Source organism: Lepus europaeus, chromosome 2 (genome assembly GCF_033115175.1).
Source record: "Lepus europaeus isolate LE1 chromosome 2, mLepTim1.pri, whole genome shotgun sequence".
Lineage (NCBI taxonomy): Eukaryota > Metazoa > Chordata > Mammalia > Lagomorpha > Leporidae > Lepus > Lepus europaeus.
The window spans coordinates 132188737-132328029 of NC_084828.1; the positions used below are offsets into that span (position 1 = coordinate 132188737).

At 42.4% G+C, this 139293-nt stretch overlaps 2 protein-coding genes across 7 annotated transcripts; one reads left to right on the forward strand and one right to left on the reverse strand.

Moving 5' to 3' along the window:
• The first annotated feature begins 14035 nt into the window (after positions 1-14035).
• Positions 14036-83315, forward strand: CP (ceruloplasmin). 5 transcript variants are annotated; one of them, XM_062213236.1, is made up of 20 exons: positions 14036-14223; positions 23629-23876; positions 26874-27086; positions 27824-28003; positions 30280-30534; positions 37498-37669; positions 42317-42456; positions 43919-44068; positions 45184-45398; positions 54667-54817; positions 56006-56218; positions 58307-58514; positions 59830-59969; positions 61091-61219; positions 63786-63892; positions 65692-65908; positions 66334-66473; positions 67977-68151; positions 77555-77659; positions 82941-83315. In XM_062213236.1, exons 1-19 carry the CDS (start codon positions 14078-14080, stop codon positions 77656-77658), a joined length of 3303 nt encoding a protein of 1100 aa, XP_062069220.1. In that variant the 5' UTR covers positions 14036-14077; the 3' UTR covers position 77659; positions 82941-83315. The 5 variants fall into 5 exon arrangements, with proteins under 5 accessions (XP_062069220.1, XP_062069229.1, XP_062069237.1 ...); XM_062213245.1 differs by having other exon boundaries at positions 82946-83315; XM_062213253.1 differs by having other exon boundaries at positions 67977-68139.
• Positions 71263-117335, reverse strand: HPS3 (HPS3 biogenesis of lysosomal organelles complex 2 subunit 1). 2 transcript variants are annotated; one of them, XM_062213283.1, is made up of 17 exons: positions 117099-117331; positions 107167-107658; positions 106477-106648; positions 106298-106383; positions 100974-101166; positions 93450-93531; positions 90928-91082; positions 88999-89107; positions 86842-87023; positions 85794-85974; positions 84295-84528; positions 82889-83074; positions 81719-81907; positions 80728-80835; positions 76104-76310; positions 75399-75489; positions 71263-71645 (listed from the first exon to the last, which is right to left on the reverse strand). In XM_062213283.1, the coding sequence occupies exons 1-17, from the start codon at positions 117313-117315 to the stop codon at positions 71518-71520; spliced, it is 3012 nt and encodes a 1003-aa protein (XP_062069267.1). In that variant the 5' UTR covers positions 117316-117331; the 3' UTR covers positions 71263-71517. The 2 variants fall into 2 exon arrangements, with proteins under 2 accessions (XP_062069267.1, XP_062069274.1); XM_062213290.1 differs by lacking the exon at positions 71263-71645 and having other exon boundaries at positions 75399-75493; positions 117099-117335.
• Positions 117336-139293: the final 21958 nt, after the last annotated feature.

A 139293-nucleotide genomic window follows, 5' to 3' on the forward strand; every position in this document is an offset into this window, starting at 1 on the left:
GCCCTACGGAACCGGAAATTTCCCTCATAGTGTTGATAGACTTCTTCAGAGCTATGCAACGTGACCCGAGGCCATACTTCAACCATGACGCACCATTCATGAGTTTGATTATGAGCTTGTCCTGCCAAGCAGGGGGTCAGGCCAGTATTACATGCCCAATATAACCCATCTGGCCCTGTCAAGTAATAGGCGCCTGGTTTAAGGGTCATGGTTTTGTTACAGAGGCCCTGGTATCGAGGGGGTACGGAACCCACACAAAGCCCTCGTCCTGTTACTTTTGTAAGAGTTAGCCGGTGGGATGGCAAACCGGAGCACCGGGGAGGGACAGTAGTATGGTTAGTCCAATTTCCAATAACAGCCACTCCCTCATAATAAGGAGGAGGTAAGGCAAGGCACATCCAGCAATCCTGGGTCCTGTTGGGGTCAGAATTATTCAGTGCCTGGTAGGCCCCATATATTAGGTTTAAGAGGCGGTCTCCCGTGCTCGACCATGTCGAAACCGGTCGTGGGGCAGGAGACGGGTTAGGACTCACAGCCGCCCCTGTCGTCCGGGAGGGTGGAGAGGTCGGGGGTTGGCCTCGGGATCTTGGGGGTGTAACCCTAGGCACAGGCCTCCGATCTGCCAATGCGGGCCTCGGTCTCTGATCCGCCAACACTGGGTTGGGGCCTATTGACTGAGAGATAGTATTTTCTTCAAGTTGAATGCTAAATATAAACCCAGGATCGTAATCAGAAAGATAGAATCTTAAACCCCAAGTCCTTCCCCTCTTCCAGTCAGCAATGTTGGCCTTTTTTCCTTTTTCTGTGAAGGAAATGTTTGGGGGCATAGAGCAGGAGGGCCCTGTTCCCGGGGTAAAATTACGGTACACAGTAATCCAATCCCAATTAGAGGAGGGCTTCCAATATGCATGACCCGTGGTCTCACATCCCCAGGCTTTACAGTACATAGAGTCTGGCCCCCCGCACCGCCAGCTTTCTTTCGTTGACCTGCCATCCTTAGGGCATACGTAAAACTCTTGTTTTTGTAATCGGCATCTTTTTGCCTCATATCTGCATCCAAGCTCTCCGTGGCCGGGGACCATGGGGATGTACCAACCAGCGGCGCTGGCGGGGACTCCTTCCTTGGGGAGTTCGGCTGGGCTCCAGTCTGGTATATCCCAGGTGTCTAGTCCCGTTACCAATTGACACACCTCAGGGTGCAATGAAGGCCACCATGTCCCAGAAGGGGCCACGTGGGAAATGGACCACACGACCTCAGTGGTACCAGATCTCACCTCCCACGTGAGCCTCCTTGGGGTATGCGGGCTGCCCATAACCGGGGTAAGACAAATAAAAAGCATTACATGCACTAAACAATTTTTAAGAGTCTTATCTTGTATGGGTTTTGAGTGCGTTGTGGTCTTCATTTTTGGTGTCGGCTTGTTGGCATAACTGTCGGTCCCTTGACTGTTTAGCTGCTGCCCTCTTCAGGTGTAACACGTGAACCCAGGATGCAATCCCGTCCACTTTTATTGCTGTTGGCGTGGTCAGTACTTCAGCGCGGCTCAGGAGTCTCGGGCAGATGCTTACGAGTGTAGACGATGTTCCAGCCTGGAACGAGCGTGGGAGCACAGGGCACTTGGACTGGTACACGGCAGCCAGCCGCTTCCCTATATGCTCGTAAGCCAGCTACAAGGCTCGGAAGCAAGTCAGCAGGGTAGGGAAAGTTGCAAAAGGGTGGCAGTATAAAAAATGTAGTGTTATATAAAAATTGAGTAGCAGCAATTTTGACCCAGTCTCCAGTGCCAGTCTCCACCATTAATCATACGTTTTACCTAACTATATCCCCAGTACCTTGGCTACCGCTACCACCATCTGACTTACCCTATAAACACAATGTAACTTTCTATTTCCAACACCTGTGCCACCATCTGACTTACCCTGGAGACGAAAGCCGGCCCGGTGTCTGACCCCAGTACCTTTGGCAGTCCAAATCAGGGAAACATTGGCGCAATTCTTCTTCCTGGTCGATAAAGCCTCTGTCCATTTTGAGTTCCCCGCGGGTAGTGGCGAGAGTGTACCTGCTGTTCTTGTGCATTGCCACCCGCTCCTTTTTCTTAGCTGCACGGAGTGCATGGTCCATAGCGATCAGCCCTACCTGCCGAGCAGAGTCCTCGGGGGGGGGGGGGGTTGAAGGTGGAAACCCAGACCACTGTCCTCGTTCGGCCGTCTCCCACTATTATACCATACGTGTCCCAATGAGGGAGGGGCCGAGGGGCCGCTGTCGCCCAGTCTCACCACTCGGCTGCTGTCATCTTTTCTCTTGTCGTTTTGCAGGGGCCGTTTCGGTCAGTTCAGTCTCGTGTGGCAGTCGTACACCACTAGATTCTCGTTGTTAGTCGAACCTTAGGCAGACTTGTCCTTTTGGGCACTTCTCTGTGCTTTTGTCAGTCTCCGGGGTCCCTGCCTATCCTGATTCTCCCTTACTCTGCTTCCTTTTAGCTGTGGTGGCCAGGATCCTAGTTAGTTCCTTTTTCTTAGCCCATCTTAAACTTCCCCTTTTGTTTTTAACTAAATAACTTTTAAGCTAAGCAATGTCAATTTTTACCCCTGTAACCCCTTTAGCTAAGCTCCTCAGGAGAGTCTGGCAGTAGAGTCTGAGTCTCCTACAGAGTTCCATTTAAGTGTAGTAAAATTAATGTTAGTAAAACAGGCCCTGCAAGTCCTGTCAGGGCTTGTGATCCCAGTTATATGGAGGAGGAGGACGGCCAGTTAGAACGGGCCGGGGGTCCTTCCTCCTCTATTTCATCGGATTCTTCCTCCTCCATTTCTCTTCTGGTTTCCAAAAAGGGCACCGCGGGCCTTTTTGGGAAGCGGGGGATATAAGGTGCCCTTCTAAGGAGGCGGGGGGAATAAGGTGGTGGAATATTTTCCTGCTCGCCTGGAGGAGCTAAGGGTTTTTCAGGTTTGAGGGTGTCCAATTCCTGCAATGGATAGAGGGTTGAGGTGGGGTATTTGCCCTGGTCTGCAAGTTCCGATACTAGGGGTGTTGCGGGTAGGATCGGAGTGGGTTTGGGGCTCGACGCCACCCCCAGGGCAACTGCTGACAACTCAGAACTGGGCTTCATCCTCAGGGCGGTGGTGGGTATAGTAGGATCGAGCTCTGCCACCGCCCTGTTGGAAAGGAGGCGCCCTTCTTTACCTCCCCTGCAGACCTGGCTCTTCACCTGTAAGATAATTCGAGAGTCAAAAGTCCCATCCCGTGGCCACCCGATGTTTAAGGCTGGCCACTCGGACGTACAAAAACTTGTCCAGTTCTTCTTCTGCACTCTTATAGACAAGTTTTGGGCCCGCTCCCGGACCTCTCTCCAATGATCTAAAGTAAGACTCAAAGGTTTAGTTAATTCTTGTCCCATGTTGAAGGGAAAGGGCAAATAAGGAAAGTATATTAAAACACAGAAGACAATCACAAAACTCACAAAGACACTGCGCGCAAAACCAAGACAAAACTGAAACCAAAACTTCCGACGGGAGTGGCTGCTGCCACCAGCCCTTCTCCCGGGGAAGAAGACCTTTTACCTGGTGGGAGAGCTGCCTGGCCAGCCTCCCCCGAGACACCGCGACAAAACTGAAAACAAAACTTCCGACGGGAGTGGCTGCTGCCACCAGCCCTTCTCCCGGGGAAGAAGACCTTTTACCTGGTGGGAGAGCTGCCTGGCCAGCCTCCCCCGAGACACCGCCACTGGAGCGTCCCCCAGGGCCCGAGCCAGGGGTCTTGGACACATCTGTCCTTACCTACTACTGGCTCAATTCTTTCGGCGCCTAGCCGCCCGGACGCCCTAGCCGCCCGTACAAACACGCAAAAATACACAGAACAGTGAGGACATACAGGTCCTGTACAGACACAATTTTAAAAGGGCGCCCACAGAAACAATCAACAGAAAATTTTACAGAATCAAAAAAAGAAAGAACTCACCTCCGATTGGAGGATGGAACGTGGGTCTGGGGTCTCGAATCCTGGACGAGCTCCCAAGATGTAGGACCCTAAAATTGGTGTCCCACAGAGAGAGAGACCCCCAGAAGCACGGATTCCACTCCAATCGATGCAAAAGCAGAGGAAAGTTTATTTCATTTGCAAATGGGTCGTCTCTCAGTAACACTACAAAGCAGTGCAGAGAGAACGACCCCGACCATCAATTGCACAGAGTATTTAAGGCTTAAAACCACAACATTAGCATATTTTCACAGTATAACAAAAAATCACAAGGTAAAGGATTTTTCCAGGGTAAAGGAACAAAGTACTTGAGCAAGCACAAATACGGGGTCATCAGGACATAGGTTGGGTACATTTTCGATCAACTTCTGCTTTTATGGTTCCCAAAAACTTAACATAGCTCCTAAAATAATTATCACATGCTACAAGTTTAACTAAAGTTCAATTATCTCATGAAAGCATTTTGCAAGCCCAGCCATTTTGCACAGAAGCAGAACAGTATGCAGTTAGCTCACAAGCAACTCCATTTTAAACCTGCCCAATTTCTTTTACCCTTGTTAACATTATTTTGGGGTCTTACAACTTGAACAGCCCTTGTCTTGATTTTTTCATACTATTTACTGAACTCTTTACTTAACACAGAGTTAATCATATGTATGTAAGTTTAATTGAAAATAGATCTTAGTAAAAAAATTAAGAGTGGGAATAAGAGAAGGAGAAGAAAGAGGGATAGGAGTATGGATGTGAGGGCAGGCACAGTGGGAAGAATCACCATGTTCCTAAAGTTGTAATTATGAAGCTTATGAAGTTTGTAACTATAAAGCTATATAGTTCTGCATACATTCCTAGGACTTACTTCTAAGGGTACAGTTTAAAAACTTGCCATGGTACCTGAAATCCCCTTAAGCTGGTGGTAAAAATATCATTTTAAATGTTAAGGTGATCACATGGATAGAATTAAGTATTAAAGTGATCATATAGATAGGATTAAGTGTTAGAGTGGTCATATAAATAGGATTAAGTGTCTGATGATAATAATAGAATTGAAAAGGAGTGAAGGCTCCAACATGGGAAGCATCCATACAGCAGACTCATAGAATGCCAATCACTTTAAGTGGCACTCTGACCTCAGAATCAGCCCTTGAGGCGTTCTGGTCTGGCTAAAAAGCCCACAAGAGCATTTCAGGCATGTAAAGTCAAGACACTGGCAAAAAGTGTTCTACATGAAGGACCTCTGTGGTGAGACCCTAGTGGAAAAAAGTGGTCATCAAAGAAGGAGGTACCTTTCTCTGAAGGGAGGAGAGAACTTCCACTTTGACTATGGCCTTGTCTAAATATTTATGGAGTTTATGGATTCAAAAGACCTCCATGACCTAGGCAGTTCATGTCAAGGGCCTCAGGTGATCACTGACATCATACATAAGAGTGTTAATTGTTAAATTAACAGCAGGAGTCACTGTGCACTAACTTCCTATGCAGGACCTCTGTCCTCAAAGAGCTGTATTATGAGAGTTAACAGTAAAACTTGTTATCAAAGACTTATTTCATTTGGGTGTATTAAGTTGAGGATATTCATATGTGTCATAAGTTTTAGGTATGCCTAAGTGTCCAAATCTGTTGCTTGTTTTCTTAGGGGCTTCCTTAATTAATGATAAAACTCATTCTTAAGGACCTACTTTCTTTTAATATATTAAATGGAGGATATTCTTATGTCTCATAAATTATAGTTATGTCTAAGTGCTCACAGAAAATGTATCATTCTTGGGTGCTTCTTTAAAGTTAAGTTTCTAAAAAAAAAAAAGTGATATTAAGCTCCAGAGGCAATGACTTTGAACAGCCCTTGTCTTGACTGTTGAGAAAGAGTTGTTGTTTTTGTGTGTGCAAATTGTTGAACTCTTTACTTAGTGTAGAGTTGATCTTCTGTGTATAAAGTTAATTTAAAATGGATCTTAGTGGAGAATGGGACTGGGAATGGGAGAAGGAGGAGGAGGAGTGTGAGTGTGGGTGGGAAAAATCACTATATTCCTAAAGTTGTACTTATGAAATACATTAAGTTTGTATTCCTTTAATAAAATATTTCTTTGAGAAAAAATAAATTTAATTTAATTTTAAAAATTAATGTACTAATAATACCATAATACTAGACAAAATTAATGGTAATAATTCACTCTGATATTAAAACTAACAACAACCTATAAAATATGGATACAGCTACCTCTTCCATAGACGTTGCCAAGTGTGAGTCTTTTAAAGGGGTTGCTGATAAAAATTGACTATTTTTAAAGATACTGCAAGGAAGTGTTGCCTAAATCCAACCCAGAATAATCTTTTTTTAAGATTTATTTATTTATTTGAAAGGCATAGTTACAGAGAGGCAGAGGTAAAGAGAGAGAGAGAGAGAGAGAGAGAGAGAGAGAGAGAGAGAGCGCTTTTGCTGGTTCACTTCCCAATTGGCCACAATGGCCAGAGCTGGGCCGATCCAAAGCCAGGAGTTAGGAGCTTCTTCCAGATCTCCCACACTGCTTCAGGGACCCAAGGACTTGGGCCATCTTCTATTGCTTTTCCAGGCCATAGCAGAGAGCTGGATCGGAAGTGGAGCAGCCGGGTCTCATATGGGATGCTGGCACTGCAAGTGGCAGCTATACCCACTAAACCATAGCACTGGCCCCAGAATAATCTTTAATTCATTCACTCACCCTTTTATATTTCAACACAGTCCCAGACTTTGACTTGATGGTTGTGTGAACTGTGACTTAGGTAATGGAGGCAGAGGGCAGAGGAGCGATGTGCACACATTCTTCCCCAGGGGCAGTCATGTGGCTCGGGCAGGAGTGGGCTGTGTCTACTGAACAACTGCTGTCCAGTATTGAGACAGAAATACTGTTAGTGCAACAAACAAAAAAAAGAAGGAATATGAGCATGAATTTCAGAATCTGTTTCACCAAAATAAAGTTAACTTCTAATTCAATCTTCCAGGAACATTTTGAAGTACCTTCATATGCTTTAAAATATTTTGCTTAAACTCTATACTTACCAAGAAAACTTTGTTCCACAAACCGATTTCCTGAATAAATCTACAAATAAGTATGCACCTAAAGTTTATTTATTTATTTAAGAGACAGAGAAAGTTCCCATCTGCTCTTTTGGTTACCAAATGCTTGGAGTAGCTGGGACTGGTTCAAGGCTGAAGCTGGGATCCTGGAATTCAGTCCCATTATCCCACTCAACTGGATCATCATCACCACTTTCAAGGATCTGCATTACCCAGAAACGAGAGTCAGAAGCTGGAGCCAGATAGCAAACCCAGGTACTCTGATGCGGGATGTGGGTATCTTAACCACTAAGCTAAATGCTCACCCTTGCCCTTAAATTTTCACAGGACCAATAATATAAATTATAGCAACCTTCCTTTACTTTTAAATCAATAAATTATACTGATTTGTTCCCCAGGCTATTTTACAATCAATTGGCTCCTCTAAATTCAATCACCTTAGTAAACTGACAAAATGAGATTCTGAGTCTGACAACTAGAGCCTTTGCGAAGTGCAGAGACTGGGAATGCCTGGAACCACACTCTAATGCCTTCAGAGCCCCCAAAGCATCTCTGGATTAGCCAGGACTGGGTTTAAATCCCAGTTGCTTCATTCACTGGCTTTGCGGTCTTGACGAGATATAAAACCTTTCCTATCTATAGTTCTCTCATCTGAAAAATGCAGATGATAATAATACTTATTTGTGTTATTCTGCAGAGAATAATGGTCCCTCAAAGACATTCATATCCTAATCCCAGAAACTTTTATTAGGTTGGCTTTCTTGGAAAAGGAGAAGTGAGATTGCAGATGGAATCAAGTTTGCCAATCAAATGATCTTAAGATAGAGAGGTTATCTGGGATAATCCTGGTGGGTACAATGGAATCATAAGAAGCCTTTAAAGTGAAAGAGGGAGACAAAAAAAAAAAAGGTCTGAGTGATGTGATGTAAGATCCCAATTTGCAATTGCTGGCTTTAAAGATGGGGAGATGGTCACAAGCCAAGGAATGTGGGTGGCCTCCAAGAAGCTGGAAAAGGTAAGGAATGTGTCCTCCCTTGGAGCTTCCAAAAAGGAAAGCAGCTCTTCTGATACCTTGACATGAGTGCTTTGAAATGCATATGAGATTTTCTGACACATAGAATTGCATGATAATAAATATGTGCTATTTTAAGTCACTAGCTCCTTGGCAATTCATTATAGCAGGAATAGAAGACTAATACATCGGGGTCGCTGCTGTGGCCCAGCTTCCTGCTGATGGCCTGGGAAAGTAGGGGAAAATGGTCCAAGTGCTTAGGTTCCTGCACCCACATGGGAGATCTGGAAGAAATTCCTGGCTTCTGGCTTTGGATCAGCCCAGCCCTGGCCTTGTGGCTATTTGGGGAATAAACCAGTGGATGGAGGACCTGCTAATGAGCCTAGGAAAGCAGCAGAAGATAACACAACTACTTGGGCCCCTGCACCCATGTGGGAGACCTGGAAGAAGTTCTTGGCTCCTGGCTTTGGCCTGGTATAGCCCTGGTTGTTGGGGCCATTTGGGGAGTGAACCAGCAGATGGAAGCCCTCTTACTCTCTCTCTGTCTCTGTCTCTCTCTCTCCCCTCCTCTTTCTCTATAATACTGCCTTTCAAATAAAAATAAATAAAAAAATATTTTTTAAAAAAGGATTAACTGAAATAAAATTTATATTTATTACTTTAATATTTATTAAGCAATGTGTAAAGTACTATGCTAAATGCTTAAAATTCAATAATAAATAATTCATAATCATTCCCCAGTTAAACTGAGGAAATAGTCACATAAGTAGATAATTTTAATAATGATGTACAAGTCATATTTTTCCTTTCTGTATTTTATGATTCTTTGAAATCTTTGAGGGAGCTTTCTGGCAGCCTAAGAGATTGCCCCCCAACCCACATCTCCAACAAAGCTAACTACTCCCTAGAGAGTGGAGTGCAATCTTGAGTCCACACTCCCAACGATGTCTTTATCTAACTCTAATGCATTCAGTAGTGTGTCCCCTGCCTGAAATCAAAACAGACGGCCGGGTACTAGAAAATAAGGACAATTCTATGCCCTAAAACCCATGGGAACAGCTCAAATCAGCCAGTCCTAAATTGTTCACCTTGCCCTGCCCTGTCTTTCCCACAGACACTTCCATCAAGGCTATAGTCTGGATTTTCCCCCTGGCTCCTGCCTCCTGATCTACTCTGGTGCTTCCCCATGTGGCTCTGCATGGCAGGTCATGCCTCGTGTATCCAGGAGAACTGGAGGTAGCCATAAGCTTCTCTCTTGCTGGCATTGGTGTCTCCATGTCATCACTCAGTCTCCTTGTATAAGCCAGTACAGTCACAGCATTGAGAGGTACACAGAGTGCATTATCCCACCATGGCATAGAGACTTCACTGGAGAACATGTCAATCATTCACAGATGGAAATGCTATAAAATTAATTCTAATGAATGTTACCTTTTGATCTTTTTCAAAAAGTAATTCTACTATTGTGATTCTCTTCCTTTATTCATAAATCACATGCATTGATTTCTGTATCATTTAAGGTAGTGAGAGAATAAGTGAATGAGTAATTGAAATTCTTACACCCTTATAAAGAAAAGCCCCTCTCCTGTAGTACTGCAGACTTTAAGATCTTCAAGCCTCTTAGCAGAGTGTGGACTTTCTCTTGTCCCTTGACTCCTTTGCAAGTCAGGAGCTGATGAACAGGGCCACAAGCCACTAATGGGCAGCCAGGGTACATGGAGTGACCAGAGACCTGAGAGAAGATCCCTAAAGGTCATGGACTGGCTGACAGAGGACAGGTGTCAGCAAGGCTCTCACGGTGCCAGGGCAAGTCAGTGTACTTATTATCGACATTCTGTAAGTGACCACACTCCAAGAAAATCCCAGAATTGCACAACTTCCGGTGAGAAAGAAAGCAGGTGGTTGTCTTGGCTGACCATGGACAGAACGACTCTGATGTCCAGCTTAGAGTCTTCTGCTGTCACAAAGTGCACGACAGTGGTTCATTTTTTAATAATTTTCTTGGCACAGAGTAGAAGTTAGGAGCCAGTTCTCATGGATCAACAAGAAAGCAATGAGAAGCATATAAACACAAATGAGGGAGGAGTGATTGCCTCCCAACAGACGGACAGAAGCTGAGGCAACATTCTGTTAAGGAGGCTGCGTCCTTGATTTTAGCCCCAGAATCTTGATTGGTAAATGCAGATAAGATTCATCCAACCCAGAAGACATTGACAACAACAACAAATTGTGGGAAATGATTAAATTTGTGCTACTTAACTCTACTCAGGTTACTAATCCATTAACTTAGATACTAATTGCTTCCAAGGGTACTTCAAAAAGTATATGGAGGGTCTGGTGCTCTGGCATGGTAAGCTAAGCCTCCATCTGCGGCGCCAGCATTCCATATGGGCGTCAGCTCGTGTCCCAGCTGCTCCTCTTCCAATCCAGCTCTCTGCTATGGCCTGGGAAAGCAGTAGAAGATGGCCAAAGGCCTTGGGCCCCATACCCACATGGGAGACCCGGAAGAAGCTCCTGGCTTCCGATCAGCACAGGTCCTTATGGCCATCTGGAGAGTGAACAAGCAGATGGAAGACCTTTCTCTCTGTCTCTTCCTCTCTCTGTCTGTAACTCTACCTCTCAAATAAATAATCCTTTAAAAAAAAAAAAAGGATATGGCCACGGCTCACTAGGCTAATCCTCCGCCTGCGGCGCCAGCACCCAGGGTTCTAATCCCAGTCAGGGCGCCAGTTCTGTTCCGGTTGCTCCTCTTCCAGGCCAGCTCTCTGCTGTGGCCCGGGAGTGCATTGGAGGATAGCCCAAGTGCTTAGGCCCTGCACCCGCATGGGAGACCAGGAGAAGCACCTGGCTCCTGGCTTCGGATCGGCGCAGCACGCTGGCTGTAGCTGTCATTTGGGGGTGAACCAGCAGAAGGAAGACCTTTCACTCTGTCTCTCTCTCTCACTGTCTAACTCTGCCTATAAAAAAAAAAAAAAGCAAAGTCTAGTGGTGCAAGAAAACTTTTAGATCCATGGATAGATTTTTCATAATATACATTTTCCACAAATTTCTGAAGCCCCCTTGTCTGCATGAATTTCTAACTTTATATATATATTTATATTTAAATATATATATATATATATATATATATATATTGGAAAGTCAGAACCACAGAGAGAGAGGGAGAGATAGAGAAAGAGAAGTCTTCCATCCTTTAGTGACCTAAATGACCAGAGCAAAGCCAGGATCCAAGAGCTTCCTCTGGGTCTCTTATGTGGGTGTCAGGGGCCCAAGCACCCGGGCCATCCTCCGCTCCTCCTCCCAGGCCACCAGCAGGGAGTTGGATTGGAAGCAAAGCAGTGAAGGCATGAATGCTGCCCATATGGGCTGCCAGCATCATGGGCGGTGGCTCCAGCTACACCACAACTCCCCTACTATCCTGCAACCTTTTTGTTTACTCCCAAATAAGGTCGTCTTTTAGGTCCACCATTTCCACAAACTTTTTGAAGTACCCTCATGTAACAGACTACAGAGGTCTACCCTGGGATTTTGCAGTGAAACCAGCCAACAGGCAGGTGGTTTTCCATCTAGATCCTCTTCTCATCTTGCACTACTCTTTTTTTTTTTTTTGGACAGGCAGAGTAGACAGTGAGAGAGAGAGACAGAGAGAAAGGTCTTCCTTCCGTTGGTTCACCCCCACAATGGCAGCCGTGGCCGGCGCACCACGCCGATCCAAAGGCAGGAGCCAGGTGCTTCTCCTGGTCTCCCATGCGGGTGCAGGGCCCAAGCACTTGGGCCATCCTCCATTGCACTCCCAGGCCACAGCAGAGAGCTGGCCTGGAAGAGCGGCAACCAGAACAGAACCGGCACCCCGACTGGGACTAGAACCCGGTGTGCCGGTGCTGCAGGTGGAGGATTAGCCTAGTGAGCCACGGTGCCGGCCCTTGCACTACTCTTAAGTCTGCTCAGTGTCTTCTGGTGCTCTGCTCATCTTGGCTCACTCCAGTCTCTGCTGTTGCAATGCATTGAATGCAGAAAATTCTCAGATTGCAACATTATCCAAAGTTTATTTTCTAGGACCAACTCTGGAGACACTGTAATGAGGTTTGATTCTGCCAATGCCTGGCTGCTTATTGACCTCAGCGGGTTTTTCCCGCTTATTTCAATAGTCCTAGGGCTCAGAGAATCCCCACCACTTCCTGTCATGCAGGAGCTACTTATTTTTCAATGGGAAAATCAATTACCGCAAAATAAAACAGAAATAAGGACTCCATAATCCTTCCTGCATTGCATCGGATTAGGTTCACTGGCTTTGGTCAAGGTGTTAACCACTTCATTTCCATACCAAGAGGTCTGCTCTAAAGATACATTCTTTAGCCCTCAGCAACACCACAGTAGGTTGGTGATTGGTAGAGTGCTGGAAGAAGTGACTTCAGGACTGGCTTCTGTGCTCTGACCACCGGCCTTGCATCCCACAGCACTGGTGCTGAGTTTGAGCACAGGGTAGATAGTGAGAAGGAAATTGTTTGTTGCAGCTGCTGGCTTCATGCCAATTAGAAAAAAGCCCACATCCCAGGAGAATGAACCATTAAGATATGCCCTCCCCTGTGTGTGCCACCTGGAGAAAGGAGCCCTCCACGCACCTGTTGTGAAAAGCAGCAGTTTCTTCCAAGGCACAGGGGTCGGCCAGTGGGGTCTGGGCAGGTGCTCAGTCTCCAGTCACCACTCCAGTCCTCTCAGTGGCCATGAGTGCCCATCAATCAGGGCAGCTCCAGAAGGACGCCTTGGAGCATACCGGGCTCTGTGACTCAGGTACCTCAGCCAGGCTACTTAGTACCAGCAGGAAATAGGAGCTGCTCCCTTGTGGGTGACAGCCCTCTCACTACAGACCTGCAGCTGAAGCTGAGGTCCCTGAAGTGTCTTGCCTAAGGGCGTGAGATAGCATCAGACTTGGGTCTTCTTCCTGCACTTCCCCAGCAATCATTCTTCTCCTTCCCTGGCCTACTTTACTCTGTAGCACTTCAAAACTGACATTGTCCATGTCCTTTTTCATCTCCCTATTGGTGTTTTACCCCAAGCTCCACGAGGGTAGGTATCTTCACGGCTGGACCCTGAGTGCCCAGAATAGCGCCTGGCACACAGTGCAGGCTCCTTCAAGAACGTTTTCTTAATGTTTGAACTACTCAAACATCAGAGGCCTTTCTCCTGTACCAATCTATTTCCACAAAAAAACCCTTGGCAGATACATAATACTTTGAGGGATTCTAGAGAAAAGAACCTCATATAGTCTTTCATGCTAAAATCCATGTCCACTTCAAAGAGAGAAATCCCAGGCTAAGAAACCAATATGCTTTCTATTTACTGAGACCAATTCTTGCCTTTTAACATTGATTTATTGATGGCTGATTTCCTTGATGATTAAAACAAAAGTATCCACTCCTCTGAGGCTCCCCTGTGCAGATCTTCCATAGTGCAGATCTGATAAAATTTCCATGAAGGTGTGTTGAGAGCTTACCAAACAGATAAACTCTTCCAAATGAAATTCTTATTTTGGGTGACTTAAATTTGGCATGCCAAATAGCAGGTTTCCTATCTTAAAGTTGCAATTAAGTTTTTGCTTGGCTTCTACAAGTAGTCAAGTGCTGCCTGTTTTATATAATCTTTCTCTGGGTTTATTAAAAGTTCACTGTTTGCAGGACACCATACTCTATCCTATTGTTGGATGAACAATGGGAGCATTTAGAGATGTTCTCTGCCCTCCTGGAATTCACATGATGAATGGAAAAAGGCACAGTTATGCTACTCCGGTGTCTCCAACAATAACTGCTGACTTTATTTGTAGTCAGAGAATCCTGGCAACCAGCAACCGGTTTTTTCTCTGGATTTACGAGAACTGCACTGAATTGGAAACTGTTATTTGCTTTAACGAAACAATTTACTCTTGTGCAACATTAAATTGTGTCAATCAAGCAAATAACGGAAGAAAGTCTTGCTTATAAATCTGCCTGCTTCTGATTTCACTTCATTGCTTCTCAGGCTCTCTCTCCGAGAAGGGGGGAAAATGAAGCTTTTGATGTTTGGGGCTTTTTTGTGTTTATGTAATACCCAAGCCCAGGCAGAAGAGAAGCATTATTATATTGGAATTTCTGAAATAGCTTGGAACTACGCCTCTGACCAGGAGGGAAAGAAACTTATTTCAGTGGACACGTAAGTCACTGTTTTTATTGCTTACAGGCCAATTTTATAAATTTTCAATTTAAAAATAAAGCCAATAAAGTGAAATAATTATTTGATTTGTTTTATATAGAAACTGCAAAACGTGGAGTTGAAAGTGCAGACACTTCACCCAGTCTCCCCTCTGTCCTGGGGTGCTTATCATTTGAGAGGCTTCTCCTTCTGGTCTCACTGCCTCTCCCATCAGCATTCTCTTTGTGTTTGTTTATGCAGAGGTTCTTTAATTTAAGCAATGACTAATGACTATGTAAAATGCTATGCCCGCCTGTTACACCATTGACTGCTTATTCATGGTGAGGATACAATATTTTTTTAATCCTTCAAAATATCATTCATAGAAATAAAGTATAATTTGTATAAATGATTCTGCCTAATATTTGTTGGATGCCTCTGGACATAATTGAGCTAATCTTTCATCACTTCAGAGTGCTAATCTGTCAAATGTGGGTAATTAGCATACTTCATAGGTTTGTTTAAAGATTGGTTGCGGTAAAACTCTTGGCACAGTGCTTGGAGAGCATCAAATATGTATAGAAATGTCACTGATTATGATGGCCCCAAAACTCCATATAACTTAAATATTTTCGTGCTTCAGTTGAAAGCTCCCTATTTCAAGCAATATTCACTATAAAGAAAACTGAAAAACATAGTTGTCCTTCAGGATTTTTATTATGGAAGTTTATCTACACTGAGATCACCACTTATAAAAATGTTCATTAAACATTTACTGCCAAATGGAAATTTGGTTTTAGAAACAGCAGTCACTACATTAACAAATGTATTTTAACAGTGAGTTCAATGGCTGTCAGCTGCTAAGACTGTAACTTTAAAACACAGCTAAGTTTATATGTCCAATTTTATAAATACTGACTCTTGTTGATGGGTGTATATTATTCTTTTAAATTTTATGTATAGTTGGAATTCCTCACAATATAAAAGTAATACATAGTTGATAATAATAATTTTTATTAATTTAATAATGCACAGTAAGGAAAATTTATGACATAAAGGTAAAAATTAACTTGACATTGGCTTTTTTCTAGCAAAGTTTTGAGACAGTATTCTCTTCTTTGGAATATGATGTATGTTTTACAGCTTCACCAGAAGGATTATTATGTATGAATTCAGTACTTTCCTTGTTAAATATAATATAAATTACATATTTTTTTTCCTAAGGAAAAAGTCAGATACATTAAAGTTTAGGAAAAGAGTTTACCTCTATGATATTAATGCTATGGATGAAACTAAATAGCCTCTGTTAAAAGGTCAATGTAAGGGTTTATTCAGAGAGGAATATGAGTGACCTAGGTCTGGGAGATGCAAGCCCAGCGACTTTTCATGAGACTTGGGAAGTGTTCCAGAGTCGTCCAATTTTAGAAATTCCATGACAGTAAATTTTCATTCATGAGTATACGGTAAACATACATTGGCCTGACTGAAAAAGATGGGTTTTAGGTTAATGGGGGTGTCTTCCTCACAGGTTACAGATTAATTTTTTTAGGACATAATTGGTTACAAGAGGGTGTGCTGAAAAGGCTACTGGTTAATTTTAAGGAGGACATTTCTGGGAATAGATAAGGAATTTATAAAAAAAAACAAAAGATTGCACAAGGTTACTCCAGATGGCTAAGATGAAGTAGAACTTACGAGCGCATCACAAAGTCAAATTGACCTGATGGTTAAGATTTATAATAGCTCTGTCCAGACACTCCTCAGATAGTGAGCATTTCTCTTGAAACCTTTTCAGGCTTTTAGGGGCAGTTTGTTCTCAGAGCTGATAATATTGACTTTGAATAGGATGGGGTGAAAAGTAATTTCCTTATACTGTACTCACACCTGCCATTTACTTGGGTCAGTGCCTCATCTGTCATCTGTCATTTCAATAAATCAATAATAAAGAGTATATGATAAAGTTAAATTAAAGATGAATCTTAATAAAGAGTGGGATGGTAGATTGAGTAGGAGGTGGGACAGGAGTGGGGGTGAGAGAGTGGGTATGGGGGGAAGAACCATTATATTCCTAAAATTTGCATTCATTAAATAAAGGCTTTAAAAAAAAGTATATGTGATAGTTCCTGATCCTGTTGATCCTGTTATTTGTATTTAAATAAGAATAAAAGACACACACACACACACACACATATATATAATTGGTACCCACAATTGAATACTCTGGGTCCTTAATATTGATAAGTTTAATATTTATTGAATTAATAACAAACATAATAATACTGTTAGCTTCAGGTTACTTTTTTTGTGTGTTCAGTGACCCCTAGGAAGCTGGAAGTAAGAAGAAAATTCTTTAAGCACAAGAATAATCATCCTAAGGCCTTTTCACAGTTGACCTCATGAGTTCTCACTCAAGCATGTTGACTTTCTTTTTTTTTAATTTTTTATTTAAGATATTCAAATTTCATGTATTTCTATATACAAAATCAGGAATATAGTGATACTTCCTACCCTACCCTCCCTCCCACCCACGCCTCCACTCTTCTTCCTCCTCCCTCTCTTATTTCCACTTTTAATTTTTACAATGATCTATTTTCAGTTTATTCCATGTTCATATACTCATAAGGTTAACCCTACACTAAGTAAAGAGTTCAACAAATAGTATAAAGGAAAAAACACTAAACCACTGTTCCTCAACAGTTGAGACTAGGGTTGTAAACAATTATCGAACATACAGTTCTTATAAACCTTTTTACCTAGTTTTCCAGATCATTGTAGGTTTAAAAAACAAATGATATAATGAAGATGTCATTCATTATAAGCATCCCTAATGACTAATCCTGATCTAAGAAATACAAATCCTGATCTAAGAAATAAGCAACAAACTAAGATAATTCCACCCATTAATAAAATTATTGTTATGATTTTGAGCAATCAGGATGCATTAAGTATGCAATAAATGTTCATCTTCACGGAACTCAAAAAGTAATTTTCCCCCATTATATCATGTCCCCTGTTCAAGAAGATAGGAAAGAAAACAAAATATTTTTAGAGAAAGAATTTGCACTGAAAGTGTCCATTTTATCCCTGCTAAAAGATAAACTTATGCGGTCGATGCTATAGCGTAGTGGGTTAAGACTTCACTTGTGGTGCCAGCATCACATATGGGCACTGGTTCAAGGCCTGGCTGCTCCACTTCCTATCCAGCTCCCTGCTAATGTACCTGGAAAAGCAGCAGAGGATGACCCAAGTGCTTGGGCCCCTGCACCCACATGGGGGACCCAAAGAAGCTCTTGGCTCCTGGTTTCTGATGTGCCCAACTCCAGCCATTGCAGTCATTTGGGGAGTGAACTAGCAAATGGAAGACCTCTCTCTCTCTCTCTGTCTCTCCCTCTGTCCAAGACACTGCCTCTCAAATACATAGATAAATATTTAAAAAAAGAAAGATAAACTTAGGTACATTAAAATTCTAACAGGATTATGTGAGCTGTTAGCCATTTATAAATCTAGTAGCTCCAGACCACAAGCAGTTCACTGGCAAGTGGGGTTCAAGAAAGGAACCTTCTAGAAGGTGTTTGGTGGAAGTAAGAGTAAGAAAAAAATTGGATTAAACTGGAAAGTCTCCAGTAAGAGGTCAAGCAGTGATCGCTGTTAAACTTTCTAATTAGAGTCTAGTTCGTGGTTTCTGATTAGTTACGCTGAAGTTTCATTCTACTGTTTGCCTTAAATTGGGTTTGGATTCACTTATATAGGACCCACAAGGTACTGAAGTCATCTCAATATGACAGTCCCCCAATTAATTATTTCACAACTCTTCAAAAATGATTTTTAAAATGTTCAGTGATTCTTAAGGAGTTACAATTAGCTAAAATTTTCTGGAAAATTCACTGATAGTGATTCATTCTCTAAGATTACCAAGTAAGCAATAACAGTGTGGGGTGAACACATCATCCCGGAGACTGTGTACGAAGGGTCTAACTCAGTGGCTGTAACACCGCACAGGCTTCTAGCTCTGCAGTGTTGGGTCTCTCTCTCCTGAGAACGTCGGAAGAAAGTTGACCATTGCGTTAGGTACTCCTGCCGTGCCAGGGAAATGAAACTAGCAAGAGCCTACGATTCACTTCCATCTGTGCAAGGCACACCTAGGCTGAGCGTCTGCCAGTGTCTTTCCTGTTTTCCTTATGACTCCATCCTGTGGTGACCGAGTTTTTAAAGAGGCCTCCAAAAGATGTCCTAGTCCAAAGCGCCGGCCCCTGGGGACAGGATGTTCCCACTCCCTGGTTTTACGCTTTGGAACCTAGGAGAAGATCCAGGCAGCTGAGGGTGTCAGAGAGTTGCGGGCGATTCCACCCATTGCTGATGACTGAAACCGGTCCCTTGACAAGGCTTGGGAGTGGCCTGAAGGAACTGAGAGAGGCCACTGACAGTCAGCAAACATCGGGGATTTCAACCCTGCGACCTCAGTAAACTGAATTCTGCCGCCAATAGCCTGAATGAACGAGGAAGTGGGTTTTTCCACAGAGCCTTGGACAAGCAGTCAGCCCAACCACCTCTTGATTTCAACACCATGATGCTCTGAGTGGAGCATACAGTCATGCCGTGCCAGACTCCCAACCCATACAACCGCCAAATTGAAAATGGATACGCTTTTAAGCCACTGTGTGGTCATTTGTTACACAGTGACAAAAAAACAATGTCTAGATTAATGAGGTCAAAAATCTAGGAAACTTTTCACCCTCAATTCTCAAGCTTTAGTAACCGCATGTAAACACAAGCCAAGATCGCTTGAGTGAATTATGACTTCATGGGAGGGGGCAGCATTTTTGTTCTTACTAAGGCAACATAAAATAATTAAGTCCTCTACCATTAAAAACTCTCTCTTCCATCTGAGTCTACCAGAAATGATAGGTGTTGGCTTTTTAAAAACAGAGATGAAGCTAAAAAGAGGGAATGTGATTATTGGGAGGAAAACATATTTGCTAAGAGGAGCAAAACGGAGCCTATTATAATTGGCAACAGGAAGAACCACAATTAAATGTGAACTATTTGGTTCAAAGGACAACTAGAACAGATTCTTGTAAGTTAATATCAGACTGGCAAACTTCCTGCAAGTTTCCAGAAACTGACCCTTTGTCCCAAAGCTGTGCTCTTGAAATTACTAAGTAGACATCCCATAATGACCTTTTTTCTTTTTTTTTTTAAAGATTTATTTATTTATTTGAAAAGCAGAGTTACACAGAGAGAGGAGAGGCAGAGAGAAAGAGAGAGGTCTTCCATCCATTGGTTCACTCTCCAATTGGTCACAACAGCTGGAGTTGCGCCGATCCGAAGCCAGGAGCCGGGAGCTTCCTCCGGGTCTCCCATGTGGGTGCAGGGGCCCAAGGTCTTGGGCCATCTTCTACTGCCTTCCCAGGCCACAGCAGAGAGCTAGATCGGAAGTGGAGCAGCCAGGTCTTGAACCTGCGCCCATTTGGGATGCCGGCGCTTCAGGCCAGGGCGTTAACCCGCTGTGCCACAGCGCTGGCCCCCCAAAATGACCTTTTGATATTCCCCTGCAATCAGATCATAAGCAAATAGACCTCCTTCCAAAAATCACACAATATGAGCAATTTCCTTATTTGGTTGAGACAATTTTTCACAATAAAATGCAAGACAGGAAAACCAGTTTGCAGATTGCAATGTACATAAAAGGAATTCCAAGTGTGAGAAATCCTGGATATATCATAGCTTCAGATTGTTTTATTTTCCAAATTTTTATTCATTTTTTTAGTTATTTGAAAAGCAGAAAGACTGAGACAGATGGAAATCTTTCGATTCACTCCTCAAATGCCCACAACAGTTAGGCCTGGGCCAGACCAAAGCTGGGAGCCTAGAACTCCATCCAGGTCTCCCATGCGGGTGGTGGGAACTTAAGAGCTGGTGCCCTCATCACTGCTTCCCAGGCTGCGCGTTAGCAGGAAGCTGCAATCAGAAGCAGAGCCAGAACGCAAACCCGGAGCTCCAGTGTGCTCTGCGGTCCTCTACCCAAGTGGTGTCTTAACCACTGTGACAAATGCCTGCTCCAAATCATTGTAAAATCATTTTCACACTCTCTCCCCCGAAATCTTGGTGTAGAAAAAGATGAGTCTCAAAGTCTAGGCAATGCTCCTCCTAGTTTAGGAAATGAATAATACGGGGGAATTTCAATGCAATGAAAGTATTTTCACAAAGCCTGCTATAGTTTTTTGAAATGGGATAGGATGTATTTCTAAACGCTGTATCATCACATTCAAGAAAACATAAATACACACTTTATTTAAATGAAGCTTTAGGAATTCTCAAGCTGTTGTTTTATTGGCCTATGTAAGATGTGTTAGCGACAGGGCATGGTAGATCACAGAGTAAAATATCTCCAAATATGTCAGCCCAGTCTCCTAGAAATAGGAGTTGTTCAGACCCTGAAGGCAACTAACTCTGGAGCTTAGACAAGCCTTGGAGATGCTTGGGCAAGGGTTCTTTCGAGGGCCCACAGAGGAGTCACAGGTTTGAAGACTTTGCAGCTGATGCTGTAATCTGGTTGAGCCTCTGCTCCATAACAGACTGGAAATCTCTGCTCTTAATCCCAGTGGTCTTTCTTCAGTGATTAGTCAATTATTTTTGCTGATATTAGAGCATATATGTATTAAGATTCCTCCCATCCACACCAATGCCATGGGTTTAGGGGTAGAGTCCTGCTTTTTCCATGTTTTCCATGTTCTTGGTGTGTCTCAGAATCTTCCCAAATTATTTTCCGTTTTGTCCTAACAAAATAGGAAACTGTAATACATAACCAGAAGGTGACAGCAAATACGAGAAATGTGGGCACACCCCTGGTTTTGCTGCTTCTCATCAGGTGGAAAAAAAAAAAGTCACTTGATTTTTCTAACTTCCAGATTGGCCCTCCCACTAGGCTCCAGAGGTGAACAGGGAAACACCAACTTGGTCTTTTTTCAGAGAACAATTCTGCCTCCTTCAGGAATACTGGAGTACATACAACCCAGGGAAAAATGGCATCATGGGAAGATAGTGATGACTTTGAGGTGGTCATGGTAGAAGCCCCTGGATCAGTCCAAGGGGCAGTGGCTCTGTTATCTCCAACACCTGTTCTTTAGCTCAAACTCCATCACTAGGACTGCTCTGAGCTTCCCTGGTTCCTGGGCTCAGCACTCAGGTTTAATCTATGCAGCCATTGCCTGCAGAGATCTGGCTGCTGCCAGCAGATGACCTGGAGACACAACTGTCCACATTCCTGAACCACAGTGTCAAGGAATCCTCCTGCCTGGAACTGAGCAACTCTCTTCACCTTCAGCCTTAGAGCTTCCTCAGGTTACCCTTGACCCCAGAGCAGCCTGCTTCATCAGGACACACCAGCACGTGGCTTAGGAAAAGCAGATGCCTGCACCCCGGCCCAGATCCGTGGAGCTGGGCCCCAGGAATCTGCATTTCACCAGTTTCTTCAATAGTCTCCTATGCAAACCCTAAGAAACATCGGGCCACAGCCCGAGGCTTTTGAGAACCCAGGTTTTAAATTCTGCAGCATTGACAGTCCAGAGCCCCTGGAGAGGCGCAGTTCTTGTTTTGAAGAAATGAAGAACAAATATGCCTCACTGTTTCCGATGAGCTCATTGCTGGGGCAACACCACAAAGTGTTCCTCAGTCTGCCTACCCAGCCCCATAAAGACTCAATGGAGAATGATAAGGTGTCAGACATTGCTCAGATGAGAGCAGACAACACACACACACCCATACACACACATCCACACACATACACACACAAACAAATACAAGCCCAAGGTCATCATCCTGAGGGTGAGCGGCTTTTATTCAAGTGGAAGACACCTTGATGGGGAGAGGCTTGCTGCAGCCCAGGATGCAAGCAGGTTAACCTGAAAGGCTGCATGGCACTGCCTCAAAGTAGATCCCACTGGGCTATCTGGAGGCTTCAGTTTAAGTGAATAACGAGAATCAGTTCAAAAGTTCAGTTCAAGAATCAGTTCAAAACTCACCTTTTTTTCTTGTTTTATTGATTATTATTGTCTTTGTGGATATTTTTAGCAAAGTTTTAAGCAATTTTTAATCAGCAGAAATCAGAGTATAAACATTCAATGCTAAGAATCAACAGTAGTGAGAGGCCGGCGCCATGGCTCAACAGGCTAATCCTCTGCATAGCGGCGCCGGCACACCGGGTTCTACTCCCGGTCGGGGCACCGGATTCTGTCCTGGTTGCCCCTCTTCCAGGCCAGCTCTCTGCTGTGGCCCGGGAGTTCAGAGGAGGATGGCCCAAGTGCTTGGGCCCTGCACCCGCATGGGAGACCAGGAGAAGCACCTGGCTCCTGGCTTCGGAGCAGCGCGGTGCGCCAGTCGCAGTGCGCCGGCCGCGGCGGCCATTGGAGGGTGAACCAACGGCAAAAAGGAAGACCTGTCTCTCTGTCTCTCTCTCTCACTATACACGCTGCCTGTCAAAAAATTAAAATTAAAAAAAACAGTAGTGAGAAATCTGAAAAACACAGGGGAGGAGGGCCGACGCTGTGGCAAGGCGGGTAAAGCTGCTGCCTGCAGTGCCAGCATCCCAAATGGGTGCCAGTTTGAGTCTCAGCTGCTCCACTTCTGATCTGCTCTCTGCTATGGCCTGGGAAAACAGTAGAAGATGGCCCAAGTCCTTGGGCCCTTGCACTGAGTGGGAGACCCAGAAAAGCTCCTGGTTTCAGCCTGGCCCAGCTCCAGCCATTGAGGCCATTTGGGGAGTGAACTAGTAGATGGAAGATATTTTCTCTCTCTCTCTCTCCCCCACTCCCTCCTTCTCTCTGTATCTCTGCCTTTCAAATAAATAATCTTTTAACAAAACGCAGGGGAGATTTAAATCTAAAGGTAATTTTAAAACCCACATATGTTTCATGCATCAACTTTAGCCTTGATTTAGGACTGCTAAAATACATTCAATTGATATAATTAATTTAGCTTAATTTTACTTTAAGAAAACACAGACACACATATACTTGGTAGCCTCATATATCCAGATTGATTGCTTATAAATTTAAATTTTTCCAGTAGCTGAGTGCACTATAATGCAAAATATATTAATTGCTTTATCTTAGCAAATGATTTTAATTTTGTATTCTATTCCTTAATGTCTCTGTGTTTTCACCTGGAAATCTTGGAGAAAATACTCTGGTAAGATGCACCATATTTTTTAGGATACCTTCACAGGTGGTTCTCTGCCACACACCTGCTAAGAAACACCTCGCATCATTAAAATAGAAGGGGATACCTGCCAACTTGCCACTTTCTTTTTGAAGACATTCCTATCACAGACAAACATTTAACGTGATGTGGTCATTTATTTCTCTTTAATTATAATGTTATCACCAGAAATCATGTTTCCTGATAGAGCTGTCTTCTTTCTATTTGCAGAGAACACTCCAATAGGTATCTTCAAAATGGCCCAAATAGAATTGGAAGAATCTACAAAAAAGCTCTTTATCTTCAGTACACAGATGGCACCTTTACAACAACGATAGAAAAACCAGTCTGGCTAGGGTTTTTAGGCCCTATTATCAAAGCCGAAATTGGAGACAAAATTTATGTACATTTAAAAAACTTTGCCTCTAGGCCCTATACTTTTCATTCACATGGAGTCACATACTATAAGGAACATGAAGGTAAGTTCAGCTCGTGGGACAGCTGCACGGGCAGGAGGAAAAGACCCGTCACTATGTCTTTTAGCTCTAAACTGCAGAACAGCTATTTTGGTTCATCCTAGAAACTATTTCTCCAGGTTGTGTGTGTTTGTGTAAGGTGTGAATATGATGGGATTTCTAGGCAGACTTCTTGGTGACAGTCAGTAAGAGCTGGAGCTTCGTCCCCAGTACCAACCCCTTTCCCGCCATGTATCTGGAACAAGAGAGACGGACGCATGCAGTGAAGCCAAGAAGAGACAACAATGCAGTCCTGGCTGGCGCCGTGGCTCAATAGGCTAATCCTCCGCTTTGGGGCACCGGCACACTGGGTTCTACTCCCAGTCGGGGCACCGGATCCTGTCCTGGTTGCTCCTCTTCCAGGCCAGCTCTCTGCTGTGGCCCGGGAGTGCAGTGGAGGATGGCCCAAGTGCTTGGGCCCTGCACCCCATGGGAGACCAGGATGAGTACCTGGCTCCTGCCTTCGGATCAGCGCGCACCGCAGCAGCCATTGGAGGGTGAACCAACGGCAAAGGAAGACCTTTCTCTCTGTTTCTCTCTCTCACTGTCCACTCTGCCTGTCAAAAAGTAAAACAAAACAAGACAAAAAAAAAACCAAAAAACAATGCAGTCCTTACTCGGGGAGAACTCCGTCCCAGCTGAGGCGGCCTGAGTAGTCTCAGACATCGGTCAAGTGGTACATGCGGCTGGGGTGACCCCGAGTCACATCTGCTGCACAACAGACCAAAAGGGTCATTTGAATGTAGAACTCAAAAGTCTTAAAAGTGGTACAAGAAGAATAAAGAAAAGGTTTGGTGCCTGTGCTTGATAGTGATAGTGAAATGAATGGGTATTCTGTCATGGTTGAAAACAAAGACTTTGAAATTAATAAACCAAGGTCTGAGTCAAGTCTCAGCTTTGCCTTTTACCAGCTGGATGATATTGGAGAAGTTACTTAAATTCTCAGCATTTTAGTTCCCCCATTGATAAAATAGGGACTATGAAAGTATTCAGTAACAACTCAGTAAATGTCAGCTACTGTCACAAGCAAGAATACTTGAGTTATGACATAGTTCATTGAAGTTATAAGGATCAAGCCTGGAAATGAATGTAAAACTAGTTTTGATTAATTATGCAACTTTTTAAAATGAGATACTGTTTTAGAACATGAATGTTTTGAATGTATCTCTTCTTTTTTTTTAATCCTGTTAGTGATTTCTTTCTTTTTTTTTAAAGACTTATTTATTTATTAGAATGTCAGAGTTACAGAGAAGCAGAGGTGGAAAGAGAGAGAAAGAGAGAGAGAGAGAGAGGTCTTCCATCCGCTGGTTTACTCCCCAAGTGTCCTCAATGGCAGAGCTGGGCTGATCCGAAGTCAGGAGACTGGAGCTTCCTCTGGGTCTTCCACGTGGGTGCTGGGGCCCAAGGACCTGGGCCATCTTTCACTGCTTTTCCAGGCACATTAGCAGGAAGCTGGATTGGAAGTGGAGCAGCAGGAACTCGAACCAGCGTCCATATGGGATGCTGGCACTTAGGCAGCGGCTTTACCTACAATGCAATGGCACCAGCCCCGAATGTGTCTCTCTTGATTGGGCAAACCAATCACATTATAAGCATAAGTGGCTAACTGCTGTCTTATTATTTTTTTTTTACAATTTTATAACATATTAGGGTAGCATTCATTTTAAAGTGAGATAATAGTGTTGTGGATCTGTTAAAAGGAAAAAGAAGAGTTCTATTTTCAGAGATACATACTGAAGTATTTATGAATGGAATACAATGTTTGGGATTTTCTTTAAAGTAATTCAATGGAGGCCAGGCTTTTGGACTAGCAGTTAGGCTGCCAGTTAGGACACTTGTCTAACATCTGAGTATCTAGGTCCAATTTCCAGATATGACTCCTGATTCAAGCTTCTCGCCAGTGCAAACTATGGGAGGCAGAAGTGATGACTCAAGTTCCTGCCACTCACTGAGAGACCTGGATTGAGTTCCTGGCTCCTACCTTTGGCCCCTGACTATTTCAGGCACTTAGGGAATGACTCAGTGGATAAGAGAGGTCTCAAGTAAATAAATAAACATTTTAAAATTAAATAAAATAATTTAATAGTACTGGAAGTAAGAGTGAGTGGGGTACAGATGAAGTAAGATGGGACTTAAGTTGATCATTAATGTTGAATCTGAGTTCATGGGTACATATTATTCTTTTGACTTTTGCATATATTTGGAAATTTACAAATTTATGAATAAAAATTTTTAAAAGATTTGTTTACATATTTGAAAGTCAGAATTACAGAGAGAGAGAGAGAGAAGTCTTCCATCTGTTGGTTCACTCTCCAGATGGTTGCAATAGCCCAGGATGGGCCAGGCCAAAGCCAGGAGCCAGGAGCTTCATCCAGGTCTCTCACATGCGTGCAGGAGCCCAAGGACTTGGGTTGTCTTCCATTGGTTTCCCAGGCCATTAACAGGGAGCTAGAAAGGAAGTGGAGCAGCTGAGACATGAACCAGCACCCACATGGAATGTCGGCACTGCGGACAGCAGCTTAACCTGCTGTGCCACAGCACTGGCCCCCCAAAATGTTCCATTTCCATGATTATTTCCCAGGCAAAAATCTGATACCATGTAAGAAGTTTCAAATTATCAGGTGCATAGCCATTTTGGACATTACTTCCACACCATGACTCCCAGCTGAAAGTTGTTCTTTCAATTACAAACCAAAAGTCACTCTGCTCCTGACCTATCTATTACTACTTACTCCTGAAAGCCTCAGTCAAGTATAAAAAATAAAAATACCTGTGAAATTTCTAGATACCTCAGCCATCAGCCTCTTATTTCCCTGTGTTCACAGAGGCCATCACTGCACACCCAAGGGCGACAAATTAATGGCTGAATAAATGTTTGCTGAGTGAATTCATGAATGATCCATCTTCTTGATTGAGTTCAAATATATGCACTGTGTAACTTTGCTGCTTGTTCTTTTCCAGGGGCCCTCTACCCTGATAATACCACAGGTTTTCAAAAAGCAGATGACAAAGTGCTTCCGGGAGAGCGGTATACTTACATACTAAATGCCAGTGAAGAACAAAGCCCTGGTGAAGGAGATGGCAATTGTGTGACGAGGATTTACCACTCCCACATTGATGCTCCCAAAGATATTGCCTCGGGACTCATCGGACCTTTAATAATGTGTAAAAAAGGTGCATTCTCTCATTATTGCTCACAAGATTTGACCAAAAGCTAGGGGTAGGCCTGTTCTTTAATGCAGGTGAAGTCATCTATGTTGAAATTGAATAAAGTAGAGAGGTGATGAGCCTATTAAAAAGGAAGGAAAGAGCAAAGCAGGAACAGTCTTTGCGTAGGAAAAATGGCAGCAAAGCTAAACTGCATGGGATATGTTGTGTTTGGGGATGAGCTTGCCATATGCAACTTCAAACAGCAGTCTGGGAAATTACAGCTTTGTCAAATGGGACTTCACAGTGGCTCTCCATGGTAACAGATTTGTAGTTATTTGTACCATATTGGTCAATATAATATCAGAGTACTTATTTCTGACATCACGGAAAAGACAACATAGCTCAAGCACGTGAATTACAGTGCTTGCATGAAGAACGATTAATAACCTGCAGAGATGTTTTCAGCTTGTGGTTACACACACCAGAAGACATTGACACATCTTCCCATTGGCCACACAGCATTTAAGTCATGTGGTCCGTGGACACCCAGATATGCGAGTGTCTCCCAAGTGTAGGATAACTGAACACGAAATTCCTTTTGTGGTTCCACATCTGTAAAACAGGAGGGAGTGGCTGGTCCCTATTTGTGGTTTAGGAGGGAAATACTAAACATTTCAAAAACTCTCATAGGTCACCTGAAAATATAAACCAAAATATATGCTGAAATTTACTTTACTGAAATCATGATTTTTTTACTTCAGATTCTCTGGATAAGGAAAAAGAAAAAGAAAAAAATATTGATCAAGAATTTGTGGTGATGTTTTTTGTGGTGGATGAGAATCATAGCTGGTACTTAGAAGACAACATTAAGACCTACTGCTCTGAACCAGAGGGAGTCGACAAAGACGATGAAGAGTTCCGGGAGAGTAACAGAATGTATTGTAAGATTACAGAAGACTGCTAACGCTGTTTTTTCTTGATGTGTTTAATTCTGCTAAGCCTAATCACTCACCGAATAAAAATTGTTTTTCTAGCTTAGTGTATGGTAGTCAAGCATATCAGACATGCAAGTTGATACTCAGCTAAATAGGTCAAAATCAAAACTCTCTAAGCTGGATAAAGCTGAATACATCAAAATTGCTCCCAAACGGATAAGGATAAAATAATATCAGTTATGGTGTAATGCATGTGTATGTATCATTTATATATTTACTTATCCTCCAAGACATTTAAAAAATTATTTAAGGCACTCTAAAACCATTAAACTAAAATTATACACGTATTGCAGAATACCAAGTTATTTTCATTACTATGTTATTATTATTTTTTTATTATATATATAAGAAAATAGTTGGGACCACTGGTTCCAAATGGTCTATTTCCTTTACATACCACATTGCCCTCACTGGGCCACTCATTTTACATCAGTCTTTGCTGTATTTTGGCTTATTTTGTTTTGTCTAGAAATGTCTTTTTTACTGCCTAATCTTTTTCTTAATTCTCAGACACAAATGCTAGACTTAGTAAGACTACTGAGCCCTCAGAATTTGCATGAGAAATCCAGTACCTTTACACCAACCACACCAACACATGTAGATGTTTATGTTCATCTTATGCTAGATACCTGAACTCAGAAACTGAGACCCCAAAGATAACCACACTGCCAACATAGAAAAATTAACTACTCAATAAAGTAATTATTTTATTTCTGTTAGCAACTCCTATTTTTATCTGCCTGTCAGGTCCCCTTTCCATACTTTAATTCTGCCTCTGCTATACATTAACAACAGCAACAACAACAACAAAAAAAAATCAATGTTAGGAAAAGATATTCAGACTTCTATTTAGAGAGGTTTGGTTTGGTACTGCTAGCAAATAAATGTCCTTCCTAGAACTAGATTCTACCCAGGAAATTCTGGGACCATCCAGGTTTTGAATTTTTAAAAATATTTATTTTTGTTTATTTGAAATACAGAGTTACAAAGAGGGGTAGATAGATATATAGAGAGAGGGGTCTTCCATCCACTGGTTCATTCCCCAAATGGCCACCACAGCCGTAACTGGGCCAATCCAAAGCCAAGAACCTGGAGCTTCTTCCAGGTCTCCCACGTGGGTACAGGGGCCCAAGCACTTGGGCCATCTTCTACTGCTTTCCCAGGACATAGCAGAGAGCTGGATCGGAAGAGCAGCTGGGACTTGAACTAGAACCCACGTTGGATGCTGGTGCTTTAGGCTGGAGCTTTAACCTGATGCGCCACAGCGCCGGCCACCAGTTTTTGAATTTTTGCATCTTGAGACTCTCTTCCCTGGCTCCTGCTGTCCTTCTTCTGAATTTCTTTTTTTCTTCCTTATTTTTTTTTTTTCAATTTTTGTCTTCCTATCTGAAAAAAGCAAGCATGGGGTCAGCACTGTGGTGCAGGGGCCAGCATCCCATAAGGGTGCTGATTTAAATCCCAGCTGCTCCACTTCTGATCCAGCTCCAGCTATGGCTGGGAAAGCAGCTGAAGATGGCCCAAGTCTTTGGGCTCCTGCACCCATGTGGGAGACCCAGATGAAGCTCCTGGCTCCTGGCTTCCACCTGGCCCAGCTCCAGTTGTTTCAGCCATTTTGGGAGTGAACCAGTGAATGGAAGATTCTCTCTCTGTCTCTCTTTCTCTCTGTAACTCTGCTTTTCAAACTTTCAGATAAATAAATAAATCTTTTTTAAAAAGGAAACAAAACTTTCCCTATCTTCTTACTATAAGAGAAATCTCCACTATAAAATTGGAAAAGTTTTGATACACAATAAGAAAAAATTAAAACACCCATACTACTACTATTGACATGATTAGTAACCCATTGATTACTAAATAGCCTTTAATCTTTTTAAAATTACTTTGTGTTGGTTTTGTGTAAATGTATGTATATACGCACACATCTGTACTTACAAACACACATATACGAACAACATACAATTTATAACAAAGCAAATAGTTTCATCTCCAGTATTGTGTTCATCTGCTACTGTGGTGTTGAAAAGAACCCTCAGGCTGAATTCATGTCCAAAATGAAAGAGTGCTGTGTTCGATTAGCAATGTCTGACATGGTACAGGAGGACAGAACATTAAGGTGTGTGCCAGGTATTTTCTATCCCAGATTGATAGCGTTTCTGTAGCAGTAACTACCACCATCCCAGGCACCAATGTCTACTATTCACAAACTCCGCTCTGACTTACAGCTGTGAATGGATACACGTTTGGAAGTCTCCCAGGACTCTCCATGTGTGCAGAAGACAGAGTGAAGTGGTATCTTTTTGGTATGGGCAATGAAGTTGATGTGCACGCAGCTTTCTTTCACGGGCAAGCGTTAACGAACAAGAACTACCGCATCGATACGGTCAACCTCTTTCCTGCTACTCTTTTTGATGCTTTTATGGTGGCCCAGAACCCTGGAGAATGGATGCTTAGCTGTCAGAATCTGAACCATCTGAAAGGTAGGGCATCTTTACCTGACGTCAGCTGTCAGCTAGAACAAAGAGGCAGGTTTCAGTTACACTGCTCGTGGGGAGATGACTGAGAATGAGAGTCGAAAGCTGAATTGCCTTGGTAATGATGTGACCATTGGATTGGTGTTTTAGTTTTATTCCTATACTGGCATGTATCATAAAGTAATAAAAAGCCTTAAATACTGGAATATAAAGTATTGAGATCTGAAAATACATAAGTTTGTAGAAAAGAATTGGCCTAGAAAGTACAATTCCTCCTTGATAGTACTGTAAATAGTTTCTCAGTCTTGTAAAATATCCAATATTATAAAACCAGAAGACTTGAATATTGCACTAAAAGGTGGCCTGGTTTTTTTTCACGTGTTTCTTTCAAGTGTAGCCACATGTGTTCATTGAGTCTGGCTATTCCTCAGTTTAATTTGATAAATCTCTCCTTTGTCTCTTTAATGCAATGTGATGAAAATATTTATTAGTATTGAAAATTATTAGCTTGTCATGTTTGTCTCTTAAAGAAATTAGGTTTAATCTAGGCCTTTGCTATGCTAATTTGACCTGCAGACACTATTTATTTATTTGAAAGAGTTACACAGAGAGAGGAGAGGCTCATGGGGGTAGGGGTGGGATCTTCCATTCACTGGCTCACTCCCCAGTTGGTCGCAATGGCCGGAGCTTCGCCAATCCAAAGCCAGGAGCCAGGAGCTTCTTCTGGGTCTCCCATGAGGGTGCAGGGGCCCAAGGACTTGGGTCATCTTCTGCTTTCCCAGGCCATAGCAGAGAGCTGGATCGGATGTGGAGCAGCCGGGACTCAAACCAGCCTCCATATGGGATGCCGACACTTCAGGCCAGGGCATTAACTTGTTGTGCCACAGCATCGGCCCCCATGAAATTCTTAAAAATAATTTTTGCCAGCGCTGAGGCTCAATAGGCTAATCCTCCGCCTGCAGTGCTGGCACACCGGGTTCTAGTCCTGGTCAGGGTGCTGGATTCTGTCCCAGTTGCTCCTCTTCCAGGCCAGCTCTCTGCTATGGCCCGGGAAGGCAGTGGAGGATGGCCCAAGTCCTTGGGCCCTGCACCCTCATGGGAGACCAGGAGAGGCACCTTGCTCCTGGCTTTGGATCAGCGCAGCGCGCCAGCCGCAGCGGCCATTGCGGGGGTGAACCAACAGAAAAAGGAAGACCTCTCTCTCTCTCTCTCTCTCTCTCTCTCTCTCACTGTCCACTCTGTCTGTCAAAAAATAATTTTTAAGAAGTTTTATTTTTTTAAGGTAAACAAATTTCATATATACAGATTTAGGAGCATAGTGATACTTCCCACCCTACCATCCCTCCTCCCCATACTCTCACTCTCCTTCCTTTCTTATTCTTTCTTTTAATTTGTCAATGATCTATTTTCAGTTTATTTTATACTCATCAGATTTACCCTACACTAAGTAAAGAATTCAACAAATAGTCAGGGCTGCTGCTGTGGTGTAGTGGGTAAAGCTGCTGCCTACAGCATTGCCATCCCATATGGGCATCGGTTCAAGTCCCGGTTGCTCCCTTTCTGATCCAGTTCCCTGCTAATGCAACCGGTAAAGCAGTGGAAGATGACCTGGTCCCCTGACCTGTGCTCCTGCACCTAAGTGGGAGACCTGGAAGAAACTTCTGGCTTCTGGCTTTGGACTGGCCCAACTCCAGCCATTGCTGCCATTTGGGGAGTGAATCAGCAGATGGAAAACCTCCCTCTCTGTTCCCCCATCCTGCACCTCATAATTCTGCCTTTCAAGTTAAAAAAAAAAAAAAGGAATTCAACAAATAGTAAGAAGAAAAAAACAGTGTTCCTCAACAGTAGAGACAAGGGCTATAAACAATCATCGAATCTCAAAATGTCAATTTTGCTTATATATAATTTTTGTACTCTATTAGTTACAACAGATCAGGGGAAATATATGATTTTTTTTCTTTTTTTTTAAACTTTTATTTAATGAATATAAATTTCCAAAGTACAGCTTATGGATTACAATGGTTCCCCACCCCCCAAACTTCCCTCCCTCCCGCAACCCTCTCCTTTCCCACTCCCTCTCCCCTTCCATTCACATCAAGATTCATTTTCAATTCTCTTTATATACAGAAGATCAGTTTAGTATATATTAAGTAAAGATTTCAACAGTTTGCCCCCACATAGTAACACAAAGTGAAAAATACTGTTGGAGTACCAGTTATAGCATTAAATCACAATGTACAGCACATTAAGGACAGAGAACCTACATGATATTTTTAAAAAATTGATTAATTTTCTATGCAATTTCCAATTTAAAACCAAGTTGGGTTTTTTTTTTTTCATTTTCAATTATCTTTATATACGGAAGATCGATTCAGCATATACTAAGTAAGGATTTCATCAGTTTGCACCCACACAGAAACACAAAGTGTAAAAATATATGATATTTTTTAAGACTTAAAAGCAAGATTTATTTAAGTCAGAGATCTCCAGCCAGAGTGGCATGGAGGGGGGCTCCAGGAGAGGCAAAATCTGAAGGGGTTGGTGGTAGTGGGGTTTTGAAGCACAATTTCGGGGAAGGAAAAAACTTATCAACTTGACATTAAGTTACAAGGCAAGGACAAAACCCATCAAAAGACCTGATCCATAATCTTATTTACCAAGGGGTGGGATAGGTAACTTGTTTTGGTGAGCTCAGAGGGATGGAATCCGCACTCCCTTGCTATTCTTATGGTAAAATTGGAAGTTTCCTTGGGGAAGGCATCCTGTGGACTTCCATTGCCTTGCTGGCTTGGGGGGAGAGCTGGCCTGAATAGTAGACAGGTGGCATCTCTGGAAGGAGGTTTACAGTCTGCCTGCAGTGTTACTGACCCTAATTGGCTGTTCCCTCAACAGTGGTGGTCACTTTGGAAGCTAAGCCAAGTGAAAGGCTTTTTTCAGCTTAAGGGCAACAGGGTTTTTTGGCTCTGACCCAGGAGTCCTTCAACCCCTAAGGCAGTTCTGTTTCCAGTGACCCAGCTCTTGGCTGGCAGAGCTGCCAGTGCTCTTCAAAAGCTGACTTTTGTGTTCAATCAAGACCCTGGCTTTCCAAATCAAAAACCAATGCGAGTGGACTGGCCCGTTGGGTCTCCTTGGTGGCAGATCACTGTGTAAAGCAGCCATTAATTGGCCTGCCACCTATCTTTACATTGCTTCTGCTGCCTAGCTTCCTCTTCCTCCAGGTTTCTGGTAAAGTAGACCAGAGGAAATCTTTAAGAGATGCAAGTCAAGGGGGTGCTCAGTCCCATTCCTAATCTCTGGTGGCCAAAGCTAGAACTCTATAGTCACATGTTTTGACAGTGGTCTTTCTGTGAGGTAGACAATGCCCATGAGGAAAGCTATGTCCTCGCTTTAACATCAGGCATGATGACCACCTTATCTATAAAATTTGAAGTCATTAGTAAAACTTTCTCTCCCTTCCTTTGGTTTGAAAAGGAAGGTTTTGCATGTTTACTGTGCCCATGGCAAAGTAAATCTAGCTGTGAAATCATAATTTAAGCTCTCATTTTGCCTATGTTATTTAGTCTTCTATGTGGCCAGGCTATTATTACAGAAAAATGTTACCCATCCCTTTTATAAAGTCTAAAGATCAAACTGTACATCACAGTGGAGAGGCCGTCAGAATAGAAATCAGTTTCTTATCTTGAAGAGATTAGAGAAATGAGGAATCAAGTCAGGCTTCCCAGATTGCTTATTCTTAGTAACTTAATAGCAAAACTTAGCAGACAATTTTAACTGTTAAATGACAACTTACAAAAACATTTATCAAAAGGTACAATACCTTCTATAAATTTCAGACAAGAGTACATGTATTTGGAAACATAGTTTATATATCTAACACAAATGTAACTTGTTTGACCAGCAAACCCAAGTACAAACATGTCAATGACTTAAACATTTTTAGTTTCTTCCTACTAACAAATTTAAAACATCTGGCACAGGGATTTATTTTAGGTTACGTGAACCAAAAAGGATATCATCAATTAATTTAGCAGTTTAAATTTATGAGCAATATTTTTATCTATAAGCCAATTAAAACAGAACTCTTAATAAGTAAATTTTCCCACGTAGATATAGAATATCTATACATGTATCATACAATATAGAACAATAAAGCAATTTCAGTAATAGCTTCTTAAAATCCTTAGCTTTTTTTTTTAAAATTATCATCAATTGATTAGAATTATTTCCTGCTCTTAGTAATCTGAATTAACCATACTTTTTCTCAGTTGGAACCTGTAGTCCATTACTGACTTTATGTGCTTACAGAACTGTCCTTGAAGTGCTAAATAAAATAGAGGTCAGTGAAAAAGAAGTTCTTTGGAATCTAAAAGAGGATTCGTTTTAAACATAGAGCCAACAATGTTTTAACTTGATGAGCAGTAAATCTGATTTTTAGTGTTTGAAGAATTCAAAACTATGGATGACAAAAGACTTCAAATAGCCTTGTTTAAAATTATGAACTCATTAACCAACAAGAGGCACTTGCTTTTTCCACAAATTATTTCTGAAAGCACCTGTAGGATTTTATAAAACATCCTTTTCATGTCTCTGGGCCTTTCTCATTAAGATAACCATCATGTCTGATAACACAACAAGATCATTAGACTTTTGTAACTTTTGGACATTTGTATCAGTAGCATTTTACATTATCATAGCTTAAAATTTAGCACCACTTCACATCTTGACATACCTTTAATATAATCCAAATAGCCTTATTAGTTGGTGTCTCTGCAGGATGACACATATATCCTTTGAAATTTCCAGGGGCCCAACTGGAAATATCAAAGTCCAAAGAATGTGGAACTTTGATTTTTTTGAATGCCTGTGAAAGATACCAAGAAGGCTTAAAATATCTGGTTAAAATAAGATGTTAACATCATGATATAATGTAGACCAGATTTGATCATTGTTACAAAATAATTACTCAGATGCTTTAGAATGAGTAACTATTAATAAAAAAAAAATGTTTTTAAACAATCAGAACTTAACAGAGACATTAAGAAAACACAATAGATTACTTCAACAAAACACAAAATTTCTGTCTCTTTGTCATCCCAAGAATCAGAAATAAAACCTTAAATATAAGAAGCAGCAGATGGAATTAGCCCATAGTTTGGAACAATTTTAACATAGTCAGAACAAAAGACAAGGAAATAACTTGCTGGAGCTGGCTAGGAAACACAGAGAGTAGGAAAGACCTGACAGAGGGGGCCCAATAGAGGGGATTTGAGAAGGAAGTTGGGGATAGCAGAGATATACTGAGACGTCTAAACAAGTTTGAGTCATGTGGGGTCTTAATGGGAGTCTAGATCAAAAAACTGCCTGTCTGCAAAAAGGATAATTAAGCTTTAACCCAGAGCTAACAAGCAAAATAGCTAGGAAATACCCACTAATGAGACCAGGAATTCAAGTTTGTAGGAATTGAGGAGACCTGATGAGATATAGAAAGCATTTAGAGGAGCAGAGAGAGAGAGAGAGAGAGAGAGAGAGAGAGAAAGATCTTCTTGGGATCTGGGTAAATGAAAAATTCATTCAGGCATGGAGCCCAGAGCCCATGGCCTTGCTCCAAGCTGCACCTAGTCTCACCAACAAACTAATCTCCGAGGAAGGAAGAATAGGGTGGAGTTTTCAGACAACATCCTAACAGGCTATCAGGGTCTGGTGTCCCATCAGGGAGCCCTTGAAAAACACTAGAGAGTAGCCCTTGCCTGAATTTCAAAGTTATTCCACCCCCTTCTCTCAGTCCCATGCAATGGGCCTATCCCCGTGAAAGGAGGCCAAGTCAGACCAGACCAACATCCCAGGGCTGAGATGAGACGTATGAAGAGTGGAACCTCTGGCTTTACAGCTCGTGAGGACTCCAAAGAGCAGGGGAGTCACTTCCTGGCCCAACACCATTTGGGTTGTTGAGGTCTGGTGTCCGGTCAAGAGACCTTCTGGAAGCCCTGGGGTATGGCCCCAGCCAGCATCCATCAGTCTCAAGGCCTATCTTCCACAATGGCTGCCCAGTTTACATTCCCACCAACAGCGGATTAGGACATCTTTTTCCCCACATGCTTGCAGGATTAGTAAATTTTTTTATTTCTGTATGAGAGCCATTCTAACTGGGGTGAGGTGAAACCTCACTGTGGTTTTTATTTGCTTTTACCTGATGGCTAGTGATCCTGAACATTTTTTTCATGTGTTTGTTGGCCATTAAAGAGATTTTTTAAATTTATTTATTTAAGAGACACAAAGAGAAAAACAAAGAATTCCCATCCACTGTGTCACTCCTCAGAAGTCCACAAGGGTTGGGGCTGGGACGGGCTTGGAGCTTGGTCCAGGAGCTTGGAGCCACTTACGTAACAGACACCCAAGTACTCGTGCCGTCATCCACTGTTTTCCCAGACGCACATTAGCAGAAAGCTGGGAGGGGAGTGGAGCCAGGACCCGACTCCAGCCACTTAATATGGAACAAAGATGAGCCAGTTGCCATCTTAACTTCTAAGCCAAAGGCCCTCCCCTTCATGAACTTTTTGAAATACCCTTAAATGACCTGGACCACAGGCGGGCCCCCTCACAGCAGGTGCCAGTCATTTTGTGTGTAAGAACCTAATACATGCTCATTGTATTCCTCCTCACCCACCTTACCTACCCCTTAAAATAGCATGGCCCCTTTCTGCTTATCTAGAAATTTGCCCTTTTCTTCTCATCAAAAGTACTACCAAGCGACACACCACAGAAATTGGCACATTTTAAAACATAGCCTTAACATCTTTTTGCTATGCTATATGTACATAAAAACTTGAATTTTTCCTTTAGTAATTCATCGATAGGTGTTTACCTTAGTTGATAATGGTGCTTCTGTCTGCTTGTTTCTTCAGTTTCCATGATGAAAACAAGCAATGAACACTGCTGCATTAACCAGTCCCCCCTCCCGCATTGTTTCAGCCGGGCTGCAGGCCTTTTTCCAGGTCCAGGACTGCCACAAGTCTCCGGCAGAGGATGGCATCCATGGGAAGCAAGTCAGGCACTACTACATAGCTGCTGAGGAAATCATCTGGAACTACGCTCCCTCTGGTATAGACAGGTTCACCAACGAAAATCTAACAGCGCCTGGAAGGTAATTCACAGAAACGCTGCTGTTTCAAAAGTACTCTCCCCTCGCCACCCACAATGCTGCTTCAGCAATTCAAGTTCTCATTGGTATCTGAAACTGGGTAAATATACGTTAAATATTTAATAGGTGTTTGGTACAAGTCTGACTTTGAGAACAATGACTGAATCTATGAGAAAAGGTGAGTTCAAATGTTATCAAATGTCCAACTCAGTCATAAGAAAACACTGAATACAACTAGAGGGATCAGTTATTTATTTTCTATTTCTGCAAATATAGCAGACAACAGCACCAAGGACATGCACAACTTATACAGCCATCACCACTATCCATTTCCAGAACCTTGGCATCATCCCCAGTAGAAACTCTGTACCCTTAAACAGTAACCTTCAATTCTATTCTCTCATACCCTGAGAGCCTCAATGCTACTTTTTTTTTTTAAGATTTATTTATTAGAAAGGCAGAGTTACAGACAGGCAGAGAGAGAGAGAGAGAGAAAAGTCTTCCATCCGCAGGTCCATTCCCCGAATGGCTGCAATGGCCGGAGTTGGGCCAGTCCAAAGCCAGGAGCCCAGAGCCTTCTCTGGGTCTCCCATGGGAGTGCAGGGGCCCAAGGACTTGGGCTATCTTCTACCGCTTTCCCAGGCCATAGCAAAGAGTTGGATCGGAAGTGGAGTTGCTGGGACTCGAACAGGTGCCCATATGGTATGCTGGCATTGCAGGCAGTGGCTTTACCTGCCATGCCACAGTGCTGGCCCCATCAATGCTACTTTCTATCTTTATGAGTTTGCAGATTTTCAGCAATTCATCCAAGTGGAATATTTGTCCTTTTGTGTGTAATTATTTCACTTAGCATGCCTTCAAGATTTGTCAATGTTTTAGTGTGTCTCGGAATTTTTAATTCCTCTTTAAAGTAGAATAATTCTCTATTAACTGTATATACCACATTTTGTTAACTCACTTGTTGATGAACATTTGGACTGTTTCACCTTTTGGCTAATGCAAATAATGCTGCCATGGATATTGGTGTAAAAATATCTGATCAAGTCCTTTCTTTCAATTCTTTTGGGTTTCCATCAAGCAGTGGAATTGCTGTGTTGCATGGTATGAAAATTCTATTTTTAGCTCTTTGAGGAACTGCTAAATTTCCCATAGTGGCTGCACCATGTTTACTCACCCATCAGCCATGCACAGAGTTCCAATTTCTCCACACCCTCCCTGGGACTTAATGTTTTTTTAATATATAAAATAGCCTTCTTAGTGAATGTGAGGTGATATTTTGTAGTAGTTTTGATTTGCATTTCCTTAATGATTAATGATGTTGAGCATCTTTTAATATGCTTATAAGTCATTTATCATGTATTCATGTTCCTTGCCCTCTTTTGAATTGGTTTGGTTTTGTGTTGTTATTGTTGAGTTGTAGGAGTTCTTTATATGTTCTGGATTTTAATCCCTAATCAAATCTTTGCAAATATTTTCTCCCATTCTGCAGGTTGTCTTTCACCCTCTTGAAAATGTCCCTTGATGCATACAAGCTACTCTTGGCACAGGTCTGCATGATTTCCATGGCCTCCCTGCCATTCTTCCTGCTCAGTCTTCCTTTATTTCTGTCCATTTCCCACAAAGCACCCACAGTGATCTTTCAGAAATGTCAGTGAGATTAGGCCACTTCTCTGCCCCAGGTCTCTGCTAATCCATCACTATATCAGAGAAACCCTGTTTTCCACCCATCTTAAAAACCCCTTCTTGGAAAATTTAAGTATTTACCAACGTGGCTGGCATGTGGTGTGATGCGTTGGGCCACTGCCTGCAGCACCAGCATCCCATATGGGCACTGGTTCAAGTCCTGGCTGCTCTGCTTCCGATCCAGCTCCCTGCTGATGTGCCTGGGAGGTCAGTGGAAGATGCCCCAGGTGCTTGGGTCTCTGCACTGTTGAGGGAGACCTGGGAGAGGCTCATGGTTCCAGGCTTTGGCCTGGCCTAGCCCTGGTTGTTGTGGCTATTTGAAAATGAACCAGCAGATGGAAGACCTTTCTCTCTGTTTTTTCCTCTCTCTCTCTTTGGATCTATGTTTCAAGAAGATAAAAGTAAATCTTTTTAAAGTCCTGAAACAAATATTTAAGTCCCAGACTACACAGACAGCCAAATGTGATGACTCACAGAGCTGCATCTCTAACCCAGAAAGCCCTAGTAAAGTTCAGATTTGCACTTTTGAACTTCTTAATGACAGTCCCACTGGGATGAGGCTCCTTCAACTCCGTATGTCTAAACCTGAATGCACTGTCTCCCCTGCAAATCTGAGTTCTCTTGCTCAATGAACTGTTTGGCCATTCACCCATCCAAGTACCCAAGTGCAAAGCCTAATCACCATTCTTGACTCAGCCTCTTGACACCAGTCATAATTAGGCCCAGGCTGCCTGCTGCTGCATAGTCAGCTCACCAGAGATGAGAGTTAATGCAAGAAAACATGCTTATTCAAGAAGCTAGCATTCTTGGCATAAGAGCAGATCCTTTCCTTCCAAAAGTGCTATCTCCCAATTTGCAAGTTATCACAAGGACTTTTAAAAGGGGGAAAGGGGAGGTAGAGGGAGAATCAAGAGCAAAGGGAACAGAGGGTAGTGCCAGCTGCACACTGGCCCCTAGCCAGGCCGTAAGAGGCTGGTTGGAGTCACAGTGGTTACTCTCATCCCATGCTTACATAAATCTCTTGTTGTACTGACCGGGGTAGGCCAGATTCCTCTGTGGGTTCATCCAGCCTTCTCAAGGCCAGTTTCTGGAATGCTCAAGCAAGCATTATTTATCTGTTAAGTGGAACAGACTCTCCAGTCACAAGATCAGCAGTTAGCTTTGGTTAATCAGAACATGGAAAAGGGCAGGAAGATGTGTTCATTATGGATACTCCTCCTCCTCCTCCTCCTGTCTCATGACTCCTGTCCTGACTCATGACATCCTAAACGTCCCTGCACACTGCCTAGCCCTCTGCATTCTCCTGGTGCTGCCTCTGAAGCCATCACCATCTTTCACTGGGGTTATAAAAGCAAGCCCTTGGCTGATCCTCCTGCAGTTTTGCCTTTCTCAACACGTTGTCCAGGCAGCCACTGGACAGATTCTCCTAAAACACTAATCTTAAATACTCAAATCTTTCAAAGGCTTACATCTTTCGGTACTGCCCTAAAATGAAGCACTGAAGCCTGAACAAGGCCTCCCTCCACTTCCCCCGTCTCTCTTCCCTCTCCTTCCCCCATTCCTCTCTCCTCTGTCCTACCCAGGATGCTAAGCCTCTGCTGTGCCTCCCTGCCACGCTCACTCCTCTGGAATCTTTCTCCTGTAAACCCCTGTCCCATTCTCCATCACCCTCACCTGATGTCGCTAACTCTTCTCCTCTAGATAGGTTTCAAGATCACTTCCTCTTGGCTCAGCCACTTCCCACTACCCCCAGAAAAATACTCCTCACAGCCTGTGCTTCTTTCATTTTAGACCACGGCTGGGATCAGTCTGTCTTCGCTGATAGAAGTGAAGCCCACGTGGACAGGGATGAGAGCTGGGTTACCATTGTCATCGATGCAGAGCAGGGCTCCTGGCCACGAGCAGGGTTCCACACATTTGTCAAGTGAAATCAGACGTGAATGTGATGGCTTTGTACAAATCAAGTACTTTTCTGAAATTTAATTTTTTTTTTTTATAAAATGGGGAGAATAATACCAACTTTATTGCCTCATCCTGGGAGTTTCAACTTACAAAGGAAAGTCCCTGAGCACCTGGCTGGTGCTAAAACATAATAAACAGGAGCTACTATTAAACACCCTATTACAGAACACTTCCTTAAACCTTGGGGGTCGTGAAACCTCTTCTGTGATCTTATACTCCTTAACCCTCTACAAGTCTGAGTGGCCTAGAATTGTCTGCTTCTGTGTGAGAAACTGGTATTGTCACCGGAGAAAAGGCCATGGAAGCAAGAAAAGAATTCAGGCATGAGACAGAGCGAAGTGATAAGGCTTTATTGGGGACAGGGCATCTGTCAGAAGGGAGGGACAGAGAGAGCGCCCAGTCGCTCAGACTGGGGCGAGAGCGAGGTTGAATGGAGAGAATACACCTGGGCAGGCCAGGTGGGCGGCTCAGCAGAGAGGCAGAGGGCTGAGCACGCAGTCTGTTGGGCTCCCTAGGCTTACAGGGGAGTCTGTTTACCCACCTCCCCTTTTCCTCCAGGACAAAGGATGGGGAGTCCTAGCAGAAGGGTTTGTTGGGTGAAAATTAGCAAATTCCTCCCCAGATTTGCTGGCACTCTTAGGGCGTCTGTGAAGGTTTTATTGCCCCATGTTATCAGGTCAGGTAGCCCATTTGGTTCTGAGGAAAGAATTCTCCTGCGAGCTTTCTTTGGGGTAAGGGCTGGTACCAGCTGGAAGGTTATCAGGATCTGAGCAGGACTTCGAAGTGCAAAGTGCTGGGCTTCTGGAGCTTCCACAGTAGGTGCTGGTCTCAGGCCTTTCTCATACACACACAGGCTCCATTTCTGACTTCCTATCTAACAGTATGGATTGCCATTACCCCAGGAAAAGATTCACTCCTAAGCACCGGCCAGCATTTTCTGCCTTCATTAGTGCTCCATGTGAACACCTGCTTTGTGTCTGCATCAAACCCGTTGTCTTTTGGCAGTGCCTCAGAGGTGTTTTTCGAACAAGGACCTACAAGAATCGGAGGCTCTTATAAAAAGCTAGTTTATCGCGAGTACACAGATGCCTCCTTCACTGATCGAAAGGAGAGAGGCCCTGACGAGGAGCACCTTGGCCTGCTGGGTGAGTCTGAGCAGGACACAGGAGCGCGTGGTTGTTACACTCTCCCCCAGGAGCCACCAACCTCAGAAAGAACAGAAAAGCCAGGCCCTGCAGCGTGATTTCTACACGCAAGCTAGACGCAGGGAGGATGGAACATCAATCAAACGCTGCAAATGACTTGCCCAGATGTAGATTCCCAGTGCTGAATCTGAATCATTAAAAGCCATGCTGACTTCAAATGATTATTTTGTTGTTGCTGTTCAAAGAGATAAAAGGAACTTGTGTGCTATGTGACTTGGTTTAAATACATAACTCGGCTGTTAACTTCTGCTCCCAGCTGAAAGTACATTGCCTTAGAAAGAAAAAGCAGGCTACAGATGAGGCAGGCTGGATCTGTCCCAGGGCCCTGTGAGGGTGGGCCTGGGGCACAGCCCCGCGGCAGGCTCTCCCCAGATGCTCAGGCTGAACAGCAGAGTTGGGGAGCCCCGTCTGGATTCAGCAGAGGTCTGGATGCAGACAGTCCTTACTGCCCACCATCTGTGCGACAGCTGACACTTACTCAACTGCCTCTGGCTGTTCCCCTTCTGTACAATGGGAAGAATAATGGTTTTTGTCTCCTCAAACTAGACAAGGATTAGATTTGTTAATACACATGAACACTCAGAAGAACAGATAGGAAGCTCTCAGTAAGTGAACTATTTAAGTACTGCATATTTATGGTTTTATTCAATAATTGGTAATAACGTTGATTTTGTGGTGGGAAATCCGAAGGTGTTACCCTTCACTTCCAAGACAATTGAACTTGCCTGCTTTAGGTGGTACAACTTTGTAGCACTCTCTGAGGACAAAGGCACACATCTAGAAGACTAGGGTGAGGAGAGTGTAGACTTGCTGAAAAGCTTTTTGTAGCTGTCTATAGTTTATTAACTGTCTTAGACAAAAATGACAACCAACTTCATTAATTTGAAGTTGGGTCAAAAAGTTCTTAACTTCTTTCTAACCTCACCACGTCAGATTAAATATGGATTTATTATTTTTTTGAAGATTTATTTTGTTTATTTGGGAGTCAGAGTTACATGCAGAGAGAGGTCTTCCATTTGCTAGTTCACTCCCCCAATGGCCGCAATGGCTGGGGCTAGGCCAGGCCGAAGCCAGGAGCCAGGAGTTTCTTTCGGGTCTCCCACATGGGTGCAGGGCCCAGGCACTTGAGCCATTTTCTACTGCTTTCTCAGGTGCATTAGCACGGAGCTGGATTGGAATTATGCCCATATGGAATGCCAGTGCCACAGACAACAGCTTTAGCCATTATGTCACAATGCCAGCCTCAATAACAGACTTAGTAAAAACCAGACTTTCTACCTGCCACAAATAAGCATGTTTCTCCCAGTGGTGCTTGCCAGAGGGCACGACCAGAGAAAATAACTTTCTTGTATACTCCGTGTGTTATACAGCAAGGAAGCATAATAATTCTCTTTGTCCCTAGGTCCTGTCATTTGGGCAGAGGTGGGAGACACCATCAAGGTCACCTTCAAAAACAAAGGACCATTTCCCCTCAGTATTGAGCCAACTGGGGTGAGGTTCAGTAAGGACAACGAGGGCACATTCTATACCTCACATTCCAGTTCAAGTGGGGGTGAGTACAGCCCTCTGTAGCCAGCCATAGTGTTGACTAACCCACTGTTAGTGTCCTGCAAAAGCTGAAGGTAGCAACTGCTCACGTAGTCTCTTCATGCCAAAAAGCAAATAAACCTTTGCTCCTACCATTTTCAATTGGTTTACGGGATTTTGTCCTGCCCTAATTTGATGAGTATTGATAATGCTGATAGTAATTTAGTTGCATTATATCAAATCGGAATTTCTGAAAGACTATTTGGGTGATTTTCAGTTTTAAAAATGTGATTGTAGAGGTTAGAGGCTTAAGAATATTGGAAAAACATAAAAAGTTACAGCCAAAAACATCAATTACCAATAGTTCTATGAACAACCATCACCACTATTATATGTTGATGTAATTCTTCAACTTTCATTTGTGCACATAAATATATATTTTAAATATGGTACAGATCATGAATTAAATATACAAGTGGCCTTCATATCACCATTTAATTCCATTTTCCATGAACTTTTTGAAGTAGCTTTGTATATTTATACTTATATACACAGAGTTTGTTCTCCTAGTTAGCACTGTAGGCATTTACAAATATAACTTTAATGTAACAAAACATTCTATCATGTGAAGGGATTTGAGTATATTTATATATGGAGGCTGACCAGTGAAGCCTCTGTGTTACCACTTCCAGTCTGACTATGGGAGGTGATTCAGTCCTTCTGGCCTCAGTGTCCTCAGATGTAAATCTGCGCTATATGAACAGGATTGTTTGCAAAGTTCCTGTCGGTTCTATGGTTATTGTCAAGTTCAGTTTTGTTCAGCAGAACCTGCGTGGCCTACCCCCTTGCCAGGCACTGCTGCAGGTGATGCAGAGAGAGAAAAGCAAAGCAAAATTCTGTTTGGGAGAGAAACACACACAATAAAGATGAAAAGTGCTAGGGATGTTTTAGGGGTGTTTGAGTACAAAGAGGGGCACCTGGGGCTATCACCCTTGTTACCTGACACAGGAGCACCCATGGATTCCATTCTAACTCATGCAGATGTGGGTTTTCAGCCTACATTCAACCCTATCGACGTTGTGGTTAGAATGGCCACGTTAGAAAGCAAACTTAACCTTGAGCAGTGCGACCTTCTCACAGGTGGGCCCCGTCCTTCAGCCTCCCATGTGGCACCCAAAGAAACCTTCACCTATGAATGGACTGTTCCCAAGGAAGTGGGACCCACGTATGCCGACCCAGTGTGTCTGTCTAAGATGTATTATTCTGCTGCGGACCCCACCAAGGATATATTCACTGGGCTTATTGGGCCAATGAAAATATGCAAGAAAGGAAGTTTACATGCAAATGGCAGACAGGTAAGACTAATCATGGAAAATGAAAATGAATTGCCTGTGTCTTTGAATTATAATTATCACAGGAAATTTCTGAGTTTTGAGGCAGCGAAGATTCTATGCATAATGTTTTTTATAAATTTTTCAGGTTTATAAAATCTATACTGTGCCGAGATCTTCTGGCTAACGTAATTGTTCCAAGACGAGCTGGCAACAAAATTTTTCCATGAGATTCAAGATCTTTTATAATAAAATTAAACTCTAACACATACATTTAATTAATTTATTTATTTATTTTTAAAATATTTTTATTTATAGGCTGGCGCCAGGGCTCACTAGGCTAATCCTCCGCCTGCGGCACCAGCACTCCGGGTTCTAGTCCCTGTTGGGGCGCCAGTTCTGTCCGTTTGCTCCTCTTCCAGTCTAGCTCTCTGCTGTGGCCCGGGAAGGCAGTGGAGGATGGCTCAAGTCCTTGGGCCCTGCACCCGCATGGGAGACTAGGAGGAGGTATCTGGCTCCTGGCTTTGGATTTGCGCAGCGCGCCGGCCGCAGTGCACTGGCCGTAGCAGCCACTTGGGGGTGAACCAATGGAAAAAGGAAGACCTTTCTCTCTCTCTCTCTCTCTCTCTCACTAACTCTGCCTGTCAAAAAAAAAAAAAAAGATTTTTATTTATTTATTTGACAGGTAGAGTTACAGACAGTGAGAGAGAGAGAGACAGAGAGAAATGTCTTCCTTCTGTTGGTTCACTCCCCAAATGGCCGCAATGGCCGGAGCTACACCGATCCGAAGCCAAGAGCCAGGTGCCTCCTCCTGGTCTCCCATGTGGGTGCAGGGCCCAAGCACTTGGGCCATCCTCCACTGCCTTCCTGGGCCACAGCAGAGAGCTGGACTGGAAGAAGAGCAACCGGGACTAGAACCCGGCGCCCATATGAGATGCCGGCGCAACAGGTGGAGGATTAACCTAGTGCGCCACGGCGCCAGGCCCTAACACAAACTAATGATATTGATTCAATCAACACTGAGGGAAATATTGCCTAAAATATCTTTTAGAAATGAGGAAAATAATTTTTTTACTATATAAACGGGAACACCTATCCCAATCATTGTTTTTAGTTCTAAAATAAATACCTTAGTATATACCTTCAAATATGGATTCCTTTAAAATGTCCAAAGTGTAATTATTACATCCAAGAATAATAATTACATATCATAAAAACTCCTTAATAGCATCAAATATTTAATGCTTACATTTCCCCAATTGTATTATAATTGTTTTACATTTTTGTTTCAATCGATATTCAAATAATTGCACAATTACAATCCATTGATGTTTCTTGAGATTATTTTCTTGCACTGTTTCTATTGTAAGAGTCGTCGATCCTATGGTAATTTCCCATGTCTGGATCTCCTTATTGATAATGATCCTGTGCTATCATTTAACATGTTTCTTTCTCTCCCCCTCCATTCCCCATAAAGCAATGGCTAGGTCTAAAGGTTTAATATGACTCAAATTAGGTGTTTTTTTTCTTGCAAGATTATTTCAGATGTGATCTTGGGGTTCTTCTATCAGGGAATACATAATGTATGATTGTCTCACCATTAGGAATCTTATCAGCTGCTGATGACCACTGCCTACACCATTGTACTAATCAGAGGTGACCGGATGCTAGTGTTCTAACCCAATCATTTTTTCTTAATTGGCTGAAGCAGAAGCTTCGCTTAATGGGTCAATGACAGATACTTGATCCTGTTTCCTGTGCTTACAAGTCTTCAGGTTAGTAGTGCTTTCCCAGCATACTTCAAAACTTCTGAACAGTTTCTGTTCATTTGAAGTAGCATTGTGAATTCCTGGATTTAGGTATTACTTGGTGTGTTTCAATTCAGTACCACTGTCCTTGATGGTCAAAGAATGCTTTCTGCCACTGGGGGGCTTATTGCCTTCATTTTTACGTGACCTTCTTTGCTTTCCAACATAAGGTATTTCAAGCTCATCTTGAACATTTCTCTCTCTCTCTCTCTCTCTCTCTCTCTCTCTCTTCCTCTGTCTCTCTCTCTCTCTCTCTCTCTCTCTCTCTCTCACACACACACACACACACACACACACACTGAGACTCAGAGACAGACAGAGCTCCCATCTACTGGTCTACTCCCTATAAGCCCAGAAGCCAGGAACTCATTCCAGATCTCCCCCATGCATGGCAGGTAACCAACTACTTCAGCAATGTTCATGCCTCCTAGGGTCTGCGTGAACAGGAAGCTGGAACCAGGAGCAGAGCTGGGTATGGAACCATACGGCACGCAGGCATCTTATCCATTAGGCCAGACCCTTGCACCCCAATGTTCTCCTACTATGAACACCGCTGTATTTAACATGTTGTTTTTTGTTTTAACTAAACCTTAGAACATGTCTATGTTTATTTCATTGGAACAAATCCTGGAAGTTGACTTTCTAGGTCACAGATGAGACACAACTTTGAGTGTTAACTGCTTTCCATAAAGTAGCATTTTTCAAACCGCAGATCATAAATCATTTAGTGGGTTACCACTAGTGACTAGAATTTTTAATAGTATTCACCTTTAAAATATCAGAGTATACCACAAGTAATAAAGACAAGTATAGTTAAGAGTTTAATGAAATTTCTTATTTGATTAGTGAGTGTGGGTGTGTGTTTAGGCTCACAATGTGAAATGTATCCTATGTGGCTGTAATTGAAAACTTTGAAGTCACTCTCCTAAAGTCCACGAGAGAGGCTGTTCTCTACTCTCTTACCAAGACTGAGTATACTTTTAATTATTACAAACTTCACAGGTGAAATTCAGTACTTCATTCTCATTTAAATTTGTAATTCGATTACTGTTTTAGGTTTGTTGACATTTGTACTTCTTTTGTCAACTTCCTGATGGCAGTCATCTATTTTTAGTTGTTTATGTCTTCATACAATACTTGTAATTAAGCCATATAATGTGTATATATGTGTATATGTACATATTATCTTTTTCATGTACAATGCAGCTTTTCTTTTTCTGTTCGTGTTTTGTGCTTTCTAATTTTTTCATAATTGGTTAGGATTGGTGTTTTGTATTTTTTATTTTGTTTGTTAGCCTGTGATGATGTAGCTGTTTTCAACTTTACACAGCCAAATTACCAATACCTTTCCTGATGAATTTTTGCCTTTTGTATCATGCTTAGAAAGTTATTTCCCATTCCATAAGTCTATAAATATTAAGTTATATTTTAATTCCCTAAAAGTGGTACTTGTAACTAGTTGAGTTTGTTGAGTAGAACTCTAAATTTTTGTTATTTATTTATCTGAAAGGCAGAATGATAGAGAGGAGAGGAGAGAGAGAAAAGGGAGGAAAGAGAGAGAGCAAGAAAGATTTTTCCATCCACTGGTTCACTCCCAAATGCCTTTAACAGCCAAATGAAATGCAGGAGCCAGGAACTTCATCTGGTTTCCCACATGGGTGGCAGAAATGCAAGTGCTTGAGCCATCTTCTGATGCCTTCTAGGAGCATTAGCAGGAAGCTGGATCAGAAACAGAGTCAGGACTCTCTCCCAGGCACACAAAATAGGATGTGGTCATCCCAAACAGTGGCTTAACCAATTTTTCTTAAACAACTACATGAACAAATCAGTTTTTTATCTATTGGCTTAAAGTGTCACCTTAATCATATCCTAAATTCTACATATATCTGGATCATTCTAGGTTTGCTAGGTTTACGTGATCTCTATGTCCCAATAGCAGTGACATATTGTACTGTTGCAGCTTCGTGTTCAACATATGATAGAATATGCTCCTCCCTGACTTCAAAGGGAAGGTTTTTTCCTTCTCTTTTAGATTGTTCTTAATTACCCTCACACATGCATTCTTCAGACTGACTTTAAAATAATTTTGTCAAGCCCAAAGATGTCATGATGTTTTTTTTTTTTGGAATTTCAGTAAGTGTCTCACTTTAGTTGGAGAAAAAGCATCTAACTGCATTCAGCCTTTTACTTAGGACCATTTATTTCAAGTTGTCTTTTTGATTATTCAGTAAGTTTTTCTAGTTTTTTTTATATCAGTCCTGAATATTGGTTTCTAAATTGACTTAATTAATTAATTGACTTAATTAATGATTTGCTTAATATTCATTTTGTAACTGGACATTTAAAATTGGCATTTTTAAATTCAAATAATTGCCTGCTGATTCATATAGGTTCTATAATATCTACAGATAATGCTAATTATCTTCTCTTTGCCAGTATTTCAACTTGTGCTACTTTATTGCCTTATTGTAATGGGCAGAACATTTAAAAATATGTGGTAACAACTGCTGGCTTGATTTTGTGTCAGATCTTAATGAGAACATCTCTATTATTTTACCACTAAGAATAAAATGACTACTCCTTGTTCTTTATGCTATTTCTAGATTACTGTGAATGTTCTTCTATTTAAAAACCAAATCACTTGAGCCACTCTATTAGCATCCTGTACTAGGCACAGAACTCATGGGTAAATAGGACTAGTCAGTTTCCTGGTCTAACAGGGTTTATTTGCTAGTGCTTTGGGGGGCAGTAAAGGGAGGAAATAAGCAAACATTAAAATTAAAAAAAAAAAACCTTCAGAAAGTTCCAAGGGCTTTAAAACACAAAGTACAATAATAAAATCATGAACAGAAATCCTAATTTCAGATAAGGTGGAACTAATAGTTAAGATGATAGCTAAATTTCAAAGAGGCAGCCTTACAAAGATCTGGGAAAAAAGCAAAGCTAGTGCCAGACTGGGACATTTCAAAAAATTTCTTTTTAGCTTTCCTTAAAATTGTTACATAGTTTTGCTCATTGGATCTATAAACTTGACCAACATTAACAATTTCCTGATGTTAAACTATTCTCGTACTTCTGGGAAAAAAAAACATTACTGAATATGGTGTTTTTATTTAGACTTTCTCAACTAACCTTATAAATGAGAAACTGCTTTTTCTGATATTAACGTCATTAATAAATTAAAATAGTTACACTATCTTCATTAAGTAAATTGAGAAGATTTCCATTTAAAAGTATTGTGATACTCTGGCCTCAGAATCAGCCCTCAAGGCATTCAGATCTGGCTGAAGAGCCCATGAGAGTATAGCAGGCATGGAATGCCTGCTATCATGGAAAAAAAAAAAAAAGACCTAAATGAATGATCTCTGTGAGTGAGATCCCAGTGGAAAGAACGGGGCCATCAAAGAAGGAGGTACCCTTCTCCGAAGGGAGGAGAGAACTTCCACTTTGACTATGACCCTATCGGAATAAGATCAAAGTCAGCGAACTCTAAAGGCTTCCATAGCCCTGGCAACTCATGACTAGAGCCTAGGGAGATTACTGACGCCATGAATAGGAGTGTCAAATTGTTAAATCAGCAACAGGAGTCACTGTGTACTTACACCCCATGTGGGATCTGTCCCTAATGTGTCGTCTAAAGCCAAGTGATGCTATAACTAGTACTGAAACAGTATTTTTATACTTTGCGTTTCTGTGTGGGCACAAACTGATGAGGTCTTTACTAATTATATACTGAAGTGATCTTCTGTATATAAAGAGAATTGGAAATGAAAAAAAAAAAAACAACCTGGTGTTAAAATGGAAATGGCATAGAAAATTAATTAATTTGAAAAAAAAATTATGTAGGATCTCTGTCTTTAATGTGCTGTACATTGCTATTTAATGCTATAATTAGTAATCCAATGGTAGTTTTTTCACTTTATGTTGCTATATGGGCAAAATGTTGAAATCTTTACCTAATATATACTAAACTGATCTTCTGTATACAAAGAGAATTGAAAATGAATCTTTACATGAATGGAAGGGGAAAGGGAGCGGGAAAGGGGAGGGTTGCGGGCGGGAGGGAAGTTATGGGAGGGGGGAAGCCATTGTAACCCATAAGCTATACTTTGGAAATTTATATTCATTAAATAAAAGTTTAATAAAAAAAAAGTATTGTGATAAAGTTTAAATAGTAAGAAATAATCTGATTATAGATTTAAAAGAAGTGACCTGTGAAATTATGTTTGACTTTGTAGGAGTGTTTGGCTTAGCAATTAAGATGCTGGTTACGATGTCTGCTTCCCATATTGGAGTACCTGGATTTGAGTTCCAGCTCTGGCTCCTGACTCCAGGTTCCTGTTAATGCAGACTCTGGGAGGCAACAGGGATGACTCAAGTAATTGGGTTCCTGCAACCCTTGTTGGGGACATGAATTGAGTTTCTGGTTCACAGTTTTGGCCTTGGTCCAGCCTTGGCCATGGCAGGCATTTTGGGAGTGAACCAACAGATGGGAGCTCTATATATCTGTCTCCATCTCTCTCTGTCTCTCTGCCTCTCAAATAAAGAAAAAAAAAAGTTAATTAAGAGGAATTTTATTGTCTTTGTTTCTAGCCACCATTTTTATTTCATCCATGAATATTGTTCTATTCAGACCCTCCTCCTAAGTCAGTCAATTGATCACATTTATTGCACATAATCATTTTCACTCTTTTCTCCCCTGTATAGGTACTTGTATTCCTTTTTCATTCCAAATATGATATATTTTGGTTATTTCCATTTTTTATAAAGACTTATTTATTTAAAAGGCAGAGTTACAGATAGAAAGTGGGAGAGAAAAAGAGAGAGAAATCTTCCATCACTTGGCTCACTCCCCAAATTGCTACAACAGCCATTGCTGGGCCAGACCAAAGCCAGGAGCCAGGAGCTTCTTCCAGGTCTCCCATGTGGGTAAAGGGGCTCCAGCACTCAAGCCATTTTCCACTGTTTTCACAGGCACATTAGCAGGGATCTGGATAGCAAGTAGAACAGCTGAGATTTGAACTGGTATCCATATGGGTGCCAGTGTCACAAGTGGCAGCTTTTTAACCTGCCACAATGCCAGCCCCACCATTTTTAATTATATTTCCAGTTTTATGTATTTCATTGGTTTTCTCAACTAATACATTCTTTAGGCTATTTTTGTATTCTAATTTATTACTATCTACTTTAGTCTGTATTATTTTCCTCTTAACTTTATAAAATTTTCAAATATTACATTACTTTTATTTAATTTTGCTTAAAATAAAAAGCATGTCAGATTCTGTTTTTATTCCAAACAAACATTTTGTAGTGTTCTCAAGGATATTACTTATGGAACACTTAGTAATTCATTTTTATTTTCTCTTTGATCTAAGAGCTATTTAGATCAAATATGGTACTCTTAAATTTTTAAAACATCTTGTCCTCAGGACAAATTTTTAGTTTTGTTGCATTATAATTAGAAAATAAATTTTTCATTGAAGTTTTCTCTGTTCAGTATGTAAGTGATTGTGGTGGTTCCTGTCGGCATCATCCTTTTACATCTGAAAATATATTTTGTTGTCCTTCACACAGTGTTGAATTTTTGTATCACAATCTTTTCTCAAAAAAGGGAAACGACAATCTGATTTCTCCAATTTATGGGAACATTTAAAAACATAGATTAATTTCTATCTCTGAAATTCAAAACTGTTACCAGGATATTTTAGGTATTACATTGCATTTTTATCTATTACTAATTTTGTCTTATTTTCAGTGAAACTTTTTAAAAATATATATTTATTTGAGAGGCAGAGAGAAAGATCCGGTCTCCTGGCTCACTCTTCAACTGGCTCCAAGCCAGCACTGGTGATGTTGACCCAGGGTTCTTTAGGTCACCTGCAAATAAAAATTGACAAAATGTCAATGTTCAGCCCAGACAAAGTTTAATGGAGGCTTATGCATAAGCACCAGGGTGACAGCAATGAGGAACAAGTTCCTCATTGGTTTGATCGTGGTGGGAAGGCATGGCCACACCATCTTGGTCTCTGGCTTGTTCTCCCTAGACACAAGGAACTTGTATTTGTACCCAGCTTGGTGTTCTGGGCAGGTGCAATTGCTTCTTTTGCATGATATGCTCAAAACAGTGGTGTCGCTCATAACCAGCTTCCCAGGAAAGTCCTATAAGACTCATAGTGGGCTATTCTGGGCATGTGCACGGATTGTTGAAAGTCCCTACACAGGCAGTGAAGGGCTTTTGTGGTTGGGTTCTGGATGCTCCTTGCTCCTGATTGGTTTGGAGCTAGAGATGAATATATCTTCGAGTCAGGAGATGGATATGTTTTGGGTCAGGAGGGCTTGATCTTGTGAGTCCTGTTTATATGCTGCTTTAAAGGAAATTCAATCCAAGTCTCTCTCATGGGTGGGAAGTACATATCATCTCTGCCTCCCAGGATCTGCACCAGAAAGCTGGAGGTATAAGCCAGAGCCAGGCATTGAGTCCAGGCATTTTGATATGGAACATGAGCATCTTCACTGCTGGGCCATACAACTGCCCCGCAGTGAAACAGTTGAATCTGAATACCATGGTTTGTTTTTTTTTCCTTTAATGGTGATGAACACTTTCACCATTCTTCAAGATTGTGTCTCCCCTTTTCCTAACTTCTTTTTTGGTAAATTTGTTACTACAAGTGTATTTTTCCTCTTGAATCCTTTCCTCTGACTTTCAGCTTTCTTTAGATCACTTTAGAAAACTGTTGATCCAGTTCTCTGCCCGTTGTATATTTTCAATTGGATAATCATGTTTTTTAGCTGAAAAATGCTCTCAAGCAAGATCATGCAATACTCTCTAAAGTTTTCTCCCCTTTGTGGGAGTAACACCCTCAGGGGCTCACATGATTTGAATCCTTCTTCCCCGTGACTGGCTCATTGCACAGGCCAGACAGCATGTCTGCTTCCTTACTTTTCACCAAGAGTTGGGGAAGAGGTTAAGAATGTCTGTCCAGCTGCATGGAGATTGTGGGAATCCCTGTACCAGTTCATTGGCAGGTTATTTCTTCACTTCAGATGATTAGGTCCTCAAACTTCTTCCACCCTGCTCTTACAGGAATTCTTTGAGTTTTCATGAATGTGGATGTCATATTCCCTTTTTCCAGCAGACACTCAGATCCCATCTCTACTCACACACACACCCCCCATTTTAACTATTTTTTTTAATGGTTTCGATTGGTATGGGCAACCTGGGCAGCAAGTCAGGAAGAATCAGAACTTGTAGATACACAGAGAGGCTCAGATTACCGTACTTAACCATAAATCAAATCAACAAATTCAATGGAAACTTCAGTGGGTCAACTGAAATGTTTTAGGAGCTGAGCCCTAGTTCAAAGAAGAAAAAGAAATTTGTTTTCATTCTTTCCTTTAGCCTTTGTGTGCATAAATAACATTGTGTCCGTGTAAATCTTCAGCATTACTTATTCTGTCTTCACCTCATTGTTCTTGATTGACAGAAAGATGTAGACAAGGAGTTCTATTTGTTTCCCACAGTATTTGATGAGAATGAGAGTTTATTCCTGGATGATAATATTAAAATGTTTACAACTGCACCTGATCAGGTAGACAAGGACAATGCTGATTTTCAGGAATCTAATAAGATGCACTGTAAGTACTGCACCATTCACCAATCTATGAAGTTATTTCAGTATTTCATATGTAGTGCTTTCTGTTAAAACAAATTGCAAACAGCTTTGCTCACTGGTTAATTTTCACTAACGATTAAGTGAAATGGTGCTATAAGGGAAATACCACAGGTTATTTAATGTGTTGGCCAATTACTCAACATTTAACTTACCTGGGAGTCATAAGACAAAGTATGTTAGATGAATGGTCCTTAAGGTGTGGTCCCTGGATCAGTCGCCCCAGCATCATATGGAGACTTGTTAGAAATGGAAATTCTTGGGCCCCAACCCTGAATCAGAAAGAGGTATGGGTTCTTACAATGTGATTCTGACATATGCTCAAGTTGGAGAGCTACTGGATTAGAGGCTCTTCTCGTCTGTAGCTCAAAGACAGGCTCATCTGATGACTTAACGTGTAGAAAGATATGATCTCTGCCTTACCATTGCCCAGGACAATCTCCAGGGATTTTTATTTCACTGGAAGCTAGCAGCAAATTTACTTTTAGTTCCCAAAGTGATATTAAAAAGTTGTTTAGAGACAGTGAGCTAATTGTTCAAAAGGCCCACAGAATTCATGGACAACATAGAAATTACTGTGGCTAGTAAAAGAAAAAGTGTAAAATTGTATTACAAATAGATGTTTTTCTCAGCTGCACTGACACTAGTCACATTGTCCCTAATCTATAAAATATGTCTTTTGATTCTGCATTTTACATTTGGAAACTGTCAAAAATATTGCCCACTGGGACAGATATGTGAAGTAACAGTTAAAGTGCTGATTGACATGCCCAAATTCCACACTGTAGTGCCTGGAGTCAAGATCCAGCGCCACTCCTGACTCCAGCTTCCTGCTAACAGGCTCCCTGGAAGGCAGCATGTGACTCCAGCTGGATCCTTGCCACCCAAGTTGGGAGACCAGGACTGAGTTCTTGACTCCTTCCTTCCTTCCTGGAACCAGGCACTCAGCTCTGCTCCCTTTCAACCAGGGCTGCTCTGCAGATGCTTGGGACGGTCAGGGATTTTAAGTGACACTCCTGACACAAAAAAAGGATGGGCAGGCCTGAATGGGTCTTTTAAAAGTGACAAAACCAAGGCTGGCTTTGGAAAGTCTGGGAACTTGTCACAGAGTAGGCCTCCAATCACTTCCCAGTGTTATTTCCCACGTTCACAGCCATGAATGGATTTATGTATGGGAACCAGCCTGGTCTCAGCATGTGCCAGGGAGATTCAGTGGCGTGGTACTTGTTCAGTGCTGGAAACGAGGCCGACGTCCATGGAATATACTTCTCAGGAAACACCTATCTGTCAAGAGGAGAAGTGAAAGACACCGCGAACCTTTTCCCTCAGACAAGCCTTACGCTGCTCATGAGGCCTGACGCAGAAGGTACAGTTCCTTAATTCTAGGAAAAGTCTCTAGTGCACCAATCGGTGTGGCTTTTGTTTGAAATCCTGCCGAACATGATGAATGAGCTCATCCCTTCCCCAAGCCTCCCAAGTGCCTTTCCTTCCCTTGAAAGAGGCAGTCTGGGGGCCAGCGCTGTGGCATAGTGGGTAAAGCCTCTGCCTGCAGTGCCGGCATCCCATATGGATGCTGTTTCGAGCCCTGGCTGCTTCACTGCCGATCCAGCTCTCTGCTATGGCCTGGGAAAGCAGTAGAAGATGGCCCAAGTCCTTGGGCCCCTGCCTCCATGTGGGAGACCTGAAAGAAGCTCCTGGCTTCAGATTGGCGCAGCTCTGGCCATTACAGCCAATTGGGGAGTGAACCAGCAGATGGAAGACCTCTCTCTCTCTCTCTCTCTCTCTCTCTCTTTCTCGCTCTTTCCACTTCTCCTTCTCTCTGTGTAACTCTGACTTTCAAATAAATAAATAAATCTAAAAAAAAAAAAAAAAAAAGAAAGAAAGAGGCAGTCTGGACCATTGTGGCCTGACATACACACGGGCTAGGTCTGTTTCCTTTTTATTGGGAGATGGGGAGCAAGAAGAGTGGGTGGTGGTTTCCTCCATTTCCACATAGAATTCTCAAGATGATGCCCTTTTAATTATGGCTCTTTTAAAGGTGCAGACTGCAGGGGAAATGACTCCCACGGACTCTACATCTAAACTTTTAAAAATAGTTATTTATTTATTTATTTGAGAGTTAAAGTTCTAGAGAGAGGGAGAGACAGAGAAACAGATCTTCCATGCACTGGTTCACTCCCCAAATGGCTGCAACAGCCAGAGCTGAGCCCATCTGAAGCCAGGAGCCAGGAGCTTCTTCCAGATCTCCCACATGGGTGCAGGGGCCCAAGGACCTGGACCATCTTCCACTGCTTTGCCAGGCCATGCAGGAAGCTGGATCAGAAAATGAGCATATGGGACACGAACTGGTGCTCATATGGGATGCCAGCGCCACAGGTGGAGGCTTAACCTACTGCACCACAGCACTGGACCCTGCATCTAAACTTTGAATCATATCTCTACAGCCTAGGTATAGTGTTGGTTTGTTGGTTGCTTACAAATGAATTATTCTAAACTAGAATTATTGCCATGCAAATTCAGAAACACCTACAGATCTAGCTCTGAAAGAGTAAAACAAACTAAAAAAAATAAAGAATTTTAATCAGAATGTCAAAATACGTTTTTATTTGGTTCATTATTCGCCATTAAAATGTAAGACAGATCCAGTGTCATCATTTCCTTCATTTGTCTGACAACGTAAATACAACCATGAATAAAAAAGATGTCTCAGTGTACAAAAGTGTCTCATGGAGCTGCAATTCTAATGCAGGGAAAAAGACACAAAAAAGTAGATAGATAGATAGATAGATAGATAGATATGTAAAGCACTTATTAGTACATGAAGAAAAATAGGGCAGGGGAAAGGGATGGTGATGTATAGGAGGAGGTATCAAGATTCTCTCAATGGAAGAGACAAGGGACAAGGGCTATAAACAATCACTGAATCTCAAAATGTCTATTTCACTCCAGTGCATTAGATTTCAGGTACTCTATTAGTTACTTAGAATCAGGGAAAACAGATGACAACTGTCTTTTGGGGACTAGCTTATTTCACTAAGTATAATGGTTTCCAGTGCTTTTGTTTGTTTTTCTATTCATACTATTTGTTGGACTCTTTCACTTAGTGTAGGGTTAACCTTATGATCATTAAGTAAACTGAATATAGATCCTTGTAAAAATTAAGAGTGGGAATAGGAGAGGGAGGAGGAAGAAGGGTTGGAGTTTGGGTGGGAGGGAGGTTGGGTGGGAAGTAACACTATGTCCCCAAATCTGTATATATGAAATACATGAAACTTATATAACTTAAATAAAATTTTTAAAAAAGATTCTCTCAGTGGGTGATAGTATGGCATAATAGATTAAGCTGCTACTTGGGGTACCTAAATGGCCACTCTGCTTCCAATCCAGCTTCCCACCAATGTATCCTGGTAAACTCAAGTGCAGGACTGACCTGCTTTCTTATTTATTGCTCCAGGAACTTTTGAGGTTGAGTGCCTTACCACCGATCATTACACAGGCGGCATGAAGCAAAAATACACCGTGAACCAATGCGGGCGGCAGTCTGAGGGCTCCACGCTCTACCAGGGAGAAAGGACCTACTACATTGCAGCAGTGGAAGTGGAATGGGATTACTCCCCGAGCAGGACATGGGAAAAGGAGCTGCATCATTTACAAGAGCAAAAGTAATCATCCAGACTCTGCTGCCCAGGGTGTTCAGCTTAATGTTAAGTTTCCCTTTCAGAGAAGAAAGAATTATGCTAAATATTAGAAAAACCAGCAGCTGCATTAAACAGTTAAAACAACAACAACAAAATACTTCCCAGGACCCCATCCTCACTCCTTTCTGCCCCTCTCAGTATTCCCACAGGAAAACTCCACCGATTTTCTTTGATTCTTTGCAATCACCCATCTTACTTTCTTTCCTTTAGGCCTTCTCACATTCATGTGCTCTTTCCTTGTCATTCATTTTCAAACTTAACCAAACTTAATGCCTAAATTTAGAGCTGAAATATAATTCCCTTTACCAACCACTTGCCGCTTATCTTAACCTTTCCTCCGGAGAGTTCACTATTAGCCAAACACTGAGCCATTTCACATTCTTAAATCTGTTATGCACAACAGTGTTTTAAATGTTTGAGGGCAATACAGCAGATATGGTCTCTGCACTCCGAGACCTTACAGAAAAATATGGTTCAAATCCACCAGTAGCATATGTATTTTATGGAAGAGGAAAAAGTCAATTCAATTGGAATAAATGTAAGTAGAGGTAGTTGTGGAGCTTCTGAAACACGGGAGTAGTGTCACCCCCACTTCATGTCACCCCTTTCATACTCTTCCAAGCATTTTCTCCTCTGTCACCTCACCTCTGCCACACACTGACTGAGCCTGCATGGACACGACTGGAGGGATTGGATGGGCAGGTGCTGGGATCTGGCGCCCATGGCATGACCTGAGACCTGTGGCGAGGCAGTGGTTAGCTGTGCTAGTGGGGTGGGCCTGCAGTATAAAGGATGAAGGTCATTTCAGTAGATGTGGTAAAGTGGTTGAAAGGCTGCAGGAGACATCAGGGGCAAGTTTAGGAAAAGGGGATGACTGAAAATAAGTGTCATTTCCATTTCTCTGGACCAGAAATATGCAGGAACACAAGATCACATCACCGGTACAATCTAGATACATAAAAATGCCCAAGCTTATTAAGAAACCTCCAAGGTGATCTGATTGAACACCTCATTTTAGGGGTGAAGAAAACTGAGGCTCCAACAGGCAGTGGCTAGCGGGGGCCTTTGCAGCTAGTGGTGGTCAGGGCCAGGACGCAGGTGGCGCCACTCAGGTCATGTGTTGCTCTATGTTTACAAAAGTCTTACTCTGTCTTACTGGGATGGGAAAGGGATCACTACAAACTACCACAGTTACTTGCATAAAACCGTGCTGTTATTTGAAACTTAACTTCCATTTTCATGAAGACACATACTAATCTTCATTATTTTTTTCTTTAAGTGTTTCAAATCCATTTTTAGATAAGGAAGAGTTCTACATAGGCTCAAAATATAAGAAAGCTGTGTACCGTCAATACGCTGACAGCACATTCACAGTTCCAGTGATGAGAAAACCCGAAGAGGAACACCTAGGAATTCTAGGTGGGTTGCCAGCTCCTGTAGTTGAGCGTGGGTTAAGCATGGGCTGCTATGTGCAGAGACATCCATCCACGTCCTTGGGTTTCATTTTCCCCTTCATATTTCAATGTAATTTAAATAAAAAATGTTATTCAATAAACATGACAAGCCTATATTTATTAAAGAATGTGTATGAGAAAATGCTACTTATTTCTGCCAGAAATAACTAATTATACTATACCCTGAAGAAATTGTGTTTATGTTGTGCTTAGCAAATTGATGCCTACAGCTTTGATGGTTCCTAGACACTACTTACTAATGGAATTTATATCCAGATTTGCCCCATTAGCTCACCCTACCAAAACACAACAGCTGTTTACTTTTGAAATTAAGAAGTAGATGATTAATTACAAAAAATACAGACAAGGAAATCAAGAAAGGAAAAAGTGTTATTGTCACATCGCAGGGGAGAGTTACCTTCAGTTTTTCAGGAATCATTTTAAGACAATGTCTAAGAACTTGGCTGGCACTTGCTTTGGGAATCTTGAAAATCATCAAGGGCAGGGGACATTCTGCCTCTCCCTACCACTTCATACGCGCACTATGTTTTCATGCTCTCAGAGTTCCCAGGGACTTGGTTATCCCCAGCCCTTGGAGCCCCACAGGGAACAGACATTGTTGTTGCATGATAGCAATTCTCTCAGGCAGGAGACAGGCTAAGACAGACTAGGTGTTAGAAATGTGCGGGGGCAGCCCCACCCTTCCAAACAACACTTCCCACCTTCATTCTGACGAACATCTGGAAGTCCAAAGGACGAGAAATGACAGCGAGCCCTGCAGCACAACTCTGTGCCCGGGACCCAACCCACCATGACTCTGCAGGGACTTTAGGCCAAAGCTTCCCTAAGCATCTCTGATAAGGGATGCACCAGGGTCTCCACCCTTAGAGGTAGCCATTTTTGTAGTTTTTATCCCAAGTCCTCCTGGACCAGGTATAAATTCAAGAGGATTACAGCACAAAGCCCCAGGGAAAAAGAAACGGATCCCAGTGTTAGGCTGAGAAAGTCACCTGAGCTCTGTTGTTATTATTAAGTTAAAACTTTCAATCTGACAAATAAGCCACTCTTCTTTTCCATTTCTTCCAGGTCCACAGCTTCATGCAGACGTTGGGGACAAAGTTAAAATTATTTTTAAAAATATGGCCACAAGGCCTTACTCAATACATGCCCACGGGGTAAAAACTGAGAGTTCCACAGTTACTCCAACATTACCAGGTACTCATGGGAGGGAGATGCATTTTAAGACTTTATAGGCTTTCTACAAATGACCACTGCTATAGAGATATCCTTCCAAAGAGTGGGACTTGGGGAAGTGAGGAGGCTGTTGGTGAGAGGGGATACAGGGAGGTGAGTCTCTGTGTGTGTGGAAGTGTGTGTGCATATACGCATACCTAAAGAATCCACAAGAGAGCTCAATGGAAAAACCTTGAAGGTACTAGACATCTACAAATACTCAAATGTGAATCAGGGAGATGCTCCCTCCAAGCTCAGCTCTCAGCCAGAACACACGTCAGATGGCATCTGCCACAGTGCATGAGGCTGAATGTTTCCACTCCTGCCTCCCACAGATGGGATTGGAAGGGCAATAGGCTGCCATTTGGAATTCTAAATCCACCACCCCACCACTGTCTAGTCCAGTATCTGGCAAGACCTAGGAGTTCAACAAATGTTTTTTTTTTCTTTTTTTTATTTATTTATTTTTGTCAGGCAGAGTTAGACAGTGAGAGAGAGAGACAGAGAGAAAGGTCCTCCTTCTTCCGTTGGTTCACCCCCCAAATGGCCGCTACAGCTGATGCACTGCGCCGATCCGAAGCCAGGAGCCAGGTGCTTCTTCCTGGTCTCCCACGGCGCCCCAACTAGGACTAGAACCCGGGGTGCCGGCACCGCAGGTGGAGGATTAGCCAAGTGAGCCATGGCGCAGGCCACAAATGTTTCTTTAAACAACATAGAGGAAAAGATGAGATAGATTATAAACATAGGTATGCATTTTTATTTAATGAGAACAGTATTTTTCTTCTATTGGATCTAAAGTTGGCTTCTATGAAAAGATCATTTCTCAGTAACTTAGCAGTTTCCAAATAAAATGAGAAAACATAAATCTATCTATCAAGCCACTCCTGTAAAACTAGGGGACTAGAAATAAAAATCCCTGCCCTCGTAGTCCGCACATTCTCCCAAGGGAGATACACAAGTTATGTCAATGAGTAAAAAATGCTAGGAGCAAGACGCAGCCTGGCAACAGATAGTAGCAGGGGAGGTGGTTTAGGTGGGGTGGTCAGCAGGGCTTCCCTGAGGTGATACTGGACATCTCAGTGATGAGAGGTAGTGAAATGCAGGTGACTGTGGCAAAGAGCGTCTAGGCCCAAGGTGGGAGTGTATGTCTTATTGAGACCAGAGGTGAGAACAGAGCAAACAAGGGACAGATGAGACCCAGGGAGAGCAGGGGCTGGATGAAGTAGAGTACTACAGAGGCCATGATGTTGACTTGAGAGTTTATTCTCAATACCCAAATGAGGTGATAATTTGATAAGGACCCCCCTGCTTTTTTTTAAGGCTATTCTGGCTGTGTGGCTAAGTGACTTTTGGGGTAGGCAGGGGTTGCATCAGGGGTCCATTTGGGTTCTATCACAATAATTTGGGTAAAAAAAAATTGTTAACATTGGGAACAGGGTAGAAGCTCTTGAAGTGGTAGGAAGTTACCGTGTTCTGGTTCTATTTCAAAGGTGGTGCTTTTTAAAAGAACTCGCTGAAACTTAGGCATTAGGGGGAATCAGGGAAGAAACAACCCCAAGGACAACTCCAGGGTTTTGGCTATGAGCCCCTGGTGGAAAAGCAGTCTGGGAAGGGGGGTGGAGAAGAGAAGGAAACGCTGTTTTTCAGCTTATGATAATCAGTGAAAGTAGACCTGGAGAGACAGTAATATGTCCCAGTGATAAATCTACATTTTACATTCTCAGTGAAATTTTCTTGTCAGACTCTGGCAAATTAGTTTGACAGCAAGGTCTATATAAGTAAAGTGGACTACCACTGTTGTCACGATTCGGGGCTGGGCTTGGCAAAATATCAAGGTCTCTGAACGGTTCTATGGGAAGCCCCAAGGTGACTGGAAATGGAGAAGAGGCTGGAGCCCATGGGAACCGGATAAGGGCCCTGGCAAGGTGGAAGAGTTGAGCAACTGACAAGCCTCGAAGGGTCAAGGTCCAGGGTCTGCTTACGACACAGTAGTGCACATGACATAGTAGTGAGAACTCGACGGGCAAGAGAGAAGATAGACAAAACTGAGATAAGTCAGTGACCCGCGAGATCAAGAGGTCTAACAGCTTCTCGTGAGCTCAGGATGACTGTGAGAAAGCAGGGAAGGACACAGGACAGGTCAGACATACAGCCAGCCAGTGGGAGGGCAGGGTGCTAGCCACTGGGGGAAACCACCTGGTGTATGAAGAGAAAAAAGCATGCTGGGAAAACATACTTCAAGCTGTGAAAAGATTGGCTGCCATGTTTCTTCAGATTGTGACACTGGAATTGCCACCTCCTAGCTTCACGGCATGGCAAATATGTTGTGGTGACTCCATCATCGGCAAAACTGAGTCAAAATCATTGACTTAAAAGTCTTACAGTTTATCTGAAAACTAACTTCCTAAAAATAATTTGAGGGTCACAATTTTGAAAAACTAACTCCCTTGCCACTTTCAGTTCTTTGGTTATTGGCTATCAAGGCTTGGGTGTGTAAGTCAAATAGAAACCAAATATAACCAAACACATTAACACTTGATTAATTTAGGTGAAACTCGCACTTACATATGGCAAATCCCAGAAAGATCTGGAGCTGGAACAGAGGATTTGCCTTGTATTCCATGGGTTTACTATTCAACTGTGGATCAAGTTAAGGTAAACTCTAAATCATTTGTGTTTTGTGACAATCCCCAAAATAGACACATAATCGAAGGAAGATGACGTTAGAGTTTTCCTGTGGTGCAATTCTAAAATTCCAGGAATTAAATTGCTTTGCTATCTAGTTTCTTTTTTTTTTTTTCCTTTTTCTTTTTTTCAGAGATAGACAACTCCCCCATGATTAACTTATAAAAATTAAACACCAATATTGTATTTTCTTTCCCTTTTGATGTAAAAATACATTAAAGATGGCGGTATATGGTTTCAGAGCTCTATTATTTCATGATAATCAAAAAGCTGACCTTAGCAGTCAGCCACGGCTAAAGCTGTTGTCTGATGAAATATTCAAAGCCAAAAACACTAACAACTGTTTTGTAGAATTAACATCCAGTGCAAATCTCCGTGTTCCCACTGTCCCAACACTTGTGTGTAGACACCTTAACCAACAGCTCTCACAGGCATTTCAAATCCAGCATCTCTTTTTTTTTTTTTTTTGACAGGCAGAGTGGACAGTGAGAGAGAGAGACAGAGAGGTCTTCCTTTGCCATTGGTTCACCCTCCAATGGCCGCTGCGGCCAGCGCGCTGCGGCCGGTGCACCACGCTGATCCGAAGCCAGGAGCCAGGTGCTTCTCCTGGTCTCCCATGCGGGTGCAGGGCCCAAGCACTTGGGCCATCCTCCACTGCCTTCCCGGGCCATAGCAGAGAGCTGGTCTGGAAGAGGGGCAACCGGGACAGAATCCGGCACGCCGACCGGGACTAGAACCCGGTGTGCCGGCGCCACTAGGCGGAGGATTAGCCTGTTGAGCCACGGCGCCGGGCAAATCCAGCATGTCTTAAACGGACACTGAGCTCCTCCTCCACCTCCTCTGTATTTCCCTTTGTAATAAAGAGCAACATAAGCACATCTTCTCAGTTGTTCAAGCCAGAAATCTGAATTAGCAAGCACCTTCTCCTCCCTGGCTCCTCCAGGCAAGTCACCTACCTCCATACAGCTTAAACCTTTCCTTCTCTTCTTTTCTAGAGTTTAAGTCCTTGAATTTTGCCTCAACTCCTGAAAAGACTCCCAAGCCTCCATTCTCCCCTTCCTCCAATCTTCCTTTGCTCCACTAGGAAGACTAGTTTGAAACACAGATATGCTGCCATTCTCTAATTTGTCAATGGCTACTTTTGAGACAAAAACATAAAACTTTCTACACTTGGTCTGAGCCAAAGCTGAGGAACAACTAAAATTCCCTAAAATGATACAGCACAAACTCTTCAAGACCTCATCTGCCATTACTGATGCCAAGCCCAATGAAACTTTTCAGATTTAAGAGCCAAGCATGGTCTTCCTCCTCTGTGCCCATCAGCACCCTAAGTTCCTCCATTGGAGCAGTTTCTGCCATTTCTTCCATTCCTCTATCTTCCCTCCTACACAACGAGCAGTGAAGCTTTGTTTGACTCATATCTGGGGATGCTGTGAGCAGCACATTGCTTGACTCATGCTAATACGTTCGTGTGCTTATGGAATAAACAAACCAACAGTGTCCATCTGGGGGCTCTTTTAACCTGCTGTTCATTAGCTGAGCCAATCTTTGGCCTCAGCACACACCTCTGTTACCTAGCATGAACTACCTTCTATTCCCTTTGTTCCGACTTAGCTGCTTCAAAAAGAAAGTTACTGAGTTACCACGGTGGGCACAGACTACTTAAATCTGTCCCTCCAAAACTGCTGAGGTTGGGGTGTGACGAGGTCGCAGGTCTCTGGTATCTGACCTACATCGCGAGGATGACTGAGGTTTTGGCTTGTTTTCAGGATCTCTACAGTGGATTAATTGGCCCGCTGATTGTCTGTCGGAGACACTACATTAAAGTGTTCAATCCCATAAAGAAACTGGAATTTAGCCTTCTGTTTCTAGTGTTTGATGAGAATGAATCTTGGTACTTGGATGACAACATCCAAACCTACTCTGAACATCCTGAGAAAGTAAACAAAAACAATGATGAATTTATAGAAAGCAATAAAATGCACGGTATGATCAATTATTCTAAAATCATTTATACTCCTTTTCACCTTTTTCCTCTCTCAAATAAAATTACGTTGGAGACTATTCATTAAATAAACCACTTCTCTCTCACTTTGAGGCAGAATTCTGTTCAAAACAGAAAAGTGACTATGTTCAAAGATCATCTAATCTCTCTCCCAATTCCAAAATCTCATTTCCTTTTAAATAAGTCCACAATTGATAAGATCTTCGGTATAATATGACTAGAAAAGCAGAGTGTGACACTATTAACCTTATAGCATTCATTTCCTCTGTTCATAGTTATTTTAACAAGCTGTCTCACACACACACACACACAAATATCCTTAAATTAACCTAATCATATGTTCTGTGGAACATGCTATTGGTTTAAAATATCCTGAAAGGTAATACAAAGTCATCTGCTTTCCTAGCTATTAATGGAAGACTTTTTGGAAACCTGCATGGCCTCACAATGCACGTGGGAGATGAAGTCTACTGGTATCTGATGGGGATGGGCAATGAAATAGACTTGCACACGGTACATTTTCACGGCCATAGCTTCCGGTACAAGGTAAGAGCCACACGTGGCAGTTGCTCTCGTTCTTGCTCTACTTGAAAATATTCTGCAACAGAGAGTATTTCCTCAGAGATCCGTGAAAAATCAAAAGCTTCCAAGAGTAGAGGGCAAAGCAATTTCAACTGACACACTAGTCTTTGTTACATCTTGGGCTCTTCCTCAAATGTGCAGTTTTTAATGGATTTTCATGGAGTTTTGACACACACTCCTGAGTAAGGCATTTGAGCGGAACTGCCAGCAGAGAGAGTATTCAAGTAATGATGGAAACAGCAGAGACCAGTGAGCGTTTGTTATAATCTTTGCCTTACGAGAAGTTGTGTATCTTTTTAAGGAAAAAAAAAAAAAAAACAAAAAACATGTTTGTTGAAAGGCAGAGTTAGAGAGAGAGAGAGAGAGAGAGAGAGAGAGAGAGAGAGAGAGAGAGTTGGGCTAATCCAAAGCCAGGAGCTTCTTCCCAGTCTCCCATGTGAGTGCAGGGGCCCAAGTACTTGGGCCATCTTCTGGTGCTTTTCCAGGCATGTTAGCAGGGAGCTGGATTGGTAGTGGAGCAGTTGGGACTCCAACTGGTGCCTATATTGGGTGTGGTGACTTTACCTGCTAAGCCACAATGCCAACCCCCAAACTGTATATCTTAAATGGCAAGCAAGATCACTAGTCAAGTGTCAGGTTCCAAACTGTCCCTAGATCCCAATCCTCCTCCTAATCCTTACCCAATGCTGATTTCGTCAGGAACCAATTGGCCCATCTGAAGTCCTTTTTTTCTGATGTTTAAGTTCATACAGAAAATACAGAAGTTACTGCAAAGTACATTGCAGAAAACTCACTTTATCACCTCTATACGTTGTTTTATACAGATATATTATACAAGAGTACTTTGAAAAAGCTTGTGGAAAAATGAGTAAGAAAATAAGTTTATTTTGGTGCAAAAATATCTGAAATGCATGCCTAGACTTCTTCATAATACACACTTTCTGTGAGCCTTCTGAAGAGCCTTTGTATTCTTAGTGGACTTTCAATTCTGTCCTTGCAGAAGTACACCAACCACTATGTCCAGCTGAGACTGTGCTTGAAATGCCCCATCTTGTGGCTCCACCATTGGCCCCCTTTTCTGTTCCCTTTATTGCTCTTCCTGCCTTCAGGTTTCACAGACAAGCCAGCCTAGGATAGGTTTAGGAAAAGGGAGGTTAGGGACCTCAGCTAAGTTCCTTTGTGTAGCACAAGTTCTCTGACAAAGAGTCAAATCAGGGTAGAGGCATAGAAGGCTGAGGGTGGTCCTGGTGGATCAACCACTCATCACATCTTCTTTCCTTCCTGACCACTCAGTGACCCATGGCCAACATCCTCATATCTCCCTGTTTGTATTAAATACAGAAATGTGCAGGGATTCATTTTTAAAACAGATTTATCAATTTCTCTAATATTCCTGAGCTGGTCAGTGAAAAATTATTTGAGTTACATCTCACATATACTGATACATATTTGTCATTTGTCATTAAGCACAGGGGCATTTATAGTTCTGATGTCTTTGACGTTTTTCCTGGAACATACCAAACTGTAGAGATGTTTCCAGAAACACCTGGAATCTGGTTACTCCACTGCCATGTGACCGACCACATTCATGCTGGAATGGAAGCTACTTACACTGTTCTGCCAAATGAAGGTGAATATCCAGGTATTAATGCTAGAAGTCGCAGGTCAGGAATGAAACAATGACGCAGTACCTTGCCTACATACCTCCCCAAATATGGAGCACTTGTGAATTTTCTGCTCTAATTTCTTGCTTCTGTACCTACAAACAGGAATTTTTACTGTTAAATGATGTAGGATACTGCTCATTTCCATGACAGTCAGTACTTAAAAAGCCACCAGTGGCTTCTAAGTTAATACAAACTTATACCAACCTGGTGCAGTGTAATTAAAACTAAAGCAGATATGATGGAACAGTCATGATGGCTACTAGCCAGCTTATAAAAGACACCTTTAGAATTCAATTTCTTTCTTATAACTAAGCTTTTTCCTAAGTAATACTTCACACATAAGAGAAGCTGAAGACTTCCCCCCACCAAAAAAAAAAAAAAAAAATCAATGTAATTCCAGTCAATCAGGCAGGGCAGTGTCTGTGTGTGCATCCAGGGGAATGGGAGGCATTACTGAGTACTGACTGAAAGATCCAGCAAAGAAATTTAAATTCCCTGCTCCCCATCCACTACAACTCCTCTCCCCATACACATTTTTTTAAAAGATTTATTTTATTTATTTGAAAAAGTTACAGAAAGAGGTAGAAACACACACACACACACACACAGAGGGAGGGAGGGAGGGAGGGAGGGAGGGGGAGAGAGAGAGAGAGAGAGAGAGAGAATCATCCATCTGCTGGTTCACTCCTCAAATGGCCGCAACAGCTGGAGCTGCACCAATCCGAAGCCAGGAGCCAGGAGCTTCTTCTGGGTCTCCCATGTGGGTACAGGGACCCAAGGACCTGGGCTATCCTCTGCTGCTTTCCCAGGCACATTAGCAGGGAGCTAGACTGAAAGTGGAGTAGCTGGGACTCAAACTGGCACCCATATGGGATGGCCCCTCCATACACATTTTTTTTTAAGATTTTTATTTATTTATTTGCAAGGCAGAGTCACAGACAGAGTGAAGGAGAAACAGAGAGAGAGAGGTCTTCCACCTGCTGGTTTACGCCCTAAATGGCCACAATGGCCAGAGCTGAGCCCATCCAAAGCCAAGAGCCAGGAGCTTCTTCCGGGTCTCCCACATGGATGCAGGGGCCCAAGCACTTGGGCCATTTTTCACAGCTTTCCTAGGCCATAAGCAGAAAGCTGGATTGGAAGAGGAGCAGCTTAGACTCAAACCAGCACTTCTATAGGATGCTGGCGTCACAGGCGGAGGCTTAATCTACTACACCAAAGTGCCACTCCCCCATACACACTTAAGCACACACACATATACCCACACACACAAATACAGAAAAACAAATAGCCTTTTTGTGGATACATACCAACAATATGTTTGAAGAGTGAAATGTGGTTGTAGGCTTTGGTGATTTCTAAATCTTCTGAGTTCAGAATTGTTAGAACTGGAAATGGCAAGCCCAGTGGGAAAATAATGCAAAGGAAGCATTTATCCTCCAAATGGGCATAAAAGGGAACATATAAAAGGCTATGTAGACTCTTCTTTAATTCGGATTTGTCCCATGTTTCCTCATGATCAGATTCAGGTTATATGTCATTAGCAAGGTCACTACAAAAGCGATGCTGTTTTTCTCATTACCCAGGAGCCACAAGCTATTGATTGTTCCATTACTACTGATGTTAGGATGGTATTGGCAGGGTTTTTGCACTATACAGTTCTATTTTCCCCTTTAAAATTAATCAAAATGTTGTAGGGAAGAAAGTACTTTTTCATTGAAGTAGTAGCATAATGAGAGATTTTAAATCAAAAGAAAAATAGAAATGAATTAAGAATGATTAAACAAAGTAATTAACATTTAAAGAATAATATATTTAAAGCACCATCTATTAATTTTTTTAACCACATAATACGTAGGATTTTAAATAATAGTCTTAAAATTTCTTTTTCTATAGAGACCAAGTCTGGCTGAAAGAAATAAATTGGTGATAAGTGGGAAAAAAAAAAAAAAGGAAAAAATCAATGATTTATGACAATGGATGTGAAAGTGTTGACTAGAATAAAATTTTGGAATATTAAATATTACAAAAAAATTACAAAAAGATTGAGAACCCAACTCTGTGCATTTGTGGGAGAAATATGTTTCCCTGTTGCAGATGAAAGAATCAGAGTGTGTTGTGACATATGGTTGGCACTTGTACATGAGGTTATAGAGTTGATTCATATGGGCCACTCACACCACCACAATTAAAGCTTTACAAAACTGCTCTCCAAAAAGGAAAATATGTGATCAGATGATGACCTGGGTGGTCCTCCAGGGATCACAGTTAAGGTTCACTGAAATGCTTCTGACCATCAATCCCTGTCCCATAATGCTGACATCATTCCTAATGAAGCAGTGGACAAAGGGGCACAAAGTGTGAAGGAAGGGAAAAAATCAAATAAAAAGATGCACGTCTGAGATGTGTTGAATCCTGGAAGAAATGGTCAAAAAGACACCATCTGGAACTGGAGTGAAGTGGAGTTGAAGGCCGGTCCTCAGAATAAATCCTGGTAAAGATGACTATTGCCATCAGGAGAAAAGTTCCAAATAAATATCGTGTGGCAGATACCTACTAGGCAGAATTTTTTGCCCAGCCTTAACTGGATTTAAAGGGCTCTAATGGGGAGCTGAATTTGGACTTGAAATACTTTAACAAGGTTAAAAAAGACAGTTATGAACACCATGCTATATGAGTATTTCTTTATTTTCACGCTTTTACTCTTCAAAGAGCAAGAGGACACATCAACAAAAAAAAAGGGGGGGGGAGAAGGCTTTGGCTAAAAACTACGCACTCAACAGATCATGTTAAGAGCTAGAAAAGAAGTTATCCTTGTCTACTTCTTCATTTGATTCAGAGTTCTGAGTTAACAAGAAAATAAGGGTTGAAATCATTTACTGTGGTAAAACATTAACATCTTTTTGAAAGAGTTTTTTTAAAGGTAGTCCAGTAGAGAAATATGGGAAGTTCAAGAAGATAAAATTTTGTAATTTACAAAATGTTTCCTTAAAATGTTCCTGGGATGAAAAAGGGATGAAAAAAGATTGTCATTTCTCCAACAAGTGAATTGTTGCTGTTTCTTAGAATAAAAGTCAATCTCCACCTTTAAAAATACATGGCTTCTTTGAAGAATTCTTATGTCTTGAAGCTTTTTTTTTACATTATGGACAATTAAATGAATTCAGGTCATAAATTAAGAAACTCATAGTTACCACTGCATTCTCAGGCTTACCTTAGCCTAAAAGCATCCATAATACATACATTTGTAAAATACAAAAAATTCTTTGCTTGTATTTTTACCTGGCATTCAGTTTTTTAAATTCAGTTTCACATACTACTGTGTTGTTTTCCAAATGACACCTTCAACTCAATGACTTTTTTCGACTACAGTAAAGAAGATATGGCAAGAAAAATGCTGCAGTGCCATCTTCTGGGAGAACATTCAAGAAATCCCTTAGTTCCAGTTCCACAGCAACAATTGACAATGTTTCTGTTTGTGGAAAGAATATCAGTGTTAGAAAGGAGAGGGTCTTTCATCCAATTCTCTCTTAATCACTCAACCAATCAGAAGTTAGTTTGGGTAATACAGTTTTGTAAGTGCAAAGAAAAAAAGTGGTCTCTTAAATCCACAAAATAGTTTACAATTTTAACAATGTCTTAATGTATCCTTTCTAGAATCCTTTGATTTTACATTAGCTCCATGCAATTTGGATTTACTATCTCATTGCTGGGTTACTACATTATTTATTTTTCAATATATTTTTACTATTTTCTAAAGAAAAACACAGCTATCTGAATGCTGTGTTAACGTTAGTAATATACTGCAGCTAATACATAGATTGTCTAATAGGACAAGAAATACCATTAACATTTTCCTAAATCAGCTGTTGTCTATCATGAGATTTTTCATGTTATTAGCACAAATCCACTTTCATGACCATGGATTGTTTATAAACTGCAAAATAAGTGCTCCGATGAGCAATTTCAACATTAAGGAACTTACTTTTCTAATGATAACTATGCAATTTTATGAGCTATTGCTTCTTACCTGATACATGCTGCCCTCTCCTCGGAAAAGGGAGCAGTGTTACCAGAACATCCACGTATAGTCTTAGAACTATCCTTGCACACCCGCTACCTACTCTACCTGCAAAGTCAGTGAAATAGAAAATCCATCCACAGGCATCTATCCAATAGTCAGCAGCCTAAGTTATCCTTTACACAAAGGAATGGCCTTCCCTGCTGCTAAAACATTAATGAATGGATTGGCTGTGATGAATGGGAAAGATCCCGACAGACATGGGAAAGGTTCAGACTCTTCCACCTACTGCTTGCTGAGTGACTTCAAGAAAGTCCAGTGTCCTCATCTATAATCATCTGCTGGCTTCCAGAGGTTCTATGAGAACTAAATTAAAATACAACGATGCACCTTGGATATCTAATAGGGCCTTAATAAACAGCAATTACTAACTAGTGTGAACATAAATTATTGAAGTTTTCCTACCAAATCAATTTATTTACCCAAATATGGAGCCTATAAGTAGTATCCCTGATACAAAAAAATTGAGTTGGGCATGGGGGTGAGGCTAGTGTTGAACAGTTAGAGCCAACAAAAATTCTATCATTGCATAATTCTCTTCTCCCAATCACTGAAACACTAGTATTGGTCATAACTCCAAGACCTTAAATCCACTGAGGGCTTTAGAAGTTGATCCAGTGTTTTCATTTATAACTTCTCATTTAATTCCTTCCAGAGTCCTGTGAGATTCCTATTAATTCAAGCCCCATCCCAAAGAGAATATGATATTCTAGTGGGAACTACATCTGATTTTATAGTTGGGAAAATTATGGTTAAGGAAAGATTAAAGTAACTTGCTTTACTCTACTGACCAGCCACTCAAATCTACAAGTTGTCCAGAAATAATCTATCTAAATGTAAACCCACATACTTAAGATCCTCAAGCTGTCTAAAAAAAAATACTCACTAAATGTTGAAATAGTTATTTCTGGCTGGTGGGATTTTAAATGACCTTTTAAAATTTTATTTTTGGAATTTACTAAAAATATTAGATTTTTTTTAAAAAGCACAGTTCATTATTGCAAAAACAGTAATAAACATTTCCTCCAAAGGAGCAAGCCATCCACCAAATCCAGTTTCACTGGCTTTGCATCATATAGTACAATTTTATCTTCTAGAGCACACCTGCTGACATCTGGAAATATTTTTGTTTCTCTTAACTACAGCAGTGCCACTGGCACCTAGTAGGTAGAGGCTAAGGATGCTGTTTAACAATCTAAAATAGACAAAGGAAATCCCTATGCACACAGAGAATTTTCTGGCCTCCAAAGTGCCAAGGTTGAGAAACACTGCACTAGAGAGCTAAGACATCCAAGCTCCATATAGATTACGTAAGTCTCTGAGCTCCATCTCCAATCTTCCCTCTTGCCTTTTGCCTACCGTTTTCCTCTGGAGTTAGTACTGAACTTCTCATTAGTCCCACTAGTCTCACTTAAGACTGGCTTGCTCCAGGTCACCCAGTGAAAGAGGCAGAACTGGAACTCAGTTCCAATTCTCCAGACTCCAATTCTGGGCTGTTCTTAACATACTACAGCTGCCAACAGAAATATCTCCCAAGAAGTACACCTGAAATTCCTCAAGTGTCTCCCCTACCAGTCAGTAAACAGTCACAGAATGCCTCGTACGAGAGATGTTCACTGCTGGTGAGGGTGCAACATGAAAAATCAGTAAAACACCATATCACCTCTTGAGAATTTCAGCCTATTAAAGGTAAACCACACATAGCTCCTAGTCCCATTTGCCACACTCATGGGTCCCCTGTGCACACATGTGTGCAAATATGCAAACATATTTTAAAAGATATAGAAAAATGGGACCTTCAGAGGAATGATTATGGGTCAATTCAGGAGTGAGGGACTGGATCAGAAAAGGATGGAGTCTTCTGACTGACATAATGACATTGTGGAGGTGTGACGACTTGGGACAGCTGCACTGGGAAGTGAACCACCAACACAACCATCAGTGATAAGCTATCTGATGGACTTGATGCCAGTGGGGCAAAGCAATTAAACACCTGACACTTCCCAAAAAACCAAAAGCGGACGGCGCCGTGGCTCACTTGGCTCACTCCGCCTGCGGTGCCGGCACCCCGGGTTCTAGTCCCGGTCAGGGCGCTGGATTCTGTCCCAGTCGCTCCTCTTCCAGTCCAGCTCTCTGCTGTGGCCCGGGAGTGCAATGGAGGATGGCCCAAGTCCTTGGGCCCTGCACCCGCATGGGAGACAGGAGGAAGCACCTGGCTCCTGGCTTCGGATCAGCGAGGTGCGCTGGCCACAGCGTGCCAGCCGCAGCGGCCATTAGGGGGGTGAACCAACGGAAAAGGAAGACCTTTCTCTCTCTCTCTCTCTCTCACTGTCCACTCTGCCTGTCAAAAAAAAAAAAAAAAAACCTAAAAGAATTCAGGGAGATAGGACAAGTCACCTCCTCCTCTTCCCAATCACAAACATCTAACTTTAATTAAATGGAGATCTCCAGAAAAAACAACCTGCATGGTCACTGGCTCTGCTTAACATTAAAAAAAATCAATTATCTCTGCTAAAAAACATAATTCTAATGTCAATTTCTAATTTATGAGCAATGCAATCAAAGTGACCATATACTTTGCTATTCACTCAATAAAAAACAAGTGATATTAACATACAATAGTATATAAACTGGTAACCATATATTTCTCAAGATTTATAAATGGCTATTTATGAATTATAATAATTCAAATAACTATGTCTGAGTTATTTAGATACAAAAACCTTTAATCCTCAAGGAACTTGTCATTCCTCAATATTTACTTATAATATTGTTTAATAATAACCTCAATTTCCTACACCAAGGCAGTCAAGTACCCAAGCTATTGGTAAAAAGTAGAATTGTCTCAATGGCTACTCAGATTTTTTAAAAAGATGTTGGTGTTGGGGGTTTCTGTGACTGACAATTTGATGGGTATTTAAAAAGATTAAGTAAAAAGAGCATCAGCTCTGTGACAAGACAAGACAAACAAACGTGAACTATGATGAAGAAGAGGCATGTGAGTGCTGAAATAAGCTCTCAAGATGATTCTGTCAGATCCTCTTCACTTCCCTGGAGAACCACACGAAAACACTGGAGAGCAAGGCTTTTCCACATTTAAAACTACAACTCATATAATTTCTAATCAAGCCAAAAAGCTGTTACCTTTTAATGATGACAGATGAAGTTGGTATTTCTCTCCACCACATTTTATTCTCTGACAAAGTTCAGGCAGCAATTTTTTCCACCATAAAGTCTATCTTGGGAAAAAATACATACATTTTAGTTTGGTAGAGGCAGAATAAGATTGTACAGACACGTGATTTTGGTTTACGGCACCCAACTTTGTTATAACAAAAGTTACATCAGCAGCCATCCTTCTGCTTAAATCGTAATATAAAAGTCAGGTTTGTAACTTGAAAAATCCAGTAATATGTGTACTGCACATATGTACATGGCTGTTTTCAGGAAGCAGAATGGACATGTCCTGTGATCATCTCTTAGATGGCAAAAAGGGAGGGAAGGAGGAGAAAGCACTGAAGTCTAAAGCTCTTCTGATTTCTAAACTAAAGACTAAAGCACAGAGAAGATTTTCCCATCATGCAGCATCCTTCCCCAGTGTTGAGGTAATCGATCACCTACGTCATCTCCAAATGAGAACGTTTTTTAATGGCAACATTAACCATCATCGTACATTTGAAAATCATCTAACAGTTCTCAAAACACTGAACGTATTCAACATATAAGCTCAGTGGGCCCACACGGCACTGTGAGGTTGGACTGGCATAAACTGTCCCCATTTTACAGATAAGACGACCAGATCTTCAGCTCTGGTTATCACTGATCAAGCTGCAAATGTGAAAGGCATACCCGGTTCTCTTCTTTCAGTTCGTGATTAGCGTACGGGATGACAGCCTCTGGGCATCTCTCTAACAGTGTGTCTATGCACTGCTCATACTCTTTCAGGCGCGTACGACACAGAACATGGACACTGAGGCCAGCAACAGTGTCTTCTGACAGTGGCTCCAAGAATGGAATCACGGAAGCTATGTCAAATGAAGGACCACATATAAGAGACTATGAACAGAAAAGTGAAATGTTATGGAATGAGGCACCCAAAAAACTGAAACACAACAGACACAATACAATTTTTTAAAAAAACTAAAACATAATAGACAATATATATGTATATATATATAAGAATTATTTATTTACTTGAAAGTCAGAGTTACACAGAGAGAGGAGAGGCAGAGAGAGAGTGAGAGATCTTCCATCCAATGGTTTTAAAAATAACTTCATTAGTGTTGGATAGACTGCAAACTAAAACTAAGTGGGAGGGGCTGGCGCTGTGGTATAGCAGGTTAAAGCCACGGCCTGCAGTGTGGGCATTCCAGGCATGCCTCATGGGCACTAGTTTGAGTCCTAGCAGCTCCACTTCCTATCCAGCTCCCTGCTAACATGCCTGGGAAAGCAGTGGAGGATGGACAAAGTGCTTGGGCCACTGCACCCAAGTGGCAGACCAGGAAGAAGCTCCTGGCTTTGGCCTGGCCCAGTGCCAGTCCTTGCAGCCATTTGGGGAGTAAACCAGCAGATGGAAGATCTCTCTGTATCTGTCTCTCCTTCCCTCTGCCTTTCTAATAAATAAATAAATAAATCTTAAAACAGGAAGAAAAAAAAAAAACAATGGGAATTCTTTAGGATTCTATCCCAAGGAAATAATCAACATATAACACTAAAAAATTAGAGGAAATCTAAATGTTCAATAGGGATACGTAAAAAAATGGAATATTACTTAGCCATTAAAATTATGTTTTTAAAGCTAGTGAATGAAAAAATGTTCACGATAAAATGAGTAAAAACATTCAATACAAAATTATATTCAGAGCACAGTTTTATAAAATTCACATAGGTAAATGCATATATAGAAATCTCTTTGGAAAAACATCACTATTTGAAACAGATTAATTCACTGAATGAGAGGATAGAGCCTGATTTTTGTTTTCTTTTAACACTTCTTTGTATTTTCCAAATTTTCTCTGATGAACATACATTACATATATAAACAAAATGAAATTTCATATTTAAAAAATCAAAGCAAATATTTAGAACTGCATCATTCGAATTGATAATATCTTTTGGCACAAGTTGAATGACACAGAGCAGGTATTATTTCAGTATTCAGAACTTTGCCAATATTTATCTATTTAAACTATATACCCTCCTTTTGAGTCTGTTACCAAAATAATCTCCTTTCCCTTTCTCTTGGATGAAGATGAGGTGGTCATGTCCTGATTTCTTCTCCCTGTATCTTTTTGCTACAGCATCTTCTCAGATTCATAGGAGGATATTGAACATGAACTATCCATTCACAGTGAGCATGATTTTTTTATTCCAAATATTTATCAAGGAATTATTAGCAGAATAAGGTTAGTGCTTTTTCTTTCCTCAACTTTAATAAATTATTCATCTCAATAATTTCCTGACAATATGATGGCAAAATGAAATAAGGTGATAATCTCCCACTCCTAGAATCTCCCAATACAGAAGAAAACACAAACTGTTTCTCTATCATATCTTGATTAATCAGGATAATGGGTGGGGCAGGAGGGAGCAAGACATGGATACTTAGCCATGGTTAAATCAAACAAGCCAAAACTTGGTACAAATGGATTACCTATGAACTTTTACTTATTTTTAAATTTCTTGATGATATGGGTAAAACAAAGTATAACAGTTAAGAAACACTAAAGAAAAAAACATATATCATTGGATAAAAAAAGTTCCAAAGATTATCATTTAAAGTACTGTTGTTATCTACTTCTTAGCTGAGTATTTATTTTTTTTCAATATTGGAAATGGACTTCTCTCCACCCTCAACACAGGCATTATTTATTTATTTCCTTCTCCAATCAAAACTCTCACCATCAGCCCTGATTCAGCAGGCCTGGGAATTCAGACTTCTGTCTTTACTCAGTCAACCACAGTGTGGTTCTAAGAGTGGCTGGTAAGGAGGTAGGGGCAGGACAGCAAGGCAATACTGGCGAAGGCAGGACACTAACTGGCTATTGTTTCATCCCAAACAGTGGTTTTCTGACACACAGGTGATTTACTGATGGTTTTTAATTGTTGCACAAATATACCACTGCAGCGATTAAGGACAATGGCAGAGACACATCTAATCTGTAGGGAGAGGGGAGTCACATGGTGGAAAAGCTCTATGGGTAATTTTTTTAAAGATGTATTTATTTATTTGAAAGGCAGAGTTACAGAGAGGCAGAGGTAAAGAGAGAGAGAGAGAGTGAGAGAGAAAGAGAGAGAGGGAGGGAGAAAGAGAGAGAGATATCTTCTATCCACTGGTTCACTCCCCAAATGGCAGCAACAGCCAGAGCTGTACCAATCCAAAGCCAGGAGTCAGGAGCTTCTTCTGAGTCTCCCACGTGGTACATGGGCTCAAGGATTTGGGCCACCTTCCACTGCTCTCCCAGGCCATAGCAGAGAGCTGGATGGGAAGTGGAGCAGCTGGGACTCAAACTGGTGCCCTCTATGGGTAATGTTGAACCTTCCCCATCCCTCTAAGAAAGAAATAATGAAATTGTTTCTTGATGGTAATAGTTTTTCTTAATGACTAAGACTAGTTGACCCACAGATAATCCAGAAAGTTATAATTAGGAAAAGGATTTAGACAAGTCTAGATAGACTTCATTTTTATCCTTTAATAGCAAAGAATCCCAGGGAGAATATACTTTTAGATACTTTAAAATAGATTTTAAGAGATCAGTGAATTATACTTTTCAAGCAGTGATTATAAATTTTTGAAACTTTACTGGGGGAAATGCAACAGAATTTATTATAATTAGGATTTCAAAGATGAGTGTATAAGCTGTGGGAGGGCAAGGTCCTGCCTGTTTTTCCAATGTTGTCTACCACGTATACAGAACATGTCAAGCAATATTTGTGAAAGGAATGAACATGGGACTGAGCCCTCAGAAGCCACTGCATCAAAAGGTTCCTAGAGAGTAAAGAAACAACAGGAAACTTGCTTGGTGATTTTTAAAGAACTAAGTAATGGGACTGGCGCTGTGGCGTAGAAGGATAAGCCTCTGCTTACAGTGCCATTATCCCACATGGGCACTGGTTCAAGTCCTGGCTGCTCCACTTCCGATCCAGCTCCCCACTAATGTGCCTGGGAAAGCAGCGAAATATGGCCCAACTCCTTGGGCCCCTGCACCCATGTGGGAGAGATCCAGATGACGCTCCCTCAGCCCTGGCCGTTGTGGCCACCTGGGAAGTGAATCAGTGAATGGAAGATCTTTATCCCTCTCTCTTCTCTATTTCAAATAAATAAATAAGTCTTTATTTAAAAAAAAAAAGAAGAAAAATAATTCCATTCCATTTCTGGGGACAACAGAGTCCTGTGTGGACACTAACTAGGTGTAAGCATTATGGCCTCCTGAGCATCCCTCTCTAACCACCGTCCCCAACTTGACATTGTGATTGACAAGTAATAACCACATCTGCATCTGTTTCCAGAGTGTAAATCAGGGATTGCAAACTATAAAGCCTAAAGAGGCCAAACACATAATGAAAATGCATGAAGGCAGCTGGGTATAACAAGATTCTCAGCGCCAGGACTCAGAAGACAGTAAGGTGACAGTGACACAGACAGAAGAGCATTAAAACTCCCACAGAGGGAAACCACTAGCCAGCTCTAACCCTCAGGCCTCAGAAGCAATGGCGGAACAGTCAAGGAGAACCAACAGTGCAGGACTTTCCAAGAGGAACTTGAAACTCAGGATTCTTAATTTTTTATATGTGGGCAGCTAAACTGCACTGACCAAAAACACACATGGGGATCATAGCTGGTTCTTGGGCCACTGAAGTCCCATGCACATATACCCCTAGGCTGATGCACTTCGTGCAGGGGTGGGGAATGGTCCGGCCCTCTGCCCATATAAGGCCTGCGAAATCATTGGGTCTGGCCCTGCCAAGACAATCATAGCTGGGATGTGAAATTCAATATATCTATATTGAAAGCTAATTTGTAGGTTAATAATTTTGTATGACCTGCCCATGATGCTATAAATATCCTCCAAATGGTCTCTGACTCCTGACCTACTCAAATGTGGACTTTATTTCTCATTTCCCTTGAAAACACTTGATCTCTTTGTTATAACACAGGTAGGGCTCGAGGCCTAAAATGTAGTAACAATAAAAATTAAGAAAAGATTACATCAATAAAAACAGCACTAAACAGATGCCACAGTGTCATCTCACAAAATGTTTTCAAGCTCATGCTGAAAATGAGGATGACAGTCGTGATTTGGCGAAGTGCACTGGTCTCTCAGCACACACGCCTCACCCATCGGCAGCTCTAGGCGAGGAAGAAATCATACATTCCCGATCAGCAGGACACCTGAGGTCTTACCAAATTTAAACTTTACACCGTATCTTCCTTCATATGCATATTCACAAGAGAAGAGGTGCTTTCACTTACCTGTAATTTTGAAAGGTCTTCTGTATAATTTTTATCAGCTAAGGGATCAGATGATATTAAGATGTGAACCCACGGGTAAATTAAGCCATAATGACTACAAGCATTTATCTAAAACATAAAAGAAATGTATCATAAACAAAATATCACAACAAGCAAAACACTTTCTTCATTAATTCCACAACAAGGAAGCAATCATCAGTCTCCTGCCATGTCACGGAATTAGGTCAACACGTTCCAGAGAAGGGGAAGGAAAGTCTTTTAGAATGTATTCCCTTGGAAAATGTTGCAGACTTGATGCTTCCATACTAAATAATCATCACTAAATACCTCCTTAAATTTTATAATTTAAAATATTCCAAGGAAGTACTTTTTGGCAAAAAGAGCAATGCTGCTTTTAAGCTAATGTCACTCAAAAGGAGTTAACAGTAATATTGGAAGTAAATCTTAACCTGTACTACTTTCTTTGGGAGGCAAAATATCTTCCATAGGTTCTCAGGACAATCCTCATGAAGCTCCCTTTATTCTAGAAGTTGGGGGCATTCCCAGTCAACCCACATTACATGGCAAGGACAGGATAAGGGAGGAGAAAGGATAGAGAGCTGTTGTGGCTACCCTGAATGCTACTGTGCACGTAGCTGATGGGAAGTGGGGGCCCAGTCAGATGTCTCCCTCCCACAAGCCTTCTGCAGTCCCTCTCCATCAGGGGGCTCTGCACATGTCTCTTCCCTCATATCCTACTTAATGAACCTCTGCTGAAGACATGGAGATGGAGTGACATTCTGGGGAAAGCACCTTCCTACAGGCTGACTATTGAGGTACCACTGCAAGGAAGCCATTTAAAATGTGGGCAACTTCAGTCATGGACAAGTTTTAAGTGTATTGTTAAGTCTTGCTTAAAAAAGATACCTGGTAATCAAAAACTGGGTCTAAGTCACTAAAAATCAGAAGGGACGTTATCGTGATCTGCAGTGTAGGGGTCTAAGGTACTTACCAGGTCCTCTGACGTTCGCAAGGGTGTGGTGTCGGGAGGCTGTCTCTGAGATAATCTCCAGATGTACTGTGACGTGAGCTTGTAAAAGAGTTCTGGAAGTGCCGCGTCAGGGAGACAGGCCACTAGCTGAGCTTCCCAGAAGTCCACCAAGAGCTGAGGGATGGTATCTTCATCCTTACCACAAAGCACCTGGAAAACAGCGAAACAGCCTCTGGACCTCAGATACGTACAGCAATAAGTCATAAGTTACAGGTGGACCGAATATCACATCACCATGTGGGCTGAGCAGGTAATGACTTACCATGAGCATCAGTGCCACGGCATCAGACGTTTAACATACAAGCCAGATTCTAGTGGCACACACTGTGGCAGAGTGGGGTAAACCACTGCTTGGGATGCCCACATCCCACACTGTAGTCCCCGGAATTGATTCCTGCCTCTTCTGATTCAGCTTCCTACGCCTAACAGGCAGCAGATGCTGGCTCAAGTAACTGGGTCCCTACCTCCCATATGGGAGATCCGGATGGAGTTCCTAGCTGTCGTGGGCATGTGGGGAGTAAGCAGCAGATGGAAGGATCTCTCTCCTTCTCTGACTCTCTCACTCTGCCTTTCAAATATGTCAATCTTTAAAACAAATCAGATCCTTTGCTACATGAAGTTTCTTCAGATACATCCTTTTAATTTGAACTTTTATAAATTAGTATTTTTTTTTACAGGCAGAGTTAGACAGTGAGAGAGAGAGAGAGAGAGAGAGAGAGAGAGAAAGGTCTTCCCTCCGTTGGCTCACCCCCCAAATGGCCGCTACGGCCAGCGCTGCACCAATCCGAAGCCAGGAGCCAGGTGCTTCTTCTGGTCTCCCATGTGGGTGCAGGGCCCAAGCACTTGGGCCATCCTCCACTGCACTCCCGGGCCACAGCAGAGAGCTGGACTAGAAGAGGAGCAAACAGGACAGAATCCAGTGCCCCAACCAGGACTAGAACCCAGGGTGCCGGCGCCATAGGCGGAGGATTAGCCAAGTGAGCCGCGGTGCAAGCCTATAAATTAGTATTATGTGTAAGTCTGTCTTTGTCAGTAAACAAATAAATTAAAAACTCATTTCTCTTATTCTACTCCCATCTACGCTGATCTTATCAGATCAGGCAGAAAAATTGCATTTTCAATATAACAAACCTTAAAGAAAGAATCTGCTTCTTCAATCCCAATTTTGTTGTTCTTCTGCAAGCCCAGGACTGAAGCCACAAGCAATCCTGGCTGAGTCTCCTTCAAGTGAGTCGCAAGCTCAGTTGGAACAATCTGTCCCTTCCTGTGTTGAATCAACAGGCGCGGTTCCAAAATGAAGCCACACACCAACTTCATCTTCAGATAAAACAGAAATTCAGGAATAAAATGTGCAGTTCTTTCAGATGATCCATCTTGGATATGTATGCTAGTGCATTCAAGACTCATGGTTATGTTATTAATAATTAAACACAATTTCCTCTCTAACTATAAAATTAATTCTTACCCTAAGAAGGATATTATTAACTGTTTTATGTAAGTTGTTAATATTTAAGTATCAGGATAGCTCATTTTTGTAGAGATTTTTATATTCAGGTCTGCTTGTTTTGAAAATAAATATCTTAAGTTTTTTCAAAATCATGGAAAGAAATTTTATTCATCCAGCATTTTGCTTTTCAAAGTATAAGACAAGGTAGTGTTAACTTGCTTTCCCCATCATAACATAGCACTTCATTTGTACAGTAATAAAGCACTTCTGCTCTGGTTGTAGAAGCCAAAGTCACAGTGTGAGAATTTGACCACAGGAAGGCCACAAAAATCATAGTACTATAGGAGCACAGGTGCTGAAGTCAGGTGTCAGATTACTCCGGCTCTGCCACTCGTCAACAGTGTGATCTTGAGCATGTTATTTACTCTGTGTGTCTGAGTTCCCTCATCTGTATAATGGCTGTACCAGAACCTACCAACATGAAAAAGGGGCTTGGAATAGGCCTGGGACATAACCAGTGTTCGATTCATATGAGCCCCAATATTTTCCCCTAAATGATTAATATCTTTGGTTCAGGTTCCTAAATGACCTCTTTTCCAAGGAAAATGACTTCTCTTCCTTTGATATGACACTCAAATGTTCAGTCTTCCATAAAGTCGCCTGCAATTTTTCCCACGGAGGCTATTTCTGTAACTACTAGAATTCCGAGGCTCATGGTCAAGATGCCCCTTGCAGTACTTACACACACATCACTCAGTTCTATTCTCAGTGCATATGCTATATCCCTCACGCCAGATCAGACTGTCTGCTTGGGTTAGAGCCTGCGTACTCTTCAGTACCAAGCACGGTGCTCCCAACACACTTGACACCAAGTTGGAAGGTCTTTGGACACCCACTGCTGCCATTATCAGCCTTACTTCTTTTTCAAATGCCAGATTCAAAGTCCCACTTGGATCACTCTCCTAACATTGAGTCTATTGTCCATTATGACTAGAAAATCTGAGCTGGAAAAAAAGTCAGAAGAAAGCTAAACACCTCAAGCTACCAGTCCTATTTTGGCCTGCTATTCACACCAGGTAGGGCACCATACCTCTGGATGGCTTTTCATTTCATGTCTGTACACGTCAAGATCTCCCATTTTCAGTGCCACTGCTGCCTTGGTCAGTGTCACTAAGATGGATGAAAACCCAGAAGTATCCATCTTCCTTAGGTAGCGCATGGCAGTTAAAGGGTTAATATTCTTCATGGAAGGACTACAAAGAATATGGGGCAGCTGCTTTGGTTCGGTTGCATGAAACATCTTTACAACTTTCGCTGCAAATTCCTTCAGTGAGCATGAACAAAGAAGTAAAGGACAGTCAGCCTTCAGACAGCAACAAAAACAGCTCCCCCTGCACACGCAAAAACACCAAACGTGCCCACACACACACATGCAACACTTCCGACCCTGCCAAATATCCCTTATCCAAAATGCTTAGGACTCAAAGGGCTACAGAGTTTGGATTTTTTCCCCAGATTTTGGAATATTTACATACAATGAGGTATTTTGAGGATGGGACCAAAGTCTAAACATGAAATTCATTTATTTTCCTTATACAACTTATACATGTAGCCTGAGGATAATTTTGTAAGTAGGTACAAGAAACAAGGTGTAGAATTTTCCACTTACAGTATTATATTTACACTTAAAATGTTTTTGGCTTTATGGTATTATGTTTATACTTAAAATGCTTTGGATTTTAAGGCATTTTGGATTTTGGATTTACAGAGTAGGGACGCTCGATGTGTATATACAAAGCTAAGATACAAACACTGCAATCAACATAAAATTATACTATCATGTTTTGATTAAAAAAAAAGAGTTTATGCTGATATGTGGGAGACCTAAACATGACCCAAAGTGATCTCTTTGCTGAGTTACAATGAAGAAAAAGCAATGAACGTATGTACCACATTATAATCAACATTTCTAATTTTAAAAGGAGTAAGGAAAAAGAAAAGTATTTCATTAAATTACATTTAAATGTCCACCATAAAAAGCTACAATTAGTTCAAAACATACCCTTGGAAGTAATTCATATGAGAAAATGTCATTTCTCTTAAAATCTTAAAGCATTTGGAATCATAATTTCCAACTCAGCATTCAGCTATGTTTAAAATACATGAGGGGCTAAAAACAATTCATAATAATGTGTTAAGGTCATTGGGCAGGGGTTTGAAAGCAAAGTTTTGGACACTTGTAGAATAGGGCAGCTAGGGTTGGGGGAACGACTACAGATGAGAATTATGAATGCCAGGCCCACACTGTGTCATAAGGACATGCTTCTGTCATTGGGCAGGTCACTCAACTACAGTGGACCACATCTCCCTGTGTATAAAATGAAAGCATATGAGATGGCTCAGAGATTCTTTTCCAAGCTACAATTCCACAATTATTAATGAAGAAAAGGGTACATTACTTTTTAGGAAAAAGAATATCAAAGAAGAGAAAAATTTGGAACTTGACTTCTAAATAGTATTATATAAAATAAATTACGAAAATACAAAGCTAGATATATTAGATATAACTAAATAGAAAACTATATTCACTTCACTTAATTCTTCATCCAGGTTCTCATAAAGTGAATGATTAATATAAAAGATTAACCCCCTCTCATATTTCTGCGATTCATCCTCTCCTGTCCAATCCACACGGGCCAACACTTCAGCCATAGACAAACCAGACATCTTATAGTATGGTAAGGCAAGGTGGGAATGCTGGGTGTCAAGCCTAAAAGGAAGGAAATAAAAAACCTCAAATCTGCAATGTTTAAGCCTAAATATCTAACATGTTCAATAATAAAACAGACCACGCTTTCCAGAAGATGTAAGTCTTAAGAATACTTTTCTACTGCCATCAGTCATTGAAAAAGACTCTTAAATTTTCTTTTACAGAGTCATCACTCTAATTAATGTAGTTTCTTTTTGCCTGCTCATAATAAAAATACAAAATAAGCAATTCATTAAGTGAGTTTTAATATTCCTAGTGTGGCACTACAATAATGCTAATTGTTGGTTGGAAAAATCTTTCAACTTATAATTATTCATATGGATCCAGTGAATATCTGAAACAATCACATACAAGAAAATTTGTAAGCATAATTCTCAAAAATGAAAATCACCATTCATCCTATTGTCCCTTTCTAACAACATAAAAGCATTGACTATTGAGATTAAAATAACGGATGGTCCAACTAACACATCTCCCTTATATTAACAGTATGTCTATCTTGGGGATTTTCACTGGTCAAGGTTCCGGTCCTTCAAAACCTGAAAAAAAAACCTTCAAATTCCTAAGTGAAGTGGTGAGAGACTCACAAACTTGAGACTTACTGATCATTCAATGAACCTGGAACTCTTTGAAAGAAGGGAATGGGTCACGTTCAATTTTATCTCTAAACCTAGAAGATGACCCATAAGCTCATTCACTGAACACAGAATGCATTCAATAAATCTGTGTGGCATAAGTGAATACATGAGCCACCTCCCTTCATGCATTCCTCCAATTATCAGGTAACCACTGGAGATGGAAAAGCTACTAAATACACACAACATTCAAGATGGCTTCTGTAACAAGGTCCCAAGAGGTGGCACCAACCTGCTGTAACAGTCTCCAAGGTGTCCACAGCTTTCTTTAAATGCTGCTGCAAGCTCTTCTTTCTCTTCGGGTTCCAGCTGACTGGCATCCATCAGGGCAGCTCTCACTAACAGATGAGCCTCACTGAGAAGGTGGATGCAGTTCTGGGTTTTTACAGTCTTGTATGTGTTACTGTAGTCTACCTAAAACAAAAGACAAAGAGCAAACATTACCAGGAAAAACACTCCTGAAAGTTCCCCAGTCCCTAAGAACATTTATACATTTTGTTAGTGAAGTTAATATCTGGACATATTAAGTCCTAAAAGTAATTAAGAATGGCTACTTTACTTAGGGACTTAGATGCAGTGTGTCTTCCCCCAACAGCCAAACAGTACAATACTAAACAGTTAAAAAAAATACCGTAATGCTAATAAAACTGTTAACTCACAATGGTTTCACTCCTCTTTGATAAGGCTAGTAAAAATATTTGAAATGGTTAACTTAAAAAAAAAAAGCTCTATGATAACTCTCAAATTCAGACTGAGTAACCCTCCTGAAATGGTGAGTTTTAGGTTCTATTATATCTACTTATGTAATCCACAATGGGTTCATAAAAATTATCATTAGCTAATCTGACTCAATCAGTACATTCAGACTCCAAGAGGCAAATCACCTAGCTGAAGTCAAAGACTTTCAATTAAGCAAGATTAAAAAGTTAGGATAAAGATGATATAATTATCAGCATTAAAATGCCAGGGACAAATCAGACAACACCTTGACCTGATGGTCAAACTTAACATCCCCAGTCAGGGGCAAATGGACATCATGTGCCTCCAAAGGTGGTATCATTAAAAAACACACACACACAATACTGGGGCAAGGTATTGTGGCACTATATGTTAAGCTACTGCTTGGGATACCAGCATCGCATATTGGAGTGCTGGTTCGAGTTCTAGTTTTCAAACCAGCTGCCGGCTGACACTCCTGGGAAGCAGCAGATGATGGCTCAAGTGTGAGGGTCACTGCCACCCCTGTGGGAAACCCAGATGAAGATTGTGGCTTTTGGCTTTGGCCTGCCCCAACCCTGGCTGTTGCAGGCATTTGGGGAATCATCCATGGCATAGATCTGTCTCTTTCAACAATATCACCAAAGCAATATTCTGGTTCAAAATCTATAGCCTAAATCTACTCGTGGAAGAAGAAGAAAAAAAAACCAGGGGCCAGAACTGTGTTGAAGGGGGTAAAGCCACCACCATCCCAAGTTGGGAGTGCCAGTTGGAGTCCCGCAGCTCCACTTGCAATCTAGCTCCCCGCTAATGCTTCTGGGGAAGCAGAGGAAGATGGCTAAAGTACTTGAGTTGCTGCCACCCACATGGAAGACCAGGATGGAATTCCAAGTTCCTGGCTTTGGCTTGGTCCAGGCCCAGCCATTGTGGCCAGTAGGGGAGTGAATCAGAGGATGGAACATCTCTTGATAGTGCTCTCTGTCACTCTAACATTCAAATAAATAAAACTTTAAAAAAAAAAAGAAAAAGAAAAATCAAACTCAAAATTATGAATACTTTCTTCAAAGAGACACAAAAACAGATAAAGGGGAAAATTACATTTTTAAAAAATATCACAGTCACAAAGTAAAAGAAAGGCTGTAGAACTAACTACTCAAATAAGGATGCCCATGTTGGCCCCATACCCACAGAATAATCTGTTAATATGTGGATACTTTAAAAAATGCAGAAAACAGAGTTTATTTGGGTGAAAAAAATCTTGATACCCGTGAAGTTTTTTCATAATACAGTGGTATAAAGTTTTTGAGGATTCTTAGTCTTTCAAAAAAAGAATAGTGAAATAGAGGTAAATGCTCCTAGATTTCTCATAGCTCAATTTCATACTTCTCTTTGCTAGAGACCTTTCTAAGTCAAGATCAAGGACTATTTATGTTTACATTGGCTCGTCGACCTCTTTAAGATGAGTCTATGAATAAGGGAATCTAATTTTAGGGAAGGAGATTTCTACTGGCTCCACTAATGTCAGAAACTGGGAGAAAATACATGCACTTCTCTGTCAGAGCCTAGAAGCTGGCTGGCTGTGGCCCCCTGAATACGATAATTAGAACCAATTTCTGGTCATTAATTTCACTCAGATTTCTACAAATAAAAATCAGAAGCCTGAAGGGAGTACCATTTCTTTGTATAGTTGCATTGGCGAGATCGTATTCACGATATACAAATTCCACCCAGCCTCAGCTACAGGAGGTATTTTCATCTTAACACTGGTATCTCTTCTAGAACTGAAAGTAAAACAAAGGACAAAAATTCTAAGATAAGGCATATTATTATAAATGCAAATTTTAAATGGTAAATAACATCATGAAAATAACTCTGAAATCTGAAATCACCTTTATTTAGCATTTGCTTCCACAAATAACTGTACAGTTGACTTTTATAAACCATCATTTCACAGTACTATAAAGGCCTACAGAATTGAATATTCTATAACTATCATGTATTGGTAAACCAATCACTTTCACTTCACTCTACAAGTATTCTCAAATGAGCAATGAGCTCAAAAGACAGGAGAGACCACTTAAAAGAAGGCTTGCTGTGAAAGTGCCTGTGCCGAGGCCCTCTCCTGCATGTGCCCCTGTGAAAGCCCCTGTGCCGAGCCTCTCTCCTGCACGTGGCCTTCGAGAGTCCAGCACGCCTAGGTGACACATCTAAGCCGAGGTTAACATTTGAAACCCTCCTGGCTGCTGGGAAGATGCAGGAGACATAAAAAACTGTAAATATGAATAAACACTATATTTTGTTTTTACTGTGGGATGAACTTTCTTTAGCATAAAATCTTTTAAAAGATTTTAATCAAATAGATTTTCAAGTAAGAATTAAAAAAAAAAAACACTTAAAATGTGATATTTTTAAAATGTTAATATGCAAGGTTAAAAACTGATTTTCCTCTTGCCAGAGAGCCTTTAGGATCAGTCTCAGAGACCACCCTGTATATTTTCTACGTGACCAGGTACTCAAGTCACCCTCTGCTTGCTGTGGGTAGAACTCAGAAAGCAGGCTGGCGCCGTGGCTCACTAGGCTAATCCGCTGCCTTGCGGCGCCAGCACACCGGGTTCTAGTCCCTGTAGGGGCGCCGGATTCTGTCCCGGTTGCCCCTCTTCCAGGCCAGCTCTCTGCTGTGGCCAGGGAGTGCAGTGGAGGATGGCCCAAGTGCTTGGGCCCTGCACCCGCATGGGAGATCAGGAGAAGCACCTGGCTCCTGCCATCGGATCAACGCGGTGCGCCGGCCGCAGCGGCCATTGGAGGGTGAACCAACGGCAAAAAGGAAGACCTTTCTCTCTGTCTCTCTCTCTCACTGTCCACTCTGCCTGTCAAAAAAAAAAAACTCAGAAAGGAAACACTTAGGTAAAAAATCAAAACCTTTGTTGGACTTGAAACACACCATATGCTCTCCCCCAAACAGATCATCGTGACATACTTTTCCTCAAGGGAATGTTCAGGTTAGCGTGCATTCTGTTTCACTAAGTTCACAGTGTAGAAAACATCAAAACAAAGCATAACTCATTAGAAGTCAAGCATTTTATTCTAAAAATGTAAAAGCAGAAACCTAAAGATTAACCAGAAGTTATCAAAATTCAATTTTATTTTAAGGAAGAGCAGCTGACTATAGATCATGAATATGCTTTAAGGTAAGAAATTATTAACTTCTTTTGTAATATCAGCAAGAAAGAAAAACAGTAAGAATAAAAAACAAACTCTTATAGTTTGGATTAACATTACAGGCTGCTACAGGCTGTGTCTTTGTCATTAATTAAACAGAAAGTTACATCCTTTAACTTATCAAAATACCACTGATTTTTACTGAGACTATTTTATTATTCATTTTCTTCTAATAAACCCCAATTTCAATTATTATTATTATTCAATTGATCCTTAACAACCTTCTTCTCTGTCTCTGCAAAAAGAACAGCATAGAAAAGCCATCTGATTATTCCAAGTTTTGATTTTATAAAAAAAGGTAAACTAAGACACACAGGGCATAGACCAGTTCTAATGCATTCCACAAATGTAGGCACAGCGTCTGGGGCAAGGAGATGCTCACAGAAGCCTCTTGGGTGACTCTCTTCTCTCTGGGATGGCCTCCGGGTCCGCCTTGGTCAACAGTACGATGTGGTTCCTAAAGTGGCAGAGCGCTCTCAAGCCTATGAACAGCTGGATTCTTAAAGCGCAGACGTCCATACTGACGGGCGGGCAAGCCTAGGAGAAAAGGCACAGATCTAACCAAGGGAAAAGCTCATGAACTTGGATCTTCAAAATTGAGCCTGTTTATCTGATCAAGTCCCTCCTGCTTCCTCTACTCCAACTACCTCCCCTCCCCACAAAAGCACTCCAAAGCCCTGTTCTCAACAGAATCAGGTTATTTAAACCTATGAAACCATCTATTTTACAGAGCCACTCTGTCTACAAATTCAGCATTGGTTAACTGAATAAATACAGCAAGTGGTCTCACAGCTGCAGGAGTTCCTGCATGTGTCCTATAGAGTAGCCCTGGCAGATCTTCTGGAAGAGTAGGCCTGGCCTGGCAGCCTGTCACCACCAGAAGCGGGCTGGCTTGAGGGTATGCCCAGGTGGGGTATCCAGACAAAATCAGACACGATGGATGAAGCGACAAGCCACCGCATATGGAGTACATAAAATGGGGGCACTTGTGCAAAAAATGCTTGTATGTTCACCGCCCCTGACTGCCAGCCCACTAAGTGCAATGAGCCGGGACGTGTCAGGCAACTAGTGGAGCCGGGCTCCTGTTCCTGGCAGGCAACACTACCAAGTGGAGTGGAAAAGAAAGATAATGGAAGAGTTCCTTCTGGGAACTACAAAATGCTGCTGCCAGGGCCCTGCCCTCTCTGCCCGTTAACGCTGTTTTGATCCCGAGGTTGTTTTCACCGTCTCTTTGTATAAAGTGATTATGGCAACGGCTCTGTCCACACTCAACTACTTCTAAAAATTGTTAAGTTGGCCTTGGCTACTGCTGAGGAGCCGGAATTTCAGAAGAAAGGGAGACAGAGACCACATACATCTTAAGCCAAGTTCCGGGGTTGTGAAATCTTTTGCAGACACCACAGTTCCCAAAGCCTAAGTCAGCAATTGGGCTAAGTGACAGACAGTGTGCTTCCTCAGGAGGCATTTAGGGTCTCAGGATTGGTGAGGTCACAGGGAAAGGGGAGTCACAAGGTGAGATCATTGTTGTCCTACTTTCCCACCTCCACTGGCCTCAGGGCAACAACTCCTGCCACCTCCCAGCCCCTCCTACTCCCTCCCCTGGGTCTCTCGCTACTTCCCTCTGGTTTTAGGAGACTGTCTTCAGTGAAATTATGATTCGTTTTCCAAATGTAAATTTGATCTTATTTCAATGTAATTATGTACCCCAAGGTGCACCATCACCCTTCTGCCTTTCTGAGGTTTAAAAATGGCCAAGTGGGGGAAAGAGAGGAACAAAGAATGGTAATTGTATCAATCTGTCACCTTTCCATTTTTACTAGGGAAATAACTCTTATTTTTAAAATAATATCCTGAAAGGAATGGAGAATCTGTGATTCTGGCTTCTTTCCCAGAAACAGACTGTAGGCAGAAACAAAACAAGCCAAGAGTCACTGAGAACTCAGAGAGCACGCTTCCCCAAAGATACTACCGCTTCTCACAAACCAGGCAACACCTCAGGCACTACAAGGCAGGCAGGCTTATTAACATAACTGTAATTACTGAGCACTTATTTTTCTAGAAAAAAAAAATGCATTCCAGGTTCCAGGTAGATATAAACCAACTTTTGAAATATGGGCCACCATAATTTGGGGGTTTCTTGCAGCATGCATTTTTATGGGGAATACCCATTCAAATAGCTTACACTTCAGAGATAAAAGAGCACAGATGAACATTATGCAAATGATCAGTATATTTCTCAGGTGAATATTAAGCAAATGAGCAATATATTTCTCAGGTCAGAATTCAAGGAGATGATTCAGAATTTCATCATAAATTTGTCCACATTTATTTTATGGTCAAGAGCTTTTCAGACAAAGTACATTATTTCTCAGTAAAAATGTGGTTATTGATCTAGCAAATCCATTAACTCTTGGAATGATTACAGAGGGTGGTTGAAGGCTTAGAAAATGACAAAAAGAAACATAGGCATATCTAATAATTGTATAAATAAATCATTTTAATGCGCTGTATTCAATTTGTGCTCTTGAGCATATTGATTTCTATACTGTTTTGTTAATAGCTCTATATAGCTGCCACCAACAGTTCCATTAAAAAAAAGTAGGATATTATAGTCATGAACTGCTCTCTCTGAAGTTACACTACAAGACTTTACCAAACTTTACAAACTATATCCTAAACCAATTCTAAATGAAATGTTTTCAGAGCAATCTTAAAAATTTTCAGCTAAACTACAAGTCACAAAATGCTTACTATTTTGTATCCAAATACTCTATCTAATTCAATAAATAAACGAATGTTAAGGCTTTTAGCCCTGGCCAAGCTGAGGCCCAAAACCACATCTGCAATCACACGCTTCTATTATATGACCTTAAGGTCTCACTGTCATCATCAGCCAGTTCTAACCTTCAGGGTGGTGTCCATGTACGGGTCCTCCTCCCGAGCCACTGCAGCACTGCATCGCACTGTGAAACACTGCAGGTTGTTACTAAGGAAGAGGAGAGAACCTGCTGAGCGAAGCGAAGACTGATGACCCACACACCCACAACATGGAGGTTTCACAGGCAATCAGAGCAAGGGCAGGGTGAGAGGAGACTCAGGTAGCTGTCAAACGTTCACGTGGTAGGCTACTTCTCAACAAGGGGAGTGTCTCAGAATTCCTATGGAGTGTCTTCAAAAACATGTAACTGGTGCACCTCACCCCTGCTGAGTCAGAATCTCTAGGCGTTGCACCTAGACATGCCTATTTCTACAGAGCTCCATGTATGACTCTGATTCATACCCTAGTTAAGAACCATAGGTCTGGAGGCCGGCGCCGCGGCTCACTAGGCTAATCCTCCGCCTTGCGGCGCCGGCACACCGGGTTCTAGTCCCGGTCGGGGCACCGATCCTGTCCCGGTTGCCCCTCTTCCAGGCCAGCTCTCTGCGTGGCCAGGGAGTGCAGTGGAGGATGGCCCAAGTCCTTGGGCCCTGCACCCCATGGGAGACCAGGATAAGCACCTGGCTCCTGCCATCGGATCAGCGCGATGCGCAGGTCGCAGCGCGCCTACCGCGGCGGCCATTGGAGGGTGAACCAACGGTAAAAGGAAGACCTTTCTCTCTCTCTCTCTCTCACTATCCACTCTGCCTGTCAAAAAAAAAAAAAATTAAAAAAAACAAGAACCATAGGTCTGTTTCCCTCTGTCTCTCTCTCACTGTCCACTCTGCCTGTCAAAAAAAAAGATAAAAGAACCATAGGTCTGGATCAATGTCAACATTCTATAGACAAAACAATGTCCATGGGATCTGTCTCATGGACAAATGAGTGACTATCAAGGCCAAGACAGAACCTGTTTCCTGACTATTCCACCTGACCCATTTCAGGATGAAACTGCCTAGGTTATGCTGGGCAGCACACTTAGACTACACAAGTCAGTGGTAGAACTGAAAGTGAGAGACTGTCTGATATTTTCAGAATGACCTAGTCTAGCAAACTGTCTTAAACATCAAAACATGGAAGGCCCTGGCCTGGTCCAAGGCCTCTCTGGAAAGTACAGGCCTGTTAGATCCTTGGCTCCTAAGTCCAAACACTCCTCTCTTTCCACAGTGCCCAGCTGCTTCTGCACAGGAATGCACAACAGATGCCTGGTTGTCATCTGTTGTCATCTAAGTCAACACTCTACTATTGGCATTAAAAACCGTTAACAGTCAACTTGGGAATTGCTACAAAGCCCATCTTGCAGTGGGTTCATAAGAATGATTGTTAAAAACACATCAGAATGGAAAAAAGTAAAAATGAAACCTTTGGAATAAAGAAAAGGACTAAAGCAAACCTAACAGAGATACATTAAATAAGATAAAATACTTGAACAAGAAAGCACTCTGACAATCTCACAGTGAGTCTTGGGCCCAGCGTAGGTAGAAGGCAGTCAGGCCTCTCTCCATCTGAGGGGCTTCCACTCCAGCCCCAGCCCATTGCCATCTCTGTCCACTCCAATGAAGTGAGAGGAAATGACCTTTGACAGCATCACCAATTAAAGATCTGCAGTACAGTTAGCAACCTCAGGAAATAAACTGAGAGAGAAGGGAGCAAGAAAGGTACCAGCAGTAGGATCAGCATGACAGCTAAGAGTTAACTATGACTGCAAAGATAAATGACTTTTAGCTTTTACAGAATCCTCTGCCTCACCTCCACCTACAGTAATTCAGCTTGTTGGCTAGGGTTGAAATACAAAACAGAAGTGTAAGGAAAGAATAAAGTGAACTGAAATGTGCTGGCATAGAAAGATGTCCAACATATGCTGCTAGCAGTGACAGCTCAAGTAATTGGGTCCCTGGCATCCATGTGAGACCTGGATTGAGTTCTTGGCTCCACCTGGCTGCAGCTGGGCCAGCCCACCTTTCACCGGCACTTGGGAAGTTAACCATTGGACAGGAGATCTCTGTCTCTATCTGCCTCTTAAATTAAAAAAAAAGAGAGAAAGAAAGAAAAAAGATACCTGCTAAATAAAACAGCAAATCACTGAACAATGGACACAGTATGATCCGTTTCTGTAAAAAATAAGTCATAGTTGGGGCAGATGTCCAGTCTGGGGATTAAGACACTGGTTAAGATATCTGCATTCCATATTGGAGTACCTGGATTTAATTCTCAGCCCTGGCTCCTGACTCTGGTTTCCTGCTAATGCTGACCTAGGAGGCAATGGTGCTCACATATGTGGGTTCTTGCCACATACGTTGGATACCTGGACTGTGTTTCTGCTCCAGGCTTCAGCCCTGGCCCATCCCTGGCCATTGTGGGCACTTTAGGAGTGAAGCAACAGATGGGAGACCTCTCTCTGTCTTTCAAATAATAACTTAAAAATATTTATGAGAGGCTGGAGTTGTGCTGCAACAGGTTAACCTGCAACCTGCAATGCCTGTATCCCATATGGGTGCCAGTTCGAGTCCCAGCTGCTCCACTTCTGATCCAATGCCCTGTTAATGTGCCTGGGAAAGCAGCAGAAGATGGCCCAAGTTCATGGGCCCACACACCCATATGGGAGACCTGGATGAAGCTTCTGGCTCCAGGAACCACCAGATGGAAGACCTCTCTATCTCTCCATCTGTCTCTCTGTAACTCAGCCTTTCAAGTAAATAAAATAAATATTGAAAAAAAATTATGTATGAGGGCACTTCAAAATATTCATGGAAAACAGAACTAAAAGATAAGCTTTTAAAAAAAAAGATTTATTTTTTTATTTGAAAGGCACAGAGAGAGACAAGGAGAGACAGAGACAAATCTTCCATCTGCTAGTTCATTCCCTAAATGGCTGCAGCAGCCAAGTCTGGATCGGGCTGAAGCCAGGAGCCAAGAATTCCATCCTGGTCGCCCACATGGGTGGCAGGGGCTCAAGTACTTGGGCCATCTTTTGCTGCCTTCCAAGATGCATTATCAGGGAGCTGGAAAGGAAGCAGAGTAGTTAGGACTTGAACTGGCATTCTGATGTTAGATGCAGGCACCGTAAGCAGTAGCTTAACCCACTGCACTACAACGCCAGCCTCAAGGTAAATTTATTTTGGTGCAAAAAAATCTTTAAACCCATGCATAGCTTTTTCAAATACATACTTTCCATGAACTTATTGAAGACCTCACATATGCATGGATTTCAAAATATTTTGCACCAAAATAAACATCTTTAATTTTTCCATGAACTTTAAAAAGTATTCTTATATCTATTGAGTAAAATTTAAATTATACACATTCAACAATAGAGGATGTAGAAACAGGAGTAGGATGGGGCAGGCATTGTGGTATAGCAGGTAAAGCCACCGCCTGTGGTGCCTGCATCCCATATGAGCTCCGGTTCAAGTCCCAGCTGCTCCACTTCCAATCCAGCTCTCTGTGATGACCTGGGAAAGCAGTAGAAAATGGCCCAAGTGCTTGGGGCCCTGCACCCACGTGAGAGACCTGGAAGAAGCTCCTGGCTCCTGGCTTCAGACTGGCTCAGCTCTGGCCACTGTGGTCATTTGGGGAGTGAACCAGAGGATGGAAGACCTTTCTTTGTCACTATCTCTCTCTGTTTATAACTCCACCTCTCAAGTAAAATAAATAAATCTTTAAAAAAAAAAAAAAAAAGGAAAACTCTAGTAATTTTCTACCTGAAGACAGTGAAAATTCACAAATTTTAATTCCCACCAAATCCTCAAAATGCAAATTGAACATTCCAATTCTGAAAATCCAAAATTTGAAATGCTCCAAAATTAAACTTTTTGAGTGCTGACAATGACATAACAGGAAAATTCCATATCTGATCTTATGTGACAGGTCACAGTCACAATGCAGATACACTAAAAAAAAAAAATTGTATAAAATTATTTTCAGGCTACATTTATAGGATATAAGAAAGGTGAAAGAATTTTGTTTTATTATATTTTAATATTTTTAGAAAGATTTATTTCTGGGCCGGCGCCGTGGCTCAACAGGCTAATCTTCCACCTTGCGGCGCCAGCACACCAGGTTCTAGTCCCGGTCGGGGCACCGGATTCTATCCTGGTTGCCCCTCTTCCAGGCCAGCTCTCTGCTGTGGCCCGGAAGGGCAGTGGAGGATGGCCCAAGTGCTTGGGCCCTGCACCCCATGGGAGACCAGGAGAAGCACCTGGCTCCTGCCTACGGATCGGTGTGGTGCACCGGCCACAGCGGCCATTGGAGGGTGAACCAACGGCAAAAGGAAAACCTTTCTCTCTGTCTCTCTCTCTCACTGTCCACTCTGCCAGTCAAAAAAAAAAAAAAAAAGATTTATTTCTTTATTTGAAAGTCTGAGTTACAGCAAGAGAGGGAGACAAAGAGAGACGTTTATCTGTTTGTTCACTCCCTGGATGGTTGCAACGAACAGGGTTGGGTCAGGCCAAAGCCAGGAGCCAGGAGCTTCTTCCAGGTCTTCCATGTATGCAGCAGGGGCCCCGACACTTAGGCCATCTTTTTCTGCTTTTCCCAGACCATTAGCAAGGGGCTGGATTGGAAGTAGAGCAGCTGGGACAGAAACCAGCATCCATATGGGATGCCAGCATCAATACCAGCATCACAGGCATGCGGGTGATAGTTTGAACTGCTGTGCCACAACACTGACCCCAAATTTTGTTTTTAGACTTGGGTCTCAACCCAAAAATGGTACAATATGTATATGCAAATATTCCAAAATCCAAATAATTTCACAAGACTTCTGTTCCCAAGCATTTCATAAGGGATGCTCAACCTGTTTTCATGACTCTGTATCCCAAACTAGTTCATGACTTATACAAAAGACAGAGAAGAACAAATGCAGTGGGGCCACTAAATTCTCAGTGTACTCAGATAGTTAAAATGATGGACAGTTAAAAGATGGATAGTCTTTGCATCTTTATTTTGACCAAAATTAATATTTTGATTCCTCCTTCTTCCTCTCCTTTTCCTTGGTTTCTCAGATGTTATAGTTTCGTAGGTTCTTCATCCTTAAGATCCTTCTCTTCCTCCTCTTGCTTACTAAACATGATCACCACCAGAGTTAAGTTCTCCAATGATTCTTCTCTGTCTACACATTCTTGGAGCCATGCTTGTCACTTTGATAGTCAGCTTATATTTGATGGTAATAAAATGCTTTCCTCTCTAATCTGTGTCCAAAACCCACTAGGCATTCATGCTTGATCTTCCAGAAACATCTCAATTTCAAATGCCTAAGCCAAACTTCTTTTTATCCCCACCTTACACCAGCTTTCATTCTTTCATAGTATGCTGGTAGGTTTTCAAGCCTCCTCCAGTCTTGCCATGCCACCAAGCACTGTAATTTTCCACGGAAGCCTCTCCCATCTATCCTTTCTTTTCCTCTCACTGTCACTGGCCCACCTCTCTACAGCCCCTTATTATTCCTTCCTGAACCATTCTAATAACTTGGCTATTGATGTTCAATCCATCCTCTATAACGGCTACCACTCATTTTCCTAAAGCAATACTGTGACACTGTGATTACATCACTTTCTGTAGCCAATACCTTAAAAAATTCCTTAATTTCCAAAGCCTTAAGCTATTTCACAAGCATTATTACCACTTCTCTGTTTTTTAGTTTCTCCATTTTTAAAAAAATATCACTACACATACTTTTAGGGAAGTAGTTTTTTTTTTTTTTTTTTTAAAAAAAAAAAAAAAAGCTATCTCCACACTGCTCACATAAGAAACACATTCCTATCAGTAACATGTCTGCTTATACTACAAATCAAGAGGAAAGAGTAGCACTCCCACTAGGAGCAGGTATCAGAATCTGCAGGTGGGTTCTATGCAGTTTGAATCCAGCACCTGCTGGAGATTCTGATACTACCACGCAGTTGGGAAAAAGAAAGAAAATTGCTGTCCTGTTCAATTAACTATTGAATATTTTTTAAAATATTAGCTCAACAGGCTAATCCTCCACCTTGCGGCGCCGGCACACCAGGTTCTAGTCCCAGTTGGGGCGCCGGTTTCTATCCCGGTTGCCCCTCTTCCAGGCCAGCTCTCTGCTATGGCCCGGGAAGGCAATGGAGGATGGCCCAAGTGATTGGGCCCTACACCTGCATGGGAGACCAGGAGAAGCACCTGGCTCCTGGCTTTGGATCAGCGAGATGCGCCGTCCGCAGCGGCCATTGGAGGGTGAACCAACGGCAAAAAGGAAGACCTTTCTCTCTGTCTCTCTCTCTCACTATCCACTCTGCCTGTCCAAAAAATAAAAAAATAAAAAAATTGGATATAACCTTTGTTTATAGTCTTCCCACTATCTGTAATGCCCATGTCTTCTAATCGACATCTGTCAAAATTCTAACTAGTTTTCAAATACAGGTTTTTCAAATACAATCACCTGTATGAAACTTCTCCACATGACTCAGGCAGAATTTCCCTTCTCCCTATATCTATGCCAATTTCATGAAATCTTAACATATTTTTGAAAGATTTATTTGAATGGCGGGGTTGGGGGAGAAGAAAGAGAGATATCTTCCATCTGCTGGCTCACTCCCCAAATGGCTGCAACAACCAGGTCTAGGCCAAGCCAAAACCAGGGGCCAGGAACTCCATCCTGCTCTCCCACAGAGATGCCAGAGGCACATTAGCAGATAGCTGGATTAGAAGTAGAGTAGCCAAGACTCAATCTGGCATTCCAGTAAGTGCCACAACACCCGCTCCAAAATCTTAACACATTTTCAGGAGCCTCAAAGTGTCTGTGCCTCTAGTGGGTGTCTCTGGCCTTACATTCTTGCATTAGAAAGCAGCTGGTGTACCTCAGTCAAAGGTGCTTGATCAGAGGGCCCAAGGCAATGCTCTGAATATAATCTAAGCTCAAAAAACAGGAAATAGGACTAAATGCATCAGTGAGATGAAAGGAAATGAGATCAAACCCCAGTTAGGATCCCAGTTTACCTGACGGCCTACTGGGGTAAGGGAACTCAGAAGATACCTGTCACTAAGCAGCCACATGACTGGCTAATCCTTCCACTCTCTCTGTCTTTACTTCCCCACCAGTACTAATGAGGGCGATGGAATCAGATCATCTTTCCAGCACTTCATAGTTCTGAACAATTGGAAATAACTCATACTGAAAGAACAAGGCAGAGAGAGAAAAAAGTTTAGGCAATCTAAAAAGGAATCTAAAGAGACACTCTGATTGGTGCCACTAACCGTTTATTAGAATCCCTTATGAAAATCTTCCTTTAGGAAGAACCTGAGATTTCCTTCCAAGGATCCCCACCCAGTCTAAGGAAACAAAGACAAGAACAGAGTCTGAATCTTTATTATTCAAAATGCAGGTACTGACCACCAAAAGACAGGTCTGAAAAGACAGATGTAATTCAGTAATTTATGATGATCTCCATCAACTCTGATAATTCTCAGTTCAAGATTCATGTGAGCACTTCAAGAATTTATGGAAAAATAAGTGACTTCAAGGCCAACAAGTGACTGTGTCACAGTACCTTGTGATGACATGCAGAAACTGTGGTGTGAGCACTGCCTGCTGAGCCTTCTCTGGGTACTGGTAGATGGACATTAACTCAACAGACTTGACAATCATGTAGAGATAGCCCACGTGAGGTAACGAGAAAAAACAGAAGAGACTCAGCAACTCTTTTTCCTGAGACAAGGTTTTTCCATCTGATGTAAGAGAACCTGCACACAAAAATCAAAGAAATAAGTACCAGCAAACCAGCAAATAAAAAGAATCAATATTTGGACTTTTCTAGGTAGACTTCATCAGTGAGTAACCCGAGTTGCTACGGGGAAGTTACTCTTTATAGAAGAATGCCAGTACCACAGGAGTGATATAATTAGAATAGCATCATTTTGCAAGCCCTATTAAATTAACAAATTTAGTTAACAATCTTCAGTGGCTGTGAACATCCCCAAAAGGGTTGCCCAGATACCACATGTTTTCCAACACAGCTCAACATACTATGTTACCAAAAAGTAACAGTAATATTTGTCTAATTCTGAGTCTAGATCAGCACTGTCATTATAAATACAGTGAGAGCCAGATCTATAAAGTTTTCTAGTAATCACATTTAAAAAATAAAAATAGGGAGTCAGTACTGTGACTCAGTGGGCTAAGCTACTTCCTGCAGTGCCAGCATCCCATATGGGTGCCAGTTCAAGTCCCAGACACTCCACTTCCTATCCAGCACCCTGCTAATGTGCCTGGGAAACCACCAGAAGATGGCCCAAGTACTTGAGCCCCTGCACCCACATGGGAGACCCAGAAGAAACTCCTGGCTTTCGCCTGGCCCAGCCCTGGCCATTGTGGCCATTTCAGGAGTGAAGCAGCAAATGGAAGACCTCTCTCTCTGTAGTTAACTCTCTCTAACTCTCTGTCTTTTGAATAAATAAAATAAATGCAAATAAATAAAATAGCTGAAATTTTAATAATATTGTTTGACTCCAACAAATCAAAAACATCATTTCAACAAGCAATAAACAAAAAAGAAATATTTTATATTTTATATATTTTTACTAAGTATTTGAAATCTTGTGTGTATTTTATATTTCTACATAGCTCTAAACTGAGGTAAGCTGGTCACATTTCAGGAACTCAATAGCAAGCTATAGCTAGGCTGATATACTAGTCAGGGGGCAGTTATTTCTAAGTGCCAACTTGCATGCAAATACAGCAGATACAGGAGCATGCCAAATGACACCGTGAGGAGTCAATCTGTAAAATTTAGACTGTAGGAAATTTTAGAGTAAGAATTCAATTTCTGGGTGGGCACTGTGAAGTCGGCATCCCATATGGGCACCAGTTTATGTCCCAGTTGCTCCTCTTCCAATCCAGCTCTCTGCTAATGGCCTGGGAAAGCAGTGGAAGATGGCCCAAGTGCTTGGGGCCCTGCCACCCACACAGGAGACCTGGGGGAAGCTCCTGGCTCCTGGTTTCCGATCGGCTCAGCTCCGGCCATTGTGGTCATTTGAGGAGTATACCAGAGGATGAAAGACCTTTCTCTCTATCTCTCTCTATATATATATCGGTAACTCTACCTGTCAAATAAATTTTTAAAAATTTTTTAAAAATACAATTTCTTGCAAAATATGCTGCAATGAAAAGAGACAAAGAAAGGAAGGGAGAGCCTATCTGAGGAGTCTTCAAAAGGTCCATGACAAAACACATATTATAAAAAAAAAACTATGCAAGGATTTCAAAGTTTTTGTGCACCAAAATAAACTTGTTTTAATTCTACTATCCCATAAACTTTTTGAAGCCCCTTGTATATTTTTTCTTTTTTTTTTCCCCCTTGTATGTTAAGAAACTCAAAAGACATAGCAACCGGCTGGCGCCGCAGCTCAATAAGCTAATCCTCCGCCTTGCGGCGACGGCACACCAGGTTCTAGTTCCGGTCAGGGAGCCAGATTCTGTCCCAGTCAGTCCTCTTCCAGTCCAGCTCTCTGCTGTGGCCTGGGAGTGCAGTAGAGGATGGCCCAAGTGTTGGGCCCTGCACCTGTGCGGGAGACCAGGAGAAGCACCTGGCTCCTGGCTTCAGATCAACACAGTGCGCTGGCCACAGTGGACATTGCGGGGTGAACCAACGGAAAAAGGAAGACCTTTCTCTCTGTCTCTCTCTCTCTCACTGTCCACTCTGCCTGTCAAAAATAAATAAATAAATAAAAATTTAAAAAGAATTGGTGTGAGCCATAAAAAACCTTTAAAAAAAAAAAAGACATAGCAACCAATGGCAATATATGAACCTTACTTATTTGGAATCTGATTTAAACAAATGAATTATAGAAAAAAATTTTTTAGACAATCTGAGAAATCTGAACACTGATTGGACATTTTGATGAAATCAAAGAATTTTTGTGAAAATGTGAGATGGTGTTTTTGGTTTAAATAAAACAATTTTTTTCTTTTAGAGATATGTGTTGAAATATTTATGGATAAAATGGTATGAACTCTGAGATTTACATCAAAATAACCTGGCACGGCTCAGGAACGGTCACGAGCAACACTGCTGAAGCTGTGAACGGCTAGAAGGGAGTTTACTGTACTAGTTTCTCTGTATAGGTGACTGCAAGTTTAAATTCTCACGATTTTTTTAACAAGTACTCCTTTGGGAGTCACCACTTATAACACCTGCATCCCACATGGGCACCAGTTCAAGTCCTGGCTGTTCTACCTCCAGTCCAGCTCCCTACTAGTGCACCTGGGAAGGCAGCTGAAGATGGGTCCCTGCCACCCAAGTAGGAGACCTGGATGATGCTTCTGGCTCCTGGCTTTGGCCTGGCCCAACCCTGGCCATTGAGGCTATTTGGGGAGTGAACCAGCACTGGAAAATCTCTCTCCCTATGTCTCCCCTCTCCTTCCCTGTAATTCTGCCTTTCAACTAAAATAATCTTTAAATAATAAATAAATACCCAGGTGCTTCACTTTGAATCCAGCACCCTGCAAATGTGCCAGGAAAGCAATGGAAGATGGCTCAAGTGCTTGGGCCCCTGAACCCACATGGGAGACCTCAAAGAAGCTCCGGCCTCCTTGGCTTTGACCTGGCACAGCCCTGGCTGTTGTAGTTATTTGGAGCATGAACCAGCAGATAAAGAGCTCTTGATCTTTCTCTCTTTCTTCCTCTCCCTCCTCTTAACTCTGCCTTTCAAATACATAAAATAAATATTTAAAAATAAATAAAAAGTACTCCTCTGATTGACCTCTTTCAAGGACACTCCTTAGTACCAGAAATCCAGTTCTGTACCCTCCACAACTAGCCCAAAGTCAACCATCTTCTTTCCTGCACACATGGGTGCTCCAGCCAAATAATTGCTCACTAATCTCCAGACAGGTATCTCCTTATACCTTGCACATGCTGGTTCCCCCGTGTAGTATCTTATGAAAATCTCCATCTTCTAAAACTTCTATTCATCTATAATAGCCAGCTCAAATACAAATACACCCATCTATTCATTTGTCTATTCAGTAAATAGTCATTAGGCACCTAGCGGAAGTATGTTTCTAGGAATATATAAAATAGCACACAAGATGAGACAACTACTTTCTCAAAGCCTTCATTCTAGTGATGGGAACTGGGATGAAGAATAAACAAGTGGATCCCATAGTGTGTGAAGATATTTTAAATTAGAGATCAGGGTAGTCCTCCATGATGAGGTTATATATATATATATTTTAAAGATTTATTTATTGGGAAGGCAGAGTGACAGAGAAAGAGAGATCGAGTGAGAGACCTTCCATCCACTGGTTGACTCCGCAAATGCCCTCAATAGCCAGGGTAGGCCAGGCAGAAACCAGGACCCAGGATTTCATCCAGGTCTCCCATGTGGGCTGCAGGAACCCAAGTACTTGGGCCATCACCTGCATCAGCAGGAAGCTGGATTCAAGGCCTGACCCTGGCACTCTGATATGGGCTGCAGAAGTCCCAAGTGGTGGTTTAAGCTGCTATGCCACAACACCCACCTCAAGGTTACATGTGAGTTGTGAATTAAATGACCCTAAATGCACAAGTCATGCACGATAAGAGGGAAGTACTTCTAAGCCTATAAAAGGCAAATAACAGGTCTTAGACCACAGTGTATTTGACCCGTCTGAGAGAGGAAGGCCACTCCAGATAGAGAACAGGAAACAGGGGTGAGCTTGGGGTGAAGGCCACGTAGACCATGGGAATGGACTGGAGTTTTATTCCAAGGGCAATGGGCAGCTCACTGGACGAACAGCTTACAGGGTGACTGGTCCTGTCTGGTGTCCAGCCGTGTCTTACACCCACCTCCTTTGCTCTACTCAGTTTTGCTTTTCTCAGTTCTCAGACATAAAATTCTCCCCTCACCATACAGCCTGGCTGCCTCCTCCACCAAGAAGGGCCTCTCCTCTCCTCTGTACCAACTCCTACTCGCAAGCCAGCCCAATGCACCCCTCAGGAGGTCCTCTTCCTCAGGGGCCCTTCCCTGACCGCAGGACAAAGTCAGGATATTTTGTTACAGGCTCTCACACAGCATTCATTTCAGTGTAAGTGTGACTGTTATTATTCAATTAATGGCTGCCTACTCCCATTAAGACAGTTAGCTCCAGAAGTGCAGGGACTTTGCTTGCTTTCGCTCATTGCTGGTTCCCCAGTATTCAGTGCGATTCTCAACAGCGTAATTAATCAATACATGTTTACTGAGAGAAAGGATAAAAATGAAAGCTATAAAGGCATCTAATCAGAATAATATTTATATTTTTTTCTAGAAGCCATCTAAAAGTGTTCAACTGGCCAGAGCTACGTGTATAGCAATTGGTGATTCTCAAATTATTGCACACTAGACTCCTAGAGAGCTTTAAAAAAAAAATACATACACTCAGGCCCCACAAATGACCAGTGATGTCGGAATCAGCAGCCTACAGGGCTTCAGCATCAGTATTTTTTTTAAATAATCATGTAAGTTTAACATGCAGCAGTGTTGTAAACCACGCTCCAAAGGAATCTCCATTCCATCCACATTCTCCTTCTTAGTCACAAGGCTGTCATCAGAAGTTTTGTCAAACAATCAGCTGGCACTTAGATAAACCTCTGCTCTCATTGGGCTCTGATTTCCCTTTTTGAGCCTGGAGACCATTTCAAAAAGGGAAATCAGTTTTGTCTGTCACATCCTCTCCAAGCTTTCACTTCTCCTAGAAAACATAACTTCTCTTTTGGGACTCATGGTGTTTGCTAAGAAATGTGTCCAGCAACTTAAGCAGACACAGTAGAAGAATCAAATCTACTATCCACACTGGTCTCCCCTCCCAGCCCAGAGCGCTTCACCTCCTGTCCTGCAGCACTGCCGTACTCACCCGTTTGGTAAATGGGTAGCAGCTGAAGGGAATGCAACTTAATGTCATCCGTTAAGACATAGAAGGAAATATCAGGTGCAAAACGTCTGCAGGTTTAAAAGAGAGAGGGAGAAATCTAATTTCCATGTGCTTTAAGCGGGGACACATTAACTACTGATGAATAAAAAGCTTTCTCGTACCTATAAAACAGATGCTGAACATGGGAATATTTTATTTTTTCATCAGATAACCCTGTAGACTCCAGTGTAACAGATATTCCAGACTGTTCACTTTGTTCACCAAGAAGCTCCATGGGCTTCTGGCAGATAACAAAGTCATCTGACTCTAGCTGTGAGGTTTCATTGCTGGTACCTTAAAAAATAAAATATTCAGAATTTAACAACTTTTAAGTACTACTGCTTGCTTGAAGGAAAGTAAGACTGCACAATGTTGTCTCACTAGTGACATAGAAATATAATAAATTTTATTCATGTATTCACTTGTTCTATACATTTTTGAGGTACTGTGGTTTCTGAGGTCTTAGCACTTCAACATTTATTCCTCACAACAAATGATAAAATTCAACAGGCCAGATACTATAATTCCCATTTATAAGCAAGGAAATTGAAACTAACAGATGCTGTTACTAACCCAAGATTATTGAACTAATAAATAGAAGATCAAGGACTAAGAGTCCCTCTTCTGGCAGTGGCTGTACACACAGACACACATTTACAGGCTTCAGAACAAGATATGAACAGCAAAGCCATAAAGGGACCAGGAATAACTAAACCCATAAAGAATGCTGCATGGCACCATTGAGATTAGAGCCCTCAGGTGAAGGTCTTCTCTCTGCCCAAATAAGAAAGCAAATGAAATGTATCATTTACCTTCTGTCTGTCTCAGTGCACTCTTGGGCTTCTGGGGATGGTGGTTACCTCTCTCTCCAGTTTTAGTGCCTGACTCCAGTTTTAGGATTAAGACTTCTAAGTCTGACATGACAGCAATATAGCCAACACAAAAAGAAATTTCAACAGGAGTGATCCTATCTATGTGCACAATTAAAGAACGCTCAAAGTCCAATATTGAGAATTCCTCATTCACGGTCTGATACTTCAAACTAAATAAGACTAACTTATTTGCACAGCCAACAAGAAGGTCTCCTTTCACGGGGCAGCAGGAAATGCACAAGGGGGCCTCAGAGAGCGGCATTTCAACTATGGACATCTGGTCCCGGAAGCTCTCGCTGACAGGCACCTCCACATGGTGCCCAAGCATCCGGATACACACGCGAGAGTTTTCAGTCCTTTTGCTTCTCCAGTTCACATAAGCACGTAGAAATGTAGCTTTGTTTTTCTCTTCAATTGCTACCAAATAGTCTCCTAAAAAGGAAATAAGATTACAGTGAGAACTTGTAATTAAAACACCACCACTTACTTTGCTGGCATGAAATGAAACTATCAATGAATCCTACCATGAATGGTTGGATTCAAGACTGAGTAGAACAAAACCCTAAGTAATGAAATCTTAGATCTGTTTTTAGCTGACATGAGGCACTGAGGTTCTGAAATAGAAGTTCTTCCCATTTTAACCTTAACCTATTAATTATTCATCTAATACACTAAAATTCTATATTTTATTCCCTATTTTAATTCTGATTACTTAGAAATCTATAGGCCTAACAAAGCTCTCCTGATACAGTATTACTGTGACCTAATTTGCACTTCAACCTCTACGCTTCCCACAAGTCACAACTCTGAAAAACAAGAAAAAGCATGTATTTGTTGTAAGAAGTCAAAACAGTAAATGAAAAAGTGTAATGATCTCCCCCCTTAGTACTATTCCTGGGAAGCCCATGTTAACATGCAGCCTAGTGTGTGCCCTTCAATACTTTTCTCTTGCACAAGCTGTAAACATAGATCACCGTGTGGTACTGCATTTTTAAAAAAGATTTATTTATTTGAAAGGCAAAGTTGCACAGAGAGAGAAGGAGAGACACAGAGAGAGGTCTTTCATCCACTGGTTCACTCTCCAATTGGCTGCAATGGCCAGAGCTGCGCCAATCTGAAGCCAGGAGCCAGGAGCCTCTTCCAGGTCTCCCACGCGGGTGTAGGGGCCCAAGCACTTGGGTCATCTTCCACTGCTTCCCCAGGCCATAGCAGAGAGCTGGATCAGAAGTGGAGCAGCCGGGTCTCAAACTGGTGCCCATATGGGATGCCCGCACTGCAGGTGGCGGCTTAACCAGCTACACCACAGTGCTGGCCCCAGTATTGCATTTTTAAACCAAAATATAAACACACTAGATATATTTTAAAATCTTCAACTTCAGAAAATTATCAATAAATCTCTCTCCATCTCAGCACATGGTTATCAATCTACCCTCTCTGATATTTGTAAAATATTCTATATATACAAGTGCTAGAATTTATTCAACAACTCTCCTGCTGATACATATTTATGAATTTCCAGTCTTTTGCCACTCTGCTTCACACTGTGGTAAACAGGCCTAAACCTGTATATTCACTTACTGGAGGGTTTATTTTAATTGCCTACACTGCCAAAGGTGAGAATATTGGAGTCAATGTGTATTGTTTTATTTTTTACTTATTTGAAAGGCAAAGAGGCAGAGATCTTCCACCAGCTGGTTCATCTCCCAAATGCCCACAACAGCTGGAACTGGCCAAGGCTGAAGCCAGGAGTACAGAACTCAATATGGGTCTCCCACATGGGTGGCAGGGACCCAAGTATTTGAGCCATATCAGCTGTCTCTCAGGATACATATAGCAGGAAGCTGGAGCTGGAAGTGGAGCCAGGACTTGAACCAGCACTCAAATATGGGATGCAGGTTTCCTAAGCAGCATCTTTTATTTTTTTAAAACATTTATTTTATTTATTTGAAAGAATTACAGAGAGAGGGAGAGAGAGAAAGAGTGAGCGAGACAGAGAAAGAGAGAGGTCTTCCATCCACTGGTTCATTCCCCAAATGGCTGCAACGGATAGAACTGGGTCGATCCAAAGCCAGAAGCTTCTTCTGAGTCTCCCACATGGGTGCAGGGACGCAAGCACTTGGGCCATCTTCCACTGCTTTCCAACGCCATTAACACAGAGCCGGAATGGAAATGGAGCAGCCAGGACTCGAACAGGCACCCTTATTGGATACTGGCACTGCAGGCGGAGGCTTAACCTACTATATGCCACAGCGCCAGCCCCTTACTTAAATTTTTAATCTTTAGAATTTTATGGATGGGGTACGTAGACGCAGTAACTTCAGTTCTCCCAAATGCATAACTTACTATATCAATACTCAAGTAAATCAGCCCTTTGCCAATGAACTGAAATCGAAATGTTGCTGTTTTAGTGACTTCTCCCATGCAAATGCAGCGAACAGGCAGCTGTATCCACTTTCTCTAGACAGGCATTGAGCTGCCCAGGCTCTCCTCTTCTCCACCATGATGCAGCCTTCAAGAGGAGAGAAGCTTTCTCCTGACGCCAGTTCCTTTGATGCCACAGAATGGAGTCTGAACCTATTCTTCCTCTGGAGACCTTGGCAGAATGCGTAAATACTCAAGATAATTTACAGGGGCCATCAGTTTGTTCATTTTGCTCCATAGGTAGGATGGAGCTAGGGTCCACAGAATGCTTTGAGCAGTGAATGTTTGGTACAGCAGTTAAGCTGTCACTTTGGACACCTACCTTCCCTACCAGAGTACTTGGGTTCCAGTCCCAGCCCTGGCCTGGATTCCAGCTTCCTGTTAATGCACACCCTGGAAGGCAGTGGTATTGGTTCAAGTACGTGGGTCCCTGCCATCCACCTGGACACTGAGATTGAGTTCCCAGCTCCGGGCTTCCACCTGGTCCAGCCCCAGCTGTTGTGGACTTCTGGGGAGAGAACCAGAGGTAGGAAATCCCTCTCCCCTACTTCCTCTCTGGCTCTCTGCCTTTCAAATATAAATTAAAATCTGGGAGAAAAAAATGTTTTGAGGCCCCTATCTTCCTAAAATTTTCTCAGTAAATGATTTTTAAAATTTTTTTATTGTGGTCACAGATATACAACATGCAGGCTGACGTCGTGGCATAGCAGGTAAAGCCACCCCCTGCGATGCTGGTATCCCCTGTGGGTTCTGGTTCAAGTTCCAGCTGCTTCATTTCTTATCTACCTCCCTACTAATGGCCTGGGAAAAGCGGAAGAAGATGGCCAAGTGTTTGGGCCCCTGCCACCCATGTGGGAGACCCAGGTGAGGCTCCTGGCTCTCGGCTTCAGCATGGTTCAGCCCTGGCCGTTGTGGTCATTTGGGGAGTGAACCAGCGGAGAGAAGATTTCTCTCTCTCTGTAATTTTAACATCAAATGAATAAATAACTCTTTAAAAAAAAAAAAAAAGACATGCAACATAAAATTTACTACTTTCACTGTTTCCAGGCCTGTGGCTCAGTGGCATTGATTCCATTCACACGGCTGTGCAACCACCACTATCATCCATCTCCAGAACTTTTGCATCTTTCTAAAAACTCTGTATTCATTAAACATCTCTCTTCATTTCTTCCTCTTCCCAGGCCTTGGCAACCAACACTCCACTTTCGATTTTCTATCTCTATGGAGATGACTACTTTTGGTGCCTCACATAAGTGGAGCCACACAGCATTTGTCCTTTCGTGACTAGTTTATTTCACTTAGCAGAATGTCTTCAAGGTTCACCCAAGCTGCAGCATGTGTCAGAATTTCATTCCTTCTGATGGCTGAGCAACAACCTAATTTATGTATATACATTTTATTTATCTGTGCACCTGTAGAAAGCCTTTGGGTTCTTCCATCTTTTGGTTCTTGTTGCTATGAACACTGAAACTTACATATCAAGTCCCTGCTTTCAGTTACTGTGCATATTTACCTAGAAGTGGAATTACTAGATTGTATGATAATTCTGTATTTAATTGTGTTGAGGAACCACCACACAGCTCTCCATAATGACTATTTTACATTCCTAGCAGCAATGCACAAGGGTTCCAATTTTTCCCCATCTTCTCCAACACTTCTCTCTCTCTCTCTCTCTCTCTCTTTTTTTTACAATAATCATCCCCATGGGTGTGAGGCAATACCTTATTCTGGTTTTGATCTGAATTCCCTAATGATTAGTGAAGTTCAGCCCCTCTGGCATGAGTGTTTAGCCATTTACATATTTTCTTTGGAAAAAGTCTACTCAAGTCCTTTGCCAATTTTTTAGTCAAAGTGTTTTGTTTTTTTTTTTTTAGTTGCAGTAGTTCTTAATAGAATCTGGATATTAATCCTTATAATATATGATTGGCAAAATTTTTCCCATTTCATGAATTGATTTTTCAATCTACTGAAAATCTACTCTCCTTTGATTCACAAAAATCTTTCATCTTCACCAAGTCCAATTTATCTGTTTTTCTTTTGTTGCCTATACTTTTGGTATCATCTTCAAGTTGGTTAAAGAATTTTAAAACTGGGGCTGGCACTGTGGCATAGCAGGTAAAGCCACCGCCTACAGTGCTGGCATCCCATATGGGCTCCAGTTCAAGTCCTGGCTGTTCCACTTCCGATCTAGCTCTCTGCTATGGCCTGGGAAAGCAGTGGAAGATGGCCAAGTCCTTGGGCTCCCGCATCTGCATGGGAGACCTGGAAAAAGTTCCTGGCTTCAGATCTGCCCAGCTCCGGCGTTTGGCTGGGGAGTGAACCAGCAGATGGAAGACTTTTCTCTCTCTCTCTGCCTCTCCTTCTCCGTGTAACTTTTTCAAATAAATAAATCTTTAAAAAAAGAATTTTAAAACTAAGAATATTCCATTACAATCAAATCTTTTAATTCAGGTATCTATAAATATATGCCTGTTACAACTGGTAAAGTTCACACATCAACTAATATTAATAGCAAATTATAGATGGTGCTCATGTTGCATTGCATATTTTCAGATTATTTATTAAGTAAGTGATGAGTTAGCATTTGCTAAGCATGTCTATCTGACAAGGCTATGATAAAAGCTTTAGAGTTCCCGCAGCTAATCCTCACAACAGCCTTTCAGGATCTGGATCTCCCTCCCTTCCCATGTTATAGATCAGAAATCTAAGGCTAAGTAACTTGCCTACAGCACAGAGCCAACAGAGCCAACAACGACGGAGCTGGAACTTACCATCTGGGTCTGGCTAGTTCCAGAGCCAACACTCATTCTCCCATAATGCTCTCTCAAACGGCTGGAGAGGGGACATAAATCTACAGGATTCTGTAGAGTTTATAATCTTTCGTAAGAAAAAAAACCTAAATTTTTATTGCTTGGCCAAGTCTGGGCCATGGAAACGTCTGGAGCCAGGAACTCTACCCTGACCTCTCACATGGGTGGCAAGGGCCCAAGCAGTATGTCTTCCTCTGCTGTTTTCCCAGGCACATTAGAAGGGAGCTGGATCAAAGTGGAGCAGCCAGGACTTGAACCAGCGGTCTGATATGGGATACTGGCGTCATTTAACTCTGTGCCACTGCCAGCCACAGAACCAAAAATTTTAAAGTATTTTGTGTCTAGTGCTTTATTTTATTTCTTACAATAGCTTCTGTCTTCATTGATTAAAAAAATCATTAAGTGGGGCCGGCACTGTGGCATAGCGGGTAAAGCCACCGCCTGCAGTGCTGGCATCCCACATGGGTGCCAGTTCAAGCCCTGGCTGCTCCACTTCCAATCCATCTCTGTTCTATGGCCTGGGAAAGCAGTAGAAGATGGCCCAAGTCCTTGGGCCCCTGCACCCATGTGGGAGACCCGGAGGAGGCTCCTGGCTCCTGATCGGCACGTTCCAGCCGTTGCAGCCAATTGGAGAGTGAACCCGCGGATGGAAGAGCTCTCTCTCTTTCTCTATTTCTCTCTCTCCCTCCCTCCCTCCCCTCTCTCTCTGTGCAACTCTTTCAAATAAATAAATTTTTAAAAAAAAATCATTAGGCATTGACATTGTGGCATAGGAGGCTAAACCCCCACTTGGGGATGCCAACATCCCATACTGGAATGCTTGTTCAAGTCTCGGCCGCTCCACTTCTGGTCCAGCTTCCCTGCTAATGTGTCTGGGGAAGCAGAGGAGGGTGGCTCAAATATATGGGCTCTGCCACCCACTTGGGAGACCAGGATGGAGTTCCTGGCTCCTGGCCTCAGCCTGGTCCAGCACCTGTAATTGCAGTTACTTGGGGAGCAAACCAGCAAAAGATCTCTCTGTCTCTCCCTCTCTCATATAAGTATTTGTAAAAAATCAGAATCATTTTGACTCTGAGGTTGAGAGTTACTGATTTTTTAAATAAACTTTCACCTTTTTAAAAAAGATTTATTTATTTATTTGAAAGGCAGAGCTACAGAGAGGCAGAGGCAGACAGAGAAAGAGTTGGGGGGGATCTTCCATCCGCTAGTTCACTCCCCAAATGGCCACAGCTGAGCTGATCCAAAGCCAGGAGCCAGAAGCTTCTTCTGGGTCTTCCATGATGCTGCAGGGACCCAAGGACTTGGGCCATCTTCTACTGCTTTCCCAGGACATAGCAGAGAGCTGGATCGGTAGTGGAGCAGTCAGGACTCAAATAGGCTCCCATATGGGATGCTGGTACTGTAGGCAGCAACTTTATCCACTACGTCACAGCTCTGGCCCCAAAACATTCCACTCTTATGACAAAATTGACATCACAGGCAGACAGAATATACAAAGCATCAAAATATACCTTATGATTTCATAAAAGTTGCGAGGGGGCCAGTGCTGTGGTGCAATGGGTTAAGGAGTCACCTGCAATTCTGGCATCCTATATGGGCGCTGGTTCAAGGCTCAAGTCCTTGGGCCTCTGCATCCATGTGGGAGACCCAAATGAAGCTCCTGGCTCCTGGCTTCAGCTTGGTCCAGCCCCAGCCATTGTAGCAATTTGGGGAGTAAACCAGTGGATGAAAGATTCTCTCTCTAATTATATAATTGTCTCTAATATATAATTGTCACATAAATAAAATAAACCTTTAAAAAAAAAGTTGAGGGAAAGTAGGACTTGGGAAGGGGGCAGACGGGCTAGTGCTGATTTAATAACATTTGTGCTCAAGACAGGCAAAAAGAACCATGTGGTCATGTTTGACCTTCTTTCCCACCAACCAAGCAACCTACTAAACAGATGTCCACCACCAGAGTTGCCCACATTTGATCTTGGCTATAAGGTCTTCCTAAGGAGCACTGAGTTCTCAGTTACCTGGTTCTTCCCTTCACATACACATCCCTTACTGACGATCTATTCAAAAACGTTATCTGTTTTCTCTCGAATGCCTCCAATTTTATAAAAGATTAGCTTTCAGCTAATGTAGAGTTGTGGTTTTTTGTTTGTTTGTTTTTGTTTTTTTGACAGGCAGAGTGGATAGTGAGGGAGAGACAGAGAGAAAGGTCTTCCTTTTTGCTGTTGGTTCACCCTCCAATGGCCACTGCGGCCGGCGCATCGCGCTGATCCAAAGCCAGGAGCCAGGTGCTTCTCCTGGTCTCCCATGGGGTGCAGGGCCCAAGGACTTGGGCCATCCTCCACTGCCTTCCCGGGCCATAGCAGAGAGCTGGCCTGGAAGAGGGACAACCGGGATAGAATCCAGCGCCCCAACCGGGACTAGAACCTGGTGTGCCGGCGCCGCAAGGTGGAGGATTAGCCTGTTAAGCCACGGCGCCGGCCAATGTAGAGATTTGTAAAAAAAGAAAACAAACTTCAAAATGTTTTCTGCTTGGGTAAGAGACCTGAAAGCATTTACAGTCAATACAAATGGCTGTTGTAATATTCTTTCCAGTTTTGACAAGGGGAGATTTGCTACAGAGGATGACCACTGGGCACTGACAGCAGGAATCCCATGTCCTTGTTACTGTGATCAGGAGAAAGGAGCCAAAAGGAAAAGGCAGAGAAGTGGAAGACAAGTTATCTGGAGGTTTGCAGAGCCAGGAGCCAGCCCTGTTGATGTTCAGTTATGCGTCAGTTAATAGGAGCTGAACCCAGGGGCTGAAATTCAAGCTGTGCACTGAAAGTTGCCCCTGAGCTATATGACCTATGAGGCTAATGACATTCTCCATGACTCCTGATCTTTCTTTAAGGCAGCCAAACACATTATAAAAACATCCTTGTTCTCTAATGCCTCATTCATGAGTTGGTCATGCCACTCACGGCCTCCTGTGGCCAGTGGGGCTCAAAGTCAGAGGTTCTCAACCCTGGCTGCACATTAGACTCACCCCAAGGCTGATCTCACCCCAGAGAAACAAACACTGCATCTCTGAGGAGTGGCATGGGCATCTGACTTTTTGTGAGCTCCTCAGGTAATTCTTATGCATATATAGTGGGATCCAAAGATCCTAGAAGACACCACAGAGAGGCAAGAAAGCTAGAGGTTTTACATAATGCCTGCTACTTCAAATTATAGAATAAGGGACTATTTGGGAGAATGGAGCAAATTGTGCAGACGCGCTATGGGTTCATGTATCTGCCTGTGGGCCTCTTTTACACACATGCTAAAGTTGGAACTGTCACACCGCAGTTGGAGCCTGTCACACCGCAGAACTCTTGCAGGTGAAAAGGGAAACTACCAACACTATCAAAGGTTCAACAAGAACAGATTTCTTAAGAACTACCCAAATCTGAAAGGGAACCTACAGAGCTCATGAGTGATTTTCAAACAGCCCTGTGGCCCAGTGCAGGCTTCGGTTGACGTTATCAGTCAAAACAAGAAAAAAAAAAATGACTGCATGGCAAGCTGGTCACAATACTCAAAGGATCCAATGTTTGGTGCTAGGTGTTTCTTTATTTTATAAACAATGATGACCATAAACACAAGTAGGGCTTTTCATTTTAAAATATGCATCTTAATATATTATACACACATACACACACACACACATCTTGACAAAATGAACAGTTGGATATTATATATAGTAACCTCATAGTTTTCATCAGATCCACAAAACCTCTAAGTCTAGAAATCACTGATCTAATAAATCAACTTAATTTAAAACAGAGATTCAGCATTCACACGGAACTAACTGCTGAGCAGGGATTATGGAGAGCTCTCCAATTCTCCAGGCTGGCTCTCTCCACTTCATTAGTACCCAGCCAGGGGATTTTGCACCATAAACACTGAACTTTCCACCTCTCCTGAACAGAAGGAATCAAAGCTTAAACGTATTAAGCAGCTCAAAGAATCCTAGGGAGAATCTTTCGGTAATCCGAAAAGGCATTCTCCCAAACGAAGGATACAGCCACATAATACCCCCTTGGTTTCGCTCCACATTTCTGGTGGAAAAGTGTAATCGATGCTCCCACAGCTCTGTAAGACAGCAGAGCGGGCAATCTAGGCCCACGTTCCATTTACCCACACTTGAAAATCAGCATGCAAGGTGAGTTTCACCAACCGACAGGATTGGAATAGATGCGAAAGATCTGGCCCCGAGCTGGGGTAACTGTTGAAGCTGGGACTACCTGGAGACTTCGGATGTTATTCTCTCTATGCCTACTCTCGTATGTGTTTGAAATTCTCTGCACTGGCGGGTTTGTGAGCGTGGGGGATGCATGGGACCCCAGCCACGGGCTTTTCCGGCGCGGCCACCAGATGCAGAGAGGCAGTCAAGTGTCTCCGCCCCTCCTACCCCTCCGAAGCTGGCTCACTTTGACGGTTGCCACAACAACCACACAGCGCGGAGCACCTTTGGCCACATCAACCACCAGACTCGCCGACACTATCCCGGCAAGTTCCGGGAAGGATCACGTCCCTTCCCCACCCGGAGCTGCCGCCCCGGACGCTGGACGCGCTTGGGAGGCGCCCTCTCCCCCGCCCCCCGGCCTCGCCGCGACCCACCTGCCTCGCTGTAGGCCAGGCGCAGCACCCGGCCCAGCGTTGAGAAGGTGCACCTCGGCTGGCACAGCTCCTGGCCGGCCACGGCGAACGCCTCCACCTTGCAGCCCGCCGCCACGAACAGCGCGTCGCGCCCCCCGCCGCAGAACCGCTCGGGCTCCAGCTTGCAGGGCACCACCTGCTGCGACCCGAACGGGTGCAGGTTGTACAGCTGCACCATCCCGGCGCCGGCTGCGGGCTGGCCCGGCCTGCCCGGCCCGCGGGCACCCGGAGCCCCCGCGCCGGCCGCCGAGGTCGGGCCACTTCCGGGAGCGAGCCCCGGGCGCCGGGTCATGTGAGCGCCAGCCGCCGCAGCCGGGCGGAGCGAGGGCGTGGCGGGAGCCGGGCGGAGGTGCGGCCCTCCTCACGTGCCTTTGGCCTGGAGGACTGATTTGGTTTTGGGGTACGCTTTGAAGTACTGGCTCATCCGTTTTTTGTGTACCCCTTTGTTCTCACTTCAGGGGTGTTGCCCTTGTTCCCACAGCAGCCCGGAAGTTTCTGGAGGATGAGACTACACACTCTGAGTGGGGTGCACCTAGCTCAGCTCGGCACTAAACACACACCCAGGAGTCGCTAAGAAATGCTGGGGATAATACAATGGCTTAGTTCAAAGGGCCAACGCCCTGAACTCGTTTAGGAAGAAAACGGTTGCTGAATTAAAGAGCCCTGGGCATGGTATTGTGGGCATTTGACAGAAGATTGGGACCCAGAAGATAGAAGGACGAGGAGAGACCCTCCCTGGCTCTCGGTCCACTGCTCTTAGGACAGCCTGTAACCTAAACACTGTGTATGACCTTGGTCGGGAACCTGTGTGCTGTTGTATTGCAAATAGCACTAGCGACATTGGGAGGAAAGGCACAGTTTATTATTGTCCCTCCCGAACAAGCAGGAGGGAGTCTATAACATTCCCTCCTCTTTGGGGCGCTTTTAGAATCCTCTAGAAGCTTCATCTTCTAGGGGCTAGTCCTCTAGTGGCCGGTACTCAGTGAGTAGTTGGAGCTTTACTTTGGCAATTGGCGGGTTAATCAAGTAACCAACCTATCCATAACAGAACCAGCGGCCCAACACTGAAACCTGCCAGATACCTTCACAACCCAGAACTTGCGAACCCGTCCAGATGTGCAGTACTGGGTACGTTTCTAGGGCTGAGTGGTGGTGGGTCAGCCGCAGAGGTAGATGTCAGCCAGGCGGTAATTAGTGTGTCCCAGCAGGAGCAGCAGCCGGCTGTTATCTGGCAAAATCTAGGAGTGCACACCCATCGAAAGTGAGGCCAACGGACTGGTGACCCTGAGACCAGGTGGCTGAAGCGGTAGGATTTATCAGATCGTGGGAGAGTAACTCAAAAACCCATGTGCCCTGGAGAGTAACTGGACCATGCACCCTGGAATTTAGAGAAACAAAAGGTTTTTTCCTAATAGACTTACTACTCCTGTGTAGAGCATGGCTAAAACAACTAACTCTCTGTGGCCAGCTCCAGTCCTTTTGGGTGACCTCAGCTAAACCTAGAGACAGTAATAAAATCAACATCATTATCAGCCCCTACAGAATAGAGTGACATCATTACCCTAATTACTCTAATTCTCAGATGTCCCTTGTTAAGTTTTCCAGGTTTTCGCAGTGCATTGACCATTTGCCCCCCCCCCCCAGGTTCACTGGAACGAAGGCAATTTCTCTGTCTCTCTTTCACTGTCTAACTCTGCCTGTCAAAAAAAAAAAAATTGCTAAGTTTTCAATTGATGTTAAGTTATTGACAGTAAATGATCTGGGAAGCCTGGCTTTATTATTATTATCATCATTATTTATTTGACAGATAGAGTTTAGACAGTGAGAGAGAGACAGGTCTTCTTTCTGCTGGTTCACCCCCCAAATGGCTGCTACAGCCGGCACGCTGCACCTATCCGAAGCCAGGAGCCAGGCGCTTCCTCCTGTTCTCTCATGCGGGTGCAGGGCCCAAGCACTTGGGCCACCCTCCACTGCCTTCCCGGGCCACAGCAGAGAGCTGGACTGGAAGAGGAGCATCCGGGACAGAATCCGGCGCCCCAACCGGGTCTAGAACCCAGGGTGCTGGCGCCGCAGGCGGAGGATTAGCCTAGTAAGCTGCGATGCTGGCCTAGAAAACAATTTTAACTGTCAAATAAATCAACTTAGGAAAACACTTACCAAAAGGTCGAATGCCTTTTATAAATTTTAAGACAAGAGTACATGCATTTGGCAGCATTTCTTAAATATCTAACACAAGTGTAACTTGCTTGACCAGCAAACCCAAGCACAAATATGTCAATGAGACACAGTAATTTCTTTCTACCAACAAATTTAAAACATCTGATATAGAAATTTATCTAGGTCACATGAACCCAAATGTATTTTGGGTTGATTTAGCAGTTTAAATTTATATGAGCAATATTTTATCTATAGTCCAATTAAAACAGAGTTAATAAATTTTTCACCTAGACATACAATATGTACACCTATGTAACACATACATTATAGAACAATAAAGCAATTTCAGTAACAGCTTCTTAAAATCTTTAACTTTTTTAAAATTACTAATTGATTAGAATTACTTCTGCTCTTAGTAACCTGAATTAACCATACTTTGTCTCAATTGGAGCTGTATTCCATTATTGTTTTATGTGCTTACAGAACTGTCGGACCCTCACCAACGAGGGTCCAACATAGTCACGACACGGTCACTGTTTCTCGGTTCTCAAGGAACTTTTTACTTGTGGGGGGAGAAGAAAAGAGAAGGAGGAGCTCCAAGCCTAATTCCCAATATCCCTTTATACCCCAAGTCCCGTGGAGCATCCGCTGCACAGCCAATAGCGGCTCTTTTCACGTGCAGTTCACGCTGGTATCGTCCAATCAGATGAAAGGGTGCGTATAGTCTCAGGCCGAAAGTTCATCTGTTTCACCTGGTTCTTCCTAGTTGTTTATGCAGAGTCCGTCCTGCCTCAACTTCATCTGTTTCACCGGGTTCCTCCTAGTTGTTTATGCAGAGTCCATTCTGTTTCATCTGTTTCACCTGGCTGTTTTCGTGGGCCTTGTGGTCGACCGATTGCTGCAAGCTATGCAGACGAGGAGGTTCTCACAGGTGGCCAGCCTGCGGTTCCCCACACAGAACTTTTCCAAAGTACTGAACACAATAGAGGTCAGGGAAAAAGAAGTCCTTTGGAACCTAAAAGAGGACACATTTAAACTCAGAACCAACAATGGTTTAAATTCCATGAGGAGTAAATCTGCTATTTAATGTTTGAAGAATACAAAATCATGGATGACAAAAGACTTTAAATGGCCATGTTTAAAACTATAAACCTATTAACCAACAAGAAGGGGCATTTGCTTACCCCACACTGTTTTTTAAAGCACCTGTAGGATTTTATAGAACATTTATCCCTTTTAGGACTCTGAGCCTTTCTCATTAAGATAACCATCATGTTTGATAACAACACAACATGATAATTAGACTTTTATAACTTTAGGACATTTGTATCAGTAGCAATTTTCATGATCATAACTTAAAATTTAGCACCACCTCACATCTTGACAGTACCTTTAATATGATTTTTTGAATGCCTTTCAAAGATGCCAAGAAGGTTTAAAATATCTGGAGGAAATAGGATCCCTTAACATCATGACATATTATGGACCAGGTTTGATCATTGCTATAAAGTGACCACCCAAATGGTTTAATAAAGATTCAGCTGTTTTTAAACAATCAAACTTAACAGAGACAGTAGAGAACACAATAGATTCAACAGAACACAAAATCTATGTCTTATTGGTCTGTCACCAAAATGAGAAATGAAAACTTTGAACTTCACAGTTAGCACACAGAATCATCTCAGAGCTTGAAACACTTTTAATGAAGTCAGAACTAGGGAAGAGAAGAGAGCTTACTGTAGTGGGCTAGGAAACTGACAGAGCCACCAATTAGAAACTATGAAAAGGAGATGCTGCTGTTTTGAAACAGAATTTTAAGACGATTTTAAAATATTCACTAACATAGGTATTGCAAAAACCTCATTGCTTTAACAGAGGATCAGATTCTAATTCTATGTCAAAGAAAAATAGATTAATAGTTTTTGTTTTCAAAAATTTCTTTCATAACTTTCTGTGACTTCCTTACACCCTCCATAGTAAACTAGCCATTAGGATAAAGTAATTCTTACAAATCATGTCTTTTCTTCATTCAAAAATGTCCTTTCTTTATTCTTAATATTCCTTACCAAGAACACATTTTTTATACTTGTGACCTTTTTCCATCTGCTGATTTCCGTGATTTACACTGAACCAATCCTTTAAAAATCTCTAAATCAAGATATTTTCACATTTTAACATTAGTTACTTTCAAGTAGTCTTGAATTATTTTTCATATGAAAAATGAAAACATATTTGTTAACAAACCCAAAGCTTTGCACAGAATTTAGGGTGCTAAGAGTACTTAAGTTTACTTTTAGGCACATTTATCTAATTTACCTTTACCCAGCTTACGTTTAGCAGATACACCTAGATGACTTAAGATGCTGACATTTTTTCATACCTTTATCTGAACTAAAGTCAAAATTACATTTATATGGAATTCTACTCCTGTTTGTAAAAATTATAGCTGGAATCAGTGACATAAGCCAGAGATTGCAAAATTCACCTTAAGGGCTATAACAATCACTCATTATCCATTGTTATTTCATTGGAAACCTGTTAAACCAGAAATTTCTTTAAACCCAATGTCCAGTTACAGTTGAACCAAATTCTCATGCATGAGACTGTTATTTATCAAGTATGTCTCTTTAGGTTTTAGATTGAATTTGAACCTAGTCTTTTACCTAACAAGGGCCTTAGGCCAACACCTTGTCAATAGCCAAATACCCTTGACTGTCTCTGAAACAAATGTATGTTCAGGCAGCAGCAAGGTAGGTCCCAAGGGTGACTGTGGGCCTGGGGCTGGTGTATCACAAGTGAGAACCCCACTAGAGATTGCCAACCTACATTCAGCAGACTTTTAAGTATCACTGTTCCAGGCTGAGAGACAGGAGACCTTTCTCCTTCTCTCTCTCTTTTTCCCAAAGAAAACTACAGGAAGAGAGAAGGGGAGTGGAGTTTAATCCTTTAGGCCATTATACAAGCACAACAGAAGTTTGGTTTTATATTCTTAGATTATGAAAAATGATGCCAATTTCATGCCATGTTTGAATTTCAACATTTGAGCGTTCTAGGGATCCAGCTGGCAGTCCCAAGGTCAGAGACTCAGTTCATAATTAAGACAATCCTTTTAACATTCTAGAGCATAATTTTCTTAAGGCTCTATTCTCATAATGTCTTCCTGGGTTGATATTTAGATCAAGGTCTGAGTGTGAAAGGAATTCCCAGTGTCCTGAAGGCCCGCTATGGGTGCCTTTTTCTTACTGGAAATAGCATTCAAGCCCTGGGCTATGGGTGCCTTGCATCACTGAGCTCACAGTGGGGTAGGAGTGCTTTCCTATGTTCAGCCACCCCCCACCCCCCACTGTGTCCCTGGGATGCCTTGAGCCCAACTGAAGAGACAGAATTCCAGCAAGGCAAGGCAGAATGTGGAGGGAGTGTTACCCCTCCACCAGACTAGAAGGACCAGCTCTGGGGGTTCCCAAAGTTTCCTTCTAGCCTACTCATGATAAAAATAAAAAAATAAAAAACATCAAAGGGATGGGGATTGGTAACATTGTCTAGCCTATTCTCATGTCACCTGTGATGCTGGCACTCCGTATGGGCACCGGTTCAAGACTCTGCAGCTCCACTTCCAATCCAGCTCCTTGCTTATGTGCTTGAAAAGCAGTAAAAGATGGCCCAAGTGCTTGGGCCCCTGTACCTACATGGGAGACCGGAAGAAGCTCTAGGCTGCTGGCTTCAGCCTAGTCCAGCCCCAGCCTGGCCCCTTGGATACCTTTTAAAGATAATCTCTTCCCCCTTACTACAGTCCTTGTCCCTAAGTCATCTAAGATTGTTTAGGAAGAGACACTCTTGCCATGGGGAGGCAGGGGACACATCTGGTTTCCATGTCTGTCAGGAGTTGTGAGGAGGAACTGTCCACTTGTGTAGTTGTTAGAGAATCAGGGGCAACAGTGCCACACCATTATTTCCAATGGGAGGCTATCGTGGTTTGCAAGGGCTATCCTAACAAAATGCTGCAGACAGGGTAACTGAAATGATAGGTTATTTTCACAGTTCTGGAGACAGGACTTCCAAGACCAAGGTGTCAGCATGTCTGGTTTCTCCTGAGACCTCGCTGCTTGGCTTACACACGGCTGCCTTCTTAGTGGGTTCTTATAAGTTCTTTGCTCTTTGTTGCAGGCATCTTTTTGTCTCTTCCACTTCTTATAGACACCATTCATATTAGATATGCTCACCTATCTGACCTCATTTAACTTTAATGATCTCTTTTTTTAAATAAAGATTTATTTATTTATTCATTTGAAAAACAGAGTTACAGAAACACAGAGAGGTCTTCATTCTGCTGGTTCACTCCCCAGATGGGATCTGAAGCCAGGAGCATGGAACTTCTTCTGGGTTTCCCACATGGGTGCTGGTGCTCAAGGACTTGGGCCACCTTCCATTGCTTTCCCAGGCACATTAGCAGGGAGCTGGATCAGAAGTGGGACTCCAACCAGCTCACATAGGGATGGCGGCACTGCAAGTGGTGGCTTTACCCTCTATGCCACAGCGCTGGTCCCCCCCCTTAATTAATTCATTTTTTTAAATTTTTAAACATTTTATTTATTTATTTGAGAGGTAGAGTTACAGACAGTGAGAGGAAGAGACAGACAGAAAGGTCTTCCTTCCATTGGTTCACTCTCCAAATGGCCGCAACGGCCAGAGCTGCGCCGATCCAAAACCAGGAACCAGGAGCTTCTTCTGGGTCTCCCACATGGGTGCAGGGGCCCAAGGACTTGGGCCATCTTCTACTGCTTTCCCAGGCCATAGCAGAGAGCTGGATTGGGAGAGGAGAAGCCGGGACTAGAACCAGCGCCCATATGGGATGCTGGCACCACAGGTGGAGGATTAACCTACTGCACCATGGTGCCAGCCCTTTTATTACTTCTTAAAAGCCCTAGCTGCATAGGCAGTCACAGTCTGAGGTGCTGGGGAAGCAGGTGAGGCGGTCAAGGAGGATACAATTTGTTCCATAACATAGGCATTTAAGCGCTGGCACTCTGGAAAAAGTTGGAGGACTTCCTCTTTTTATTTTATTTTATTTGAAAGGCAGAGTTAGAGAGAGGCAGAGGGAGATAGAGAAAGAGAGAGAGGTCTTCCATCAGCTGGTTCACTCCCCAGATGGCCAAGGTGGCTGGACATGAGCTGATTCAAAGCCAGGAGCCAGGAGCTTCCTCCAGGTCTCCCACATGGGTACAGGGGCCCAAGGACCTGGGCCATCTTTTACTGCTTTCCCAGGCCATAGCAGAGAGCTGGATCAGAAGTAGAGCATCCAGGACTCAAACGAATGCCCACGGTGGACTTCTTTAAATTGTATTTGCTGGGGAGGTTTTAGCAGAGGTGGGAAATCTTTTTTCTGCCAAGGGCCATTTGGATATTTATAATGTCATTCATGGGCCATATAAAATGATCAACTTAAAAATTAGCCTGCTATAGATTTGATGAATTTCAAATTCCACCTGTAGTTGCCTTGGCTGAGTCAAATCAAATGATTACGTGAACCTTCTATGGCCACAGGCTAGCCATTCCCCACTCCTGGAAACCCCAGTTTCTCCTTGGTGCCATCAGTGTGAGGATGACTTCAAAGATGGCTCCCTAAAACCAGAGTCTTTCTGAAAGGTTCTGGATTCCTGGGGCACTGATTACCAAGCCCATCTGTGAGGCACCACAGAATATATATCTACATTGATTTTGGAGAGTAGGTTGAGAAAAATCACCTACAAGATGTCATTTACTTCAAATTTTTTTTATCATTCCATTTATTTTCAAAGCAATTATTGGAAAAGCTTAAAAGCAACAATAGTGTAGCAATTCCCAAAAGGAGGTAACCACTATTTGAGAAGATGGCTTCATTATCTTTCCAAAACAAACAAAAGAGAGCCTGAAAGATTGTTTTAGAATAGGGTTGGTGTCCTGAGCAAAGTTCCTAAAGAATGGAATGTGACTTTCTCAGAGCAATAGCTCTGAGCACCACCATCAGGGCTTTCAGAGAGACCCATGGCACTTTGGAAAAATCAAGAGCCAGCACTGAGGTGTGCAACTCCAAGCAAAGTGTAAGGCAAACCACAGCTCCAAAAAGTGGTCTTCTCTCTTCCTCCTCCCTAGCTTCCTCTTCCCTCTCTTCCAGATTTTTCTTTTTCTGCCCAAATGGCCCAAGCAGTTTACTCCTTTAGCTTTACTGGCTTGCTGCATTCAGAGAATGTCTCACATTTGATTTGACCTTAAATCTCCTACATTGCCAAAATGCTCTGAGGGAGCCTGGGACTAGAAGCAGGCCAGACTAACTCTGTCCCACAGCTCCTTGCCAACATGTATACCCTGAACAAAACAGAATGAAAGTTCAGGTGTAGCAAGTATTTGCCAACAGACAACAAGATTTAGGTTGGAAAAAAACAAGTTAGAAAAATGTTCCATTAAGACTGCCCCTGCCTTCACAATAACTAATGTATAACCACTACAATTGCTGCTTGGAGTTGACATGTTAGACATACAAATACCACAAGATCTCAGTGGCTCGTTCTCTTTTTCATGAACCCCTCACCTTTGCGGGGAGCTTCTGCTTCCTACTCAAAGAAAACTTCATTTCTTCTCCTCTCTCCATTATGTCCAGTCTTGTAAATTGCCATTGACACCAGGACACTAACCTGGACTCATCTCACCAGTTTCCCTGCATCCTTTCCGTCTTGGCTTTCAGCAGCCTTATCTCTCACCTTATCTCTTCACCCAGCTTTAGATAGCCCAGTCTCCAGATCTTCCTGCTTTTAGTCTGCTTTGCTGGATCTCAACCTTCCCTTGTCCCAACTCTAAAATTAGATGTACTTGGACATGTTCTATCTATACTCACCCTTTCTCGAAATTAGCCAATCTCATCACTTTAAACTAAAGTTAAAGTTATCTAAATGCTAAGGACTGCCAAATTTATATCTGGAGCCTCTCGGTCTCTTCCTTGATCTCTGATACTGAATACCCAACTGCCAATCTAACATCTGCACTGCCTAATAGCAATTTTCAGACTTCACATGTTCAAAAGTAGACTTTTGATTTCTTCACCCCCAACTTCCCTAACTAGATAACAAGGATCACCCTGTACCAGTCACTTAGGTCAAAACCCAGGAATATCCTTGGCCCATGTCTTTGTCTCACACCTTATAGCCAACCCGTTAGCAAATCCTATCAACTTTGTCTTGAAAATATATACAGAATTGAACCATTGTTTCCCCATATCACCCATCATTCCTGTCTTTAAGTTACCATCATTTCTTGCCCAAAGAAAAGCCTTGTAACTGCTTTCCCGGCTACACTCTCATCCCCCTATAGTCCATTTTCCATAGAGCAGTCACAGACCCTTTTTTTTAATAATATTTATTTATTTGCTAACTGAGCACCTAAATGGAAACCTGTAGAAGTGAAGCTGACACTACGAGAAGCAATGACTCGATCAGCCCTTGTCTGACTGTGGAGGAACAGCTTACTCTTATTCTTTTTAGTATTTTTTCTAATTAATACCATTGGTTGAACTCTTTAATTAACACAGAATTATTCTTAGGTGCTTAAACCCAAGTGAAAATTGGTCCCTGTTAAAAATCAGAGTGGTAATAAGAGAGGGAGGAGATGTACAGTTTGGCACATGTTCCCTCAGACCCACCCCTAAGGGTGAAGCTAAAAACTTGCCATGGGACTCCAAAACTCATTAAGTTGGCAGGTACCAATGCTACCTTACTAGTTAAAGTGATCAGTTTAAGTTCATAACTGATCATAAAGATAGGATTAAGTGTCAAAGAGATCACATAAGTAAGACCAATGTCTGCTAATAATAATTGATAGAATTAAAAAGGAGGGAACGATTTAACATGGGAAGCAGGATACACAGCAGACTCAGAATGACAAATGCCCAAAACAGCACTTTGCACTCAGAATCAGCCCTTAAGTCATGCAGATCTGGCTAAAAAGCCCATGAGAATATCTCAGGCATGGAAAGCCAAGACACTATGGCAAAAAATGACCTAAATGAAAGATCTCTGTGAGATCCCAGTGGAAAGAAGGGGCCATCAAAGAAGGAGGTACCTTTCTCTGAAGGGAGGAGAGAACTTCCACTTTGATTATGGCTTTGTCTAAATAACGTCAGAGTTTGTGAACTCAAAAGGCTTCCATAGCCTTGGCAGCTCATGACAAGAGCCTCGGGTGATTACTGACCTCATAAATAAAGAGTGTCAATTGTTAAATCAATTACAGGAGTCACTGCGCACTTACTCCCCATGTAGGACCTCTGTCCTTAATGTGTTGTACTATGAGAATTAATGGTAAAACTAATCTTCAAACTTTATATTTTGTGTGTCTGTGTGGGTGCAAACTGTTGAAATCTTTACTCAGTATAGAGTTGATCTTCTCTTTATAAAATAATTAAAAATGAATCTTAATGAAGAATGGGATGGGAGAGGGAGTAGGAGATGGGATGTTTGTGGGTGGGAGGGTAGTTATGGGGGAAGAACTGGTATAATCCAAAAGTTGTACTTTTGAAATTTATATTTATTAAATAAAAGTTTTCTATTACAATATTTATTTATTTGAAAGGCAGAGTTACAGAGAGGCAGAGAGAGAGAGAGAGAGAGAGAGAGAGAGGTCTTCCATCTGCTGGTTCACTCCCCAGATGGCCGCCAATGGCCGGAGTTGCACCGATCCAAAGCCAGGAGCCAGGAGTGTCTTCCAGTCTCCCACATGGGTGATGGGGCCCAAGCACTTGGGCCATCTTCTATTGACTTCCCAGGCCATAAGCAGAGAGCTGGATTGGAAGTGGAGCAGCCAGAGCTCCATATGGGATGCTGGCACTATAGACAGTGGCTTTACCCACTACGCCACAGAACTGGCCCTGACAGACCTTTTTTTTTTTTTTTTTTGAACAGGTAGAGTTATAGACAGTGAGAGAAAGAGACAGACAGAAAAATCTTCCTTCCATTGGTTCACTCCCAAAATGGCTGCTATGGCTGGCGCGCACCAACCCAAAGCCAGGAGCCAGGTGCTTCTTCCTGGTCTCCCATACAGGTGCAGGGGCCCAAGCACTTGGACCATCCTCCACTGCCCTCCCAGGCCACAGCAGAGAGCTGGAGTGGAAGAGGAGCAACCGGGACTAGAACCCAGCGCTTATATGGGATGCCGGCGCCACAGGCGGAGGATTAGCTAAGTGAGCCACGGCGCTGGCCCCGACAGACCTTTTTAAAAAGTGTAACAATTTCATTTGTCCATCCCTGCCTTCTCTTTCCAAAACCCAACAATTCATCCGAAAACTATTAGGTAGGGCAGAGTAAGGTAAGCAGCACAATGGGAAGAGGAAACTGAATATTAGGAAAATTGGAGGCCAAGTGGAATGACTAGGACGTCTGTAAGGGGGCATGCAAATAATAAAGGGGGATAGGCCTGTGGTGCCGGCATCTCATGTGGGCACTGGTTCTAGTGCCAGCTGTTCCTCTTCCAATCCAGCTCTCTACTGTGGCCTGGGAGAGCAGAAGATGGTCCAAGTGCTTGGGCCCCTGTACTGGTGTGGGAGACCTGGAGGAGGCTCCTGGCTCCTTGTTTCAGATTGGTGCAGCTTCAGCTTTTGTGGCCATTTGGGGGAGTGAACCAGCGGATGGAAGACCTTTCTCTCTGTCTCCCCCTCTCACTGTCTGTAACTCTACCTGTCAAATAAATAAATTTTTAGGAGGGGATATGCCGCTTAGTGTAGGCACTCAGAGCCCCAGAAGGGTGAAGAGGGCATCTCTATGAAGGGGCAATCAGGAATGGGGTGACAGAGCCTGGCTGTAGTGAGGAGAGCACCCTTGTGGGAGGAGGGCACCCACACATGGGCTGGACTAGTGTGAGGGATCAGAGCCTGAGCAAGGTGAAGAGAGTATCCATGCAGGGGGATACAGTGGCCGGTACAGAATGTCAGATCCAGGGCGGAATAAGCATATTCATGTGAGGGCAGACCACATAGTGCATAGATGTATTCAGGAGGCTCTTTTTCTCTCGTCTCCTGATCTCGGTCTCTCTCCATTTCTCTCTTACGCTCTCCTTCTCCCTCTTTCCCTCCTTTGCCCCTTCCCTCCAGTCTGTTGGGTTTCCCCCAAAAACTCCTTACCTTAAAAAAAAGATACACTCAGGACATATAATAAGAGGAGTGAGAAGCAAGTTACTCACTGCTAGCAAAGGAAAGTAGAATCATAAAAAGGAGAAAATCAGAATCAATAAGGGAAAAAATAAAAATAAAACATCAAAATTGCATAAACTGAATTTAATCTTAAGGAAAACATCAGACAAAAGCAAACTGAAGAAGATGCTCCAAAAAGTGGCCACAATGGCCAGGACAGGGCCAGACCGAAGCCAGGAACCAGGAGCCTCTTCTGAGTCACCCATGTGGATGCAGGGGCCCAAGCACACATCAGGCGTATCAGCAGGCGGCTAGAACAGAAGTGGAGTAGTCATATTGGAACCCATGCCCACATAGGATGTTGGTGCTACAGATGGAAGCTTAACTTGCAGCTGGCCCCATGTAATTTTCTAAAGTGTCAAGTCAAAAAAAATTCAAGACTAGGGAACAGTTCCAGATTAAAGGACTCTGAAAAAATATGACAACTAAATAGAGCATATAATTCTTTTGCAGTTAAGAGAATTATTGGGATAATTGGCAAAATTTGAATAGGCTTTGAGGATTAGATGGAAGTGATATATAACTGTTAATTTCATGATTTATTTCTACACTTTGTATGTAAATATCATACAAGAGTATACACACTCAAGTATTTAGTGATGATAGGATATCATGTCAATATCTTACATATAAATAGTTAAAGAGAAAAAAGCAACCTCATCTATACATAGAATGTTTCTATAATTTTGTAATTATTTCAAAAATTAAAATAATAATAATAAATATAAGACCTGACCCAGTCCATGGCTGCTTCTGCTTCTCTGGTTCAAGTCCCTGCTGCTCTGCTTCTGATCCAGTTCCTGCTAATGCACCTGGGAAAACAGTGAAAAATGGTCCAAATGCTGGAACTCGTGTCATCCATGTGGGAGACCCGGGTGTAGTTCCAGGCTCCTGGCTTGGACCTGGTCCAGCCCTGCCTGTTGTACCATTTGGAGAGTGAATCAGTGGATGGTAGATATCTCTCTGCTTCCACTAAATAAATAAATATTTAAAAGAAAACTAGGAAAAATAGCAGTAAATAAAGTCCAAAGTAATCAAAAGAAAGGAAATAAAAATCAGAGGAGAACTCAATAAAATCAAATACACATATACACACAAAAAATAGAGGAAAATAGGTAATATCAAATGCTGGTTTCTTAGGAAATCCATAAAATTGATACAACTGTAGCAAAGCATAGGGGGAAAGGGAGTTAAAACACACATTACCCGTATCAGAAAAGAGGTGACAATTCCACCTTCTAGGTTGATCCATAAGAAATTTAGATTTGGTTCACAGCCCTTATTTAAAACAGTGGAGGGCTTAGAGGTGTAGTTCCCTAATTTTGCTACACATTAGAATCACTGGGGGAGTTTTTAAATACCAATGCCCCCCTTATCAATGAAATCAGAATGCCTGGAAACAAAACCAGGCATAAGTCTTTCCTAAATATTCCAATATGTAACAACATTTGAGAGCCACCAACTTCACGAACCCCATTTCTTTCTGTGCTTAGGGTGCTGACTAAATCTAGCCCTTATCCTGAGACACTTTCATTTTTCTAAGTAATGTATATAATATTCTGAAAGTGTGTACTGTATTGCTTTACACACTGTTGGTCAACAGTGATCTCTAGTGACCTCTCCTGGTGCAACGAGAACTTGAAATAAGGGCAGGCAGATACCCTACTACCATGGCATCACCCCAGCAATCAAATTTTCTTAATGGAGACAAAGGTGTCAATGATGCTCTCTGTGACATACTGAATACTCCCTGAATTCCTGAATGATTTTTGCCAGCTTCCAAGCTGATTCCTGCAACAGCCAAACAGAACCACCTAACTGATCTGAGCCACAAGAACCTGGAAAGAAGTGGTAGCTCTCTCCTCTGTGCCTAGGGTTTTAATTTTCTCAGTGAGGCAGAAGGCAAAAGTTGCACTGTTAACCAGGGAATTACGGACTGGGCCGAGCATATATGCCCATTCTTCTGGTTAAGGATAACTGTTCCCACTTTACAAATTCCCAGTGAACATGGTTGCCTACACCATCCATCGTGAAATACTCCTTCTCTCTGACCAGAATCCAAGAGACTTCATATCAAGCGGCAAAATGAGGTCCAAGTACTCAACTGCTCTCTCCAGGTAGGCTTCTGATAGCTCCTGGTTGACCTGTATCCCTAGCACCAATGGAACACTTACGGTGTGACATTCGCAGTATGAGGTAACAAAGGAGGATGCCCAAGACCAGAGAGAAAGTACACGGTTGTACGGTCTGGAAGGACATAGGGTACCAGAGTCGGAGTGGAGGAGGTGGTGGTGGGGGGGAATCCTTGAACCTACACTGCAGTTAGTCCTCGAAGCAGGAAATAAGTGGCATTTGAGGAGCGACTATTAGGACTCCTCATGGACTATTACGCTCCTCACGGGTGGCTTCCCGGGACTGAGACTGGCAGCACGCCGGCAGCTCCGCCCCTACCTCGCCTCCCGCTGCAGGTGCCTGATGCCCCACGGCGGCGTGGCACCCAGGCACCGAGGACCCTAGAGAACAAGAGACTCTCCAAGCCAATGTGAGTAGGAGAGACCTGGGGCCTGGGGGCTGGGGACCGACCGATTTTCTAGCCATCTGCCACTGTTCAAAGAAAGGGGACGGTCAAGGGGCTACAGCGGCTGTTCCCGCCGTTCCACTCCTTCCACGGTCTTCATCTCATAATTTTTAATGACATCGTGAAAGAGTAAACTGCGACAAAGTCTAAACGTGATGAAAACTAGAATTGCCTAGGTCCCCACAGCAAAGGGAAAGATACGAGTTAATCCTGCCCTCTGTGTGCTTGGAGAAAGAACAGTTTCCAAACCCAGCGGGCAGCCCTGCGGGGCTTTCTGGGAAGTGTAGTTCTGCGTGGAGAGGGCGCATTTCGGGAGCATTCTGGGAATAGTAGTTTTGGGCCTTGGGATACGCATGCTATCTTGCCAGGAGGTGGGCACATCCGCGTGTTCTGAGGCCAGGTCTGGTGCAACCTGGGGGCTGGTGAGGTTTGCTCTTCCTTTCGCTTCTCTGTGAGGATTGATGGAAGGAACTTAATTCTTCCAGATGCGATAATGTGGACAGTGATAATCCCACCCGTATTACAGTTGCAGCCCTGGATAGAAGGACTTGGGTGGCATGGTTAGCCTGGAGAGACTGAGGTTTGAACGAAAATCTGCTGGACCAACAGGCAGGAAACTGCTGAAATGGACAGCCAGATCCATGGGAAGAGGTGCTAGAAACAGGCCCCGGGGCCAGAGCAGAGTTCATGAAAAGAACTTTGCCATTTGGTGGGGGAGAGAAAAAGGGAGTAAGGGGAAGAGAGAGAGAGGTGGGAGGAAGGAGCACCACCTGAGGCAGAATTGAACAATTTGGAGGTTATGAGAACATTCACGGGCACTGTGCAGACACTGGAGCACGAGGCAGGGGTCTTATCTGCTCACAATAGCTTTTTAGAAAAATCTGTCTCTTCAAGGGGTGGGTTGAAGAATTGAAATTGGAGCCAGGAAACCATGTGAACAAACCATAGTGGTGTAGTCTAGAAAAGGAGCGGTGGAGATGGTGAGATGGCAATGAGATATATTTAGGAGGAGGTAGTCTGGAAACAAAAGGTCAGTGATTGGATGGGGGATGGTCCCTCACTTTGAGTCACCCTGGGGTATGGTGGTTGCCATTCATTGGCTGGAGAAACTAACACGTGCTTACCCAAACATTCTGAAACAAGTTGCCCTCATTGATAAACCATTTCGTTCAAAAAATAAACTGGAGGTTTTCAGCTACTTGCACAACATGTGCTTGTTGACACCCATAATATACAACACACAGATAGACCCAGGTACATGTGTTAGACTTGAAAGGGAACATAGAGTTAGACCAGGTCACTGCTCCCCACTCCATCCCCTTCCTTCATACACCTCAAGGTCTGTTCATTATCACAGTGTGCTCTTGAGCAAGTCACTCAAACCCATTTGCCTTAGTTTCCAGAAGGCAACTGCTTAGGGAGGAATAAGTCAGTTACAGTGAGGATATGATACTGTGAGCATGACTTTTAAGTACTAAAGAATAGCTAGTGTGTCTGATCATTAATGATGGTGCTTGTAGAAGAGACACCCACTTAGAAGAGAAGAACCCATCATGACAGTACAAAGAACGTGGAGGAAAAGGTTGGAATAAACACATCTTTCAGGCTTTTGGAAATGGCCAGTGTGTGGGATCAGTGTTCACTTGTACTGATGATTTAACCAGATGTAGATTATGGCATTTTAATTTACAAGCACTCACAGTCTCCTCTGACCACAAAACAATAAAATTTTATTGCAATGCAGCCACTCTTATTAAGTATTGTCTATGGCTGTTATTGTGCTATTAGGACAGAATCCAATAGTTTCCAGAGAGATTTTATGGATCACAAAACTGAATTTATTTGCTAAACTATTATTTTCTAAACTATTATTTGCTAAATAGTTGTAGAAAAAAAAACTTTGCGATTTCTGGAATAAAAAGTAACTGGGGAAAGTTATTTTAGATCAAGAAAGCCTTTCTAAGGAGGTAACTTTTCAGCATGAGCAGGAGCTAGCTCAATGGTATCTAGGCCATAGAAAGAAAGAGGGCCAGTGTGGCTGGACTGTAGAGGGCTTAGGGAAGTATGGTGTAGAATAGGATAAAAGAGACAAATAGGGGCTAGATAATGGCTATGGAAGAATTTGAATTTTGTTGTAAGGCAAAGATAATTCATTAGGGTGTTTTAAGCATGGTGATGACATAATAGAATTTATTTATTATTATTATTATTTTTGACAGGCAGAGTTAGACAGTGAGAGAGAGAGACAGAGAAAAAGGTCTTCCTTCTGTTGGTTCATCCCCCAAATGGCCACTAGGGTCAGCGTGCTGCGCCAATCTGAAGCCAAGAGCCAGGTGCTTCCTCCTGGTCTCCCATGCGGGTGCAGGGCCCAAGGACTTGGGCCATCCTCCACTGCTTTCCCTGGCCACAGCAGAGAGCTGGACTGCAAGAGGGGCAACCGGGACAGACTCCGGCACCCCGACCGGGACTAGAACCCGGGGTGCTGGTGCTGTAGGCGGAGGATTAGCCTAGTGAGCCACGGCGCCGGCCATCATAATAGAATTTGTATTATAGAAAGTTACCCCTGGCTGCTGGATGTAAAACCAATCTAGGAGTAGGATCAGATAAGGAAAATAGAAGGATGGAGGATGGAGTTTAGTCAAGAGGTTATCACAATAATTCAGTTGAGGAATAATGGTAGCCTGTGTCTGAGAATAATCTGTTTCATATGTCTACCAGATATGAAAATGGAGCTTAGAGAGAACTTAGGGTTATAGACACATATTTGGGAGTGATCAACATGTACATGGCATTTAAGCTCATACAGGAGTGAGCTCATGTATGGTGGTAGTTGCCTCTGAGTGAATGATTGCCTCTGCCCTAAAGGGTCAATGGACAGTATTCAAGGATATTTTTGACTGTTGGGAGGTGTGTGTTGGGGGGTATAGAGTGGAGTAGAGGCCAGGAATGCTGCTCAGCATCCTACAATGCATAGAACAGCTCCTCACTTAAAGAATTATCCCATTTACTTAGAAAATGGAAGTGGTGCTGAGGCTAGAGAACCCCTTGCTTTCTTAAAAAAATGTAATGACTATTTTCCCTGGGCCACCGGTGAGGCCACCACTACCCTCTCCTGGAGGTGTGGACTAGGCTTCGCTTTTTTTGAGCTGTGCCAGGAACTCTGAGGATCTATTAACAGTACCTTGGTGGAAACTTGGTATCATCTTTCTTGGTCTGCTTTGCTTCTCTGAGTCAGGACTGTCAGTGACGCTAATCAGGAAGAAATTCTAAGTGGTGTTGATATTGTATCCAGAAGTTTCTGAATACTGTGAGAAAGACTTTTTTTTCCCCTACCAGGAAATCATTAAAATTATTTGTCAGAGAACTACAGCAAGATATGAAAGAGGATGTCTTGGAACTAAGGAATAAATTACAATAGAAATATGAGGAATTGTCAGAAAGTTCACGCATATAGGAAAAAAACTATATCTGGATTTCAACATTTTTTGCAGCCAAATAATCTTACCAAATAATCTTTACTTCTGTCTTTACACCAAATTCTTGAAGTGCGCTCATGTGCTGTCGTCAGGAAACATTTAACAGAAGAAAAGCCTGGGCAGCAGATGTAGGACTGTGTCCATGAGCAGCACAGAAAGCCTGCAGAAATTCCTCAGAGGTCCTGGGTGTACCTGGAACAGGCTCTGCTAATAGCTCTGCACCTATTAAACATGCATAAAGAAAGAACAGTCAGTTGGTTTGAAAATTGCCTCACATAATTCAGCCTAACAACAGAGTTCTACAAGACATCAATTCTTGAGGATCTGGCATTTTACAAGAAGAGCTTTGTCAAAGTATGAGGTTATTTTAGTTTTCTGCACTAATCTAAAAATTCATACTTTTTTTTAAAAGTTAATTTCTCATGTACTTTCTAAAATTCCTAAAGCTTTAGTGACAAAAAGATTGCATTTTTATCTACCATTGTGTACAGTACAAATCTAGACATGCAACTTGTAACAACTTAATCTGAAAAGTTAGAAACTTGTGTGCATTTTTTCTTCTCCTCTAATTTTTTCAGCAGATTCTGCTACAATATATCAACTCATGTGTTCAGTGATCCTCAGGGGGAATGGAGGAAGGAATATATAACTGACTGGAACTCCAATAACTGTCCATGTTTCTCTAACATAAACATTCTCACCTCACCTAAGGGTTTCCTAACCTCTGGGTGGTGCCATTTGTAGATTCCTTTTTACTGGATTTTTTTAACTGATGATTTTTTGTGTGTGACTTTTAGTCTATCTCTGTGTATTTTCGGCTGTTAGATTAAATTGTATAATCGGAGGGAGAACACTATAGTAGTCTGGGTATCAAGAAACGAAGATTTAGATTGTAGCCTCTCTGTGTAATTGCACTTATGTGGTAGTGTACAACAATATGCAATTTTGCTGTGTTTCTTTCAGGACTTTGAGCTACCTCAAGGATAGAAATCTAAAGCAGCAATAATTGTAATGAGAATATTTTGCATATAGGTGGGAGGAAGATAAGGGCATCCTACTTTTGCAGTACTATTGTGGTGGGGTCCTTCGGTGCACAGGAACTTTTGTTTTTTGTTTGAATGGGCTGCTTCTCTGTGACCTGGTAGTTTTTTTTTCTTTGACAGGCAGAGTGGACAGTGAGAGAGAGAGAGACATAGAGAAAGGTCTTCCTTTTGCCATTGGTTCACCCTCCAATGGCCGGCACACTGCGCTGATCTGATGGCAGGAGCCAGGTGCTTCTCCTGGTCTCCCATGGGGTGCAGGGCCCAAGCACTTGGGCCATCCTCCACTGCACTCCTGGGCCACAGCAGAGAGCTGGCCTGGAAGAGGGGCAACCGGGACAGAATCCAGCGCCCTGACTGGGACTAGAACCCGGTGTGCCGGCGCCGCAAGGCGGAGGATTAGCCTATTGAGCTGCGGCGCCGGTGGGACCTGGTAGCTTTGGCTGCAGCTTTAAAGATGCCTTTGAAACACACTGTTCCAGGCTTTTAATCCACTCCCTGAGGGGAGTGGTTAATTAACCTGATTGGCTGGTGATCACTCAGGTGTGGCCAGGTAGGGACAAGAGGTCACAAAGGGACATGGCAAAGGCATGGTCTTTCAGCTCACAAACCTAATCAATTTTAACCTGTATGCCTGCCTACTTCAACAGGATACAATGGTTTGTATCTGATGATTATTAGAAAAGTGATTTACTAATACAATATAGTGTCTGACATTTTAAAATAGCATTTTTTTGTGTGTTAAATCAAAAGTGCATTTCGAGTTGAAGTTTTGGTGTTTTGTTTTAAAAGATTTATTTATTTATTTTTAACATCAGAGTTACAGAGAGAGAAGGGGAGATCTTCCATCTGCTGGTTCACTCCCCAGATGGCTGCAATGGCAGGGGCTGGGTTAGGCCAGAGCCAGGAGCTTTATACTGGTGTTCTATGTGGTGGCAGGGGCCCAAACACTTGGACCATGTTCTGCTGCTTTCCCAGGTTATTGGCAGGGAGCTGGATTGAAACTGGAGCAGCCGGGATGCAAAGTGGAGCCCAAATGGGATGCCAGTGTTGCAGCCAGCGGCTTTACCTGCTAGGCCAAAACATAGGCCTACATAAAGGAGGCAGATATTTTTAAACAAACTTTGCAGGATTCACTAAAATAAAGAGATAACTTTGTCTATAGCCACCACAGAAAGTCCAAATCATTCCACAGTTCAGAATGGTGCTTTCCTAAGTTGGAGCTGAAGCCCCTGGACAAGAAGCAAAGGAGAGGGCAGATCTCAGGCAAATTGATGCCTCAGCAACCCTGGAACTTGGACCATATAAAAGTATTTAGTGAGCCAAGGCCTCAAGGAGGAGGAAACAGTTATCTCCTGGGAAAGGGCTGTGTAATCTGGAACACCACACGTTTCTCTGGATGGGAGTTGAGACTGGTGTGTCTTCTGGTCATTAATGAAACAATTCAATCTGTTTCAAGGACATGCACCTGTGAAAATGCCTGTTTCTGGAAATCATGCTATTTTCTATTTAGGACAAACTCAATTAGGAAGTAGGCTTCACTCAACGACATTCCTTTTTAAATGCTGAAGGTCTCATTAGACAAACACTATTATTAAAATAACAATGGGAATGAAGTTAGCATTTGGTAGAGTGCTTACTCCTGGGCAAGCACTTGATATTTGTTACATTATTTAAATGAGAAGATTTTTACTTGGCATGATTTTACATAATTTTTTGCCCTGTTAGCTGTGATTTTTTTTTACCTAGAATTCTGCTCCAGAATCTGTAAGTGTAATTAAGTATAAGCAATTTCAGTTTGAAGAAATTCACAGATTTTATTTTCTGTTAATTTCTCTGCATTAGTCTTCTTTGGCTGCTTTTATTTTAAAGGATCAGAAATAGTAATGTCCAATACCTCCAATGTTCACTTTCTGGTTTGATCATTGTGTATGGTTATATATGGTGTTTTTTTTTTTTTTAAGATTTATTTATTTGAAAGAGTTACACACAGAGAGAGTAGAGGCAGGGGGAGAGAAAGAGGGAGAGAGAGAGAGAGAGAGAGAGAGAGAGAGAGAGAGGAAAAACGCTTCCATCTGATGGTTTACTCCCCAGTTGGCCCAATTGGCTGGGCTGATCTGAAGCCAGCCAGGAGCTTCTTCCCGGCCTCCCACGTGGGTGCAGGGGCCCAAGAACTTGGGTCATCTTCTACTGCTTTCCCAGGCCAAAGCAGAGAGCTGGACCGGAAGTGGAGCAGCCTGGTCTTGAACTGGCCAGGGTGTTAACCCGCTGTGCCACAGTGTCAGCACCATATACGGTGTTAAAATAAATGAGGTAATGATATGAGGGAACAATTTATACTACTTTTCAACTTTTCTGTGAGTCTCAAATTAGTTTAATAAGTTGAAAAGGAGCTCGCATTTCTTTACTATACTTTGTGTCTTGCTTTCTTATGGCCAAAACCCAATATATATTCAACACAGAGAATGTGTTACATACATGTAACAAAAAGAAAGAAAATGAACACCCCCCCCCCCAATTTAAACATCTAGAGGTATCATTGTTATAAGTTCCTTTGGTGTAATAAATGGAAGTATATAGCATATATGATTTCAGTCAGAGGCTCCATTTGCAAAGGTAAAATTTTATATTCCCCCCTCCCCTTTTTAAAGATTCATTCATTTCTTTGAGAAGCACAGTGGTTAAGATGTACCTTGGG

Coding starts and splice junctions, on each gene's coding strand:
- CP (XM_062213236.1), top strand. CDS start 14,078: ATGAAGCTTTTGATGTTTGGGGCTTTTTTGTGTTTATGTAATACCCAA. Junction 56,219..58,306: donor CATGAGGCCTGACGCAGAAG/GTACAGTTCCTT, acceptor TTATTGCTCCAG/GAACTTTTGAGGTTGAGTGC. Junction 68,152..77,554: donor AAATGAAGGTGAATATCCAG/GTATTAATGCTA, acceptor TTTTTGCTACAG/CATCTTCTCAGATTCATAGG.
- HPS3 (XM_062213283.1), bottom strand. CDS start 117,315: ATGGTGCAGCTGTACAACCTGCACCCGTTCGGGTCGCAGCAGGTGGTG. Junction 89,108..90,927: donor GAGTCACCCAAGAGGCTTCT/GTGAGCATCTCC, acceptor TTTTACTTTCAG/TTCTAGAAGAGATACCAGTG. Junction 84,529..85,793: donor TGGATGAAGAATTAAGTGAA/GTGAATATAGTT, acceptor TGCTCACTGAAG/GAATTTGCAGCGAAAGTTGT.